We start from the raw sequence: 144,179 nt of genomic DNA, 5'->3' as shown, positions 1-144,179 counted from the left end.
GTGCGTAGGCGGCGGTGACCCCTTTCTGGAAACAGTCCAAACAAGGTGTTTGTCGCGGGTGCCTGCCTGGAAGGTAGTCGGTCAGTGTGCTCTTTTTGATATTTCCATCCGTTGTTTAGTTTAGCCAATGTCTCTGTTGCTAGGGATTGGGGCCTCCATTAGGTTCATTCTGATTCTCCAGTATTGGTTGTCGGGCGGGTCTTTCCTCCCCTGGTCTTGGTCTCGGTCTCGGTCTTCCCCTGCGATCTCGATCAGCCCCGGTCCAATCTCCTCCGATGTGGGTCTCCGCCCATCTCCATGCCTCCTGTGGATCAGTGAAGTGGACTGTTTTGCCCTCATGTTGGATCTTAAACTGTGCCGGGAACAGCAGCACATATTTCACATTCATAGAGTGAAGCTTCCTTTTCAAGTGTTCAAAGGACTGTCTGGTCTTCTGAACTTCTCGGGTGTAGTCCGGGAAGAAGGCAATCCTGGATCCATTATACACCACTGTCCCTTGTGTTCTGGCCATCTGTAGGATGGCGTCTCTGTGGCGGTAATTAAGAATTTTCGCGATAACTGTCCTTGGTGGCGCCCCCGGGGTTGGACGACCCGTGGATACGCGATGTGCACGTTTGCTTTGCTCCTTGAGGTTACTGTCGGTTGATTCAGCTGGCAACCAACGGTCACCCATCAATGCGCAAGCGCATTGCCAGAAGGTTCGAGAAGGTGCCACCCCTTGTTGAGGAGGGCATATATGCGGAAGCCCTTAGCGGTCAGACGGGATAAGCACAAAGACTTCAGTCGGAGGGGGGACGCTTCGGTCCGACACTCCTATGGGTTGTTGTGCTCTTGGCCTGGCTGTTATCGGGGTCTTTCAGCCGCTTCTGGCCAGATGAAGTTCCATTAAGCTACGCCCACGGTGATGTATTTCTTTCTTTGACTTCTTTATGTTTTCTGTGATCTATGCCCATGTGAGTTGTACGAGTTATTTCTATGTACCTGTAAGCTTTGAATAAATAGCCGTAAAGAGCTGATTATCTTCTAAAGTGTGCGTGGCTGTGAATTATTGTGTCTGTTTTTGGGTTGAAGTATTTGCTCTATAATTGCACTGGCGATTTATGGTAGTTCCGTGCACTTTTTAGAGGAGAGCAATACAACGTTCCACTGAAAAAAAGTTCGAGAAGGTTTTTGGCGCAAAGAGATCTGCCAGCCATTCCTCCAGGAAGAGTTCCATGCTGGGGCCCTCTGTGCGCTCCGGCAGGCCTAAAATGCGAATGTTATTGCGCTGGGACCTGCCCTCTCCCTCCTCCACTCAGGCTTCCAGGGTTTTCAGGCGGTTCAGTGTTTGTGTGAGCTGCTGGTGCACATAGCCTAGGTCGTCCTCCACGCTAGATATTCGCTGCTCTGCTTCTCCCGTTCGGGATGAGAGTTTTTGGAGGTCGTGGCAAAGGAACGAAACCTCTTTGGAAATAGTGTCCATTTTTTGCTCCATTGAGGAGCGCGAACTGGCGATTGCGGTCATCACATCCTTTAGGGACAGGGGTCTTCCATTGGAGGGGGGGGGTCGTCCCCGGATCCTCCGCGTTTGGTGCTGTCTGTGTGCTCGTGGCATATTGATCCATGGTGCTTTGCGTCGTGTTTCTCTTGTTTCTTTCCTTGTCCATGATATGTAGTCCCACAGGGATGTAAGTGAGGGGACCAAAGGTGGACTTGTGGCCGCGTTGCCCCTGCTGTGTTACTTCCGTGTTGCAGTGTGCGTGACTGCAGCTCTAGCCTCCCCAGGGCTCGGAAGAAGTTGTGGTTGTTGAGCCGAGTTCGGCACGGGTTTCCAGTTGTTATAAAAGATTGTCTGTGGGGAAAGAGAGCTGCCTGCTCAGTGTTGGGGGCTCAGATCTATCGGCCTCAGTTGCTTCCCGGCCGCGTATCTCAGGTCATCTCACCTCCGGTCACCCGCTTTGACTGTGCTGTTAGTCTAGGCGGTCCTGTTGCTGGTGAGTGTCCCGTTGCATTGTTCCTCCCTGGAGGTTTCCACCGCGCGTTGGTATGCGGGGGGGGGGCTTCCCTCGCAGCGGCCAACCAGTCACGGGCTGTCGCGCAGTGGTCTTCTCTGGGCCGCAGGCTGTCCTCCAGGGGTTTTTCCTTCTGGTCGCTGACCCCGGGGCGTATCCTATGCTTGGGTCGGCTCGGCAGGCGTCCAGGTCCAGGCTTCTCGTCTGTGGGTAGCCCCGGTCGATATCACCAGCCAGGGTTTTTTTAGAGCGAGGGCTGGTTCAGCAGGTTGGGATCATGGGCGGGTTCCTCCCGGCCTTCGCTGTGTTTTAGCGCACTTCAGGCGGGTTGGCCATTTTGTTTGCCGTCGGAGGTCCCACTCTGCTATTTTCCGGCACCGATATCTTACTCCTCACGCCGCGGTTTTGATCCACATCTCTGTCGTGTGCAGCCACTGGGTTCCGCTGCACGAAAATTTCTTTTTTGCTGGAATCAACTTCCCAAATCACAGGATATCAGCAGGATATTTCAGGCGGCCACGGGAGCAACTGGGAATCACGTCTCCATTGCTTGCTCGCTGACCACGCCCCCTCACTGGATCAGGTTTTTTAACTCCCTTTCCATATACTCAAGATCCCGTGCTCTGTGTCTTTGCTTGCGTTCTATGTCGTCATCAAACTTTCTGCTCTTCCTCTCTGACCCTATCTTCTTCTTGTTTCCACGCATCTCTATGTTCATTTGCCCTTCGTATTTCCTCATCCCTTCGTCTTTTTATTCTCTTCTCCTGTATGTTTTGTTCTTCTTTTTCTATTCTCCTTTGTTCCTGCCTGTCCTGATATTCAGCTGTTCTCTGCTTATGATCACGTCTCCTTTCTTGCTCCTCACGATATAACTGCTCTCGTTTCTGTCTGTCCTTTTTCCTGATGCCTTCGTCTCTCAATCGTTTTTCCTTTTCCTTCCCTTTCCCTTTCCCTTTTGAATTGTCTGGCTCTCCCTTTTGTCTCATATCCTCAATGCCTTTACCATCCAGTTTCAATAAAATCTGACCTCCCATCCATTCGTTCTGTGTGAATGCTGTCTCATCAGTCCTGTCATCATCTCCTTTCCATCTCTTTCCCTCTCTCCCTGTATCTCGAGATGTACTCGCTTGTGCTTGGTCTCCTTTTTCCTTTTCGTGTCTCTCCTTGTCCCTCGGGACTTTGGAGGTAATATCTCTGTCCTTTTCTGGGCTTTCGTCACTACTTTGCGTAGGTGACTCATATGATGGGTTGCTATATCACGTGCCCGCTTTAAGCTCCCTCAACGGGTATAATCCTTCCTCTTTACTGGCTTTGCTTTTTGTTTCAGACGGGGCGGGTGGTGCAGAAGGCGTTTCACCCCCCTCTGTGCATATGTTAAGTATCCAATCTACCGGCTGCTCCTCCTCCTTTTCCTCTTGGTACATCTTCCAAATCTCTAAACTAGCTAGGCGTTTATCTAAGTTTTTGCCAATATACGTGGCGTGCAAATATGTCGTCATGTGCTGCAGGACCGTTTTAGATAGCGATCCGCCTTGGGGCCAAGGCATAAACATTTTGTTTGCGGTTCCTCTAACCCATTCTGCACTGTACTTCCTCAGCTTAGGTGCATGTTTTGGCAACTGTTGCATAAGTGTACTAACAGGGTAACGTCTTCCATGCTTAAATCTCTTTATCCTCTCCTTATATAACACTTGTTATGCTTTACGTTTCACAAACAAGGTCAACAATATGAGCGAACAGCAATTGTCACAAGCTCCAATCCATTATTTTCACAAAAATGTTTACTTTAACTTTTTCAAACAACAGTCATCAATCTATGCCATACAACATTTTGTCTATTCAATCGCACAATTGTCATGCTACTTCCCCCAAAAATGTTCTTATCTCGTCACTTCAGAAAAAAGAAAAAATACAAGACAGACAAGACAGACTAGACAGACTCCGGCCGGCTTTAGATGCATTTCTGCCCCTATCAGTATTCCGACATGGGATGTAATGGGATGTAAGCCCATTTCTTTCAGATCACCTTTAATCAATTCTGGTCTCCTATATCGTCCTATCATCCTATTAATTCAGGACTTTAAATGCAGGCTTCTTCTAGTGCTATATTAAAACCTAGGTATCTGGCCGTATACTCCTCTCTCGGGTATCCTCCCAGTATCTCTTTATTTCTCTCAGGTATCCTCCCGGTATCTCTCTCTATTGTTCGGTCACCCTCGAATCAATATTTTCCTCTTATATACATTATACTCTTACTCTGACGTTATTTTTGTTCCACCTCCCTCCGTTACCTTCCCTTACTTGTTTTAAGGCATGCAACTTTTTGCCAAAGCATTCAGTCTTTTTCACTCACCATTCGCATTTTTTTCCTTTCCGGACGCTCGGGATCACCGCCTTCGTTACCGCCTCTCTGTGCCGTTCGTCCGATCAGCTGCTCGTAGAAGTGGGAAGGGCTTTATGGGAGAAAGCAAAGGTTCCTTCAGACCTAACCTGCAGGGTTTTTACTTAGACTAACCACTATCTACAGGGAGCTTCTCGTTCTACTCAGCCAGATGGCAAAAGACTTGTGATATTGCCAAGGACTCAGAGTTAGTTATGTCGACGGCCAATGGGTGTCTTATCTAATCGATTCTAATCGAACCATCAATCTCTGCTACCAAGTGTGCATGATAGACCCCAGTCGACCCATAGGACTGGGGGTTTCCAAACAGCACTTTAAGATGAGCAGCACCCTGGTGATGGATGGGGATGCAGATTCGTACTCTTGCACCAGATCAATAATGACAACTCAACAGTTTGCAAAGGGAGTGCGTTTAATGACAAGTACAAAAAACGGGGAGTTCAATGAATATCAGCAATTGCTCGATCTTCCTTCTCGCTTCAACTCCAACTAATTTCAGAAAAAACGTAACATTTGTACCAAAAACTCGTCATCAATGACGTGTAACTCTTAAAACTAAGCATGCAACTCAATTGGTTCTAGGAAGGTAACTTTAATATAGGTACTATATCTGTATATGGTAACGGGGAGAGGGTATTGGATAAACAATGTCAGGTGGGGCAACTAAGTCCTTCCTTCAAAATGGCTACTGTAAACGTCACTAAAAGTACGACGTCTCATTGGTTCTACTAACTATAGGACCCTAGATTACATGGTCCACTATGATTGGGTTGGCATCAAACCCACTCATACCTTTCCACTTGTGCTTAGCAGCGTGCAGAATAGCTGGCCAGGTGCAGGGAGTTCGTCTGCACCCCAGCTTCCCTCCAATTATTGTTACAATCAATCATCACTTCAGTGGTCATGTGTCAATTATTTCTTTGTGGTTGGCCTCGAGTCTGCTTCTTGGTCTGGGAAAGTTAAAGCGTCTGTGTATGGCAAAGGTCCATGCGTAGGTGTGAAGGTTTCATCCCTTCCTGCTTGCCTGGTCACGTGATTCTGACGTGATTCTGACACCGTGAAATCGTCCTTTCCTTCATGCAATTTTGTGTATTTGATTTCATTTTGCCAGTCGTCTGCCATCTGTGGCTTATCTTGACCTTTCTTGAACAGGATACTCTGTTCTTCTTCTCTTTAATTGTATCCACTGTTGGCCTATTCCAGCTGATACGACCTTGGCTTCTTGGCATGGTTACCTTGGTTTGAGTTTCTCTCTGTCTTTAATTCTCGATTTGTTTGCTGTGAAACTCTCTTCTTGAGACCTTTAGTAACCTTTGGTTGATCTGCTCTTGTGCATAGTGGAAGTATACTTATATAAAGTGCTTTTTTGAGGTGCGCTTGCCGCAGTCTATCTTACTACTAAGCATAAACAAGCCTCACGATTTCTGTGCTTCTTGCGGTAACTTTGCATATCTACACATTTAAACTAACTGCATATCTTCATCGTGCATATGGCATAATTTCTGACATCTTGACATCAATTGCTTCACTTTGGGCTCAGGATGTCACTTATCCATGGTGTTTCGTCTCTTTTGTCATCATTCTCAGCTCGTCATATCTTCTATATGTGAGTCAGTCTGGGCTCTCATGATGTCACCATTCGTCTTCCTTTAGTATCTTCTTAGCTTCTTCGGGTATTGCATTCTGACAATCGTCATTCTGTCTCACTTGTCGATATGGTTTTCTCAATGGATACCTTACTGTCCAGGTTTTCTTAGGTGTCAGTACTTCAACAGGTGCTGTTATTCGGATAGGTACTGGACAGAGCCCAACTGGGGTTCTCTGCTGGTTTATTTGCTCATCATACTTCACATATTTTGGCGTTAACATTCCTGGTATTTCAAAATGGGCGGCAGGAGTGCGAATCGTACTTGGCACCTCCTCTACACCAACACCGCTGGACAGGACCGACCAAATGACACGACAGAACTGGAGGGCGACATCTCTCTGAAAGACGTCAAGAATGCCATTGCTAGCTCACGTGCCTCAATGGAAATTAAAATGGATGTCATCAGTGCAGATGTGTCCCTCCTGCAGCATGACCGTCAAAAGCTAACATCCCAGACAGGGGAAGCTGAACACAGGATATCTGGGACAGAAGATGGGCTTCGTAACATCGAACAACAAATGTCTAGAGTAATGGCACACCTGAAAACGATGGAAGAAAGGGTGGATGAAGGGGAGGGTAGGTCACGATGGAACAACATCCGCATCCTTGGCCTACCTGAGAAAAAGGAGGGACCAAATATGGAACTGTTCCTGGAGCAATGGCTGGCAGACATATTTGCACCTAAAACATTCTCCAATTTCTTCTCTGTCGAGCGAGCCCATCATATGCCGACTGGGCAACCTAAGCCTGGGGCGCCACCGTGCACGGTAATTGCTAAACTGTTGAACTAAACAGACCGTAATGCGCTGCTCCAGATTGCCTGCGCTAAAGGAACAATAACGAACAATGGGTCCCGGATTGCCTTTTATTTCCAGACTACACCAGAGATGTGCAACGGCCAGACAATCCTTTGATCACCTCAAGAAGCGCCTACAATCCATGAATGTCAAATACGGCCTCTTGTTCCCGGCGCAACTTAAAATATATCACAAGGGCACAACAATGCACTTCACAGATCCTAAGGACGCATGGAGATGGGCGGAACAAAATATCGAAGGGTACTGGAGACCAGATAAGACGAATGAAAACAACAGACCCAGAGGCCAATACGAGCTGATCCCACCAGACCAGCTACCACAAGAAAGATACCCTGAGCTACCACCGCCCATAGACAATGATTAAGGGACAATCTGGGGTAAATCAAGATAATATTACCAGTGCCCAGATCAGAGCTTACGAAGTGGTGAGCTCCTGATTCTGGAATTAGCTAGCAGCACCGTCAACCATGTGTGAAATGGATGCTGTGCGGCACCGTGCACCCCCCTCCACTCCCTGACAACTGATCACTAACTCTACTGAACATACCTCCTCTAGTAAGGTTGGTAACGTGTTTGGTATGTTTTTTGCGTTTGTTTGATCGCTGATAGCTGGCTGTTTCTGCCTATCAATAAAGTTTAGTTTCAGCGACAGATACTTCAAGTTGGGATGGAGTATAGGGAGGGGGGAAGGGAGTTATATGATGTTTGTTTTTGTTCTCGACTCCGCCTACCAAATTTACCTGGGAAACCACCCACACTTCACACAGACATATTGCTGCCTCGAACCCACCAATTCAATCTACTTGGGCACTCACATAGCAAGGCACATGTATGAGACACTCTCCTTGTGCTTCCTGATACGCAGAGGCACACCGATCAATCAAAACGTCAATGGCCACAGATAGTGTAAAATCCCTGAAATTCCTCACATGGAATGTGACCGGCCTAGGCACAGGGATCAAAAGACGCCGAGTTACACAATTCCTCAATAGACACTCCCTTGATATTGTTCTCCTCACGGAAATGCACCTAGCAGGCAACACATGCAAACTCTTCCGACGCTCAAACTATCGCACAGCACTAAACGCAGGCTTTTCCATGGGTTCCAGAGGGGTTCTGATTCTGCTCCACAAAAGACTCCCTTTTGCACTGTCAAACATGGTACAGGACACCGGGGTAGATTTGTGCTACTGCAAGGCTTGCTATGGAACGAGACACTTGCAATTCTAGCAGTGTATGCCCCCCGGCACTGATGACTGAACTAGTCCATGATATCACACCCATGATCACAACCCACACATCTGACCTCTGGATTGTGGGGGGAGACTTCAATGATGTTATGAATGTAACGATGGATCGTTCACACTTACAAGGCAGAAACCCTAGGGTGAGCACCAAACTGAGCGAGGGTATTCCTATCACTCTGGAGTCCATGGGCCTCATTACACTGAAGGCGGTAATGGTTAACGGCCACCGTTAATGGTAACGGTGACCGTTAACCATTACCGCCTTACTGCGAGGTCCCTTAGCGGGTTGGTGCTTTAACGCCTGCTTTTTGCAGGCGTTAAAAACCAACCCGCTAAGGGACCTCGGAGCTAATTACGGCACCGCAAAATTGCGGTGCCGTAATTAGCGCCTTCCCCATTCCCATAGAGCCCTATGAGGCAGAAATGGGAATGGGGAAGGGCAATGGCGGAAGGGGGATTTACCGCCCCACCAACCTTGGAATGGGGCGGTAAATCCCCTTTCCGCCAAGGCGGTGCCGGTAATTTACCGGCATGGTCCAGGGTGCTAATAGCACCCTGGATCACCGCCTTCCGTGTAATGAGGCCCCATGCCTCACTTTCAAGACTAGATAATTTTTTCCTCCCGACAGCGGACGCACATAGAGCGATCAATGGGACCTTGCTTCCCCGGGGTATATCCGACCACTCACCCCTGATGATGGATTTGAAGACAAAAAGGCCACTCCCCGCCCGCCCCCCCCATCATGGCACCTAAACAGTTTCTACCTTGGTTTCCCAGAACTCATTGATCATGTGCAAGAGACAACAACCACATATTTCGAAATGAACACTGGAACAGTGGACAGTCCAGCAATTTTGTGGGAGGCATATAAACCGGTCCTCGTGGGTGAGATTCTCTCCTGGATTTTGGCCCATAAGAAAATCGCAGCAACAAGCAGTAGTAGTGGCAGAGCAGGAGGTAATACAGAGGGAGGCGGAACACATAGCTGAGGGATCACCCGATACACACCGGCCCCCTCCTAGTGGCCAAAGAATGCCTTCGTAATGTCGCCCTAGACAACGCGAGGCAAGCACACTCGGTGGGGATACAGGCCACCTGCAAGTCAGGGAAATTAGAACAGCACAACATCTACTACTACAATCTGATCGTGACATTGTGGAAGGTTTTGCGGATTATTACGCAAGCCTATATGGAACCCCATATGAATCTAACAGCACTACCGTGCTTGATGACATCACACTTCCCTGCTTGACCATAACAAAGAAATCATACATAGAAAACTATATTACTGAAGAAGAAATTGTGATGGCCATATCTCAATTGCAATCAGGGAAAACACTGGGACCCAAAGGGTTCCCGATCGAAACATGGAGAGAATTGGGGGGGAATGAGATGGCCCCGCATCTGCTTAAAATGTTCCTTCACTGTCGAGAACAAGGGATCCTACCCCCGAATCTTCGCAAGGCCAGTATAATTGTTATACCAAAACCAGACAAGCCCCCGGAGCTGTGCAGCTCATACAGGCCGATCTCGTTAATCAACAGCGAAATGAAGATATTGGGAAAGGTGCTTGCAAACAGGCTACAACTGGTAATATTCTCACTGGTCCGCCCGGACCAGTGTGGATTTATGCCAAAAAGATCCACACGCATGAATATCCGCAGACTACATTTTTTGCTGGAAAGAAGTCCAACCCTCCAGGAGCCTCTTGCACTGTTGGCTACTGATTTTGAGAAGGCTTTTGACTCTGTCTACTGGGAGGCCCTTTGGGAGATCATGCGAAGCATGGGTTTCGGGGAATCCTTTATGGGCTGGGTCCAGCTCCTGTACGAATCTCCAGTAGCGGAGGTTAGGGTTAATGGTTGGCCCTCACGAGTCTTCCAACTGGGGAAGGGGACACGACAGGGTTGCCCCCTATCCCCGCTGATTTTCGCACTGATTATCGAACCCTTAGCCATACTGTTACGTCAAACAAATTCATGGAAAGGATTTTGCTGGCCCAAAGGCGTGGAGGACAAGGTTTCACTATACGCGGATGACCTCTTGATATATTAAGGTGACCCAATCCGCTCCTGTCCAATAATCACGAAAATACTTGAACGTTATTGGACATTTAGTGGGCTAAAGGTAACTGGAATAACTCCATCTTCTTTCCAATTAAAGGGACAACCCGTGCAATCCCTCCACACTGCCCATACCGCATTGAATTAGAACACTTCCGATATATGGGGATCTGAATCACGACAGATCTATCAGAATATGTAACCCCTAATTTCCACCCAATCATAGAGAAATGTATTGCAGATGTCCAACACTGGGTACTGCTCCCATTGACCCTGCTTGGAAGAGCCGCCCTCTTTAAAATGCTAGCGCTGCCACGCTTTTGATATATCCTTCGGAATGCCCCATTCCAAATACCAGGCTTAGTGTGAGTGAAAGCATCCTTAGACCTTTGATATGGGGGGAGGACACCCACAAATTGCATTACGGACACTGCAGCGGTCTGTCTGGGAGGGTGGAATCGGACTACCACGCTTGCAATCGTATTATTGGGCAAGTCAAAGGGCGGTGGTTAATGAGATCATGCATGGGGACAAGATGATACCTCACATTCGAGCAGAGATTAACACAATGGAAGGCATATCCCCACTCATCAGCCTCTATCAGACCCTGAAAAGACCTCCTCCCCGCACAATGACAAAGCACCCTACAGTAATATGGTGGGAGACCCACAAATATATCGGCTGGGATACAAAAGTGACTCTGGTACAAACACTATGGAGAAACAATGGTCTACACGAAGTAGGTAAATAACCGATATAGCTGGGATGGATATCAGCAGGAATTATAAAGATTGGAGATGTAATGTTTACGGCAAACTGACCTCCTTTGAGGACCTGACTAATAGGTTCAGTCTCCTCGTTACAGAACACTACCGCTACCTTCAGCTCGCTTATGCAATACATACACATCTCCCTAAACTCTTGGATATGCCAGAATGTATGCCACTGGAAAGAAATATAGTACTAGAACGCATACCTGCCAAAATAACCTCCATAATGTGCAATGTGATAACCTCCTTTGCCACTCCTGAACTTTGTAACCTTAAATTGAAATGGGAGATGGATGTCGGACCAATACAACCAGAGGATTGGCTTGTGGCATTGATGTACCCGCGAGAAACCGCGTTCTCTTCGAGAATCAGATTAATACAGCTTAAAATCCTACATAGGATATATTACCCCCGAGTTGCACTGGAACCATGCCACTAATCCCAATTGTCTGCGTTGTCTGCAAGAAGAAGGCCCATTCTTTCATGTTTTGTGGGGGTGCCTCCGGATTCAAGACTATTGGCACCAGTGTTGTAATAAACTGACTGAAGTTGTGGGAAGGGTTATACCATTGGACTCTAAGATCATGCTCTTGGGTATTGAGGAGGAGGGAAACACTACACGCTTTGAGAAACTATTTCTTTCCACAAATACAGGGCTGATAAAACGTAATATAGCTAAGCAGTGGGGATCTGGTGTAAATATGCTTTTTTGAGCAATGGGTAGTGGATGTAAATATGTGCATGATGATGGAACAGCGCATATACACGGCCAGAGGTAGCCCTGGGAAAGCAAAAAAGATCTGGCAGAAATGGGAAGAAGCAAGTTAAGATAGGTTCACAGAAACGATATAATGAATAATGTAACAACATATGATGGAGCTGGGGGAATGTTGGACTAATAAGTGGATCTTTTTGTTTTGTTATGTATTGATAAACGTGCAGATATATTTTCTGTGTTTCAAAACCAATAAAATGTTTTATAAAAAAAATTGACTTTACTTTGACCCAGCTAGGTGTAGCGACCCAAACATCACTGTGCTCACTCCTTGTGGATTTTGAATCCAGGTGAGCAGATTTGCCCGGAGACCCTCCTTGAGAGTCTATTTCATAAATTTCCCACCCGAACGCCTCTGTGCAGCGCTTCCCTCGACCCGCTTCCCGGCACCCATTTCCTTGCTGCCCTTCCCTCCTGCCTCCCAGCACTCCCACCACCCCTGATTGGCTGTCCCCTTCGACCTCGCTTGGTGTAGCGACCCAAACTTCACGTGGTCACTCCTTGCGGATTTTGAATCCAGGTGAGCAGATTTGCCCGGACACCCTCCTTGAGAGTCTATTTTGTAAATTTCGCAGGCCCAAACCCCTCTGTGCAGTGCTTCCCTTGACCCACTTCCCGGCACCCATTTCCCCTCTGCCCAAGGTGTCAACCAGCAGCGACTAACACAGTAGGATTGGTCTGGGTGGGGAGTAGAGCAATTACTCTACCCTGAAAACCCAGACACTTAGCAAACTTAACTATACCTGTACAATACTGTGACTAGTTCCCTCTGCCTCCCTATCTCTAACTATACAGGACTCTCACATCTAGCTGTGTTTAGTCTTGTACTCAAATCTAGCTGTTCTTAGTCTTTTACACAATTGCATTGTTAGGCGTAGGCCTCTCTCCCACTATACAGGACTCTCACGTCTAGCTGTGTTTAGTCTTGTACTCAAATCTAGCTGTGCTTAGTCTTTTACTCAATTGCATTGTTATACGCAGAACTCTCTCCAACTATCCAGGACTCTCAAATCTAGCTGTGTTTAGTCTTGTACTCAAATCTAGCTGTGTTTAGTCCTTTACGCAATTTAATTGTTAGGTGTAGGCCTCTCTCCCACTATAGAGAACTCTCAAATCTAGCTGTGTTTAGTCTTGTACTCAAATCTAGCTGTGTTTGGTCTTGTACTCTAATATAGCTGTGTTTAGTTTTGTACTCATTCGCATTGTTAGGAATAGGCCTCTCTCCCACTATACAGGACTCTTAAATCTAGCAGTGTTTAGTCTTGTACTCAAATCTAGCTGTGCTTAGTCTTTTACTCAATTGCATTGTTAGGCGTAGGCCTCTCTCCCACTATATAGGGCTCTCAAATCTAGCTGTGTTTAGTCTTGCACTCAGATCTAGCTGTGTTTGGTCTTGTACTCTAATATAGCTGTGTTTAGTCTTGTACTCAATTGCATTGTTAGGAGTAGGCCTCTCCTCCACTATACAGGACTCTCAAGTCTAGCTGTGTTTAGTCTTGTACTCAATTGCATTATTGGGAGTTGGCCTCTCTCCCACTATACAGGACTCTCAAATCTAGCTGTGTTTAGTCTTGCACTCAAATCTAGCTGTGTTTGGTCTTGTACTCAATTGCATTCTTAGGCGTAGGCCTCTCTCCCACTATACAGGGCTCTCAAATCCAGCTGTGTTTAGTCTTGCACTCAAATCTAGCTGTGTTTGGTCTTGTACTCTAATATAGCTGTGTTTAGTCTTGTACTCAATTGCATTGTTAGGAGTAGGCCTCTCCTCCACTATACAGGACTCTCAAGTCTAGCTGTGTTTAGTCTTGTACTCAATTGCATTATTGGGAGTTGGCCTCTCTCCCACTATACAGGACTCTCAAATCTAGCTGTGTTTAGTCTTGCACTCAAATCTAGCTGTGTTTGGTCTTGTACTCGAATATAGCTGTGTTTAGTCTTGTACTCAATTGCATTGTTAGGAGTAGGCCTCTTTCCCACTATACAGGACTCTCAAGCCTAGCTGTGTTTAGTCTTGTCCTCAATTGCATTGTTAGGAGTAGGCCTCTCTCCCACTATACAGGACTCTCAAATCTAGCTGTGTTTAATCCTGTACTCAAATCTAGCTGTGTTTGGTCTCGTACTCTAATATAGCTGTGTTTACTCTTGTACTCAATTGCATTGTTAGGAGAAGGCCTCTCTCCCACTTTACAGGACTCTCACATCTAGCTGTGTTTGGTCTTGTACTCACATCTAGCTGTGTTTGGTCTTGTACTCAAATCTAGCTGTGTTTAGTCTTGTACTCAAATCTAGTTGTGTTTGGTCTTGTACTCTAATATAGCTGTGTTTAGTCTTGTACTCATTTGCATTGTTAGGAATAGGCCTCTCTCCCACTATACAGGACTCTTAAATCTAGCAGTGTTTAGTCTTGTACTCAAATCTAGCTGTGCTTAGTCTTCTACACAATTGCATTGTTAGGTGTAGGCCTCTCTCCCGCTATACAGGACTCTCTCATCTAGCTGTGTTTAGTCTTGTACTCAAATCTAGCTGTGCTTAGTCTTTTACTCAATTGCATTGTTAGGCGCAGGACTCTCTCCGACTATCCAGGACTCTCAAATCTAGCTGTGTTTAGTCTTATACTCAAATCTAGCTGTGTTTACTCTTGTACTCAATTGCATTGTTAGGCGTAGGCCTCTCTCCCACTATACAGGACTTTCACATCTAGCTGTGTTTAGTCTTGCACTCAAATCTAGCTGTGTTTGGTCTTGTACTCTAATATCGCTGTGTTTAGTTTGTACTCAATTGCATTGTTAGGAGTAGGCCTCTCTCCCACTATACAGGACTCTCAAGTCTAGCTGTGTTTACTCTTGTACTCAATTGCATTGTTAGGCGTAGGCCTCTCTCCCACCATACAGGACTTTCACATCTAGCTGTGTTTAGTCTTGCACTCAAATCTAGCTGTGTTTGGTCTTGTACTCTAATATAGCTGTGTTTAGTCTTGTACTCATTTGCATTGTTAGGAATAGGCCTCTCTCCCACTATACAGGACTCTTAAATCTAGCGGTGTTTATTCTTGTACTCAAATCTAGCCGTGTTTAGTCTTTTACTCAATTGCATTGTTAGGTGTAGGCCTCTCTCCCACTATACAGGACTCTCAAATCTAGCTGTGTTTAGTCTTGTACTCAAATCTAGCTGTGTTTGGTCTTGTATTCTAATATAGCTGTGTTTACTTTTGTACTCTTTCGCATTGTTAGGAATAGGCCTCTCTCCCACTATACAGGACTCTTAAATCTAGCAGTGTTTAGTCTTGTACTCAAATCTAGCTGTGCTTAGTCTTCTACACAATTGCATTGTTAGGCATAGACCTCTCTCCCGCTATACAGGACTCTCTCATCTAGCTGTGTTTAGTCTTGTACTCAAATCTAGCTGTGCTTAGTCTTTTACTCAATTGCATTGTTAGGCGCAGGACTCTCTCCGACTATCCAGGACTCTCAAATCTAGCTGTGTTTAGTCTTATACTCAAATCTAGCTGTGCTTAGTCTTCTACTCAATTGCATTGTTAGGCGTAGGCCTCTCTCCCACTATACAGGACTTTCACATCTAGCTTTGTTTAGTCTTGCACTCAAATCTAGCTGTGTTTGGTCTTGTACTCTAATATAGCTGTGTTTAGTTTGTACTCAATTGCATTGTTAGGAGTAGGCCTCTCTCCCACTATACAGGACTCTCAAGTCTAGCTGTGTTTAGTCTTGTACTCAATTGTATTATTAGGAGTTGGCCTCTTTCCCACTATACAAGAGTCTCAAATCTAGCTGTGTTTAGTATTGCACTCAAATCTAGCTGTGTTTGGTCTTGTACTCGAAATAGCTGTGTTTAGTCTTGTACTCAATTGAATTGTTAGGAGTAGGCCTCTTTCCCACTATACAGGACTCTCAAGTCTAGCTGTGTTTAGTCTTGTCCTCAATTGCATTTTTAGGAGTAGGCCTCTCTCCCACTATAAAGGACTCTCAAATCTAGCTGTGTTGAGTCTTGTACTCAAATCTAGCTGTGTTTGGTCTTGTACTCTAATATAGCTATGTTTGGTCTTGTACTTGAATATAGCTGTGTTTAGTCTTGTACTCAATTGAATTGTTAGGAGTAGGCCTCTTTCCCACTATACAGGACTCTCAAGTCTAGCTGTGTTTAGTCTTGTACTCAATTGCATTTTTAGGAGTAGGCCTCTCTCCCACTATACAGGCCTCTCACATCTAGCTGTGTTTAGTCTTGCACTCAAATCTAGCTGTGCTTAGTCTTTTACTCAATTGCATTGTTAGACGCAGGACTCTCTCCAACTATCCAGGACTCTCAAATCTAGCTGTGTTTAGTCTTGTACTCAAATCTAGCTGTGTTTAGTCTTGTACTCTAATAAAGCTGTGTTTAGTTTTGTACTCATTCGCATTGTTAGGAATAGGCCTCTCTCCCACTATACAGGACTCTTAAATCTAGCAGTGTTTAGTCTTGTACTCAAATCTAGCTGTGCTTAGTCTTTTACACAATTGCATTGTTAGGCGTAGGCCTCTCTCCCGCTATACAGGACTCTCTCATCTAGCTGTGTTTAGTCTTGTACTCAAATCTAGCTGTGCTTAGTCTTTTACTCAATTGCATTGTTAGGCGTAGGCCTCTCTCCCACTATATAGGGCTCTCAAATCTAGCTGTGTTTAGTCTTGCACTCAGATCTAGCTGTGTTTGGTCTTGTACTCTAATATAGCTGTGTTTAGTCTTGTACTGAATTGCATTGTTAGGAGTAGGCCTCTCTCCCACTATACAGGACTCTCACATCTAGCTGTGTTTAGTCTTGTACTCAAATCTAGCTGTGTTTAGTCTTTTACTCAATTGCATTTAGGCGTGGGCCTCTCTCCCACTATACATGACTCTCAAATCTAGCTGTGTTTAGTCTTGCACTCCAATCTAGCTGTGTTTGGTCTTGTACTCTAATATAGCAGTGTTTAGTCTTGTACTCAATTGCATTGTTAGGAGTAGGCCTCTCTCCCACTACACAGGACTCTCAAGTCTAGCTGTGTTTAGTCTTGTACTCAATTGCATTGTTAGGAGTAGGCCTCTTTCCCACTATACAGGACTCCCAAGTCTAGCTGTGTTTAGTCTTGTCCTCAATTGCATTGTTAAGAGTAGGCCTCTCTCCCACAAAACAGGACCATCAAATCTAGCTGTGTTTAGTCTTGTACTCAAATCTAGCTGTGTTTGGTTTTGTACTGTAATATAGCTGTGTTTAGTCTTGTACTCAATTGCATTGTTAGGAGTAGGCCTCTCTCCCACTATACAGGACTCTCACATCTAGTTGTATTTAGTCTTGTACTCACATCTAGCTGTGTTTGGTCTTGTACTCAAATCTAGCTGTGTTTAGTCTTGTACTCAATTTCATTGTTAGGAGTAGGCCTCTCTCCCACTATACAGGACTCTCAAATCTAGCTGTGTTTAGTCTTGTACTCAAATCTAGCTGTGTTTAGTCTTTTACTCAATTGCATTTAGGCGTGGGCCTCTCTCCCACTATACATGACTCTCAAATCTAGCTGTGTTTAGTCTTGCACTCCAATCTAGCTGTGTTTGGTCTTGTACTCAAATCTAGCTGTGTTTAGTCTTGTACTCAATTTCATTGTTAGGAGTAGGCCTCTCTCCCACTATACAGGACTCTCAAATCTAGCTGTGTTTAGTCGTGTACTCAAATCTAGCTGTGTTTGGTCTTGTACTATAATATAGCAGTGTTTAGTCTTGTACTCATTTGTATTGTTAGGAATAGGCCTCTCTCCCACTATACAGGACTCTTAAATCTAGCGGTGTTTAGTCTTGTACTCAAATCTAGCTGTGTTTAGTCTTTTACTCAATTGCATTGTTAGGAGTAGGCCTCTCTCCCACTATACAGGACTCTCAAATCTAACTGTGTTTAGTCTTGTACTCAAATCTAGCTTTGTTTGGTCTTGTACTCTAATATAGCTGTGTTTAGTCTTGTACTCATTTGCATTGTTAGGAATAGGTCTCGCTCCCACTATACAGGACTCTTAAATCTAGCGGTGCTTAGTCTTGTACTCAAATCTAGCTGTGCTTAGTCTTTTACACAATTGCATTGTTAGGCATAGGCGTCTCTCTCACTATAGATGACTCTCACATCTAGCTGTGTTTAGTCTTGTACTCAAATCTAGCTGTGCTTAGTCTTTTACTCAATTGCATTGTTAGGCGTAGGACTCTCTCCAACTATCCAGGACTCTCAGATCTAGCTGTGTTTAGTCTTGTACTCAAATCTAGCTGTTTTTAGTCTTTTACTCAATTGCATTGTTAGGCGTAGGCCTCTCTCCCACTATACAGGACTCTCAAATCTAGCTGTGTTTAGTCTTGCACTCAAATCTAGCTGTTTTTGGTCTTGTACTCTAATATAGCTGTGTTTAGTCTTGTACTCAATTGCATTGTTAGGAGTAGCCCTCTCTCCCACTATACCGGACTCTCAAGTCTAGCTGTGTTTAGTCTTGTACTCAATTGCATTATTAGGAGTTGGCCTCTCTCCCACTTTACAGGACTCTCAAATCTAGCTGTGTGTAGTCTTGCACTCAAATCTAGCTGTGTTTGGTCTTCTACTTAATTGCATTATTAGGAATTGGCCTCTCTCCCACTATACAGGACTCTCAAATCTAGCTGTGTGTAGTCTTGTATACAAATCTAGCTGTGTTTGGTCTTGTACTGTAATATAGCTGCGTTTAGTCTTTTACTCAATTGCATTGTTAGGAGTAGGCCTCTCTCCCACTTTACAGGATTCTCAAATCTAGCTGTGTTTAGTCTTGTACTCAAATCTAGCTGTGTTTGGTCTTGTACTCTAATATAGCTGTGTTTAGTCTTGTACTCATTTGCATTGTTAGGAGTAGGCCTCTATCCCACTATACAGGACTCTCAAATCTATCTGTGTTTAGTCTTGTACTCAAATCTGGCTGTGTTTGGTCTTGTACTCATTTGCATTGTTAGGAATAGGCCTCTCTCCCACTATACAGGACTCTTAAATCTAGAGGTGATTAGTCTTGTACTCAAATCTAGCTGTACCTAGTCTTTTACACAATTGCATTGTTAGGCGTAGGCCTCTCTCCCACTATACAGGACTCTCACATCTAGCTGTGTTTAGTCTTGTACTCAAATCTAGCTGTGCTTAGTCTTTTACTCAATTGCATTGTTAGGAGCAGGACTCTCTACAACTATCCAGGACTCTCAAATCTAGCTGTGTTTAGTCTTGTACTCAAATCTAGCTGTATTTAGTATTTTACTCAATTGCATTGTTAGGTGTAGGCCTCTCTCCCACAGGACTCTCAAATCTAGCTGTGTTTAGTCTTGTACTGAAATCTACCTGTGTTTAGTCTTGTAACCATTTGCATTGTTAGGAATAGGACTCTCTCCTGCTGTTCAGGACTCTCAAGTCTAGCTGTGTTTAGTCTTGTACTCAATTGCATTATTGGGAGTTGGCCTCTCTCCCACTATACAGGACTCTCAAATCTAGCTGTGTTTAGTCTTGCACTCAAATCTAGCTGTGTTTCGTCTTGTACTCGAATATAGCTGTGTTTAGTCTTGTACTCAATTGCATTGTTAGGAGTAGGCCTCTTTCCCACTATACAGGACTCTCAAGCCTAGCTGTGTTTAGTCTTGTCCTCAATTGCATTCTTAGGAGTAGGCCTCTCCCCCACTATACAGGACTCTCAAATCTAGCTGTGTTTAGTCCTGTACTCAAATCTAGCTGTGTTTGGTCTTGTACTCTAAAATAGCTGTGTTTAGTCTTGTACTCAATTGCATTGTTAGGAGAAGGCCTCTCTCCCACTTTACAGGACTCTCACATCTAGCTGTGTTTGGTCTTGTACTCACATCTAGCTGTGTTTGGTCTTGTACTCAAATCTAGCTGTGTTTAGTCTTGTACTCAAATCTAGTTGTGTTTGGTCTTGTACTCTAATATAGCTGTGTTTAGTCTTGTACTCATTTGCGTTGTTAGGAATAGGCCTCTCTCCCACTATACAGGACTCTTAAATCTAGCAGTGTTTAGTCTTGTACTCAAATCTAGCTGTGTTTAGTCTTTTACTCAATTGCATTGTTAGGTGTAGGCCTCTCTCCCACTATATAGGACTCTCAAATCTAGCTCTGTTTAGTCTTGTACTCAACTCTAGCTGTGTTTGGTCTTGTACTCTAATATAGCTGTGTTTAGTTTTGTACTCATTCGCATTGTTAGGAATAGGCCTCTCTCCCACTATACAGGACTCTTAAATCTAGCAGTGTTTAGTCTTGTACTCAAATCTAGCTGTGCTTAGTCTTTTACACAATTGCATTGTTAGGCGTAGGCCTCTCTCCCGCTATAGAGGACTCTCTCACCTAGCTGTGTTTAGTCTTGTACTCAAATCTAGCTGTGCTTACTCTTTTACTCAATTGCATTGTTAGGCGCAGGACTCTCTCCAACTATCCAGGACTCTCAAATCTAGCTGTGTTTAGTCTTGTACTCAAATCTAGCTGTGCTTAGTCTTTTACTCAATTGCATTGTTAGGAGCAGGACTCTCTACAGCTATCCAGGACTCTCAAATCTAGCTGTGTTTAGTCTTGTACTCAAATCTAGCTGTATTTAGTATTTTACTCAATTGCATTGTTAGGTGTAGGCCTCTCTCCCACAGGACTCTCAAATCTAGCTGTGTTTAGTCTTGTACTGAAATCTAGCTGTGTTTAGTCTTGTCCTCAATTGCATTCTTAGGAGTAGGCCTCTCTCCCACTATACAGGACTCTCAAATCTAGCTGTGTTTAGTCCTGTACTCAAATCTAGCTGTGTTTGGTCTTGTACTCTAATATAGCTGTGTTTAGTCTTGTACTCAATTGCATTGTTAGGAGAAGGCCTCTCTCCCACTTTACAGGACTCTCACATCTAGCTGTGTTTGGTCTTGTACTCACATCTAGCTGTGTTTGGTCTTGTACTCAAATCTAGCTGTGTTTGGTCTTGTACTCTAATATAGCTGTGTTTAGTCTTGTACTCATTTGCGTTGTTAGGAATAGGCCTCTCTCCCACTATACAGGACTCTTAAATCTAGCAGTGTTTAGTCTTGTACTCAAATCTAGCTGTGTTTACTCTTTTACTCAATTGCATTGTTAGGAGTAGGCCTCTTTCCCACTATACAGGACTCTCAAATCTAGCTGTGTGTAGACTTGTATACAAATCTAGCTGTGTTTGGTCCTGTACTCTAATATAGCTGTGTTTAGTCTTTTACTCAATTGCATTGTTAGGAGTAGGCCTCTCTCCCACTATACAGGATTCTCAAATCTAGCTGTGTTTAGTCTTGTACTCAAATCTAGCTGTGTTTGGTCTTGTACTCTAATATAGCTGTGTTTAGTCTTGTACTCATTTGCATTGTTAGGAGTAGGCCTCTATCCCACTATACAGGACTCTCAAATCTATCTGTGTTTAGTCTTGTACTCAAATCTGGCTGTGTTTGGTCTTGTACTCATTTGCATTGTTAGGAATAGGCCTCTCTCCCACTATACAGGACTCTTAAATCTAGAGGTGATTAGTCTTGTACTCAAATCTAGCTGTTCCTAGTCTTTTACACAATTGCATTGTTAGGCGTAGGCCTCTCTCCCACTATAAGGGACTCTCACATCTAGCTGTGTTTAGTTTTGTACTCAAATCTAGCTGTGCTTAGTCTTTTACTCAATTGCATTGTTAGGAGCAGGACTATCTACAACTATCCAGGACTCTCAAATCTAGCTCTGTTTAGTCTTGTACTCAAATCTAGCTGTATTTAGTATTTTACTCAATTGCATTGTTAGGTGTAGGCCTCTCTCCCACAGGACTCTCACATCTAGCTGTGTTTAGTCTTGTACTGAAATCTAGCTGTGTTTAGTCTTGTACTCATTTGCATTGTTAGGAATAGGACTCTCTCCTACTGTTCAGGACTCTTAAGTCTAGCTGTGTTTAGTCTTGTACTCAATTGCATTATTGGAGTTGGCCTCTCTCCCACTATACAGGACTCTCAAATCTAGCTGTGTTTAGTCTTGCACTCAAATCTAGCTGTGTTTCGTCTTGTACTCGAATATAGCTGTGTTTAGTCTTGTACTCAATTGCATTGTTAGGAGTAGGCCTCTTTCCCACTATACAGGACTCTCAAACCTAGCTGTGTTTAGTCTTGTCCTCAATTGCATTCTTAGGAGTAGGCCTCTCTCCCACTATACAGGACTCTCAAATCTAGCTGTGTTTGGTCTTGTACTCTAATATAGCTGTGTTTAGTCTTGTACTCAATTGCATTGTTTGGAGAAGGCCTCTCTCCCACTTTACAGGACTCTCACATCTAGCTGTGTTTGGTCTTGTACTCACATCTAGCTGTGTTTGGTCTTGTACTCAAATCTAGCTGTGTTTAGTCTTGTACTCAAATCTAGTTGTGTTTGGTCTTGTACTCTAATATAGCTGTGTTTAGTCTTGTACTCATTTGCGTTGTTAGGAATAGGCCTCTCTCCCACTATACAGGACTCTTAAATCTAGCTGTGTTTAGTCTTGCACTAACTGCACAAACTAGCTGTGTTTCGTCTTGTACTCGAATATAGCTGTGTTTAGTCTTGTACTCAATTGCATTGTTAGGAGTAGGCCTCTTTCCCACTATACAGGACTCTCAAGCCTAGCTGTGTTTAGTCTTGTCCTCAATTGCATTCTTAGGAGTAGGCCTCTCTCCCACTATACAGGACTCTCACATCTAGCTTTGTTTGGTCTTGGACTCACATCTAGCTGTGTTTGGTCTTGTACTCAAATCTAGCTGTGTTTAGTCTTGTACTCAAATCTAGTTGTGTTTGGTCTTGTACTCTAATATAGCTGTGTTTAGTCTTGTACTCATTTGCGTTGTTAGGAATAGGCCTCCCTCCCACTATACAGGACTCTTAAATCTAGCTGTGTTTATTATTGTACTCAAATCTAGCTGTGTTTAGTCTTTTACTCAATTGCATTGTTAGGTGTAGGCCTCTCTCCCACTATACAGGACTCTCAAATCTAGCTGTGTTTAGTCTTGTACTCAACTCTAGCTGTGTTTGGTCTTGTACTCTAATATAGCTGTGTTTAGTTTTGTACTCATTCGCATTGTTAGGAATAGGCCTCTCTCCCACTATACAGGACTCTTAAATCTAGCAGTGTTTAGTCTTGTACTCAAATCTAGCTGTGCTTAGTCTTTTACACAATTGCATTGTTAGGCGTAGGCCTCTCTCCCGCTATAGAGGACTCTCTCACCTAGCTGTGTTTAGTCTTGTACTCAAATCTAGCTGTGCTTACTCTTTTACTCAATTGCATTGTTAGGCGCAGGACTCTCTCCAACTATCCAGGACTCTCAAATCTAGCTGTGTTTAGTCTTGTACTCAAATCTAGCTGTGCTTAGTCTTTTACTCAATTGCATTGTTAGGAGCAGGACTCTCTACAACTATCCAGACTCTCAAATCTAGCTGTGTTTAGTCTTGTATGCAAATCTAGCTGTATTTAGTATTTTACTCAATTGCATTGTTAGGTGTAGGCCTCTCTCCCACAGGACCCTCAAATCTAGCTGTGTTTAGTCTTGTACTGAAATCTAGCTGTGTTTAGTCTTGTCCTCAATTGCATTCTTAGGAGTAGGCCTCTCTCCCACTATACATGACTCTCAAATCTAGCTGTGTTTAGTCCTGTACTCAAATCTAGCTGTGTTTGGTCTTGTACTCTAATATAGCTGTGTTTAGTCTTGTACTCAATTGCATTGTTAGGAGAAGGCCTCTCTCCCACTTTACAGGACTCTCACATCTAGCTGTGTTTGGTCGTGTACTCACATCTAGCTGTGTTTGGTCTTGTACTCAAATCTAGTTGTGTTTGGTCTTGTACTCTAATATAGCTGTGTTTAGTCTTGTACTCATTTGCGTTGTTAGGAATAGGCCTCTCTCCCACTATACAGGACTCTTAAATCTAGCAGTGTTTAGTCTTGTACTCAAATCTAGCTGTGTTTACTCTTTTACTCAATTGCATTGTTAGGAGTAGGCCTCTTTCCCACTATACAGGACTCTCAAATCTAGCTGTGTGTAGACTTGTATACAAATCTAGCTGTGTTTGGTCTTGCACTCTAATATAGCTGTGTTTAGTCTTGTACTCATTTGCATTGTTAGGAGTAGGCCTCTATCCCACTATACAGGACTCTCAAATCTATCTGTGTTTAGTCTTGTACTCAAATCTGGCTGTGTTTGGTCTTGTACTCATTTGCATTGTTAGGAATAGGCCTCTCTCCCACTATACAGGACTCTTAAATCTAGAGGTGATTAGTCTTGTACTCAAATCTAGCTGTGTTTCGTCTTGTACTCGAATATAGCTGTGTTTAGTCTTGTACTCAATTGCATTGTTAGGAGTAGGCCTCTTTCCCACTATACAGGACTCTCAAACCTAGCTGTGTTTAGTCTTGTCCTCAATTGCATTCTTAGGAGTAGGCCTCTCTTCCACTATACAGGACTCTCAAATCTAGCTGTGTTTGGTCTTGTACTCTAATATAGCTGTGTTTAGTCTTGTACTCAATTGCATTGTTTGGAGAAGGCCTCTCTCCCACTTTACAGGACTCTCACATCTAGCTGTGTTTGGTCTTGTACTCACATCTAGCTGTGTTTGGTCTTGTACTCAAATCTAGCTGTGTTTAGTCTTGTACTCAAATCTAGTTGTGTTTGGTCTTGTACTCTAATATAGCTGTGTTTAGTCTTGTACTCATTTGCGTTGTTAGGAATAGGCCTCTCTCCCACTATACAGGACTCTTAAATCTAGCTGTGTTCAGTCTTGCACTAACTGCACTAACTAGCTGTGTTTCGTCTTGTACTCGAATATAGCTGTGTTTAGTCTTGTACTCAATTGCATTGTTAGGAGTAGGCCTCTTTCCCACTATACAGGACTCTGAAGCCTAGCTGTGTTTAGTCTTGTCCTCAATTGCATTCTTAGGAGTAGGCCTCTCTCCCACTATACAGGACTCTCACATCTAGCTTTGTTTGGTCTTGGACTCACATCTAGCTGTGTTTGGTCTTATACTCAAATCTAGCTGTGTTTAGTCTTGTACTCAAATCTAGTTGTGTTTGGTCTTGTACTCTAATATAGCTGTGTTTAGTCTTGTACTCATTTGCGTTGTTAGGAATAGGCCTCCCTCCCACTATACAGGACTCTTAAATCTAGCGGTGTTTATTCTTGTACTCAAATCTAGCTGTGTTTAGTCTTTTACTCAATTGCATTGTTAGGTGTAGGCCTCTCTCCCACTATACAGGACTCTCAAATCTAGCTGTGTTTAGTCTTGTACTCAACTCTAGCTGTGTTTGGTCTTGTACTCTAATATAGCTGTGTTTAGTTTTGTACTCATTCGCATTGTTAGGAATAGGCCTCTCTCCCACTATACAGGACTCTTAAATCTAGCAGTGTTTAGTCTTGTACTCAAATCTAGCTGTGCTTAGTCTTTTACACAATTGCATTGTTAGGCGTAGGCCTCTCTCCCGCTATAGAGGACTCTCTCACCTAGCTGTGTTTAGTCTTGTACTCAAATCTAGCTGTGCTTACTCTTTTACTCAATTGCATTGTTAGGCGCAGGACTCTCTCCAACTATCCAGGACTCTCAAATCTAGCTGTGTTTAGTCTTGTACTCAAATCTAGCTGTGCTTAGTCTTTTACTCAATTGCATTGTTAGGAGCAGGACTCTCTACAACTATCCAGACTCTCAAATCTAGCTGTGTTTAGTCTTGTACTCAAATCTAGCTGTATTTAGTATTTTACTCAATTGCATTGTTAGGTGTAGGCCTCTCTCCCACAGGACTCTCAAATCTAGCTGTGTTTAGTCTTGTACTGAAATCTAGCTGTGTTTAGTCTTGTCCTCAATTGCATTCTTAGGAGTAGGCCTCTCTCCCACTATACAGGACTCTCAAATCTAGCTGTGTTTAGTCCTGTACTCAAATCTAGCTGTGTTTGGTCTTGTACTCTAATATAGCTGTGTTTAGTCTTGTACTCAATTGCATTGTTAGGAGAAGGCCTCTCTCCCACTTTACAGGACTCTCACATCTAGCTGTGTTTGTTCTTGTACTCACATCTAGCTGTGTTTGGTCTTGTACTCAAATCTAGTTGTGTTTGGTCTTGTACTCTAATATAGCTGTGTTTAGTCTTGTACTCATTTGCGTTGTTAGGAATAGGCCTCTCTCCCACTATACAGGACTCTTAAATCTAGCAGTGTTTAGTCTTGTACTCAAATCTAGCTGTGTTTACTCTTTTACTCAATTGCATTGTTAGGAGTAGGCCTCTTTCCCACTATACAGGACTCTCAAATCTAGCTGTGTGTAGACTTGTATACAAATCTAGCTGTGTTTGGTCTTGTACTCTAATATAACTGTGTTTAGTCTTGTACTCATTTGCATTGTTAGGAGTAGGCCTCTATCCCACTATACATGACTCTCAAATCTATCTGTGTTTAGTCTTGTACTCAAATCTGGCTGTGTTTGGTCTTGTACTCATTTGCATTGTTAGGAATAGGCCTCTCTCCCACTATACAGGACTCTTAAATCTAGAGGTGATTAGTCTTGTACTCAAATCTAGCTGTTCCTAGTCTTTTACACAATTGCATTGTTAGGCGTAGGCCTCTCTCCCACTATACAGGACTCTCACATCTAGCTGTGTTTAGTTTTGTACTCAAATCTAGCTGTGCTTAGTCTTTTACTCAATTGCATTGTTAGGAGCAGGACTATCTACAACTATCCAGGACTCTCAAATCTAGCTCTGTTTAGTCTTGTACTCAAATCTAGCTGTATTTAGTATTTTACTCAATTGCATTGTTAGGTGTAGGACTCTCTCCCACAGGACTCTCACATCTAGCTGTGTTTAGTCTTGTACTGAAATCTAGCTGTGTTTAGTCTTGTACTCATTTGCATTGTTAGGAATAGGACTCTCTCCTACTGTTCAGGACTCTCAAGTCTAGCTGTGTTTAGTCTTGTACTCAATTGCATTATTGGAGTTGGCCTCTCTCCCACTATACAGGACTCTCAAATCTAGCTGTGTTTAGTCTTGCACTCAAATCTAGCTGTGTTTCGTCTTGTACTCGAATATAGCTGTGTTTAGTCTTGTACTCAATTGCATTGTTAGGAGTAGGCCTCTTTCCCACTATACAGGACTCTCAAGCCTAGCTGTGTTTAGTCTTGTCCTCAATTGCATTCTTGGGAGTAGGCCTCTCTCCCACTATACAGGACTCTCAAATCTAGCTGTGTTTGGTCTTGTACTCTAATATAGCTGTGTTTAGTCTTGTACTCAATTGCATTGTTAGGAGAAGGCCTCTCTCCCACGTTACAGGACTCTCACATCTAGCTTTGTTTGGTCTTGTACTCACATCTAGCTGTGTTTGGTCTTGTACTCAAATCTAGCTGTGTTTAGTCTTGTTCTCAAATCTAGTTGTGTTTGGTCTTGTACTCTAATATAGCTGTGTTTAGTCTTGTACTCATTTGCGTTGTTAGGAATAGGCCTCCCTCCCACTATACAGGACTCTTAAATCTAGCAGTGTTTATTCTTGTACTCAAATCTAGCTGTGTTTAGTCTTTTACTCAATTGCATTGTTAGGTGTAGGCCTCTCTCCCACTATACAGGACTCTCAAATCTAGCTGTGTTTAGTCTTGTACTCAACTCTAGCTGTGTTTGGTCTTGTACTCTAATATAGCTGTGTTTAGTTTTGTACTCATTCGCATTGTTAGGAATAGGCCTCTCTCCCACTATACAGGACTCTTAAATCTAGCAGTGTTTAGTCTTGTACTCAAATCTAGCTGTGCTTAGTCTTTTACACAATTGCATTGTTAGGCGTAGGCCTCTCTCCCGCTATACAGGACTCTCTCATCTAGCTGTGTTTAGTCTTGTACTCAAATCTAGCTGTGCTTAGTCTTTTACTCAATTGCATTGTTAGGCGCAGGACTCTCTCCAACTATCCAGGACTCTCAAATCTAGCTGTGTTTAGTCTTATACTCAAATCTAGCTGTGTTTACTCTTGTACTCAATTGCATTGTTAGGCGTAGGCCTCTCTCCCACTATACAGGACTTTCACATCTAGCTGTGTTTAGTCTTGCACTCAAATCTAGCTGTGTTTGGTCTTGTACTCTAATATAGCTGTGTTTAGTTTGTACTCAATTGCATTGTTAGGAGTAGGCCTCTCTCCCACTATACAGGACTCTCAAGTCTAGCTGTGTTTAGTCTTGTACTGAATTGTATTATTAGGAGTTGGCCTCTTTCCCACTACACAGGAGTCTCAAATCTAGCTGTGTTTAGTATTGCACTCAAATCTAGCTGTGTTTGGTCTTGTACTCGAATATAGCTGTGTTTAGTCTTGTACTCAATTGAATTGTTAGGAGTAGGCCTCTTTCCCACTATACAGGACTCTCAAGTCTAGCTGTGTTTAGTCTTGCCTCAATTGCATTTTTAGGAGTAGGCCTCTCTCCCACTATAAAGGACTCTCAAATCTAGCTGTGTTTAGTCTTGTACTCAAATCTAGCTGTGTTTGGTCTAGTACTCTAATATAGCTATGTTTAGTCTTGTACTCAATTGCATTTTTAGGGGTAGGCCTCTCTCCCACTATACAGGACTCTTAAATCTAGCGGTGTTTATTCTTGTACTCAAATCTAGCTGTGTTTAGTCTTTTACTCAATTGCATTGTTAGGTGTAGGCCTCTCTCCCGCTATACAGGACTCTCTCATCTAGCTGTGTTTAGTCTTGTACTCAAATCTAGCTGTGCTTAGTCTTGTACTCAATTGCATTGTTAGGAGTAGGCCTCTCTTCCACTATACAGGACTCTCAAGTCTAGCTGTGTTTAGTCTTGTACTCAATTGCATTATTGGGAGTTGGCCTCTCTCCCACTATACAGGACTCTCAAATCTAGCTGTGTTTATTCTTGCACTCAAATCTAGCTGTGTTTGGTCTTGTACTCGAATATAGCTGTGTTTAGTCTTGTACTCAATTGCATTGTTAGGAGTAGGCCTCTCTCCCACTATACAGGACTCTCAAATCTAGCTGTGTTTAGTCCTGTACTCAAATCTAGCTGTGTTTGGTCTTGTACTCTAATATAGCTGTGTTTAGTCTTGTATTCAATTGCATTGTTAGGAGAAGGCCTCTCTCCCACTTTACATGACTCTCACATCTAGCTGTGTTTGGTCTTGTACTCACATCTAGCTGTGTTTGGTCTTGTACTCAAATCTAGCTGTGTTTAGTCTTGTACTCACATCTAGTTGTGCTTGGTCTTGTACTCTAATATAGCTGTGTTTGGTCTTGTACTCTAATATAGCTGTGTTTAGTTTTGTACTCATTCGCATTGTTAGGAATAGGCCTCTCTCCCACTATACAGGACTCTTAAATCTAGCAGTGCTTAGTCTTGAACTCAAATCTAGCTGTGCTTAGTCTTGTACTCAAGTTGTGTTTGGTCTTGTACTCTAATATAGCTGTGTTTAGTTTTGTACTCATTCGCATTGTTAGGAATAGGCCTCTCTCCCACTATACCGGACTATCAAGTCTAGCTGTGTTTAGTCTTGTACTCAATTGCATTATTGGAGTTGGCCTCTCTCCCACTATACAGGACTCTCAAATCTAGCTGTGTTTAGTCTTGCACTCAAATCTAGCTGTGTTTCGTCTTGTACTCGAATATAGCTGTGTTTAGTCTTGTACTCAATTGCATTGTTAGGAGTAGGCCTCTTTCCCACTATACAGGACTCTCAAGCCTAGCTGTGTTTAGTCTTGTCCTCAATTGCATTCTTAGGAGTAGGCCTCTCTCCCACTATACAGGACTCTCAAATCTAGCTGTGTTTGGTCTTGTACTCTAATATAGCTGTGTTTAGTCTTGTACTCAATTGCATTGTTAGGAGAAGGCCTCTCTCCCACGTTACAGGACTCTCACATCTAGCTTTGTTTGGTCTTGTACTCACATCTAGCTGTGTTTGGTCTTGTACTCAAATCTAGCTGTGTTTAGTCTTGTTCTCAAATCTAGTTGTGTTTGGTCTTGTACTCTAATATAGCTGTGTTTAGTCTTGTACTCATTTGCGTTGTTAGGAATAGGCCTCCCTCCCACTATACAGGACTCTTAAATCTAGCGGTGTTTATTCTTGTACTCAAATCTAGCTGTGTTTAGTCTTTTACTCAATTGCATTGTTAGGTGTAGGCCTCTCTCCCACTATACAGGACTCTCAAATCTAGCTGTGTGTAGACTTGTACTCAACTCTAGCTGTGTTTGGTCTTGTACTCTAATATAGCTGTGTTTAGTTTTGTACTCATTCGCATTGTTAGGAATAGGCCTCTCTCCCACTATACAGTACTCTTAAATCTAGCAGTGTTTAGTCTTGTACTCAAATCTAGCTGTGCTTAGTCTTTTACACAATTGCATTGTTAGGCGTAGGCCTCTCTCCCGCTATACAGGACTCTCTCATCTAGCTGTGTTTAGTCTTGTACTCAAATCTAGCTGTGCTTAGTCTTTTACTCAATTGCATTGTTAGGAGCAGGACTATCTACAACTATCCAGGACTCTCAAATCTAGCTCTGTTTAGTCTTGTACTCAAATCTAGCTGTATTTAGTATTTTACTCAATTGCATTGTTAGGTGTAGGCCTCTCTCCCACAGGACTCTCACATCTAGCTGTGTTTAGTCTTGTACTGAAATCTAGCTGTGTTTAGTCTTGTACTCATTTGCATTGTTAGGAATAGGACTCTCTCCTACTGTTCAGGACTCTCAAGTCTAGCTGTGTTTAGTCTTGTACTCAATTGCATTATTGGAGTTGGCCTCTCTCCCACTATACAGGACTCTCAAATCTAGCTGTGTTTAGTCTTGCACTCAAATCTAGCTGTGTTTCGTCTTGTACTCGAATATAGCTGTGTTTAGTCTTGTACTCAATTGCATTGTTAGGAGTAGGCCTCTTTCCCACTATACAGGACTCTCAAGCCTAGCTGTGTTTAGTCTTGTCCTCAATTGCATTCTTGGGAGTAGGCCTCTCTCTCACTATACAGGACTCTCAAATCTAGCTGTGTTTGGTCTTGTACTCTAATATAGCTGTGTTTAGTCTTGTACTCAATTGCATTGTTAGGAGAAGGCCTCTCTCCCACGTTACAGGACTCTCACATCTAGCTTTGTTTGGTCTTGTACTCACATCTAGCTGTGTTTGGTCTTGTACTCAAATCTAGCTGTGTTTAGTCTTGTTCTCAAATCTAGTTGTGTTTGGTCTTGTACTCTAATATAGCTGTGTTTAGTCTTGTACTCATTTGCGTTGTTAGGAATAGGCCTCCCTCCCACTATACAGGACTCTTAAATCTAGCGGTGTTTATTCTTGTACTCAAATCTAGCTGTGTTTAGTCTTTTACTCAATTGCATTGTTAGGTGTAGGCCTCTCTCCCACTATACAGGACTCTCAAATCTAGCTGTGTTTAGTCTTGTACTCAACTCTAGCTGTGTTTGGTCTTGTACTCTAATATAGCTGTGTTTAGTTTTGTACTCATTCGCATTGTTAGGAATAGGCCTCTCTCCCACTATACAGGACTCTTAAATCTAGCAGTGTTTAGTCTTGTACTCAAATCTAGCTGTGCTTAGTCTTTTACACAATTGCATTGTTAGGCGTAGGCCTCTCTCCCGCTATACAGGACTCTCTCATCTAGCTGTGTTTAGTCTTGTACTCAAATCTAGCTGTGCTTAGTCTTTTACTCAATTGCATTGTTAGGCGCAGGACTCTCTCCAACTATCCAGGACTCTCAAATCTAGCTGTGTTTAGTCTTATACTCAAATCTAGCTGTGTTTACTCTTGTACTCAATTGCATTGTTAGGCGTAGGCCTCTCTCCCACTATACAGGACTTTCACATCTAGCTGTGTTTAGTCTTGCACTCAAATCTAGCTGTGTTTGGTCTTGTACTCTAATATAGCTGTGTTTAGTTTGTACTCAATTGCATTGTTAGGAGTAGGCCTCTCTCCCACTATACAGGACTCTCAAGTCTAGCTGTGTTTAGTCTTGTACTGAATTGTATTATTAGGAGTTGGCCTCTTTCCCACTACACAGGAGTCTCAAATCTAGCTGTGTTTAGTATTGCACTCAAATCTAGCTGTGTTTGGTCTAGTACTCGAATATAGCTATGTTTAGTGTTGTACTCAATTACATTTTTAGGGGTAGGCCTCTCTCCCACTATACAGGACTCTTAAATCTAGCTGTGTTTATTCTTGTACTCAAATCTAGCTGTGTTTAGTCTTTTACTCAATTGCATTGTTAGGTGTAGGCCTCTCTCCCGCTATACAGGACTCTCTCATCTAGCTGTGTTTAGTCTTGTACTCAAATCTAGCTGTGCTTAGTCTTGTACTCAATTGCATTGTTAGGAGTAGGCCTCTCTTCCACTATACAGGACTCTCAAGTCTAGCTGTGTTTAGTCTTGTACTCAATTGCATTATTGGGAGTTGGCCTCTCTCCCACTATACAGGACTCTCAAATCTAGCTGTGTTTAGTCTTGCACTCAAATCTAGCTGTGTTTGGTCTTGTACTCGAATATAGCTGTGTTTAGTCTTGTACTCAATTGCATTGTTAGGAGTAGGCCTCTCTCCCACTATACAGGACTCTCAAATCTAGCTGTGTTTAGTCCTGTACTCAAATCTAGCTGTGTTTGGTCTTGTACTCTAATATAGCTGTGTTTAGTCTTGTATTCAATTGCATTGTTAGGAGAAGGCCTCTCTCCCACTTTACATGACTCTCACATCTAGCTGTGTTTGGTCTTGTACTCACATCTAGCTGTGTTTGGTCTTGTACTCAAATCTAGCTGTGTTTAGTCTTGTACTCACATCTAGTTGTGTTTGGTCTTGTACTCTAATATAGCTGTGTTTGGTCTTGTACTCTAATATAGCTGTGTTTAGTTTTGTACTCATTCGCATTGTTAGGAATAGGCCTCTCTCCCACTATACAGGACTCTTAAATCTAGCAGTGCTTAGTCTTGTACTCAAATCTAGCTGTGCTTAGTCTTGTACTCAAGTTGTGTTTGGTCTTGTACTCTAATATAGCTGTGTTTAGTTTTGTACTCATTCGCATTGTTAGGAATAGGCCTCTCTCCCACTATACCGGACTCTCAAGTCTAGCTGTGTTTAGTCTTGTACTCAATTGCATTATTGGAGTTGGCCTCTCTCCCACTATACAGGACTCTCAAATCTAGCTGTGTTTAGTCTTGCACTCAAATCTAGCTGTGTTTCGTCTTGTACTCGAATATAGCTGTGTTTAGTCTTGTACTCAATTGCATTGTTAGGAGTAGGCCTCTTTCCCACTATACAGGACTCTCAAGCCTAGCTGTGTTTAGTCTTGTCCTCAATTGCATTCTTAGGAGTAGGCCTCTCTCCCACTATACAGGACTCTCAAATCTAGCTGTGTTTGGTCTTGTACTCTAATATAGCTGTGTTTAGTCTTGTACTCAATTGCATTGTTAGGAGAAGGCCTCTCTCCCACGTTACAGGACTCTCACATCTAGCTTTGTTTGGTCTTGTACTCACATCTAGCTGTGTTTGGTCTTGTACTCAAATCTAGCTGTGTTTAGTCTTGTTCTCAAATCTAGTTGTGTTTGGTCTTGTACTCTAATATAGCTGTGTTTAGTCTTGTACTCATTTGCGTTGTTAGGAATAGGCCTCCCTCCCACTATACAGGACTCTTAAATCTAGCGGTGTTTATTCTTGTACTCAAATCTAGCTGTGTTTAGTCTTTTACTCAATTGCATTGTTAGGTGTAGGCCTCTCTCCCACTATACAGGACTCTCAAATCTAGCTGTGTGTAGACTTGTACTCAACTCTAGCTGTGTTTGGTCTTGTACTCTAATATAGCTGTGTTTAGTTTTGTACTCATTCGCATTGTTAGGAATAGGCCTCTCTCCCACTATACAGGACTCTTAAATCTAGCAGTGTTTAGTCTTGTACTCAAATCTAGCTGTGCTTAGTCTTTTACACAATTGCATTGTTAGGCGTAGGCCTCTCTCCCGCTATACAGGACTCTCTCATCTAGCTGTGTTTAGTCTTGTACTCAAATCTAGCTGTGCTTAGTCTTTTACTCAATTGCATTGTTAGGCGCAGGACTCTCTCCAACTATCCAGGACTCTCAAATCTAGCTGTGTTTAGTCTTATACTCAAATCTAGCTGTGTTTACTCTTGTACTCAATTGCATTGTTAGGCGTAGGCCTCTCTCCCACTATACAGGACTTTCACATCTAGCTGTGTTTAGTCTTGCACTCAAATCTAGCTGTGTTTGGTCTTGTACTCTAATATAGCTGTGTTTAGTTTGTACTCAATTGCATTGTTAGGAGTAGGCCTCTCTCCCACTATACAGGACTCTCAAGTCTAGCTGTGTTTAGTCTTGTACTGAATTGTATTATTAGGAGTTGGCCTCTTTCCCACTACACAGGAGTCTCAAATCTAGCTGTGTTTAGTATTGCACTCAAATCTAGCTGTGTTTGGTCTTGTACTCGAATATAGCTGTGTTTAGTCTTGTACTCAATTGAATTGTTAGGAGTAGGCCTCTTTCCCACTATACAGGACTCTCAAGTCTAGCTGTGTTTAGTCTTGCCTCAATTGCATTTTTAGGAGTAGGCCTCTCTCCCACTATAAAGGACTCTCAAATCTAGCTGTGTTTAGTCTTGTACTCAAATCTAGCTGTGTTTGGTCTAGTACTCTAATATAGCTATGTTTAGTTTTGTACTCAATTGCATTTTTAGGGGTAGGCCTCTCTCCCACTATACAGGACTCTTAAATCTAGCGGTGTTTATTCTTGTACTCAAATCTAGCTGTGTTTAGTCTTTTACTCAATTGCATTGTTAGGTGTAGGCCTCTCTCCCGCTATACAGGACTCTCTCATCTAGCTGTGTTTAGTCTTGTACTCAAATCTAGCTGTGCTTAGTCTTGTACTCAATTGCATTGTTAGGAGTAGGCCTCTCTTCCACTATACAGGACTCTCAAGTCTAGCTGTGTTTAGTCTTGTACTCAATTGCATTATTGGGAGTTGGCCTCTCTCCCACTATATAGGACTCTCAAATCTAGCTGTGTTTAGTCTTGCACTCAAATCTAGCTGTGTTTGGTCTTGTACTCGAATATAGCTGTGTTTAGTCTTGTACTCAATTGCATTGTTAGGAGTAGGCCTCTCTCCCACTATACAGGACTCTCAAATCTAGCTGTGTTTAGTCCTGTACTCAAATCTAGCTGTGTTTGGTCTTGTACTCTAATATAGCTGTGTTTAGTCTTGTATTCAATTGCATTGTTAGGAGAAGGCCTCTCTCCCACTTTACATGACTCTCACATCTAGCTGTGTTTGGTCTTGTACTCACATCTAGCTGTGTTTGGTCTTGTACTCAAATCTAGCTGTGTTTAGTCTTGTACTCACATCTAGTTGTGTTTGGTCTTGTACTCTAATATAGCTGTGTTTGGTCTTGTACTCTAATATAGCTGTGTTTAGTTTTTTACTCATTCGCATTGTTAGGAATAGGGCTCTCTCCCACTATACAGGACTCTTAAATCTATCAGTGCTTAGTCTTGTACTCAAATCTAGCTGTGCTTAGTCTTGTACTCAAGTTGTGTTTGGTCTTGTACTCTAATATAGCTGTGTTTAGTTTTGTACTCATTCGCATTGTTAGGAATAGGCCTCTCTCCCACTATACCGGACTCTCAAGTCTAGCTGTGTTTAGTCTTGTACTCAATTGCATTATTAGAAGTTGGCCTCTCTCCCACTTTACAGGACTCTCAAATCTAGCTGTGTGTATTCTTGCACTCAAATCTAGCTGTGTTTGGTCTTGTACTGGAATATAGCTGTGTTTAGTCTTGTACTCATTTGCATTGTTAGGAATAGCCCTCTCTCCCACTATACAGTACTCTTAAATCTAGCAGTGTTTAGTCTTGTACTCTAATATAGCTATGTTTAGTCTTCTACTCAATTGCATTATTAGGAGTTGGCCTCTCTCCCACTTTACAGGACTCTTAAATCTAGCGGTGTTTAGTCTTGTACTCAAATCTAGCTGTGTTTACTCTTTTACTCAGTTGCATTGTTAGGAGTAGGCCTCTCTCCCACTATACAGGACTCTCAAATCTAGCTGTGTGTAGACTTGTATACAAATCTAGCTGTGTTTGGTCTTGTACTCTAATATAGCTGTGTTTAGTCTTTTACTAAATTGCATTGTTAGGAGTAGGCCTCTCTCCCACTATACAGGATTCTCAAATCTAGCTGTGTTTAGTCTTGTACTCAAATCTAGCTGTGTTTGGTCTTGTACTCTAATATATCTGTGTTTAGTCTTGTACTCATTTGCATTGTTAGGAGTAGGCCTCTATCCCACTATACAGGACTCTCAAATCTATCTGTGTTTAGTCTTGTACTCAAATCTGGCTGTGTTTGGTCTTGTACTCATTTGCATTGTTAGGAATAGGCCTCTCTCCCACTATACAGGACTCTTAAATCTAGAGGTGATTAGTCTTGTACTCAAATCTAGCTGTACCTAGTCTTTTACACAATTGCATTGTTAGGCGTAGGCCTCTCTCCCACTATACAGGACTCTCACATCTAGCTGTGTTTAGTCTTGTACTCAAATCTAGCTGTGCTTAGTCTTTTACTCAATTGCATTGTTAGGAGCAGGACTCTCTACAACTATCCAGGACTCTCAAATCTAGCTCTGTTTAGTCTTGTACTCAAATCTAGCTGTATTTAGTATTTTACTCAATTGCATTGTTAGGTGTAGGCCTCTCTCCCACAGGACTCTCACATCTAGCTGTGTTTAGTCTCGTACTGAAATCTAGCTGTGTTTAGTCTTGTACTCATTTGCATTGTTAGGAATAGGACTCTCTCCTACTGTTCAGGACTCTCAAGTCTAGCTGTGTTTAGTCTTGTACTCAATTGCATTATTGGAGTTGGCCTCTCTCCCACTATACAGGACTCTCAAATCTAGCTGTGTTTAGTCTTGCACTAACTGCACTAACTAGCTGTGTTTCGTCTTGTACTCGAATATAGCTGTGTTTAGTCTTGTACTCAATTGCATTGTTAGGAGTAGGCCTCTTTCCCACTATACAGGACTCTCAAGCCTAGCTGTGTTTAGTCTTGTCCTCAATTGCATTCTTAGGAGTAGGCCTCTCTCCCACTATACAGGACTCTCACATCTAGCTTTGTTTGGTCTTGGACTCACATCTAGCTGTGTTTGGTCTTGTACTCAAATCTAGCTGTGTTTAGTCTTGTACTCAAATCTAGTTGTGTTTGGTCTTGTACTCTAATATAGCTGTGTTTAGTCTTGTACTCATTTGCGTTGTTAGGAATAGGCCTCCCTCCCACTATACAGGACTCTTAAATCTAGCGGTGTTTATTCTTGTACTCAAATCTAACTGTGTTTAGTCTTTTACTCAATTGCATTGTTAGGTGTAGGCCTCTCTCCCACTATACAGGACTCTCAAATCTAGCTGTGTTTAGTCTTGTACTCAACTCTAGCTGTGTTTGGTCTTGTACTCTAATATAGCTTTGTTTAGTTTTGTACTCATTCGCATTGTTAGGAATAGGCCTCTCTCCCACTATACAGGACTCTTAAATCTAGCAGTGTTTAGTCTTGTACTCAAATCTAGCTGTGCTTAGTCTTTTACATAATTGCATTGTTAGGCGTAGGCCTCTCTCCCGCTATACAGGACTCTCTCATCTAGCTGTGTTTAGTCTTGTACTCAAATCTAGCTGTGCTTAGTCTTTTACTCAATTGCATTGTTAGGCGCAGGACTCTCTCCAACTATCCAGGACTCTCAAATCTAGCTGTGTTTAGTCTTATACTCAAATCTAGCTGTGTTTACTCTTGTACTCAATTGCATTGTTAGGCGTAGGCCTCTCTCACTATACAGGACTTTCACATCTAGCTGTGTTTAGTCTTGCACTCAAATCTAGCTGTGTTTGGTCTTGTACTCTAATATAGCTGTGTTTAGTTTGTACTCAATTGCATTGTTAGGAGTAGGCCTCTCTCCCACTATACAGGACTCTCAAGTCTAGCTGTGTTTAGTCTTGTACTCAATTGTATTATTAGGAGTTGGCCTCTTTCCCACTATACAGGAGTCTCAAATCTAGCTGTGTTTAGTATTGCACTCAAATCTAGCTGTGTTTGGTCTTGTACTCGAATATAGCTGTGTTTAGTCTTGTACTCAATTGAATTGTTAGGAGTAGGCCTCTTTCCCACTATACAGGACTCTCAAGTCTAGCTGTGTTTAGTCTTGTCCTCAATTGCATTTTTAGGAGTAGGCCTCTCTCCCACTATAAAGGACTCTCAAATCTAGCTGTGTTTAGTCTTGTACTCAAATCTAGCTGTGTTTGGTCTTGTACTCTAATATAGCTATGTTTAGTCTTGTACTCAATTGCATTTTTAGGGGTAGGCCTCTCTCCCACTATACAGGACTCTTAAATCTAGCGGTGTTTATTCTTGTACTCAAATCTAGCTGTGTTTAGTCTTTTACTCAATTGCATTGTTAGGTGTAGGCCTCTCTCCCACTATACAGGACTCTCAAATCTAGCTGTGTTTAGTCTTGTACTCAAATCTAGCTGTGTTTAGTCTTGTACTCTAATATAGCTGTGTTTAGTTTTGTACTCATTCGCATTGTTAGGAATAGGCCTCTCTCCCACTATACAGGACTCTTAAATCTAGCAGTGTTTAGTCTTGTACTCAAATCTAGCTGTGCTTAGTCTTTTACACAATTGCATTGTTAGGCGTAGGCCTCTCTCCCGCTATACAGGACTCTCTCATCTAGCTGCGTTTAGTCTTGTACTCAAATCTAGCTGTGCTTAGTCTTTTACTCAATTGCATTGTTAGGCGTAGGCCTCTCTCCCACTATACAGGGCTCTCAAATCTAGCTGTGTTTAGTCTTGCACTCAAATCTAGCTGTGTTTGGTCTTGTACTCTAATATAGCTGTGTTTAGTCTTGTACTCAATTGCATTGTTAGGCGTAGGCCTCTCTCACTATACAGGACTTTCACATCTAGCTGTGTTTAGTCTTGCACTCAAATCTAGCTGTGTTTGGTCTTGTACTCTAATATAGCTGTGTTTAGTTTGTACTCAATTGCATTGTTAGGAGTAGGCCTCTCTCCCACTATACAGGACTCTCAAGTCTAGCTGTGTTTAGTCTTGTACTCAATTGTATTATTAGGAGTTGGCCTCTTTCCCACTATACAGGAATCTCAAATCTAGCTGTGTTTAGTATTGCACTCAAATCTAGCTGTGTTTGGTCTTGTACTCGAATATAGCTGTGTTTAGTCTTGTACTCAATTGAATTGTTAGGAGTAGGCCTCTTTCCCACTATACAGGACTCTCAAGTCTAGCTGTGTTTAGTCTTGTCCTCAATTGCATTTTTAGGAGTAGGCCTCTCTCCCACTATACAGGACTCTCAAATCTAGCTGTGTTTAGTCTTGTACTCAACTCTAGCTGTGTTTGGTCTTGTACTCTAATATAGCTGTGTTTAGTTTTGTACTCATTCGCATTGTTAGGAATAGGCCTCTCTCCCACTATACAGGACTCTTAAATCTAGCTGTGTTTAGTCTTGTACTCAATTGTATTATTAGGAGTTGGCCTCTTTCCCACTATACAGGAGTCTCAAATCTAGCTGTGTTTAGTATTGCACTCAAATCTAGCTGTGTTTGGTCTTGTACTCGAATATAGCTGTGTTTAGTCTTGTACTCAATTGAATTGTTAGGAGTAGGCCTCTTTCCCACTATACAGGACTCTCAAGTCTAGCTGTGTTTAGTATTGTCCTCAATTGCATTTTTAGGAGTAGGCCTCTCTCCCACTATAAAGGACTCTCAAATCTAGCTGTGTTAGTCTTGTACTCAAATCTAGCTGTGTTTGGTCTTGTACTCTAATATAGCTATGTTTAGTCTTGTACTCAATTGCATTTTTAGGGGTAGGCCTCTCTCCCACTATACAGGACTCTTAAATCTAGCGGTGTTTATTCTTGTACTCAAATCTAGCTGTGTTTAGTCTTTTACTCAATTGCATTGTTAGGTGTAGGCCCCTCTCCCACTATACAGGACTCTCAAATCTAGCTGTGTTTAGTCTTGTACTCAAATCTAGCTGTGTTTGGTCTTGTACTCTAATATAGCTGTGTTTAGTTTTGTACTCATTCGCATTGTTAGGAATAGGCCTCTCTCCCACTATACAGGACTCTTAAATCTAGCAGTGTTTAGTCTTGTACTCAAATCTAGCTGTGCTTAGTCTTTTACACAATTGCATTGTTAGGCGTAGGCCTCTCTCCCGCTATACAGGACTCTCTCATCTAGCTGCGTTTAGTCTTGTACTCAAATCTAGCTGTGCTTAGTCTTTTACTAAATTGCATTGTTAGGCGTAGGCCTCTCTCCCACTATACAGGGCTCTCAAATCTAGCTGTGTTTAGTCTTGCACTCAAATCTAGCTGTGTTTGGTCTTGTACTCTAATATATCTGTGTTTAGTCTTGTATTCAATTGCATTGTTAGGAGTAGGCCTCTCTTCCACTATACAGGACTCTCAAGTCTAGCTGTGTTTAGTCTTGTACTCAATTGCATTATTGGGAGTTGGCCTCTCTCCCACTATACAGGACTCTCAAATCTAGCTGTGTTTAGTCTTGCACTCAAATCTAGCTGTGTTTGGTCTTGTACTCGAATATAGCTGTGTTTAGTCTTGTACTCAATTGCATTGTTAGGAGTAGGCCTCTTTCCCACTATACAGGACTCTCACATCTAGCTTTGTTTGGTCTTGGACTCACATCTAGCTGTGTTTGGTCTTGTACTCAAATCTAGCTGTGTTTAGTCTTGTACTCAAATCTAGTTGTGTTTGGTCTTGTACTCTAATATAGCTGTGTTTAGTCTTGTACTCATTTGCGTTGTTAGGAATAGGCCTCCCTCCCACTATACAGGACTCTTAAATCTAGCGGTGTTTATTATTGTACTCAAATCTAGCTGTGTTTAGTCTTTTACTCAATTGCATTGTTAGGTGTAGGCCTCTCTCCCACTATACAGGACTCTCAAATCTAGCTGTGTTTAGTCTTGTACTCAACTCTAGCTGTGTTTGGTCTTGTACTCTAATATAGCTGTGTTTAGTTTTGTACTCATTCGCATTGTTAGGAATAGGCCTCTCTCCCACTATACAGGACTCTTAAATCTAGCAGTGTTTAGTCTTGTACTCAAATCTAGCTGTGCTTAGTCTTTTACACAATTGCATTGTTAGGCGTAGGCCTCTCTCCCGCTATAGAGGACTCTCTCACCTAGCTGTGTTTAGTCTTGTACTCAAATCTAGCTGTGCTTACTCTTTTACTCAATTGCATTGTTAGGCGCAGGACTCTCTCCAACTATCCAGGACTCTCAAATCTAGCTGTGTTTAGTCTTGTACTCAAATCTAGCTGTGCTTAGTCTTTTACTCAATTGCATTGTTAGGAGCAGGACTCTCTACAACTATCCAGACTCTCAAATCTAGCTGTGTTTAGTCTTGTATGCAAATCTAGCTGTATTTAGTATTTTACTCAATTGCATTGTTAGGTGTAGGCCTCTCTCCCACAGGACCCTCAAATCTAGCTGTGTTTAGTCTTGTACTGAAATCTAGCTGTGTTTAGTCTTGTCCTCAATTGCATTCTTAGGAGTAGGCCTCTCTCCCACTATACATGACTCTCAAATCTAGCTGTGTTTAGTCCTGTACTCAAATCTAGCTGTGTTTGGTCTTGTACTCTAATATAGCTGTGTTTAGTCTTGTACTCAATTGCATTGTTAGGAGAAGGCCTCTCTCCCACTTTACAGGACTCTCACATCTAGCTGTGTTTGGTCTTGTACTCACATCTAGCTGTGTTTGGTCTTGTACTCAAATCTAGTTGTGTTTGGTCTTGTACTCTAATATAGCTGTGTTTAGTCTTGTACTCATTTGCGTTGTTAGGAATAGGCCTCTCTCCCACTATACAGGACTCTTAAATCTAGCAGTGTTTAGTCTTGTACTCAAATCTAGCTGTGTTTACTCTTTTACTCAATTGCATTGTTAGGAGTAGGCCTCTTTCCCACTATACAGGACTCTCAAATCTAGCTGTGTGTAGACTTGTATACAAATCTAGCTGTGTTTGGTCTTGCACTCTAATATAGCTGTGTTTAGTCTTGTACTCATTTGCATTGTTAGGAGTAGGCCTCTATCCCACTATACAGGACTCTCAAATCTATCTGTGTTTAGTCTTGTACTCAAATCTGGCTGTGTTTGGTCTTGTACTCATTTGCATTGTTAGGAATAGGCCTCTCTCCCACTATACAGGACTCTTAAATCTAGAGGTGATTAGTCTTGTACTCAAATCTAGCTGTGTTTCGTCTTGTACTCGAATATAGCTGTGTTTAGTCTTGTACTCAATTGCATTGTTAGGAGTAGGCCTCTTTCCCACTATACAGGACTCTCAAACCTAGCTGTGTTTAGTCTTGTCCTCAATTGCATTCTTAGGAGTAGGCCTCTCTCCCACTATACAGGACTCTCAAATCTAGCTGTGTTTGGTCTTGTACTCTAATATAGCTGTGTTTAGTCTTGTACTCAATTGCATTGTTTGGAGAAGGCCTCTCTCCCACTTTACAGGACTCTCACATCTAGCTGTGTTTGGTCTTGTACTCACATCTAGCTGTGTTTGGTCTTGTACTCAAATCTAGCTGTGTTTAGTCTTGTACTCAAATCTAGTTGTGTTTGGTCTTGTACTCTAATATAGCTGTGTTTAGTCTTGTACTCATTTGCGTTGTTAGGAATAGGCCTCTCTCCCACTATACAGGACTCTTAAATCTAGCTGTGTTCAGTCTTGCACTAACTGCACTAACTAGCTGTGTTTCGTCTTGTACTCGAATATAGCTGTGTTTAGTCTTGTACTCAATTGCATTGTTAGGAGTAGGCCTCTTTCCCACTATACAGGACTCTGAAGCCTAGCTGTGTTTAGTCTTGTCCTCAATTGCATTCTTAGGAGTAGGCCTCTCTCCCACTATACAGGACTCTCACATCTAGCTTTGTTTGGTCTTGGACTCACATCTAGCTGTGTTTGGTCTTATACTCAAATCTAGCTGTGTTTAGTCTTGTACTCAAATCTAGTTGTGTTTGGTCTTGTACTCTAATATAGCTGTGTTTAGTCTTGTACTCATTTGCGTTGTTAGGAATAGGCCTCCCTCCCACTATACAGGACTCTTAAATCTAGCGGTGTTTATTCTTGTACTCAAATCTAGCTGTGTTTAGTCTTTTACTCAATTGCATTGTTAGGTGTAGGCCTCTCTCCCCCTATACAGGACTCTCAAATCTAGCTGTGTTTAGTCTTGTACTCAACTCTAGCTGTGTTTGGTCTTGTACTCTAATATAGCTGTGTTTAGTTTTGTACTCATTCGCATTGTTAGGAATAGGCCTCTCTCCCACTATACAGGACTCTTAAATCTAGCAGTGTTTAGTCTTGTACTCAAATCTAGCTGTGCTTAGTCTTTTACACAATTGCATTGTTAGGCGTAGGCCTCTCTCCCGCTATAGAGGACTCTCTCACCTAGCTGTGTTTAGTCTTGTACTCAAATCTAGCTGTGCTTACTCTTTTACTCAATTGCATTGTTAGGCGCAGGACTCTCTCCAACTATCCAGGACTCTCAAATCTAGCTGTGTTTAGTCTTGTACTCAAATCTAGCTGTGCTTAGTCTTTTACTCAATTGCATTGTTAGGAGCAGGACTCTCTACAACTATCCAGACTCTCAAATCTAGCTGTGTTTAGTCTTGTACTCAAATCTAGCTGTATTTAGTATTTTACTCAATTGCATTGTTAGGTGTAGGCCTCTCTCCCACAGGACTCTCAAATCTAGCTGTGTTTAGTCTTGTACTGAAATCTAGCTGTGTTTAGTCTTGTCCTCAATTGCATTCTTAGGAGTAGGCCTCTCTCCCACTATACAGGACTCTCAAATCTAGCTGTGTTTAGTCCTGTACTCAAATCTAGCTGTGTTTGGTCTTGTACTCTAATATAGCTGTGTTTAGTCTTGTACTCAATTGCATTGTTAGGAGAAGGCCTCTCTCCCACTTTACAGGACTCTCACATCTAGCTGTGTTTGGTCTTGTACTCACATCTAGCTGTGTTTGGTCTTGTACTCAAATCTAGTTGTGTTTGGTCTTGTACTCTAATATAGCTGTGTTTAGTCTTGTACTCATTTGCGTTGTTAGGAATAGGCCTCTCTCCCACTATACAGGACTCTTAAATCTAGCAGTGTTTAGTCTTGTACTCAAATCTAGCTGTGTTTACTCTTTTACTCAATTGCATTGTTAGGAGTAGGCCTCTTTCCCACTATACAGGACTCTCAAATCTAGCTGTGTGTAGACTTGTATACAAATCTAGCTGTGTTTGGTCTTGTACTCTAATATAACTGTGTTTAGTCTTGTACTCATTTGCATTGTTAGGAGTAGGCCTCTATCCCACTATACATGACTCTCAAATCTATCTGTGTTTAGTCTTGTACTCAAATCTGGCTGTGTTTGGTCTTGTACTCATTTGCATTGTTAGGAATAGGCCTCTCTCCCACTATACAGGACTCTTAAATCTAGAGGTGATTAGTCTTGTACTCAAATCTAGCTGTTCCTAGTCTTTTACACAATTGCATTGTTAGGCGTAGGCCTCTCTCCCACTATACAGGACTCTCACATCTAGCTGTGTTTAGTTTTGTACTCAAATCTAGCTGTGCTTAGTCTTTTACTCAATTGCATTGTTAGGAGCAGGACTATCTACAACTATCCAGGACTCTCAAATCTAGCTCTGTTTAGTCTTGTACTCAAATCTAGCTGTATTTAGTATTTTACTCAATTGCATTGTTAGGTGTAGGACTCTCTCCCACAGGACTCTCACATCTAGCTGTGTTTAGTCTTGTACTGAAATCTAGCTGTGTTTAGTCTTGTACTCATTTGCATTGTTAGGAATAGGACTCTCTCCTACTGTTCAGGACTCTCAAGTCTAGCTGTGTTTAGTCTTGTACTCAATTGCATTATTGGAGTTGGCCTCTCTCCCACTATACAGGACTCTCAAATCTAGCTGTGTTTAGTCTTGCACTCAAATCTAGCTGTGTTTCGTCTTGTACTCGAATATAGCTGTGTTTAGTCTTGTACTCAATTGCATTGTTAGGAGTAGGCCTCTTTCCCACTATACAGGACTCTCAAGCCTAGCTGTGTTTAGTCTTGTCCTCAATTGCATTCTTGGGAGTAGGCCTCTCTCCCACTATACAGGACTCTCAAATCTAGCTGTGTTTGGTCTTGTACTCTAATATAGCTGTGTTTAGTCTTGTACTCAATTGCATTGTTAGGAGAAGGCCTCTCTCCCACGTTACAGGACTCTCACATCTAGCTTTGTTTGGTCTTGTACTCACATCTAGCTGTGTTTGGTCTTGTACTCAAATCTAGCTGTGTTTAGTCTTGTTCTCAAATCTAGTTGTGTTTGGTCTTGTACTCTAATATAGCTGTGTTTAGTCTTGTACTCATTTGCGTTGTTAGGAATAGGCCTCCCTCCCACTATACAGGACTCTTAAATCTAGCAGTGTTTATTCTTGTACTCAAATCTAGCTGTGTTTAGTCTTTTACTCAATTGCATTGTTAGGTGTAGGCCTCTCTCCCACTATACAGGACTCTCAAATCTAGCTGTGTTTAGTCTTGTACTCAACTCTAGCTGTGTTTGGTCTTGTACTCTAATATAGCTGTGTTTAGTTTTGTACTCATTCGCATTGTTAGGAATAGGCCTCTCTCCCACTATACAGGACTCTTAAATCTAGCAGTGTTTAGTCTTGTACTCAAATCTAGCTGTGCTTAGTCTTTTACACAATTGCATTGTTAGGCGTAGGCCTCTCTCCCGCTATACAGGACTCTCTCATCTAGCTGTGTTTAGTCTTGTACTCAAATCTAGCTGTGCTTAGTCTTTTACTCAATTGCATTGTTAGGCGCAGGACTCTCTCCAACTATCCAGGACTCTCAAATCTAGCTGTGTTTAGTCTTATACTCAAATCTAGCTGTGTTTACTCTTGTACTCAATTGCATTGTTAGGCGTAGGCCTCTCTCCCACTATACAGGACTTTCACATCTAGCTGTGTTTAGTCTTGCACTCAAATCTAGCTGTGTTTGGTCTTGTACTCTAATATAGCTGTGTTTAGTTTGTACTCAATTGCATTGTTAGGAGTAGGCCTCTCTCCCACTATACAGGACTCTCAAGTCTAGCTGTGTTTAGTCTTGTACTGAATTGTATTATTAGGAGTTGGCCTCTTTCCCACTACACAGGAGTCTCAAATCTAGCTGTGTTTAGTATGCCACTCAAATCTAGCTGTGTTTGGTCTTGTACTCGAATATAGCTGTGTTTAGTCTTGTACTCAATTGAATTGTTAGGAGTAGGCCTCTTTCCCACTATACAGGACTCTCAAGTCTAGCTGTGTTTAGTCTTGCCTCAATTGCATTTTTAGGAGTAGGCCTCTCTCCCACTATAAAGGACTCTCAAATCTAGCTGTGTTTAGTCTTGTACTCAAATCTAGCTGTGTTTGGTCTAGTACTCTAATATAGCTATGTTTAGTCTTGTACTCAATTGCATTTTTAGGGGTAGGCCTCTCTCCCACTATACAGGACTCTTAAATCTAGCGGTGTTTATTCTTGTACTCAAATCTAGCTGTGTTTAGTCTTTTACTCAATTGCATTGTTAGGTGTAGGCCTCTCTCCCGCTATACAGGACTCTCTCATCTAGCTGTGTTTAGTCTTGTACTCAAATCTAGCTGTGCTTAGTCTTGTACTCAATTGCATTGTTAGGAGTAGGCCTCTCTTCCACTATACAGGACTCTCAAGTCTAGCTGTGTTTAGTCTTGTACTCAATTGCATTATTGGGAGTTGGCCTCTCTCCCACTATACAGGACTCTCAAATCTAGCTGTGTTTATTCTTGCACTCAAATCTAGCTGTGTTTGGTCTTGTACTCGAATATAGCTGTGTTTAGTCTTGTACTCAATTGCATTGTTAGGAGTAGGCCTCTCTCCCACTATACAGGACTCTCAAATCTAGCTGTGTTTAGTCCTGTACTCAAATCTAGCTGTGTTTGGTCTTGTACTCTAATATAGCTGTGTTTAGTCTTGTATTCAATTGCATTGTTAGGAGAAGGCCTCTCTCCCACTTTACATGACTCTCACATCTAGCTGTGTTTGGTCTTGTACTCACATCTAGCTGTGTTTGGTCTTGTACTCAAATCTAGCTGTGTTTAGTCTTGTACTCACATCTAGTTGTGCTTGGTCTTGTACTCTAATATAGCTGTGTTTGGTCTCGTACTCTAATATAGCTGTGTTTAGTTTTGTACTCATTCGCATTGTTAGGAATAGGCCTCTCTCCCACTATACAGGACTCTTAAATCTAGCAGTGCTTAGTCTTGTACTCAAATCTAGCTGTGCTTAGTCTTGTACTCAAGTTGTGTTTGGTCTTGTACTCTAATATAGCTGTGTTTAGTTTTGTACTCATTCGCATTGTTAGGAATAGGCCTCTCTCCCACTATACCGGACTATCAAGTCTAGCTGTGTTTAGTCTTGTACTCAATTGCATTATTGGAGTTGGCCTCTCTCCCACTATACAGGACTCTCAAATCTAGCTGTGTTTAGTCTTGCACTCAAATCTAGCTGTGTTTCGTCTTGTACTCGAATATAGCTGTGTTTAGTCTTGTACTCAATTGCATTGTTAGGAGTAGGCCTCTTTCCCACTATACAGGACTCTCAAGCCTAGCTGTGTTTAGTCTTGTCCTCAATTGCATTCTTAGGAGTAGGCCTCTCTCCCACTATACAGGACTCTCAAATCTAGCTGTGTTTGGTCTTGTACTCTAATATAGCTGTGTTTAGTCTTGTACTCAATTGCATTGTTAGGAGAAGGCCTCTCTCCCACGTTACAGGACTCTCACATCTAGCTTTGTTTGGTCTTGTACTCACATCTAGCTGTGTTTGGTCTTGTACTCAAATCTAGCTGTGTTTAGTCTTGTTCTCAAATCTAGTTGTGTTTGGTCTTGTACTCTAATATAGCTGTGTTTAGTCTTGTACTCATTTGCGTTGTTAGGAATAGGCCTCCCTCCCACTATACAGGACTCTTAAATCTAGCGGTGTTTATTCTTGTACTCAAATCTAGCTGTGTTTAGTCTTTTACTCAATTGCATTGTTAGGTGTAGGCCTCTCTCCCACTATACAGGACTCTCAAATCTAGCTGTGTGTAGACTTGTACTCAACTCTAGCTGTGTTTGGTCTTGTACTCTAATATAGCTGTGTTTAGTTTTGTACTCATTCGCATTGTTAGGAATAGGCCTCTCTCCCACTATACAGTACTCTTAAATCTAGCAGTGTTTAGTCTTGTACTCAAATCTAGCTGTGCTTAGTCTTTTACACAATTGCATTGTTAGGCGTAGGCCTCTCTCCCGCTATACAGGACTCTCTCATCTAGCTGTGTTTAGTCTTGTACTCAAATCTAGCTGTGCTTAGTCTTTTACTCAATTGCATTGTTAGGAGCAGGACTATCTACAACTATCCAGGACTCTCAAATCTAGCTCTGTTTAGTCTTGTACTCAAATCTAGCTGTATTTAGTATTTTACTCAATTGCATTGTTAGGTGTAGGCCTCTCTCCCACAGGACTCTCACATCTAGCTGTGTTTAGTCTTGTACTGAAATCTAGCTGTGTTTAGTCTTGTACTCATTTGCATTGTTAGGAATAGGACTCTCTCCTACTGTTCAGGACTCTCAAGTCTAGCTGTGTTTAGTCTTGTACTCAATTGCATTATTGGAGTTGGCCTCTCTCCCACTATACAGGACTCTCAAATCTAGCTGTGTTTAGTCTTGCACTCAAATCTAGCTGTGTTTCGTCTTGTACTCGAATATAGCTGTGTTTAGTCTTGTACTCAATTGCATTGTTAGGAGTAGGCCTCTTTCCCACTATACAGGACTCTCAAGCCTAGCTGTGTTTAGTCTTGTCCTCAATTGCATTCTTGGGAGTAGGCCTCTCTCCCACTATACAGGACTCTCAAATCTAGCTGTGTTTGGTCTTGTACTCTAATATAGCTGTGTTTAGTCTTGTACTCAATTGCATTGTTAGGAGAAGGCCTCTCTCCCACGTTACAGGACTCTCACATCTAGCTTTGTTTGGTCTTGTACTCACATCTAGCTGTGTTTGGTCTTGTACTCAAATCTAGCTGTGTTTAGTCTTGTTCTCAAATCTAGTTGTGTTTGGTCTTGTACTCTAATATAGCTGTGTTTAGTCTTGTACTCATTTGCGTTGTTAGGAATAGGCCTCCCTCCCACTATACAGGACTCTTAAATCTAGCGGTGTTTATTCTTGTACTCAAATCTAGCTGTGTTTAGTCTTTTACTCAATTGCATTGTTAGGTGTAGGCCTCTCTCCCACTATACAGGACTCTCAAATCTAGCTGTGTTTAGTCTTGTACTCAACTCTAGCTGTGTTTGGTCTTGTACTCTAATATAGCTGTGTTTAGTTTTGTACTCATTCGCATTGTTAGGAATAGGCCTCTCTCCCACTATACAGGACTCTTAAATCTAGCAGTGTTTAGTCTTGTACTCAAATCTAGCTGTGCTTAGTCTTTTACACAATTGCATTGTTAGGCGTAGGCCTCTCTCCCGCTATACAGGACTCTCTCATCTAGCTGTGTTTAGTCTTGTACTCAAATCTAGCTGTGCTTAGTCTTTTACTCAATTGCATTGTTAGGCGCAGGACTCTCTCCAACTATCCAGGACTCTCAAATCTAGCTGTGTTTAGTCTTATACTCAAATCTAGCTGTGTTTACTCTTGTACTCAATTGCATTGTTAGGCGTAGGCCTCTCTCCCACTATACAGGACTTTCACATCTAGCTGTGTTTAGTCTCGCACTCAAATCTAGCTGTGTTTGGTCTTGTACTCTAATATAGCTGTGTTTAGTTTGTACTCAATTGCATTGTTAGGAGTAGGCCTCTCTCCCACTATACAGGACTCTCAAGTCTAGCTGTGTTTAGTCTTGTACTGAATTGTATTATTAGGAGTTGGCCTCTTTCCCACTACACAGGAGTCTCAAATCTAGCTGTGTTTAGTATTGCACTCAAATCTAGCTGTGTTTGGTCTAGTACTCGAATATAGCTATGTTTAGTGTTGTACTCAATTACATTTTTAGGGGTAGGCCTCTCTCCCACTATACAGGACTCTTAAATCTAGCGGTGTTTATTCTTGTACTCAAATCTAGCTGTGTTTAGTCTTTTACTCAATTGCATTGTTAGGTGTAGGCCTCTCTCCCGCTATACAGGACTCTCTCATCTAGCTGTGTTTAGTCTTGTACTCAAATCTAGCTGTGCTTAGTCTTGTACTCAATTGCATTGTTAGGAGTAGGCCTCTCTTCCACTATACAGGACTCTCAAGTCTAGCTGTGTTTAGTCTTGTACTCAATTGCATTATTGGGAGTTGGCCTCTCTCCCACTATACAGGACTCTCAAATCTAGCTGTGTTTAGTCTTGCACTCAAATCTAGCTGTGTTTGGTCTTGTACTCGAATATAGCTGTGTTTAGTCTTGTACTCAATTGCATTGTTAGGAGTAGGCCTCTCTCCCACTATACAGGACTCTCAAATCTAGCTGTGTTTAGTCCTGTACTCAAATCTAGCTGTGTTTGGTCTTGTACTCTAATATAGCTGTGTTTAGTCTTGTATTCAATTGCATTGTTAGGAGAAGGCCTCTCTCCCACTTTACATGACTCTCACATCTAGCTGTGTTTGGTCTTGTACTCACATCTAGCTGTGTTTGGTCTTGTACTCAAATCTAGCTGTGTTTAGTCTTGTACTCACATCTAGTTGTGTTTGGTCTTGTACTCTAATATAGCTGTGTTTGGTCTTGTACTCTAATATAGCTGTGTTTAGTTTTGTACTCATTCGCATTGTTAGGAATAGGCCTCTCTCCCACTATACAGGACTCTTAAATCTAGCAGTGCTTAGTCTTGTACTCAAATCTAGCTGTGCTTAGTCTTGTACTCAAGTTGTGTTTGGTCTTGTACTCTAATATAGCTGTGTTTAGTTTTGTACTCATTCGCATTGTTAGGAATAGGCCTCTCTCCCACTATACCGGACTCTCAAGTCTAGCTGTGTTTAGTCTTGTACTCAATTGCATTATTGGAGTTGGCCTCTCTCCCACTATACAGGACTCTCAAATCTAGCTGTGTTTAGTCTTGCACTCAAATCTAGCTGTGTTTCGTCTTGTACTCGAATATAGCTGTGTTTAGTCTTGTACTCAATTGCATTGTTAGGAGTAGGCCTCTTTCCCACTATACAGGACTCTCAAGCCTAGCTGTGTTTAGTCTTGTCCTCAATTGCATTCTTAGGAGTAGGCCTCTCTCCCACTATACAGGACTCTCAAATCTAGCTGTGTTTGGTCTTGTACTCTAATATAGCTGTGTTTAGTCTTGTACTCAATTGCATTGTTAGGAGAAGGCCTCTCTCCCACGTTACAGGACTCTCACATCTAGCTTTGTTTGGTCTTGTACTCACATCTAGCTGTGTTTGGTCTTGTACTCAAATCTAGCTGTGTTTAGTCTTGTTCTCAAATCTAGTTGTGTTTGGTCTTGTACTCTAATATAGCTGTGTTTAGTCTTGTACTCATTTGCGTTGTTAGGAATAGGCCTCCCTCCCACTATACAGGACTCTTAAATCTAGCGGTGTTTATTCTTGTACTCAAATCTAGCTGTGTTTAGTCTTTTACTCAATTGCATTGTTAGGTGTAGGCCTCTCTCCCACTATACAGGACTCTCAAATCTAGCTGTGTGTAGACTTGTACTCAACTCTAGCTGTGTTTGGTCTTGTACTCTAATATAGCTGTGTTTAGTTTTGTACTCATTCGCATTGTTAGGAATAGGCCTCTCTCCCACTATACAGGACTCTTAAATCTAGCAGTGTTTAGTCTTGTACTCAAATCTAGCTGTGCTTAGTCTTTTACACAATTGCATTGTTAGGCGTAGGCCTCTCTCCCGCTATACAGGACTCTCTCATCTAGCTGTGTTTAGTCTTGTACTCAAATCTAGCTGTGCTTAGTCTTTTACTCAATTGCATTGTTAGGCGCAGGACTCTCTCCAACTATCCAGGAATCTAAAATCTAGCTGTGTTTAGTCTTATACTCAAATCTAGCTGTGTTTACTCTTGTACTCAATTGCATTGTTAGGCGTAGGCCTCTCTCCCACTATACAGGACTTTCACATCTAGCTGTGTTTAGTCTTGCACTCAAATCTAGCTGTGTTTGGTCTTGTACTCTAATATAGCTGTGTTTAGTTTGTACTCAATTGCATTGTTAGGAGTAGGCCTCTCTCCCACTATACAGGACTCTCAAGTCTAGCTGTGTTTAGTCTTGTACTGAATTGTATTATTAGGAGTTGGCCTCTTTCCCACTACACAGGAGTCTCAAATCTAGCTGTGTTTAGTATTGCACTCAAATCTAGCTGTGTTTGGTCTTGTACTCGAATATAGCTGTGTTTAGTCTTGTACTCAATTGAATTGTTAGGAGTAGGCCTCTTTCCCACTATACAGGACTCTCAAGTCTAGCTGTGTTTAGTCTTGCCTCAATTGCATTTTTAGGAGTAGGCCTCTCTCCCACTATAAAGGACTCTCAAATCTAGCTGTGTTTAGTCTTGTACTCAAATCTAGCTGTGTTTGGTCTAGTACTCTAATATAGCTATGTTTAGTTTTGTACTCAATTGCATTTTTAGGGGTAGGCCTCTCTCCCACTATACAGGACTCTTAAATCTAGCGGTGTTTATTCTTGTACTCAAATCTAGCTGTGTTAAGTCTTTTACTCAATTGCATTGTTAGGTGTAGGCCTCTCTCCCGCTATACAGGACTCTCTCATCTAGCTGTGTTTAGTCTTGTACTCAAATCTAGCTGTGCTTAGTCTTGTACTCAATTGCATTGTTAGGAGTAGGCCTCTCTTCCACTATACAGGACTCTCAAGTCTAGCTGTGTTTAGTCTTGTACTCAATTGCATTATTGGGAGTTGGCCTCTCTCCCACTATATAGGACTCTCAAATCTAGCTGTGTTTAGTCTTGCACTCAAATCTAGCTGTGTTTGGTCTTGTACTCGAATATAGCTGTGTTTAGTCTTGTACTCAATTGCATTGTTAGGAGTAGGCCTCTCTCCCACTATACAGGACTCTCAAATCTAGCTGTGTTTAGTCCTGTACTCAAATCTAGCTGTGTTTGGTCTTGTACTCTAATATAGCTGTGTTTAGTCTTGTATTCAATTGCATTGTTAGGAGAAGGCCTCTCTCCCACTTTACATGACTCTCACATCTAGCTGTGTTTGGTCTTGTACTCACATCTAGCTGTGTTTGGTCTTGTACTCAAATCTAGCTGTGTTTAGTCTTGTACTCACATCTAGTTGTGTTTGGTCTTGTACTCTAATATAGCTGTGTTTGGTCTTGTACTCTAATATAGCTGTGTTTAGTTTTTTACTCATTCGCATTGTTAGGAATAGGGCTCTCTCCCACTATACAGGACTCTTAAATCTAGCAGTGCTTAGTCTTGTACTCAAATCTAGCTGTGCTTAGTCTTGTACTCAAGTTGTGTTTGGTCTTGTACTCTAATATAGCTGTGTTTAGTTTTGTACTCATTCGCATTGTTAGGAATAGGCCTCTCTCCCACTATACCGGACTCTCAAGTCTAGCTGTGTTTAGTCTTGTACTCAATTGCATTATTAGAAGTTGGCCTCTCTCCCACTTTACAGGACTCTCAAATCTAGCTGTGTGTATTCTTGCACTCAAATCTAGCTGTGTTTGGTCTTGTACTGGAATATAGCTGTGTTTAGTCTTGTACTCATTTGCATTGTTAGGAATAGCCCTCTCTCCCACTATACAGTACTCTTAAATCTAGCAGTGTTTAGTCTTGTACTCTAATATAGCTATGTTTAGTCTTCTACTCAATTGCATTATTAGGAGTTGGCCTCTCTCCCACTTTACAGGACTCTTAAATCTAGCGGTGTTTAGTCTTGTACTCAAATCTAGCTGTGTTTACTCTTTTACTCAGTTGCATTGTTAGGAGTAGGCCTCTCTCCCACTATACAGGACTCTCAAATCTAGCTGTGTGTAGACTTGTATACAAATCTAGCTGTGTTTGGTCTTGTACTCTAATATAGCTGTGTTTAGTCTTTTACTAAATTGCATTGTTAGGAGTAGGCCTCTCTCCCACTATACAGGATTCTCAAATCTAGCTGTGTTTAGTCTTGTACTCAAATCTAGCTGTGTTTGGTCTTGTACTCTAATATATCTGTGTTTAGTCTTGTACTCATTTGCATTGTTAGGAGTAGGCCTCTATCCCACTATACAGGACTCTCAAATCTATCTGTGTTTAGTCTTGTACTCAAATCTGGCTGTGTTTGGTCTTGTACTCATTTGCATTGTTAGGAATAGGCCTCTCTCCCACTATACAGGACTCTTAAATCTAGAGGTGATTAGTCTTGTACTCAAATCTAGCTGTACCTAGTCTTTTACACAATTGCATTGTTAGGCGTAGGCCTCTCTCCCACTATACAGGACTCTCACATCTAGCTGTGTTTAGTCTTGTACTCAAATCTAGCTGTGCTTAGTCTTTTACTCAATTGCATTGTTAGGAGCAGGACTCTCTACAACTATCCAGGACTCTCAAATCTAGCTCTGTTTAGTCTTGTACTCAAATCTAGCTGTATTTAGTATTTTACTCAATTGCATTGTTAGGTGTAGGCCTCTCTCCCACAGGACTCTCACATCTAGCTGTGTTTAGTCTCGTACTGAAATCTAGCTGTGTTTAGTCTTGTACTCATTTGCATTGTTAGGAATAGGACTCTCTCCTACTGTTCAGGACTCTCAAGTCTAGCTGTGTTTAGTCTTGTACTCAATTGCATTATTGGAGTTGGCCTCTCTCCCACTATACAGGACTCTCAAATCTAGCTGTGTTTAGTCTTGCACTAACTGCACTAACTAGCTGTGTTTCGTCTTGTACTTGAATATAGCTGTGTTTAGTCTTGTACTCAATTGCATTGTTAGGAGTAGGCCTCTTTCCCACTATACAGGACTCTCAAGCCTAGCTGTGTTTAGTCTTGTCCTCAATTGCATTCTTAGGAGTAGGCCTCTCTCCCACTATACAGGACTCTCACATCTAGCTTTGTTTGGTCTTGGACTCACATCTAGCTGTGTTTGGTCTTGTACTCAAATCTAGCTGTGTTTAGTCTTGTACTCAAATCTAGTTGTGTTTGGTCTTGTACTCTAATATAGCTGTGTTTAGTCTTGTACTCATTTGCGTTGTTAGGAATAGGCCTCCCTCCCACTATACAGGACTCTTAAATCTAGCGGTGTTTATTCTTGTACTCAAATCTAACTGTGTTTAGTCTTTTACTCAATTGCATTGTTAGGTGTAGGCCTCTCTCCCACTATACAGGACTCTCAAATCTAGCTGTGTTTAGTCTTGTACTCAACTCTAGCTGTGTTTGGTCTTGTACTCTAATATAGCTTTGTTTAGTTTTGTACTCATTCGCATTGTTAGGAATAGGCCTCTCTCCCACTATACAGGACTCTTAAATCTAGCAGTGTTTAGTCTTGTACTCAAATCTAGCTGTGCTTAGTCTTTTACACAATTGCATTGTTAGGCGTAGGCCTCTCTCCCGCTATACAGGACTCTCTCATCTAGCTGTGTTTAGTCTTGTACTCAAATCTAGCTGTGCTTAGTCTTTTACTCAATTGCATTGTTAGGCGCAGGACTCTCTCCAACTATCCAGGACTCTCAAATCTAGCTGTGTTTAGTCTTATACTCAAATCTAGCTGTGTTTACTCTTGTACTCAATTGCATTGTTAGGCGTAGGCCTCTCTCACTATACAGGACTTTCACATCTAGCTGTGTTTAGTCTTGCACTCAAATCTAGCTGTGTTTGGTCTTGTACTCTAATATAGCTGTGTTTAGTTTGTACTCAATTGCATTGTTAGGAGTAGGCCTCTCTCCCACTATACAGGACTCTCAAGTCTAGCTGTGTTTAGTCTTGTACTCAATTGTATTATTAGGAGTTGGCCTCTTTCCCACTATACAGGAGTCTCAAATCTAGCTGTGTTTAGTATTGCACTCAAATCTAGCTGTGTTTGGTCTTGTACTCGAATATAGCTGTGTTTAGTCTTGTACTCAATTGAATTGTTAGGAGTAGGCCTCTTTCCCACTATACAGGACTCTCAAGTCTAGCTGTGTTTAGTCTTGTCCTCAATTGCATTTTTAGGAGTAGGCCTCTCTCCCACTATAAAGGACTCTCAAATCTAGCTGTGTTTAGTCTTGTACTCAAATCTAGCTGTGTTTGGTCTTGTACTCTAATATAGCTATGTTTAGTCTTGTACTCAATTGCATTTTTAGGGGTAGGCCTCTCTCCCACTATACAGGACTCTTAAATCTAGCGGTGTTTATTCTTGTACTCAAATCTAGCTGTGTTTAGTCTTTTACTCAATTGCATTGTTAGGTGTAGGCCTCTCTCCCACTATACAGGACTCTCAAATCTAGCTGTGTTTAGTCTTGTACTCAAATCTAGCTGTGTTTAGTCTTGTACTCTAATATAGCTGTGTTTAGTTTTGTACTCATTCGCATTGTTAGGAATAGGCCTCTCTCCCACTATACAGGACTCTTAAATCTAGCAGTGTTTAGTCTTGTACTCAAATCTAGCTGTGCTTAGTCTTTTACACAATTGCATTGTTAGGCGTAGGCCTCTCTCCCGCTATACAGGACTCTCTCATCTAGCTGCGTTTAGTCTTGTACTCAAATCTAGCTGTGCTTAGTCTTTTACTCAATTGCATTGTTAGGCGTAGGCCTCTCTCCCACTATACAGGGCTCTCAAATCTAGCTGTGTTTAGTCTTGCACTCAAATCTAGCTGTGTTTGGTCTTGTACTCTAATATAGCTGTGTTTAGTCTTGTACTCAATTGCATTGTTAGGCGTAGGCCTCTCTCACTATACAGGACTTTCACATCTAGCTGTGTTTAGTCTTGCACTCAAATCTAGCTGTGTTTGGTCTTGTACTCTAATATAGCTGTGTTTAGTTTGTACTCAATTGCATTGTTAGGAGTAGGCCTCTCTCCCACTATACAGGACTCTCAAGTCTAGCTGTGTTTAGTCTTGTACTCAATTGTATTATTAGGAGTTGGCCTCTTTCCCACTATACAGGAATCTCAAATCTAGCTGTGTTTAGTATTGCACTCAAATCTAGCTGTGTTTGGTCTTGTACTCTAATATAGCTGTGTTTAGTTTTGTACTCATTCGCATTGTTAGGAATAGGCCTCTCTCCCACTATACAGGACTCTTAAATCTAGCTGTGTTTAGTCTTGTACTCAATTGTATTATTAGGAGTTGGCCTCTTTCCCTCTATACAGGAGTCTCAAATCTAGCTGTGTTTAGTATTGCACTCAAATCTAGCTGTGTTTGGTCTTGTACTCGAATATAGCTGTGTTTAGTCTTGTACTCAATTGAATTGTTAGGAGTAGGCCTCTTTCCCACTATACAGGACTCTCAAGTCTAGCTGTGTTTAGTATTGTCCTCAATTGCATTTTTAGGAGTAGGCCTCTCTCCCACTATAAAGGACTCTCAAATCTAGCTGTGTTAGTCTTGTACTCAAATCTAGCTGTGTTTGGTCTTGTACTCTAATATAGCTATGTTTAGTCTTGTACTCAATTGCATTTTTAGGGGTAGGCCTCTCTCCCACTATACAGGACTCTTAAATCTAGCGGTGTTTATTCTTGTACTCAAATCTAGCTGTGTTTAGTCTTTTACTCAATTGCATTGTTAGGTGTAGGCCCCTCTCCCACTATACAGGACTCTCAAATCTAGCTGTGTTTAGTCTTGTACTCAAATCTAGCTGTGTTTGGTCTTGTACTCTAATATAGCTGTGTTTAGTTTTGTACTCATTCGCATTGTTAGGAATAGGCCTCTCTCCCACTATACAGGACTCTTAAATCTAGCAGTGTTTAGTCTTGTACTCAAATCTAGCTGTGCTTAGTCTTTTACACAATTGCATTGTTAGGCGTAGGCCTCTCTCCCGCTATACAGGACTCTCTCATCTAGCTGCGTTTAGTCTTGTACTCAAATCTAGCTGTGCTTAGTCTTTTACTCAATTGCATTGTTAGGCGTAGGCCTCTCTCCCCCTATACAGGGCTCTCAAATCTAGCTGTGTTTAGTCTTGCACTCAAATCTAGCTGTGTTTGGTCTTGTACTCTAATATATCTGTGTTTAGTCTTGTATTCAATTGCATTGTTAGGAGTAGGCCTCTCTTCCACTATACAGGACTCTCAAGTCTAGCTGTGTTTAGTCTTGTACTCAATTGCATTATTGGGAGTTGGCCTCTCTCCCACTATACAGGACTCTCAAATCTAGCTGTGTTTAGTCTTGCACTCAAATCTAGCTGTGTTTGGTCTTGTACTCGAATATAGCTGTGTTTAGTCTTGTACTCAATTGCATTGTTAGGAGTAGGCCTCATTCCCACTATACAGGTCTCTCAAGCCTAGCTGTGTTTAGTCTTGTTCTCAATTGATTTGTTAGGAGTAGGCCTCTCTCGCACTATACAGGACTCTCCAATCTAGCTGTGTTTAGTCCTGTACTCACATCTAGCTGTGTTTGGTCTTGTACTCTAATATAGCTGTGTTTAGTCTTGTACTCATTTGCGTTGTTAGGAATAGGCCTCCCTCCCACTATACAGGACTCTTAAATCTAGCGGTGTTTATTCTTGTACTCAAATCTAGCTGTGTTTACTTTTGTACTCATTCGCATTGTTAGGAACAGGCCTCTCTCCCACTATAAAGGACTCTTAAATCTAGCAGTGTTTAGTCTTGTACTCAAATCTAGCTGTGCTTAGTCTTTTACACAATTGCATTGTTAGGCGTAGGCCTCTCTCCCGCTATACAGGACTCTCTCATCTAGCTGTGTTTAGTCTTGTACTGAAATCTAGCTGTGCTTAGTCTTTTACTCAATTGCATTGTTAGGCGCAGGACTCTCTCCAACTATCCAGGACTCTCAAATCTAGCTGTGTTTAGTCTTATACTCAAATCTAGCTGTGTTTACTCTTGTACTCAATTGCATTGTTAGGCGTAGGCCTCTCTCCCACTATACAGGACTTTCACATCTAGCTGTGTTTAGTCTTGCACTCAAATCTAGCTGTGTTTGGTCTTGTACTCTAATATATCTGTGTTTAGTCTTGTATTCAATTGCATTGTTAGGAGTAGGCCTCTCTTCCACTATACAGGACTCTCAAGTCTAGCTGTGTTTAGTCTTGTACTCAATTGCATTATTGGGAGTTGGCCTCTCTCCCACTATACAGGACTCTCAAATCTAGCTGTGTTTAGTCTTGCACTCAAATCTAGCTGTGTTTGGTCTTGTACTCGAATATAGCTGTGTTTAGTCTTGTACTAAATTGCATTGTTAGGAGTAGGCCTCTTTCCCACTATACAGGTCTCTCAAGCCTAGCTGTGTTTAGTCTTGTTCTCAATTGCATTGTTAGGAGTAGGCCTCTCTCCCACTATACAGGACTCTCCAATCTAGCTGTGTTTAGTCCTGTACTCACATCTAGCTGTGTTTGGTCTTGTACTCTAATATAGCTGTGTTTAGTCTTGTACTCATTTGCGTTGTTAGGAATAGGCCTCCCTCCCACTATACAGGACTCTTAAATCTAGCGGTGTTTATTCTTGTACTCAAATCTAGCTGTGTTTACTTTTGTACTCATTCGCATTGTTAGGAATAGGCCTCTCTCCCACTATACAGGACTCTTAAATCTAGCAGTGTTTAGTCTTGTACTCAAATCTAGCTGTGCTTAGTCTTTTACACAATTGCATTGTTAGGCGTAGGCCTCTCTCCCGCTATACAGGACTCTCTCATCTAGCTGTGTTTAGTCTTGTACTGAAATCTAGCTGTGCTTAGTCTTTTACTCAATTGCATTGTTAGGCGCAGGACTCTCTCCAACTATCCAGGACTCTCAAATCTAGCTGTGTTTAGTCTTATACTCAAATCTAGCTGTGTTTACTCTTGTACTCAATTGCATTGTTAGGCGTAGGCCTCTCTCCCACTATACAGGACTTTCACATCTAGCTGTGTTTAGTCTTGCACTCAAATCTAGCTGTGTTTGGTCTTGTACTCTAATATAGCTGTGTTTAGTTTGTACTCAATTGCATTGTTAGGAATAGGCCTCTCTCCCACTATACAGGACTCTCAAGTCTAGCTGTGTTTAGTCTTGTACTCAATTGTATTATTAGCAGTTGGCCTCTTTCCCACTATACAGGAGTCTCAAATCTAGCTGTGTTTAGTATTGCACTCAAATCTAGCTGTGTTTGTGTCATGATCTCTGCTTCCAAAAGGTCAGGGTTTTCCCAACTCCCTTGGAAGCAGATCCATAACCCAGGTTCCGAGTTCCAACCAGTCCCAATTGGGACCTTTTGGACCCAGTCCTGGCGCCAGTGGCACCAGGCTCATAAATATGCCCAGTCCCAGCACTGGAAGCGCCGGGCTCATAATGCTTGGGTGGACTTACCTTCAGCAGACCATGCTGCTTACTTGCCTGCCAGTTGAGCCTCTGATCCTCTTCTGTTTGGAACTACTTTTCCTGTTGGGTGGGGCTGGAGCCACTCCCTAGATTCAGAACACTGGAACTCTTCTGGAAGGCAGGAACTCTTTTCTTACCAGGAACTCTTTTCTTACTTAGGCGTGGCTGTGGAAGGAGACACCTAAGCACTACAGGAGGCTATTTAAACCACACCCGGTGGATGAATCTTGCTTTGCGTTATTCTGCAACCTCTGCAGCAGAACGCTCATCGTGTCTTCTGCATCCGGTCCTGGGCCTAAGGAAAAAGGCTTACCATCCTGAATCCAGTCTTCAGCAACACCTATAAAGACAAGAAAGAACAGGTTAGCATTCCGGCATCTGAAAGGCAAAGGCTTACCATCCTGAATCCAGTCTTCAGCAACACCTATAAAGACAAGAAAGAACAGGTTAGCATTCCGGCATCTGAAAGGCAAAGGTTTACCTACTCTTCGTGCGCTCCGGAGGTCTTCACACTGCATTCCGGCATCTGAAAGACAAAAGTTTACCAACTCTTCGCACGCTCCGGAGGCCTTCGGCGCTGCATCCCGCATCTGAAAGACAAAACAAGGTGCGTTTAAAGACATTGGGGAACTTTAATACTCACGTGCCATTACTCCTTTCCACATCTAATCCAGTGGGTATTCCGGCACCCTGCAGCCGCTCCGAACTCGTACCTGCAAAATAAAAAGACAGTTAGAGCGCATAGTGAAGCAGGCAACAAGCGCTTACTTACGTGCTTCCAGGCGCTTCTATTCATCACACGGGCTCCATCTTCAACTCACTTCAGCCCGTCATCGCCATCGCCGGAACCCTGCAAAACAAGAGACATCATTACTAAAGACTTTATGAATGACTCGAAACTTACCGTTCGTGCAGTAAACGACGGACAGCAGTCCCCTGAAGTCAAGAGGCCTGCGCTACCTATCCAGTGAAGAAACTGGTTACAGCACCCTGCCCCGAGGCAGATGGAGAGCTCGGCATTCACTTACCTAAGGTGAGAGCGTTAACCTTTGGGGGTCTACAGGAGAGGAGAAGAGGAAAGAGATAGGGACACCCCAATAACCCCAGTTCATTAACCCCATATTTTCTATCTGCAGACATCTTACTCTACACGTCAGGCATACAGTGCACAGAGGTCCAGCCCAAAGAGCCAACCGGGTGCTACACATCACCTTTGAAGATACGGTAGTCGCCCAGTCAAGACCGGCGCCTCTGCGAGAATCAGGTGAGCCTTACAGAACGCAAAGCCTACCGCAAAACTCTCGCCCAGGCGCTATGGAAACCTCGGATACTGACCCCCTAGCCCGGTTACTTGGGGAACTAAGGGCAGAAGTGCATGCAGCTCGTCAGGAAACGAATGCTCTAAGAAGGGAACTAATTATTTCCAAGGAGAGAACAGACAATCTTGCTAGACAAGTGCTACAGTCACAAGCCGGACAGACCCCGTTACCCGCATCAGGGGCAAATCTTCCTTCAACATCCTCTATGAATCCAGTGCAGATCAACCTACCTGGGAATGTACCTCTGGCTCCGCCCGAACGATTTTCTGGTGACCCAAAGAGGTTTGCAGTATTTATCAATCAGTGCCGGTTGCACTTCTTATGCCGGCCAGCAGCCTGTCCAACTGATCAAGCAAAAGTAGCTTTTGTACTTTCGTACCTTAGTGGCAATGCGGCAGACTGGTCGATCCCTCTAGTTAATCAAGATGATCCGGTTCTCCATGATTTTCAAGCCTTTCAGCTTAGTATGGAAAAACTGTTCGCAAGACATTCACAGGGGCAGGCCTTGGACAATGAGCTTCTTTCGTTGCGACAGGGTAATCGAGACCTTTTGGCTTATATTGCATCTTTCAATAGACTAATAGTGGAAACTCAATGGCCTGAGGACAAAAGGATTACGCTGTTTTATAGAGGTCTACGTGGAGAGCTCAAAGACGTTTTAGCCCAAGTAGTGAATCCCCCACAAGACTGTTCGGATTATATAGACTTGGTCGTTCAAATAGATCACAGGCTGCAGAACAGGAAGGCCGATCGTTCCAAGTTTGATGCTCGAGTATTTTCCAAACCGCCAACTCCTTCCAACGGAGTAGACTCCGGGGAACCCATGCAAATAGGGGGTCTGAAAGGTCCTCTAACACAGAGGGAGCGGGAAAGGAGGAAACAGTTGCAATTATGCCTATATTGCGGAAACTCAGGGCACTTTCTTCGAGACTGTCCGGTGAAACCGGCCAAGAAGGCAGTAGGAGCTGCAGTTACCAAAGTTACAAACTCTGAGCAGGGAGACGACCTCGCCCGACAAGAATAGAGGTCCTCTTGCCGAGCGTGAAAACCAGTTCCGTGACCTCGCATTTCGTGATACCTATGGTCCTCATTAGCCCTGATAATCCGGATCGATTACATGCAATTGAAGCTTACGTCGACAGCGGTGCCATCGGCAATTATGTGGATCATGAAATGGTTTTGAGGTTGAATCTAACTCTTTGTCCCAAGGCTGTAAAGGACGTCATTACTACGGTGGATGGTACGGAGATAGCCTCCGGGCCAGTAACGCATACCACTCAAGAGGTGACGCTAGTAAGTCAAGATGGACACCATGAGAAGATCGTGTTCGATGTGATCAAGGCCCCTCAGTTTCAGATCCAGATCCAGCCCAAAGAGCCAACCGGGTGCTACACATCACCTTTGAAGATACAGTAGTCGCCCAGTCAAGACCGGCGCCTCTGCGAGAATCAGGTGAGCGTTACAGTTTGGTCTTGTACTCGAATATAGCTGTGTTTAGTCTTGTACTCAATTGAATTGTTAGGAGTAGGCCTCTTTCCCACTATACAGGACTCTCAAGTCTAGCTGTGTTTAGTCTTGTCCTCAGTTGCATTTTTAGGAGTAGGCCTCTCTCCCACTATAAAGGACTCTCAAATCTAGCTGTGTTTAGTCTTGTACTCAAATCTAGCTGTGTTTGGTCTTGTACTCTAATATAGCTATGTTTAGTCTTGTACTCAATTGCATTTTTAGGGGTAGGCCTCTCTCCCACTATACAGGACTCTTAAATCTAGCGGTGTTTATTCTTGTACTCAAATCTAGCTGTGTTTAGTCTTTTACTCAATTGCATTGTTAGGCGTAGGCCTCTCTCCCACTATACAGGACTCTCAAATCTAGCTGTGTTTAGTCTTGTACTCAAATCTAGCTGTGTTTGGTCTTGTACTCTAATATAGCTGTGTTTAGTTTTGTACTCATTCGCATTGTTAGGAATAGGCCTCTCTCCCACTATACAGGACTCTTAAATCTAGCAGAGTTTAGTCTTGTACTCAAATCTAGCTGTGCTTAGTCTTTTACACAATTGCATTGTTAGGCGTAGGCCTCTCTCCCGCTATACAGGACTCTCTCATCTAGCTGCGTTTAGTCTTGTACTCAAATCTAGCTGTGCTTAGTCTTTTACTCAATTGCATTGTTAGGCGTAGGCCTCTCTCCCACTATACAGGACTCTCAAATCTAGCTGTGTTTAGTCTTGCACTCAAATCTAGCTGTGTTTGGTCTTGTACTCGAATATAGCTGTGTTTAGTCTTGTACTCAATTGCATTGTTAGGAGTAGGCCTCTTTCCCACTATACAGGACTCTCAAGCCTAGCTGTGTTTAGTCTTGTCCTCAATTGCATTGTTAGGAGTAGGCCTCTCTCCCACTATACAGGACTCTCCAATCTAGCTGTGTTTAGTCCTGTACTCACATCTAGCTGTGTTTGGTCTTGTACTCAAATCTAGCTGTGTTTAGTCTTGTACTCAAATCTAGTTGTGTTTGGTCTTGTACTCTAATATAGCTGTGTTTAGTCTTGTACTCATTTGCATTGTTAGGAATAGGCCTCTCTCCCACTATACAGGACTCTTAAATCTAGCAGTGTTTATTCTTGTACTCAAATCTAGCTGTGTTTAGTCTTTTACTCAATTGCATTGTTAGGTGTAGGCCTCTCTCCCACTATACAGGACTCTCAAATCTAGCTGTGTTTAGTCTTGTAATCAAATCTAGCTGTGTTTGGTCTTGTACTCTAAGATAGCTGTGTTTAGTTTTGTACTCATTCGCATTGTTAGGAATAGGCCTCTCTCCCACTATACAGGACTCTTAAATCTAGCAGTGTTTAGTCTTGTACTCAAATCTAGCTGTGCTTAGTCTTTTACACAATTACATTGTTAGGCGTAGGCCTCTCTCCCGCTATACAGGACTCTCTCATCTAGCTGTGTTTAGTCTTGTACTCAAATCTAGCTGTGCTTAGTCTTTTACTCAATTGCATTGTTAGGCGCAGGACTCTCTCCAACTATCCAGGACTCTCAAATCTAGCTGTGTTTAGTCTTATACTCAAATCTAGCTGTGTTTACTCTTGTACTCAATTGCATTGTTAGGCGTAGGCCTCTCTCCCACTATACAGGACTTTCACATCTAGCTGTGTTTAGTCTTGCACTCAAATCTAGCGGTGTTTGGTCTTGTACTCTGATATAGCTGTGTTTAGTTTGTACTCAATTACATTGTTAGGAGTAGGCCTCTCTCCCACTATACAGGAGTCTCAAATCTAGCTGTGTTTAGTATTGCACTCAAATCTAGCTGTGTTTGGTCTTGTACTCGAATATAGCTGTGTTTAGTCTTGTACTCAATTGAATTGTTAGGAGTAGGCCTCTTTCCCACTATACAGGACTCTCAAGTCTAGCTGTGTTTAGTCTTGTCCTCAATTGCATTTTTTGGAGTAGGCCTCTCTCCCACTATAAAGGACTCTCAAATGTAGCTGTGTTTAGTCTTGTACTCAAATCTAGCTGTGTTTGGTCGTGTACTCTAATATAGCTGTGTTTGGTCTTGTACTCAATTGCATTGTTAGGAGAAGGCCTCTCTCCCACTTTACAGGATTCTCACATCTAGCTTTGTTTGGTCTTGTACTCACATCTAGCTGTGTTTGGTCTTGTACTCAAATCTAGCTGTGTTTAGTCTTGTACTCAAATCTAGTTGTGTTTGGTCTTGTCCTCAATTGCATTCTTAGGAGTAGGCCTCTCTCCCACTATACAGGACTCTCAAATCTAGCTGTGTTTGGTCCTGTGCTCAAATCTAGCTGTGTTTGGTCTTGTACTCTAATATATCTGTTTTTAGTCTTGTACTCAATTGCATTGTTAGGAGAAGGCCTCTCTCCCACTTTACAGGACTCTCACATCTAGCTTTGTTTGGTCTTGTACTCACATCTAGCTGTGTTTGGTCTTGTACTCAAATCTAGCTGTGTTTAGTCTTGTACTCAAATCTAGTTGTGTTTGGTCTTGTACTCTAATATAGCTGTGTTTAGTCTTGTACTCATTTGCGTTGTTAGGAATAGGCCTCCCTCCCACTATACAGGACTCTTAAATCTAGCAGTGTTTATTCTTGTACTCAAATCTAGCTGTGTTTAGTCTTTTACTCAATTGCATTGTTAGGTGTAGGCCTCTCTCCCACTATACAGGACTCTCAAATCTAGCTGTGTTTAGTCTTGTACTCAACTCTAGCTGTGTTTGGTCTTGTACTCTAATATAGCTGTGCTTAGTCTTTTACACAATTGCATTGTTAGGCGTAGGCCTCTCTCCCGCTATACAGGACTCTCTCATCTAGCTGTATTTAGTCTTGTACTCAAATCTAGCTGTGCTTAGTCTTTTACTCAATTGCGTTGTTAGGCGCAGGACTCTCTCCAACTATCCAGGACTCTCAAATCTAGCTGTGTTTAGTCTTATACTCAAATCTAGCTGTGTTTACTCTTGTACTCAATTGCATTGTTAGGCGTAGGCCTCTCTCCCACTATACAGGACTTTCACATCTAGCTGTGTTTAGTCTTGCACTCAAATCTAGCTGTGTTTGGTCTTGTACTCTAATATAGCTGTGTTTAGTTTGTACTCAATTGCATTGTTAGGAGTAGGCCTCTCTCCCACTATACAGGACTCTCAAGTCTAGCTGTGTTTAGTCTTGTACTCAATTGTATTATTAGGAGTTGGCCTCTTCCCCACTATACAGGAGTCTCAAATCTAGCTGTGTTTAGTATTGCACTCAAATCTAGCTGTGTTTGGTCTTGTACTCGAATATAGCTGTGTTTAGTCTTGTACTCAATTGAATTGTTAGGAGTAGGCTTCTTTCTCACTATACAGGACTCTCAAGTCTAGCTGTGTTTAGTCTTGTCCTCAATTGCATTTTTAGGAGTAGGCCTCTCTCCCACTATAAAGGACTCTCAAATCTAGCTGTGTTTAGTCTTGTACTCAAATCTAGCTGTGTTTGGTCTTGTACTCTAATATAGCTATGTTTAGTCTTGTACTCAATTGCATTTTTAGGGGTAGGCCTCTCTCCCACTATACAGGACTCTTAAATCTAGCGGTGTTTATTCTTGTGCTCAAATCTAGCTGTGTTTAGTCTTTTACTCAATTGCATTGTTAGGTGTAGGCCTCTCTCCCACTATACAGGACTCTCAAATCTAGCTGTGTTTAGTCTTGTACTCAAATCTAGCTGTGTTTGGTCTTGTACTCTAATATAGCTGTGTTTAGTTTTGTACTCATTCGCATTGTTAGGAATAGGCCTCTCTCCCACTATACAGGACTCTTAAATCTAGCAGTGTTTAGTCTTGTACTCAAATCTAGCTGTGCTTAGTCTTTTACACAATTGCATTGTTAGGCGTAGGCCTCTCTCCCGCTATACAGGACTCTCTCATCTAGCTGCGTTTAGTCTTGTACTCAAATCTAGCTGTGCTTAGTCTTTTACTCAATTGCATTGTTAGGCGTAGGCCTCTCTCCCACTATACAGGGCTCTCAAATCTAGCTGTGTTTAGTCTTGCACTCAAATCTAGCTGTGTTTGGTCTTGTACTCTAATATAGCTGTGTTTAGTCTTGTACTCAATTGCATTGTTAGGAGTAGGCCTCTCTTCCACTATACAGGACTCTCAAGTCTAGCTGTGTTTAGTCTTGTACTCAATTGCATTATTGGGAGTTGGCCTCTCTCCCACTATACAGGACTCTCAAATCTAGCTGTGTTTAGTCTTGCACTCAAATCTAGCTGTGTTTGGTCTTGTACTCGAATATAGCTGTGTTTAGTCTTGTACTCAATTGCATTGTTAGGAGTAGGCCTCTTTCCCACTATACAGGACTCTCAAGCCTAGCTGTGTTTAGTCTTGTCCTCAATTGCATTGTTAGGAGTAGGCCTCTCTCCCACTATACAGGACTCTCCAATCTAGCTGTGTTTAGTCCTGTACTCACATCTAGCTGTGTTTGGTCTTGTACTCAAATCTAGCTGTGTTTAGTCTTGTACTCAAATCTAGTTGTGTTTGGTCTTGTACTCTAATATAGCTGTGTTTAGTCTTGTACTCATTTGCATTGTTAGGAATAGGCCTCTCTCCCACTATACAGGACTCTTAAATCTAGCGGTGTTTATTCTTGTACTCAAATCTAGCTGTGTTTAGTCTTTTACTCAATTGCATTGTTAGGTGTAGGCCTCTCTCCCATTATACAGGACTCTCAAATCTAGCTGTGTTTAGTCTTGTAATCAAATCTAGCTGTGTTTGGTCTTGTACTCAAATCTAATTGTGTTTAGTTTTGTACTCATTCGCATTGTTAGGAATAGGCCTCTCTCCCACTATACAGGACTCTTATCTAGCAGTGTTTAGTCTTGTACTCAAATCTAGCTGTGCTTAGTCTTTTACACAATTACATTGTTAGGCGTAGGCCTCTCTCCCGCTATACAGGACTCTCTCATCTAGCTGTGTTTAGTCTTGTACTCAAATCGAGCTGTGCTTAGTCTTTTACTCAATTGCATTGTTAGGCGCAGGACTCTCTCCAACTATCCAGGACTCTCAAATCTAGCTGTGTTTAGTCTTATACTCAAATCTAGCTGTGTTTACTCTTGCACTCAATTGCATTGTTAGGCGTAGGCCTCTCTCCCACTATACAGGACTTTCACATCTAGCTGTGTTTAGTCTTGCACTCAAATCTAGCTGTGTTTGGTCTTGTACTCTGATATAGCTGTGTTTAGTTTGTACTCAATTGCATTGTTAGGAGTAGGCCTCTCTCCCACTATACAGGACTCTCAAGTCTAGCTGTGTTTAGTCTTGTCCTCAATTGCATTTTTTGGAGTAGGCCACTCTCCCACTATAAAGGACTCTCAAATGTAGCTGTGTTTAGTCTTGTACTCAAATCTAGCTGTGTTTGGTCTTGTACTCTAATATAGCTGTGTTTAGTCTTGTACTCAATTGCATTGTTAGGAGAAGGCCTCTCTCCCACTTTACAGGATTCTCACATCTAGCTTTGTTTGGTCTTGTACTCACATCTAGCTGTGTTTGGTCTTGTACTCAAATCTAGCTGTGTTTAGTCTTGTACTCAAATCTAGTTGTGTTTGGTCTTGTCCTCAATTGCATTCTTAGGAGTAGGCCTCTCTCCCACTATACAGAACTCTCAAATCTAGCGGTGTTTAGTCCTATGCTCAAATCTAGCTGTGTTTGGTCTTGTACTCTAATATAGCTGTGTTTAGTCTTGTACTCAATTGCATTGTTAGGAGAAGGCCTCTCTCCCACTTTACAGGACTCTCACATCTAGCTTTGTTTGGTCTTGTACTCACATCTAGCTGTGTTTGGTCTTGTACTGAAATCTAGCTGTGTTTAGTCTTGTACTCAAATCTAGTTGTGTTTGGTCTTGTACTCTGATATAGCTGTGTTTAGTCTTGTACTCATTTGCGTTGTTAGGAATAGGCCTCCCTCCCACTATACAGGACTCTTAAATCTAGCGGTGTTTATTCTTGTACTCAAATCTAGCTGTGTTTAGTCTTTTACTCAATTGCATTGTTAGGTGTAGGCCTCTCTCCCACTATACAGGACTCTCAAATCTAGCTGTGTTTAGTCTTGTACTCAACTCTAGCTGTGTTTGGTCTTGTACTCTAATATAGCTGTGTTTAGTTTTGTACTCATTTGCATTGTTAGGAATAGGCCTCTCTCCCACTATACAGGACTCTTAAATCTAGCAGTGTTTAGTCTTGTACTCAAATCTAGCTGTGCTTAGTCTTTTACACAATTGCATTGTTAGGCGTAGGCCTCTCTCCCGCTATACAGGACTCTCTCATCTAGCTGTGTTTAGTCTTGTACTCAAATCTAGCTGTGCTTAGTCTTTTACTCAATTGCATTGTTAGGCGCAGGACTCTCTCCAACTATCCAGGACTCTCAAATCTAGCTGTGTTCAGTCTTATACTCAAATCTAGCTGTGTTTACTCTTGTACTCAATTGCATTGTTAGGCGTAGGCCTCTCTCCCACTATACAGGACTTTCACATCTAGCTGTGTTTAGTCTTGCACTCAAATCTAGCTGTGTTTGGTCTTGTACTCTAATATAGCTGTGTTTAGTTTGTACTCAATTGCATTGTTAGGAGTAGGCCTCTCTCCCACTATACAGGACTCTCAAGTCTAGCTGTGTTTAGTCTTGTACTCAATTGTATTATTAGGAGTTGGCCTCTTTCCCACTATACAGGAGTCTCAAATCTAGCTCTGTTTAGTATTGCACTCAAATCTAGCTGTGTTTGGTCTTGTACTCGAATATAGCTGTGTTTAGTCTTGTACTCAATTGAATTGTTAGGAGTAGGCCTCTTTCCCACTATACAGGACTCTCAAGTCTAGCTGTGTTTAGTCTTGTCCTCAATTGCATTTTTAGGAGTAGGCCTCTCTCCCACTATAAAGGACTCTCAAATCTAGCTGTGTTTAGTCTTGTACTCAAATCTAGCTGTGTTTGGTCTTGTACTCTAATATAGCTATGTTTAGTCTTGTACCTAATTGCATTTTTAGGGGTAGGCCTCTCTCCCACTATACAGGACTCTTAAATCTAGCAGTGTTTATTCTTGTACTCAAATCTAGCTGTGTTTAGTCTTTTACTCAATTGCATTGTTAGGTGTAGGCCTCTATCCCACTATACAGGACTCTCAAATCTAGCTGTGTTTAGTCTTGGACTCAAATCTAGCTGTGTTTGGTCTTGTATTCTAATATAGCTGTGTTTAGTTTTGTACTCATTCGCATTGTTGGGAATAGGCCTCTCTCCCACTATACAGGACTCTTAAATCTAGCAGTGTTTAGTCTTGTACTCAAATCTAGCTGTGCTTAGTCTTTTACACAATTGCATTGTTAGGCGTAGGCCTCTCTCCCGCTATACAGGACTCTCTCATCTAGCTGCGTTTAGTCTTGTACTCAAATCTAGCTGTGCTTAGTCTTTTACTCAATTGCATTGTTAGGCGTAGGCCTCTCTCCCACTATACAGGGCTCTCAAATCTAGCTGTGTTTAGTCTTGCACTCAAATCTAGCTGTGTTTGGTCTTGTACTCTAATATAGCTGTGTTTAGTCTTGTACTCAATTGCATTGTTAGGAGTAGGCCTCTCTTCCACTATACAGGACTCTCAAGTCTAGCTGTGTTTAGTCTTGTACTCAATTGCATTATTGGGAGTTGGCCTCTCTCCCACTATACAGGACTCTCAAATCTAGCTGTGTTTAGTCTTGCACTCAAATCTAGCTGTGTTTGGTCTTGTACTCGAATATAGCTGTGTTTAGTCTTGTACTCAATTGCATTGTTAGGAGTAGGCCTCTTTCCCACTATACAGGACTCTCAAGCCTAGCTGTGTTTAGTCTTGTCCTCAATTGCATTGTTAGGAGTAGGCCCCTCTCGCACTATACAGGACTCTCCAATCTAGCTGTGTTTAGTCCTGTACTCACATCTACCTGTGTTTGGTCTTGTACTCAAATCTAGCTGTGTTTAGTCTTGTACTCAAATCTAGTTGTGTTTGGTCTTGTACTCAAATCTAATTGTGTTTAGTCTTGTACTCATTTGCATTGTTAGGAATAGGCCTCTCTCCCACTAATCAGGACTCTTAAATCTAGCGGTGTTTATTCTTGTACTCAAATCTAGCTGTGTTTAGTCTTTTACTCAATTGCATTGTTAGGTGTAGGCCTCTCTCCCACTATACAGGACTCTCAAATCTAGCTGTGTTTAGTCTTGTAATCAAATCTAGCTGTGTTTGGTCTTGTACTCTAATATAGCTGTGTTTAGTTTTGTACTCATTCACATTGTTAGGAATAGGCCTCTCTCCCACTATACAGGACTCTTAAATCTAGCAGTGTTTAGTCTTGTACTCAAATCTAGCTGTGCTTAGTCTTTTACACAATTACATTGTTAGGCGTAGGCCTCTCTCCCGCTATACAGGACTCTCTCATCTAGCTGTGTTTAGTCTTGTACTCAAATCTAGCTGTGCTTAGTCTTTTACTCAATTGCATTGTTAGGCGCAGGACTCTCTCCAACTATCCAGGACTCTCAAATCAAGCTGTGTTTAGTCTTATACTCAAATCTAGCTGTGTTTACTCTTGTACTCAATTGCATTGTTAGGCGTAGGCCTCTCTCCCACTATACAGGACTTTCACATCTAGCTGTGTTTAGTCTTGCACTCAAATCTAGCTGTGTTTGGTCTTGTACTCTGATATAGCTGTGTTTAGTTTGTACTCAATTGCATTGTTAGGAGTAGGCCTCTCTCCCACTATACAGGACTCTCAAGTCTAGCTGTGTTTAGTCTTGTACTCAATTGTATTATTAGGAGTTGGCCTCTTTCCCACTATACAGGAGTCTCAAATCTAGCTGTGTTTAGTATTGCACTCAAATCTAGCTGTGTTTGGTCTTGTACTCGAATATAGCTGTGTTTAGTCTTGTACTCAATTGAATTGTTAGGAGTAGGCCTCTTTCCCACTATACAGGACTCTCAAGTCTAGCTGTGTTTAGTCTTGTCCTCAATTGCATTTTTTGGAGTAGGCCTCTCTCCCACTATAAAGGACTCTCAAATGTAGCTGTGTTTAGTCTTGTACTCAAATCTAGCTGTGTTTGGTCTTGTACTCTAATATAGCTATGTTTAGTCTTGTACTCAATTGCATTTTTAGGGGTAGGCCTCTCTCCCACTATACAGGACTCTTAAATCTAGTGGTGTTTATTCTTGTACTCAAATCTAGCTGTGTTTAGTCTTTTACTCAATTGCATTCTTAGGTGTAGGCCTCTCTCCCGCTATACAGGACTCTCTCATCTAGCTGTGTTTAGTCTTGTACTCAAATCTAGCTGTGCTTAGTCTTGTACTCAATTGCATTGTTAGGAGTAGGCCTCTCTTCCACTATACAGGACTCTCAAGTCTAGCTGTGTTTAGTCTTGTACTCAATTGCATTATTGGGAGTTGGCCTCTCTCCCGCTATACAGGACTCTCAAATCTAGCTGTGTTTAGTCTTGCCCTCAAATCTAGCTGTGTTTGGTCTTGTACTCGAATATAGCTGTGTTTAGTCTTGTACTCAATTGCATTGTTAGGAGTAGGCCTCTCTCCCACTATACAGGACTCTCAAATCTAGCTGTGTTTAGTCCTGTACTCAAATCTAGCTGTGTTTGGTCTTGTACTCTAATATAGCTGTGTTTAGTCTTGTACTCAATTGCATTGTTAGGAGAAGGCCTCTCTCCCACTTTACAGGACTCTCACATCTAGCTGTGTTTGGTCTTGTACTCAAATCTAGCTGTGTTTAGTCTTGTACTCAAATCTAGTTGTGTTTGGTCTTGTACTCTAATATAGCTCTGTTTAGTCTTGTACTCATTTGCATTGTTAGGAATAGGCCTCTCTCCCACTATACAGGACTCTTAAATCTAGCTGTGTTTATTCTTGTACTCAAATCTAGCTGTGTTTAGTCTTTTACTCAATTGCATTGTTAGGTGTAAGCCTCTCTCCCACCATACAGGACTCTCAAATCTAGCTGTGTTTAGTTGTGTACTCAAATCTAGCTGTGTTTGGTCTTGTACTTTAATATAGCTGTGTTTAGTTTTGTACTCATTCGCATTGTTAGGAATAGGCCTCTCTCCCACTATACAGGACTCTTAAATCTAGCAGTGTTTAGTCTTGGACTCAAATCTAGCTGTGCTTGGTCTTTTACACAATTGCATTGTTAGGCGTAGGCCTCTCTCCCGCTATACAGGACTCTCTTATCTAGCTGTGTTTAGTCTTGTTCTCAAATCCAGCTGTGCTTAGTCTTTTACTCAATTGCATTGTTAGGCGCAGGACTCTCTCCAACTATCCAGGACTCTCAAATCTAGCTGTGTTTAATCTTATACTCAAATCTAGCTGTGTTTACTCTTGTACTCAATTGCATTGTTAGGCGTAGGCCTCTCTCCCACTATACAGGACTTTCACATCTAGCTGTGTTTAGTCTTGCACTGAAATCTAGCTGTGTTTGGTCTTGTACTCTAATATAGCTGTGTTTAGTTTGTACTCAATTGCATCGTTAGGAGTAGGCCTCTCTCCCACTATACAGGACTCTCAAGTCTAGCTGTGTTTAGTCTTGTCCTCAATTGCATTGTTAGGAGTAGGCCCCTCTCGCACTATACAGGACTCTCCAATCTAGCTGTGTTTAGTCCTGTACTCACATCTACCTGTGTTTGGTCTTGTACTCAAATCTAGCTGTGTTTAGTCTTGTACTCAAATCTAGTTGTGTTTGGTCTTGTACTCAAATCTAATTGTGTTTAGACTTGTACTCATTTGCATTGTTAGGAATAGGCCTCTCTCCCACTAAACAGGACTCTTAAATCTAGCGGTGTTTATTCTTGTACTCAAATCTAGCTGTGTTTAGTCTTTTACTCAATTGCATTGTTAGGTGTAGGCCTCTCTCCCACTATACAGGACTCTCAAATCTAGCTGTGTTTAGTCTTGTAATCAAATCTAGCTGTGTTTGGTCTTGTACTCTAATATAGCTGTGTTTAGTTTTGTACTCATTCGCATTGTTAGGAATAGGCCTCTCTCCCACTATACAGGACTCTTAAATCTAGCAGTGTTTAGTCTTGTACTCAAATCTAGCTGTGCTTAGTCTTTTACACAATTACATTGTTAGGCGTAGGCCTCTCTCCCGCTATACAGGACTCTCTCATCTAGCTGTGTTTAGTCTTGTACTCAAATCTAGCTGTGCTTAGTCTTTTACTCAATTGCATTGTTAGGCGCAGGACTCTCTCCAACTATCCAGGACTCTCAAATCAAGCTGTGTTTAGTCTTATACTCAAATCTAGCTGTGTTTACTCTTGTACTCAATTGCATTGTTAGGCGTAGGCCTCTCTCCCACTATACAGGACTTTCACATCTAGCTGTGTTTAGTCTTGCACTCAAATCTAGCTGTGTTTGGTCTTGTACTCTGATATAGCTGTGTTTAGTTTGTACTCAATTGCATTGTTAGGAGTAGGCCTCTCTCCCACTATACAGGACTCTCAAGTCTAGCTGTGTTTAGTCTTGTACTCAATTGTATTATTAGGAGTTGGCCTCTTTCCCACTATACAGGAGTCTCAAATCTAGCTGTGTTTAGTATTGCACTCAAATCTAGCTGTGTTTGGTCTTGTACTCGAATATAGCTGTGTTTAGTCTTGTACTCAATTGAATTGTTAGGAGTAGGCCTCTTTCCCACTATACAGGACTCTCAAGTCTAGCTGTGTTTAGTCTTGTCCTCAATTGCATTTTTTGGAGTAGGCCTCTCTCCCACTATAAAGGACTCTCAAATGTAGCTGTGTTTAGTCTTGTACTCAAATCTAGCTGTGTTTGGTCTTGTACTCTAATATAGCTATGTTTAGTCTTGTACTCAATTGCATTTTTAGGGGTAGGCCTCTCTCCCACTATACAGGACTCTTAAATCTAGTGGTGTTTATTCTTGTACTCAAATCTAGCTGTGTTTAGTCTTTTACTCAATTGCATTGTTAGGTGTAGGCCTCTCTCCCGCTATACAGGACTCTCTCATCTAGCTGTGTTTAGTCTTGTACTCAAATCTAGCTGTGCTTAGTCTTGTACTCAATTGCATTGTTAGGAGTAGGCCTCTCTTCCACTATACAGGACTCTCAAGTCTAGCTGTGTTTAGTCTTGTACTCAATTGCATTATTGGGAGTTGGCCTCTCTCCCGCTATACAGGACTCTCAAATCTAGCTGTGTTTAGTCTTGCCCTCAAATCTAGCTGTGTTTGGTCTTGTACTCGAATATAGCTGTGTTTAGTCTTGTACTCAATTGCATTGTTAGGAGTAGGCCTCTCTCCCACTATACAGGACTCTCAAATCTAGCTGTGTTTAGTCCTGTACTCAAATCTAGCTGTGTTTGGTCTTGTACTCTAATATAGCTGTGTTTAGTCTTGTACTCAAATCTAGTTGTGTTTGGTCTTGTACTCTAATATAGCTCTGTTTAGTCTTGTACTCATTTGCATTGTTAGGAATAGGCCTCTCTGCCACTATACAGGACTCTTAAATCTAGCAGTGTTTATTCTTGTACTCAAATCTAGCTGTGTTTAGTCTTTTACTCAATTGCATTGTTAGGTGTAAGCCTCTCTCCCACCATACAGGACTCTCAAATCTAGCTGTGTTTAGTCGTGTACTCAAATCTAGCTGTGTTTGGTCTTGTACTTTAATATAGCTGTGTTTAGTTTTGTACTCATTCGCATTGTTAGGAATAGGCCTCTCTCCCACTATACAGGACTCTTAAATCTAGCAGTGTTTAGTCTTGGACTCAAATCTAGCTGTGCTTGGTCTTTTACACAATTGCATTGTTAGGCGTAGGCCTCTCTCCCGCTATACAGGACTCTCTCATCTAGCTGTGTTTAGTCTTGTTCTCAAATCCAGCTGTGCTTAGTCTTTTACTCAATTGCATTGTTAGGCGCAGGACTCTCTCCAACTATCCAGGACTCTCAAATCTAGCTGTGTTTAATCTTATACTCAAATCTAGCTGTGTTTACTCTTGTACTCAATTGCATTGTTAGGCGTAGGCCTCTCTCCCACTATACAGGACTTTCACATCTAGCTGTGTTTAGTCTTGCACTGAAATCTAGCTGTGTTTGGTCTTGTACTCTAATATAGCTGTGTTTAGTTTGTACTCAATTGCATCGTTAGGAGTAGGCCTCTCTCCCACTATACAGGACTCTCAAGTCTAGCTGTGTTTAGTCTTGTACTCAATTGCATCGTTAGGAGTTGGCCTCTTTCCCACTATACAGGAGTCTCAAATCTAGCTGTGTTTAGTATTGCACTGAAATCTAGCTGTGTTTGGTCTTGTACTCGAATATAGCTGTATTTAGTCTTGTACTCAATTGAATTGTTAGGAGTATGCCTCTCTCCCACTAAAAAGGACTCTCAAATCTAGCTGTGTTTAGTCTTGTACTCACATCTAGCTGTGTTTGGTCTTGTACTCTAATATAGCTATGTTTAGTCTTGTACTCAATTGCATTTTAGGGGTAGGCCTCTCTCCCACTATACAGGACTCTCACATCTAGCTGTATTAAGTCTTGTACTCACATCTAGCTGTGTTTGGTCTTGTACTCAAATCTAGCTGTGTTTAGTCTTCTACTCAATTGCATTGTTAGGAGTAGGCCTCTCTCCCACTATACAGGAATCTCAAATCTAGCTGTGTTTAATCTTCTACTCAATTGCATTGTTAGGAGTAGGCCTCTCTCCCACTATACAGGAATCTCAAATCTAGCTGTGTTTAATCTTGCACTCGAATCTAGCTGTGTTTCGGCCTTGTACTCGATTATAGCTGTGTTTAGTCTTATACTCAATTGCATTGTTAGGAGTAGGCCTCTTTCCCACTATACAGGACTCTCAAGTCTAGCTGTGTTTAGTCTTGTCCTCAATTGCATTGTTAGGAGTAGGCCTCTCTCCCACTATACAGGACTCTCAAATCTAGCTGTGTTTAGTCCTGTACTCACATCTAGCTGTGTTTGGTCTTGTACTCAAATCTAGCTGTGCTTAGTCTTTTACACAATTGCATTGTTAGGCGTAGGCCTCTCTCCCACTATACAGGACTCTCAAATCTAGCTGTGTTTAGTCCTGTACTCAAATCTAGCTGTGTTTGGTCTTGTACTCTAATATAGCTGTGTTTAGTCTTGTACTCAATTGCATTGTTAGGAGAAGGCCTCTCTCCCACTTTACAGGACTCTCACATCTAGCTGTGTTTGGTCTTGTACTCAAATCTAGCTGTGTTTAGTCTTGTACTCAAATCTAGTTGTGTTTGGTCTTGTACTCTAATATAGCTCTGTTTAGTCTTGTACTCATTTGCATTGTTAGGAGTAGGCCTCTCTCCCACTATACAGGAATCTCAAATCTAGCTGTGATTAATCTTCTACTCAATTGCATTGTTAGGAGTAGGCCTCTCTCCCACTATACAGGAATCTCAAATCTAGCTGTGTTTAATCTTGCACTCGAATCTAGCTGTGTTTCGGCCTTGTACTCGATTATAGCTGTGTTTAGTCTTATACTCAATTGCATTGTTAGGAGTAGGCCTCTTTCCCACTATACAGGACTCTCAAGTCTAGCTGTGTTTAGTCTTGTCCTCAATTGCATTGTTAGGAGTAGGCCTCTCTCCCACTATACAGGACTCTCAAATCTAGCTGTGTTTAGTCCTGTACTCACATCTAGCTGTGTTTGGTCTTGTACTCAAATCTAGCTGTGCTTAGTCTTTTACACAATTGCATTGTTAGGCGTAGGCCTCTCTCCCACTATACAGGACTCACAAATCTAGCTGTGTTTGGTCTTGTACTCATATCTAGCTGTGTTTGGTCTTGTACTCTAATATAGCTGTGTTTAGTCTTGTACTCATTTGCATTGTTAGGAATAGGCCTCTCTCCCACAAACAGGTCTCTTAAATCTAGCAGTGTTTAGTCTTGTACTCAAATCTAGCTGTGCTTAGTCTTTTACACAATTGCATTGTTAGGCGTAGGCCTCTCTCCCACTATACAGGACTCTCTCATCTAGCTGTGTTTAGTCTTGTACTCAAATCTAGCTGTGTTTAGTCTTGTACTCAATTGAATTGTTAGGCGTAGGCCTCTCTCCCACTATACAGGACTCTCACATCTAGCTGTGTTTAGTCTTGCACTCAAAACTAGCTGTGTTTGGTCTTGTACTCTAATATAGCTGTGTTTAGTTTTGTACTCAATTGAATTGTTAGGAGTAGGCCTCTTTCCCACTATACAGGACTCTCAAGTCTAGCTGTGTTTAGTCTTGTCCTCAATTGCATTTTTAGGAGTAGGCCTCTCTCCCACTATACAGGACTCTTAAATCTAGCTGTGTTTAGTCCTGTACTCAAATCTAGCTGTGTTTGGTCTTGTACTCTAATATAGCTATGTTTAGTCTTGTACTCAATTGCATTTTTAGGAGTAGGCCTCTCTCCCACTATACAGGACTCTCACATTTAGCTATATTAAGTCTTGTACTCACATCTAGCTGTGTTTGTTCTGGTACTCAAATCTAGCTGTGTTTAGTCTTGTACTCAATTGCATTGTTAGGAGTAGGCCTCTCTCCCACTATACAGGACTCTCAAATCTAGCTGTGTTTGGTCTTGTACTCGATTATAGCTGTGTTTAGTCTTGTACTCAATTGCATTGTTAGGAGTAGGCCTCTTTCCCACTATACGGGACTCTCAAGTCTAGCTGTGTTTAGTCTTGACCTCAATTGCATTGTTAGGAGTAGGCCTCTCTCCCACTATACAGGACTCTCAAATCTAGCTGTGTTTAGTCCTGTACTCAAATCTAGCTGTGTTTGGTCTTGTACTCAAATCTAGCTGTGCTTAGTCTTTTACACAATTGCATTGTTAGGCGTAGGCCTCTCTCCCACTATACAGGACTCTCACATCTAGCTGTGTTTAGTCTTGTACAAATCTAGCTGTGCTTAGTCTTTTACTCAATTGCATTGTTCGGTGTAGGACTCTCTCCAACTATCCAACACTCTCAAATCTAGCTGTGTTTAGTCTTGTACTCACATCTAGCTGTGTTTAGTATTTTACTCAATTGCATTGTTAGGTGTAGGCCTCTCTCCCACTATACAGGACTCTCAAATCCAGCTGTGTTTAGTCTTGCACTCAAATCTAGCTGTGTTTAGTCTTGCACTCAAATCTAGCTGTGTTTGGTCTTGTACTCGAATATAGATGTGTTTAGTTTTGTACTCATTCGCATTGTTAGGAATAGGCCTCTCTCCCACTATATAGGTCTCTTAAATCTAGCAGTGTTTAGTCTTGTACTCAAATCTAGCTGTGCTTAGTCTTTTACACAATTGCATTGTTAGGCGTAGGCCTCTCTCCCACTATACAGGACTCTCACGTCTAGCTGTGTTTAGTCTTGTACTCAAATCTAGCTGTGCTTAGTCTTTTACTCAATTGCATTGTTCGGTGTAGGACTCTCTTCAACTATCCAACACTCTCAAATCTAGCTGTGTTTGGTCTTGTACTCACATCTAGCTGTGTTTAGTCTTTTACTCAATTGCATTGTTAGGTGTAGGCCTCTCTCCCACTATACAGGACTCTCACATCTAGCTGTATTTAGTCTTGTACTCACATCTAGGTGTGTTTGGTCTTGTACTTAAATCTAGCTGTGTTTAGTCTTGTACTCAATTGCATTGTTAGGAATAGGCCTCTCTCCCAGTATACAGGACTCTCAAATCTAGCTGTGTTTAGTCTTGTACTCAAATCTAGCAGTGTTTAGTGTTTTACTCAATTGCATTGTTAGGAGTAGGCCTCTCTCCCACTATACATGACTCTCAAATCTAGCTGTGTTTAATCTTGTACTCAAATCTAGCTGTGTTTGGCCTTGTACTCTAATATAGCTGTGTTTCGTCTTGTACTCATTTGCATTGTTAGGAGTAGGCCTTGTTAGGAGTAGGCCTATCTCCCACTATACAGGACTCTCAAATCTATCTGTGTTTAGTCTTGTACTCAAATCTAGCTGTGGTTGGTCTTGTACTAATTTGCATTGTTAGGAATAGGCCTCTCTCCCACTATACTGGACTCTCACATCTAGCAGTGTTTAATCTTGTACTCAAATCTAGCTGTCTTTAGTCTTTTACTCAATTGCATTGTTAGATGTAGGCATCTCACCCACTATACAGGACTCTCAAGTCTAGCTGTGTTTAGTCTTGTCCTCAATTGCATTGTTAGGAGTAGGCCTCTCTCCTAACAATGGACACAAGGACACAGGACTCTCAAATCTAGCTGTGTTTAGTCCTGTACTCAAATCTAGCTGTGTTTGGTCTTGTACTCAAATCTAGCTGTGCTTAGTCTTTTACACAATTACATTGTTAGGCATAGGCCTCTCTCCCAATATACAGGACTCTCACATCTAGCTGTGTTTAATCTTGTACTCAAATCTAGCTGTTTTTAGTCTTTTACTCAATTGCATTGTTAGGTGTAGGTCTCTCTCCAACTATCCAGGGCTCTCAAATCTAGCTGTGTTTAGTCTTGCACTCCAATCTAGCTGTGTTTGGTCTTGTACTCAATTGCATTGTTAGGAGTAGGCCTCTCTCCCACTATACAGGACTCTCAAGTCTAGCTCTGTTTAGTCTTGTACTCAATTGCATTGTTAGGAGTAGGCCTCTTTCCCACTATACAGGACTCCCAAGTCTAGCTGTGTTTAGTCTTGTCCTCAATTGCATTGTTAGGAGTAGGCCTCTCTCCCACAATACAGGACCATCAAATCTAGCTGTGTTTAGTCTTGTACTCAAATCTAGCTGTGTTTGGTTTTGTACTGTAATATAGCTGTGTTTAGTCTTGTACTCAATTGCATTGTTAGGAGTAGGCCTCTCTCCCACTGTTCAGGACTCTCACATTTAGTTGTATTTAGTCTTGTACTCACATCTAGCTGTGTTTGGTCTTGTACTCAAATCTAGCTGTGTTTAGTCTTGTACTCAATTGCATTGTTAGGAGTAGGCCTCTCTCCCACTATACAGGACTCTCAAATCTAGCTGTGTTTAGTCGTGTACTCAAATCTAGCTGTGTTTGGTCTTGTACTATAATATAGCAGTGTTTAGTCTTGTACTCATTTGTATTGTTAGAAATAGGCCTCTCTCCCACTATACAGGACTCTTAAATCTAGCGGTGTTTAGTCTTGTACTCAAATCTAGCTGTGTTTAGTCTTTTACTCAATTGCATTGTTAGGAGTAGGCCTCTCTCCCACTATACAGGACTCTCAAATCTAACTGTGTTTAGTCTTGTACTCAAATCTAGCTTTGTTTGGTCTTGTACTCTAATATAGCTGTGTTTAGTCTTGTACTCATTTGCATTGTTAGGAATAGGTCTCGCTCCCACTATACAGGACTCTTAAATCTAGCGGTGCTTAGTCTTGTACTCAAATCTAGCTGTGCTTAGTCTTTTACACAATTGCATTGTTAGGTGTAGGCGTCTCTCTCACTATAGATGAGTCTCACATCTAGCTGTGTTTAGTCTTGTACTCAAATGTAGCTGTGCTTAGTCTTTTACTCAATTGCATTGTTAGGCGTAGGACTCTCTCCAACTATCCAGGGCTCTCAAATCTAGCTGTGTTTAGTCTTGTACTCAAATCTAGCTGTTTTTAGTCTTTTACTCAATTGCATTGTTAGGCGTAGGCCTCTCTCCCACTATACAGGACTCTCAAATCTAGCTGTGTTTAGTCTTGCACTCAAATCTAGCTGTTTGTGGTCTTGTACTCTAATATAGCTGTGTTTAGTCTTGTACTCAATTGCATTGTTAGGAGTAGCCCTCTCTCCCACTATACCGGACTCTCAAGTCTAGCTGTGTTTAGTCTTGTACTCAATTGCATTATTAGGAGTTGGCCTCTCTCCCACTTTACAGGACTCTCAAATCTAGCTGTGTGTAGTCTTGTATACAAATCTAGCTGTGTTTGGTCTTGTACTCTAATATAGCTGCGTTTAGTCTTTTACTCAATTGCATTGTTAGGAGTAGGCCTCTCTCCCACTATACAGGATTCTCAAATCTAGCTGTGTTTAGTCTTGTACTCAAATCTAGCTGTGTTTGGTCTTGTACTCTAATATAGCTGTGTTTAGTCTTGTACTCAATTGCATTGTTAGGAGTAGCCCTCTCTCCCACTATACATGACTCTTTAATCTAGCAGTGTTTAGTCTTGTACTCTAATATAGCTATGTTTAGTCTTCTACTCAATTGCATTATTAGGAGTTGGCCTCTCTCCCATTTTACATGACTCTTAAATCTAGCGGTGTTTAGTCTTGTACTCAAATCTAGCTGTGTTTACTCTTTTACTCAATTGCATTGTTAGGAGTAGGCCTCTCTCCCACTATACAGGACTCTCAAATCTAGCTGTGTGTAGTCCTGTATACAAATCTAGCTGTGTTTGGTCTTGTACTCTAATATAGCTGCGTTTAGTCTTTTACTCAATTGCATTGTTAGGAGTAGGCCTCTCTCCCACTATACAGGACTCTCAAATCTAGCTGTGTGTAGTCTTGTATACAAATCTAGCTGTGTTTGGTCTTGTACTCTAATATAGCTGTGTTTAGTCTTGTACTCATTTGCATTGTTAGGAGTAGGCCTCTATCCCACTATACAGGACTCTCAAATCTATCTGTGTTTAGTCTTGTACTCAAATCTGGCTGTGTTTGGTCTTGTACTCATTTGCATTGTTAGGAATAGGCCTCTCTCCCACTATACAGGACTCTTAAATCTAGAGGTGATTAGTCTTGTACTCAAATCTAGCTGTACCTAGTCTTTTACACAATTGCATTGTTAGGCGTAGGCCTCTCTCCCACTATACAGGACTCTCACATCTAGCTGTGTTTAGTCTTGTACTCAAATCTAGCTGTGCTTAGTCTTTTACTCAATTGCATTGTTAGGAGCAGGACTCTCTACAACTATCCAGGACTCTCAAATCTAGCTGTGTTTAGTCTTGTACTCAAATCTAGCTGTATTTAGCATTTTACTCAATTGCATTGTTAGGTGTAGGCCTCTCTCCCACAGGACTCTCAAATCTAGCTGTGTTTAGTCTTGTACTCACATCTAGCTGTGTTTGGCCTTGTACTCAAATCTAGCTGTGTTTAGTCTTCTACTCAATTGCATTGTTAGGAGTAGGCCTCTCTCCCACTATACAGGAATCTCAAATCTAGCTGTGTTTAATCTTGCACTCGAATCTAGCTGTGTTTGGCCTTGTACTCGATTATAGCTGTGTTTAGTCTTATACTCAATTGCATTGTTAGGAGTAGGCCTCTTTCCCACTATACAGGACTCTCAAGTCTAGCTGTGTTTAGTCTTGTCCTCAATTGCATTGTTAGGAGTAGGCCTCTCTCCCACTATACAGGACTCTCAAATCTAGCTGTGTTTAGTCCTGTACTCAAATCTAGCTGTGTTTGGTCTTGTACTCAAATCTAGCTGTGCTTAGTCTTGTACTCATTTGCATTGTTAGGAATAGGCCTCTCTCCCACAAACAGGTCTCTTAAATCTAGCAGTGTTTAGTCTTGTACTCAAATATAGCTGTGCTTAGTCTTTTACACAATTGCATTGTTAGGCGTAGGCCTCTCTCCCACTATACAGGACTCTCTCATCTAGCTGTGTTTAGTCTTGTACTCAAATCTAGCTGTGTTTAGTCTTGTACTCAATTGAATTGTTAGGCGTAGGCCTCTCTCCCACTATACAGGACTCTCACATCTAGCTGTGTTTAGTCTTGCACTCAAAACTAGCTGTGTTTGGTCTTGTACTCTAATATAGCTGTGTTTAGTTTTGTACTCAATTGAATTGTTAGGAGTAGGCCTCTTTCCCACTATACAGGACTCTCAAGTCTAGCTGTGTTTAGTCTTGTCCTCAATTGCATTTTTAGGAGTAGGCCTCTCTCCCACTATACAGGACTCTTAAATCTAGCTGTGTTTAGTCCTGTACTCAAATCTAGCTGTGTTTAGTCTTGTACTCTAATATAGCTATGTTTAGTCTTGTACTCAATTGCATTTTTAGGACTAGGCCTCTCTCCCACTATACAGGACTCTCAAATCTAGCTGTGTTTGGTCTTGTACTCGATTATAGCTGTGTTTAGTCTTGTACTCAATTGCATTGTTAGGAGTAGGCCTCTTTCCCACTATACGGGACTCTCAAGTCTAGCTGTGTTTAGTCTTGACCTCAATTGCATTGTTAGGAGTAGGCCTCTCTCCCACTATACAGGACTCTCAAATCTAGCTGTGTTTAGTCCTGTACTCAAATCTAGCTGTGTTTGGTCTTGTACTCAAATCTAGCTGTGCTTAGTCTTTTACACAATTGCATTGTTAGGCGTAGGCCTCTCTCCCACTATACAGGACTCTCACATCTAGCTGTGTTTAGTCTTGTACAAATCTAGCTGTGCTTAGTCTTTTACTCAATTGCATTGTTCGGTGTAGGACTCTCTCCAACTATCCAACACTCTCAAATCTAGCTGTGTTTAGTCTTGTACTCACATCTAGCTGTGTTTAGTATTTTAATCAATTGCATTGTTAGGTGTAGGCCTCTCTCCCACTATACAGGACTCTCAAATCCAGCTGTGTTTAGTCTTGTACTCAAATCTAGCTGTGGTTGGTCTTTTACTAATTTGCATTGTTAGGAATAGGCCTCTCTCCCACTATACTGGACTCTCACATCTAGCAGTGTTTAATCTTGTACTCAAATCTAGCTGTCTTTAGTCTTTTACTCAATTGCATTGTTAGATGTAGGCATCTCACCCACTATACAGGACTCTCAAGTCTAGCTGTGTTTAGTCTTGTCCTCAATTGCATTGTTAGGAGTAGGCCTCTCTCCTAACAATGGACACAAGGACACAGGACTCTCAAATCTAGCTGTGTTTAGTCCTGTACTCAAATCTAGCTGTGTTTGGTCTTGTACTCAAATCTAGCTGTGCTTAGTCTTTTACACAATTACATTGTTAGGCATAGGCCTCTCTCCCAATATACAGGACTCTCACATCTAGCTGTGTTTAGTCTTGTACTCAAATCTAGCTGTTTTTAGTCTTTTACTCAATTGCATTGTTAGGTGTAGGTCTCTCTCCAACTATCCAGGGCTCTCAAATCTAGCTGTGTTTAGTCTTGCACTCCAATCTAGCTGTGTTTGGTCTTGTACTCTAATATAGCAGTGTTTAGTCTTGTACTCAATTGCATTGTTAGGAGTAGGCATCTCTCCCACTATACAGGACTCTCAAGTCTAGCTGTGTTTAGTCTTGTACTCAATTGCATTGTTAGGAGTAGGCCTCTTTCCCACTATACAGGACTCCCAAGTCTAGCTGTGTTTAGTCTTGTCCTCAATTGCATTGTTAGGAGTAGGCCTCTCTCCCACAATACAGGACCATCAAATCTAGCTGTGTTTAGTCTTGTACTCAAATCTAGCTGTGTTTGGTTTTGTACTGTAATATAGCTGTGTTTAGTCTTGTACTCAATTGCATTGTTAGGAGTAGGCCTCTCTCCCACTGTTCAGGACTCTCACATTTAGTTGTATTTAGTCTTGTGCTCACATCTAGCTGTGTTTGGTCTTGTACTCAAATCTAGCTGTGTTTAGTCTTGTACTCAATTTCATTGTTAGGAGTAGGCCTCTCTCCCACTATACAGGACTCTCAAATCTAGCTGTGTTTAGTCGTGTACTCAAATCTAGCTGTGTTTGGTCTTTTACACAATTACATTGTTAGGCATAGGCCTCTCTCCCAATATACAGGACTCTCACATCTAGCTGTGTTTAGCCTTGTACTCAAATCTAGCTGTTTTTAGTCTTTTACTCAATTGCTTTGTTAGGTGTAGGTCTCTCTCCAACTATCCAGGGCTCTCAAATCTAGCTGTGTTTAGTCTTGCACTCCAATCTAGCTGTGTTTGGTCTTGTACTCTAATATAGCAGTGTTTAGTCTTGTACTCAATTGCATTGTTAGGAGTAGGCCTCTCTCCCACTATACAGGACTCTCAAGTCTAGCTGTGTTTAGTCTTGTACTCAATTGCATTGTTAGGAGTAGGCCTCTTTCCCACTATACAGGACTCCCAGGTCTAGCTGTGTTTAGTCTTGTCCTCAATTGCATTGTTAGGAGTAGGCCTCTCTCCCACAATACAGGACCATCAAATCTAGCTGTGTTTAGTCTTGTACTCAAATCTAGCTGTGTTTGGTTTTGTACTGTAATATAGCTGTGTTTAGTCTTGTACTCAATTGCATTGTTAGGAGTAGGCCTCTCTCCCACTGTTCAGGACTCTCACATTTAGTTGTATTTAGTCTTGTACTCACATCTAGCTGTGTTTGGTCTTGTACTCAAATCTAGCTGTGTTTAGTCTTGTACTCAATTTCATTGTTAGGAGTAGGCCTCTCTCCCACTATACAGGACTCTCAAATCTAGCTGTGTTTAGTCGTGTACTCAAATCTAGCTGTGTTTGGTCTTGTACTATAATATAGCAGTGTTTAGTCTTGTACTCATTTGTATTGTTAGAAATAGGCCTCTCTCCCACTATACAGGACTCTTAAATCTAGCGGTGTTTAGTCTTGTACTCAAATCTAGCTGTGTTTAGTCTTTTACTCAATTGCATTGTTAGGAGTAGGCCTCTCTCCCACTATACAGGACTCTCAAATCTAACTGTGTTTAGTCTTGTACTCAAATCTAGCTTTGTTTGGTCTTGTACTCTAATATAGCTGTGTTTAGTCTTGTACTCATTTGCATTGTTAGGAATAGGTCTCGCTCCCACTATACAGGACTCTTAAATCTAGCGGTGCTTAGTCTTGTACTCAAATCTAGCTGTGCTTAGTCTTTTACACAATTGCATTGTTAGGTGTAGGCGTCTCTCTCACTATAGATGACTCTCACATCTAGCTGTGTTTAGTCTTGTACTCAAATCTAGCTGTGCTTAGTCTTTTACTCAATTGCATTGTTAGGCGTAGGACTCTCTCCAACTATCCAGGACTCTCAAATCTAGCTGTGTTTAGTCTTGTACTCAAATCTAGCTGTTTTTAGTCTTTTACTCAATTGCATTGTTAGGCGTAGGCCTCTCTCCCACTATACAGGACTCTCAAATCTAGCTGTGTTTAGTCTTGCACTCAAATCTAGCTGTTTTTGGTCTTGTACTCTAATATAGCTGTGTTTAGTCTTGTACTCAATTGCATTGTTAGGAGTAGCCCTCTCTCCCACTATACCGGACTCTCAAGTCTAGCTGTGTTTAGTCTTGTACTCAATTGCATTATTAGGAGTTGGCCTCTCTCCCACTTTACAGGACTCTCAAATCTAGCTATGTGTAGTCTTGCACTCAAATCTAGCTGTGTTTGGTCTTGTACTCGAATATAGCTGTGTTTAGTCTTGTACTCATTTGCATGGTTAGGAGTAGCCCTCTCTCCCACTATACAGGACCCTTTAATCTAGCAGTGTTTAGTCTTGTACTCTAATATAGCTATGTTTAGTCTTCTACTCAATTGCATTATTAGGAGTTGGCCTCTCTCCCATTTTACATGACTCTTAAATCTAGCGGTGTTTAGTCTTGTACTCAAATCTAGCTGTGTTTACTCTTTTACTCAATTGCATTGTTAGGAGTAGGCCTCTCTCCCACTATACAGGATTCTCAAATCTAGCTGTGTTTAGTCTTGTACTCAAATCTGGCTGTGTTTGGTCTTGTACTCATTTGCATTGTTAGGAATAGGCCTCTCTCCCACTATACAGGACTCATAAATCTAGAGGTGATTAGTCTTGTACTCAAATCTAGCTGTACCTAGTCTTTTACACAATTGCATTGTTAGGCGTAGGCCTCTCTCCCACTATACAGGACTCTCACATCTAGCTGTGTTTAGTCTTGAACTCAAATCTAGCTGTGCTTAGTCTTTTACTCAATTGCATTGTTAGGAGCAGGACTCTCTACAACTATCCAGGACTCTCAAATCTAGCTGTGTTTAGTCTTGTACTCAAATCTAGCTGTATTTAGTATTTTACTCAATTGCATTGTTAGGTGTAGGCCTCTCTCCCACAGGACTCTCAAATCTAGCTGTGTTTAGTCTTGTACTGAAATCTAGCTGTGTTTAGTCTTGTACTCATTTGCATTGTTAGGAATAGGACTCTCTCCTACTGTTCAGGACTCTCAAGTCTAGCTGTGTTTAGTCTTGTCCTCAATTGCATTGTTAGTAGTAGGCCTCTCTCCCACTATACAGGACTCTCACATCTATCTGTATTTAGTCCTGTACTCAAATCTAGCTGTGTTCGGTCTTGTACTCAAATCTAGCTGTGCTTAGTCTTTTACACAATTACATTGTTAGGCGTAGTCCTCTCTCCCACTATACAGGACTCTCACATCTAGCTGTGTTAAGTCTTGTACTCAAATCTAGCTGTGCTTAGTCTTTTACTCAATTGCATTTAGGCGTAGGCCCCTCTCCCACTATACAGGACTTTCAAATCTAGCTGTGTTTAGTCTTGTACTCAAATCTAGCTGTTTTTAGTCTTTTACTCAATTGCATTGTTAGGCGTAGGCCTCACTCCCACTATACAGGACTCTCAAATCTAGCTGTGTTTAGTCTTGCACTCAAATCTAGCAGTGTTTGGTCTTGTACTCTAATATAGCTGTGTTTAGTCTTGTACTCAATTGCATTGTTAGGAGTAGGCCTCTCTCCCACTATACCGGACTCTCAAGTCTAGCTGTGTTTAGTCTTGTACTCCATTGCATTATTAGGAGTTGGCCTCTCTCCCACTTTACAGGACTCACAAATCTAGCTGTGTGTAGTCTTGCACTCAAATCTAGCTGTTTTTGGTCTTGTACTCGAATATAGCTGTGTTTAGTCTTGTACTCATTTGCATTGTTAGGAATAGCCCTCTCTCCCACTATACAGGACTCTTAAATCTAGCGGTGTTTAGTCTTGTACTCTAATATAGCTATGTTTAGTCTTCTACTCAATTGCATTATTAGGAGTTGGCCTCTCTCCCACTTTACAGGACTCTTAAATCTAGCGGTGTTTAGTCTTGTACTCAAATCTAGCTGTGTTTACTCTTTTACTCAATTGCATTGTTAGGAGTAGGCCTCTCTCCCACTATACAGGATTCTCAAATCTAGCTGTGTTTAGTCTTGTACTCTAATATAGCTGTGTTTAGTCTTGTACTCATTTGCATTGTTAGGAGTAGGCCTCTATCCCACTATACAGGAATCTCAAATCTAGCTGTGTTTAATCTTGCACTCGAATCTAGCTGTGTTTGGCCTTGTACTCGAATATAGCTGTGTTTAGTCTTATACTCAATTGCATTGTTAGGAGTAGGCCTCTTTCCCACTATACAGGACTCTCAAGTCTAGCTGTGTTTAGTCTTGTCCTCAATTGCATTGTTAGGAGTAGGCCTCTCTCCCACTATACAGGACTCTCAAATCTAGCTGTGTTTAGTCCTGTACTCAAATCTAGCTGTGTTTGGTCTTGTACTCAAATCTAGCTGTGCTTAGTCTTGTACTCATTTGCATTGTTAGGAATAGGCCTCTCTCCCACAAACAGGTCTCTTAAATCTAGCAGTGTTTAGTCTTGTACTGAAATCTAGCTGTGTTTAGTCTTGTACTCAATTGCATTGTTAGGAGCAGGACTCTCTACAACTATCTAGGACTCTCAAATCTAGCTGTGTTTAGTCTTGTACTCAAATCTAGCTGTATTTAGTATTTTACTCAATTGCATTGTTAGGTGTAGGCCTCTCTCCCACAGGACTCTCAAATCTAGCTGTGTTTAGTCTTGTACTGAAATCTAGCTGTGTTTAGTCTTGTACTCATTTGCATTGTTAGGAATAGGACTCTCTCCTACTGTTCAGGACTCTCAAGTCTAGCTGTGTTTAGTCTTGTCCTCAATTGCATTGTTAGTAGTAGGCCTCTCTCCCACTATACAGGACTCTCACATCTAGCTGTATTTAGTCCTGTACTCAAATCTAGCTGTGTTCGGTCTTGTACTCAAATCTAGCTGTGCTTAGTCTTTTACACAATTACATTGTTAGGCGTAGTCCTCTCTCCCACTATACAGGACTCTCACATCTAGCTGTGTTTAGTCTTGTACTCAAATCTAGCTGTGCTTAGTCTTTTACTCAATTGCATTTAGGCGTAGGCCCCTCTCCCACTATACAGGACTCTCAAATCTAGCTGTGTTTAGTCTTGTACTCAAATCTAGCTGTTTTTAGTCTTTTACTCAATTGCATTGTTAGGCGTAGGCCTCTCTCCCACTATACAGGACTCTCAAATCTAGCTGTGTTTAGTCTTGCACTCAAATCTAGCAGTGTTTGGTCTTGTACTCTAATATAGCTGTGTTTAGTCTTGTACTCAATTGCATTGTTAGGAGTAGGCCTCTCTCCCACTATACCGGACTCTCAAGTCTAGCTGTGTTTAGTCTTGTACTCCATTGCATTATTAGGAGTTGGCCTCTCTCCCACTTTACAGGACTCACAAATCTAGCTGTGTGTAGTCTTGCACTCAAATCTAGCTGTTTTTGGTCTTGTACTCGAATATAGCTGTGTTTAGTCTTGTACTCATTTGCATTGTTAGGAATAGCCCTCTCTCCCACTATACAGGACTCTTAAATCTAGCGGTGTTTAGTCTTGTACTCTAATATAGCTATGTTTAGTCTTCTACTCAATTGCATTATTAGGAGTTGGCCTCTCTCCCACTTTACAGGACTCTTAAATCTAGCGGTGTTTAGTCTTGTACTCAAATCTAGCTGTGTTTACTCTTTTACTCAATTGCATTGTTAGGAGTAGGCCTCTCTCCCACTATACAGGATTCTCAAATCTAGCTGTGTTTAGTCTTGTACTCTAATATAGCTGTGTTTAGTCTTGTACTCATTTGCATTGTTAGGAGTAGGCCTCTATCCCACTATACAGGACTCTCAAATCTATCTGTGTTTAGTCTTGTACTCTAATATAGCTATGTTTAGTCTTCTACTCAATTGCATTATTAGGAGTTGGCCTCTCTCCCACTTTACAGGACTCTTAAATCTAGCGGTGTTTAGTCTTGTACTCAAATCTAGCTGTGTTTACTCTTTTACTCAATTGCATTGTTAGGAGTAGGCCTCTCTCCCACTATACAGGATTCTCAAATCTAGCTGTGTTTAGTCTTGTACTCTAATATAGCTGTGTTTAGTCTTGTACTCATTTGCATTGTTAGGAATAGCCCTCTCTCCCACTATACAGGACTCTTAAATCTAGCGGTGTTTAGTCTTGTACTCTAATATAGCTATGTTTAGTCTTCTACTCAATTGCATTATTAGGAGTTGGCCTCTCTCCCACTTTACAGGACTCTTAAATCTAGCGGTGTTTAGTCTTGTACTCAAATCTAGCTGTGTTTACTCTTTTACTCAATTGCATTGTTAGGAGTAGGCCTCTCTCCCACTATACAGGATTCTCAAATCTAGCTGTGTTTAGTCTTGTACTCTAATATAGCTGTGTTTAGTCTTGTACTCATTTGCATTGTTAGGAGTAGGCCTCTATCCCACTATACAGGAATCTCAAATCTAGCTGTGTTTAATCTTGCACTCGAATCTAGCTGTGTTTGGCCTTGTACTCGAATATAGCTGTGTTTAGTCTTATACTCAATTGCATTGTTAGGAGTAGGCCTCTTTCCCACTATACAGGACTCTCAAGTCTAGCTGTGTTTAGTCTTGTCCTCAATTGCATTGTTAGGAGTAGGCCTCTCTCCCACTATACAGGACTCTCAAATCTAGCTGTGTTTAGTCCTGTACTCAAATCTAGCTGTGTTTGGTCTTGTACTCAAATCTAGCTGTGCTTAGTCTTGTACTCATTTGCATTGTTAGGAATAGGCCTCTCTCCCACAAACAGGTCTCTTAAATCTAGCAGTGTTTAGTCTTGTACTGAAATCTAGCTGTGTTTAGTCTTGTACTCAATTGCATTGTTAGGAGCAGGACTCTCTACAACTATCTAGGACTCTCAAATCTAGCTGTGTTTAGTCTTGTACTCAAATCTAGCTGTATTTAGTATTTTACTCAATTGCATTGTTAGGTGTAGGCCTCTCTCCCACAGGACTCTCAAATCTAGCTGTGTTTAGTCTTGTACTGAAATCTAGCTGTGTTTAGTCTTGTACTCATTTGCATTGTTAGGAATAGGACTCTCTCCTACTGTTCAGGACTCTCAAGTCTAGCTGTGTTTAGTCTTGTCCTCAATTGCATTGTTAGTAGTAGGCCTCTCTCCCACTATACAGGACTCTCACATCTAGCTGTATTTAGTCCTGTACTCAAATCTAGCTGTGTTCGGTCTTGTACTCAAATCTAGCTGTGCTTAGTCTTTTACACAATTACATTGTTAGGCGTAGTCCTCTCTCCCACTATACAGGACTCTCACATCTAGCTGTGTTTAGTCTTGTACTCAAATCTAGCTGTGCTTAGTCTTTTACTCAATTGCATTTAGGCGTAGGCCCCTCTCCCACTATACAGGACTCTCAAATCTAGCTGTGTTTAGTCTTGTACTCAAATCTAGCTGTTTTTAGTCTTTTACTCAATTGCATTGTTAGGCGTAGGCCTCTCTCCCACTATACAGGACTCTCAAATCTAGCTGTGTTTAGTCTTGCACTCAAATCTAGCAGTGTTTGGTCTTGTACTCTAATATAGCTGTGTTTAGTCTTGTACTCAATTGCATTGTTAGGAGTAGGCCTCTCTCCCACTATACCGGACTCTCAAGTCTAGCTGTGTTTAGTCTTGTACTCCATTGCATTATTAGGAGTTGGCCTCTCTCCCACTTTACAGGACTCACAAATCTAGCTGTGTGTAGTCTTGCACTCAAATCTAGCTGTTTTTGGTCTTGTACTCGAATATAGCTGTGTTTAGTCTTGTACTCATTTGCATTGTTAGGAATAGCCCTCTCTCCCACTATACAGGACTCTTAAATCTAGCGGTGTTTAGTCTTGTACTCTAATATAGCTATGTTTAGTCTTCTACTCAATTGCATTATTAGGAGTTGGCCTCTCTCCCACTTTACAGGACTCTTAAATCTAGCGGTGTTTAGTCTTGTACTCAAATCTAGCTGTGTTTACTCTTTTACTCAATTGCATTGTTAGGAGTAGGCCTCTCTCCCACTATACAGGATTCTCAAATCTAGCTGTGTTTAGTCTTGTACTCTAATATAGCTGTGTTTAGTCTTGTACTCATTTGCATTGTTAGGAGTAGGCCTCTATCCCACTATACAGGACTCTCAAATCTATCTGTGTTTAGTCTTGTACTCAAATCTGGCTGTGTTTGGTCTTGTACTCATTTGCATTGTTAGGAATAGGCCTCTCCCCCACTATACAGGACTCTTAAATCTAGAGGTGATTAGTCTTGTACTCAAATCTAGCTGTACCTAGTCTTTTACACAATTGCATTGTTAGGCGTAGGCCTCTCTCCCACTATACAGGACTCTCACATCTAGCTGTGTTTAGTCTTGTACTCAAATCTAGCTGTGCTTAGTCTTTTACTCAATTGCATTGTTAGGAGCAGGACTCTCTACAACTATCCAGGACTCTCAAATCTAGCTGTGTTTAGTCTTGTACTCAAATCTAGCTGTATTTACAGGCCGATTCATGGAATAATTAGCGCGGCGCAAGTGGCCAAAAACGTGCGAATCGCAGTGGAATAGCGAAAATCGCAGTGCAAGTGCGAAAATCGCATGAAAAGCAGCGCACATCGATTCATGGAAGGCCGTGCGCGAGAAAACCATCGGATGTGCGATAAAAAAGTGCGCGGCGCACGTTGGCGCACAGGCCATCTAACTGCGTGCGCCAGGTCACAGCGAAAATCGCACAGGCCACAGTGAAAATCGCACATAGCGCGGCGCACGCAACAAAAGTAGGCGCAACACGGGGCGTAACACTCGGAATGGGGAACAACTTGCCAAAATGTGGGCGTCACGGGGGAAGTACAGGGTACAAGTGCGCGGAACGCCCACACGCTCGCCTACAACACGTATTCATGGAATAGAATAGGGCAAAAAAGGGCACGCTCAAACCAGCGCACAGGCACAAACACGACCGCCACAAGAAAGCAGGCGGTAGCGTCTCTGCGCCTGTAAGAAATGTGCGCCAAAAGGTGCGCCAAAAAATAGCACCTATATACTGCCATGATGAATGTCCCATACTGTGGCCCTCCAGGACAAATGACGTGCAAAGGGGTACCCACAAACACGGACACCCGCTGACAAAAAATACGTGTGCGTGTATACCGGGGTGCGCGGGAAGTCTCACACGCGAATTGGCAGGGCATGTGAATTCCAGGGGTTTGCGGGAAGTTCCACACACGATTTGTCAGGGTACGTGGATTACAGGGGTGCGCGGGAAGTTCCACACGCGATTTGGCCGTGTACGTGGATTTCAGGGGTGCGCGGGAAGTTCCACACGCGATTTGGCCGTGTACGTGGATTTCAGGGGTGCGTGGGAAGTTCCACACGCGATTTGTCAGGGTACGTGGATTTCAGTGGTGCGCGGGAAGTTCCACACGCGATTTGTCAGGGTACGTGGATTTCAGTGGTGCGTGGGAAGTTCCACATGCGATTTGGCCGTGTACGTGGATTTCAGGGGTGCGCGGGAAGTACCACACGCGATTTGGCCGGGTACGTGGATTTCAGGGGTGCGTGGGAAGTTCCACACGCGATTTGTCAGGGTACGTGGATTTCAGGGGTGCGCGGGAAGTTCCACACGCGATTTGTCAGGGTACGTGGATTTCAGGGGTGCGCGGGAAGTTCCACACGTGATTTGGCTGGGCACGTGTATGACAGGGGTACGCGGGAAGTTCCACACGCGATTTGTCAGGGTACGTGGATTTCAGTGGTGCGCGGGAAGTTCCACACGCGATTTGGCCGTGTACGTGGATTTCAGGGGTGCGCGGGAAGTACCACACGCGATTTGGCCGGGTACGTGGATTTCAGGGGTGCGCGGGAAGTTCCACACGCGATTTGTCAGGGTACGTGGATTTCAGGGGTGCGCGGGAAGTTCCACACGCGATTTGTCAGGGTACGTGGATTTCAGGGGTGCGCGGGAAGTTCCACACGCGATTTGGCTGGGCACGTGTATGACAGGGGTACGCGGGAAATTCTACACGCGATTTGGCTGTGTGCTCCCAGGTATTCCCTGTACACCCTCCACGGCCCCTGCAGGCAGCACACACCACAGGGGACTACCCTGCACACCTGCTCATGTCACCCAGCACCCCCACCCCCCAGCATACAGGGGCACCCTCCACCAGGCCCCCACTCATGTCTCCCACCACCCCCACCCTCCAGCCACCAGGGGCAGCCTCCACCAGGCCCCCACTCATGTCTAGCACCGCCCCCACCCGGCAGCCACCATGGGCAGCCCCCACCAGGCCCCCACTCATGTCCCCTATCACCCCACCCCCCAGCAGTGCAGGGGCACCCTCCACCAGGCCCCCACTCATGTCCCCCTGCACCCCCACCCCCCAGCATCCATGGGCACCCTCCACCAGGCCCCCACTCATGGCCCCTATCACCCCCACCCCCCAGCCACCAAGGGCAGCCTCCACCAGGCCCCCACTCATGTCCCCTATCACCCCCACCCCCCAGCAGTGCAGGGGCACCCTCCACCAGGCCCCCACTCATGTCCCCCTGCACCCCCACCCCCCAGCATCCAGGGGCACCCTCCACCAGGCCCCCACTCATGTCTCCCACCACCCCCACCCCCCAGCAGTGCAGGGGCAGCCTCCACCAGGCCCCCACTCATGTCTACCACCACCCCCACCCCCCAGCCACCAGGGGCAGCCTCCACCAGGCCCCCACTCATGTCTCCCACCCACCCCCACCCCCCAGCCACCATGGGCAGCCCCCACCAGGCCCCCACTCATGTCCCCTATCACCCCCACCCCCCAGGAGTGCAGGGGCACCCTCCACCAGGCCCCCACTCATGTCTCCCACCACCCCCACCCCCCAGCAGTGCAGGGGCAGCCTCCACCAGGCCCCCACTCATGTCCCCCTGCACCCCCACCCCCCAGCAGTGCAGGGGCACCCTCCACCAGGCCCCCACTCATGTCCCCCTGCACCCCCACCCCCCAGCATCCAGGGGCACCCTCCACCAGGCCCCCACTCATGGCCCCTATCACCCCCACCCCCCCGCCACCAGGGGCAGCCTCCACCAGGCCCCCACCCATGTCTCCCACCACCCCCACCCCCCAGCAGTGCAGGGGCACCCTCCACCAGGCCCCCACTCATGTCTCCCACCACCCCCACCCCCCAGCCACCAGGGGCAGCCTCCACCAGGCCCCCACTCATGTCCCCTATCACCCCCACCCCCCAGCAGTGCAGGGGCACCCTCCACCAGGCCCCCACTCATGTCCCCCTGCACGCCCACCCCCCAGCATCCAGGGGCACCCTCCACCAGGCCCCCACTCATGTCTCCCACCACCCCCATCCCCCAGCCACCAGGGGCAGCCTCCACCAGGCCCCCACTCATGTCCCACTGCACCCCCACCCCCCAGCATCCAGGGGCACCCTCCACCAGGCCCCCACTCATGTCCCCCTGCACCCCCACCCCCCAGCATCCAGGGGCAGCCTCCACCAGGCCCCCACTCATGTCCCCTATCACCCCCACCCCCCAGCTACCATGGGCAGCCCCCACCAGGCCCCCACTCATGTCGCCCACCCACCCCCCAGCCACCATGGGCAGCCCCCACCAGGCCCCCACTCATGTCCCCCTGCACCCCCACCCCCCAGCATCCAGGGGAACCCTCCACCAGGCCCCCACTCATGTCTCCCACCACCCCCACCCCCCAGCCACCATGGGCAGCCCCCACCAGGCCCCCACTCATGTCTCCCACCCACCCCCACCCCCCAGCCACCATGGGCAGCCCCCACCAGGCCCCCACTCATGTCCCCCTGCACCCCCACCCCCCAGCATCCAGGGGCACCCTCCACCAGGCCCCCACTCATGTCTCCCACCACCCCCACCCCCCAGCCACCAGGGGCAGCCTCCACCAGGCCCCCACTCATGTCCCCTATCACCCCCAACCCCCAGCCACCATGGGCAGCCCCCACCAGGCCCCCACTCATGTCTCCCACCCACCCCCACCCCCCAGCCACCATGGGCAGCCCCCACCAGGCCCCCACTCATGTCCCCCTGCACCCCCACCCCCCAGCATCCAGGGGCACCCTCCACCAGGCCTCCACTCATGTCTCCCACCACCCCCACCCCCCAGCCACCATGGCCAGCCCCCACCAGGCCCCCACTCATGTCCCCTATCACCCCCACCCCCTAGCCACCATGGGCAGCCCCCACCAGGCCCCCACTCATGTCCCCCTGCACCCCCACCCCCCAGCATCCAGGGGCACCCTCCACCAGGCCCCCAATCATGTCCCCCTGCACCCCCACCCCCCAGCATCCAGGGGCACCCTCCACCAGGCCCCCACTCATGTCTCCCACCACCCCCACCCCCCAGCCACCAGGGGCACCCTCCACCAGGCCCCCACTCATGTCTCCCACCACCCCCACCCCCCAGCCACCAGGGGCAGCCTCCACCAGGCCCCCACTCATGTCCCCTATCACCCCCACCCCCCAGCCACCATGGGCAGCCCCCACCAGGCCCCCACTCATGTCTCCCACCCACCCCCACCCCCCAGCCACCATGGGCAGCCCCCACCAGGCCCCCACTCATGTCCCCCTGCACCCCCACCCCCCAGCATCCAGGGGCACCCTCCACCAGGCCCCCACTCATGTCTCCCACCACCACCACCCCCCAGCCACCAGGGGCACCCTCCACCAGGCCCCCATCCATGTCTCCCACCACCCCCACCCCCCAGCAGTGCAGGGGCGCCCTCCACCAGGCCCCCACTCATGTCTACCACCCCCCACCCCCCAGCCACCAGGGGCACCCTCCACCAGGCCCCCACTCATGTCTCCCACCACCCCCACCCCCCATCCACCAGGGGCACCCTCCACCAGGCCCCCACTCATGTCTCCCACCACCCCCACCCCCCAGCCACCAGGGGCAGCCTCCACCAGGCCCCCACTCATGTCCCCTATCACCCCCACCCCCCAGCCACCATGGGCAGCCCCCACCAGGCCCCCACTCATGTCTCCCACCCACCCCCACCCCCCAGCCACCATGGGCAGCCCCCACCAGACCCCCACTCATGTCCCCCTGCACCCCCACCACCCAGCATCCAGGGGCACCCTCCACCAGGCCCCCACTCATGTCTCCCACCACCCCCACCCCCCAGCCACCATGGCCAGCCCCCACCAGGCCCCCACTCATGTCCCCTATCACCCCCACCCCCCAGCAGTGCAGGGGCAGCCTCCACCAGGCCCCCACTCATGTCTACCACCACCCCCACCCCCCAGCCACCAGGGGCAGCCTCCACCAGGCCCCCACTCATGTCCCCTATCACCCCCACCCCCCAGCCACCATGGGCATCCCCCACCAGGCCCCCACTCATGTCTCCCACCCACCCCCACCCCACAGCCACCATGAGCAGCCCCCACCAGGCCCCCACTCATGTCCCCCTGCACCCCCACCCCCCAGCCACCAGGGGCACCCTCTACCAGGCCCCCACCCATGTCTCCCACCACCCCCACCCCCCAGCCACCATGGCCAGCCCCCACCAGGCCCCCACTCATGTCCCCTATCACCCCCACCCCCCAGCCACCATGGGCAGCCCCCACCAGGCCCCCACTCATGTCTCCCACCCACCCCCACCCCCCAGTCACCATGGGCAGCCCCCACCAGGTCCCCACTCATGTCCCCCTGCACCCCCACCCCCCAGCCACCAGGGGCAACCTCCACCAGGCCCCCACTCATGTCCCCTATCACCCCCACCCCCCAGCCACCAGGGGCAGCCTCCACCAGGCCCCCACCCATGTCTCCCACCACCCCCACCCCACGGCAGTGCAGGGGCACCCTCCACCAGGCCCCCACTCATGTCTCCCACCACCCCCACCCCCCAGCCACCAGGGGCAGCCTCCACCAGGCCCCCACCCATGTCCCCTATCACCCCCACCCCCCAGCCACCAGGGGCAGCCTCCACCAGGCCCCCACCCATGTCTCCCACCACCCCCACCCCCCAGCAGTGCAGGGGCACCCTCCACCAGGCCCCCCTCTCATGTCTCCCACCACCCCCACCCCCCAGCCACCAGGGGCAGCCTCCACCAGGCCCCCACTCATGTCCCCTATCACCCCCACCCCCAGCCACCATGGGCAGCCCCCACCAGGCCCCCACTCATGTCTCCCACCCACCCCCACCCCCCAGCCACCATAGGCAGCCCCCACCAGGCCCCCACTCATGTCCCCCTGCACCCCCACCCCCCAGCCACCAGGGGCACCCTCCACCAGGCCCCCACTCATGTCTCCCACCACCCCCACCCCCCAGCCACCATGGCCAGCCCCCACCAGGCCCCCACTCATGTCCCCTATCACCCCCACCCCCCAGCAGTGCAGGGGCACCCTCCACCAGGCCCCCACTCATGTCCCCCTGCACCCCCACCCCCCAGCATCCAGAGGCACCCTCCACCAGGCCCCCACTCATGGCCCCTATCACCCCCACCCCCCAGCCACCAGGGGCAGCCTCCACCAGGCCCCCACCCATGTCCCCTATCACCCCCACCCCCCAGCCACCATGGGCATCCTCATGTCTCCCACCCACCCCCACCCCACAGCCACCATGAGCAGCCCCCACCAGGCCCCCACTCATGTCCCCCTGCACCCCCACCCCCCAGCCACCAGGGGCACCCTCTACCAGGCCCCCACCCATGTCTCCCACCACCCCCACCCCCCAGCCACCATGGCCAGCCCCCACCAGGCCCCCACTCATGTCCCCTATCACCCCCACCCCCCAGCCACCATGGGCAGACCCCACCAGGCCCCCACTCATGTCTCCCACCCACCCCCACCCCCCAGTCACCATGGGCAGCCCCCACCAGGCCCCCACTCATGTCCCCCTGCACCCCCACCCCCCAGCCACCAGGGGCAACCTCCACCAGGCCCCCACTCATGTCCCCTATCACCCCCACCCCCCAGCCACCAGGGGCAGCCTCCACCAGGCCCCCACCCATGTCGACCACCACCCCCACCCCACGGCAGTGCAGGGGCACCCTCCACCAGGCCCCCACTCATGTCTCCCACCACCCCCACCCCCCAGCCACCATGGGCAGCCTCCACCAGGCCCCCACTCATGTCCCCTATCACCCCCACCCCCCAGCCACCATGGGCAGCCCCCACCAGGCCCCCACCCATGTCCCCCTGCACCCAGGTCCTCACAATCACCAACCATGTGCGTAATGGTCAGCCTCCACAGCCAAAAGGCCCTACCAAGTAACCCATTCACCCACATGGAAATGAAAATTACATGTTACACCCCCAACGTACATAAAGCAAATGAACCCATGTCTGTCACACACAATGGTTGCAAATGAATTTCAAAACACCCAACATGACATGCATGAAACCAATGAGATGATACCACACAGTGAAGTATGAAAACAAAAATGTATTAAATAAATATGAATGCAAATGAAATGAAACAAAGTACAATGCCAATGAAAAAAAGAAAAGGTGCATGTCCGTCCCAAAAAATGAAAAACACCAAATCCAAAAAAAATGTACTTCAAAGTCACATTAAAAATGAAATCAATCCGACAGAAAAAAAACAAAATCCAAACACCATTGCTCCATGGAGAAGAAAAAATAAAATTAAAAAACAAAACAATCCAATGAAGAACTATGTACAAAATATCCAAGGGTCCATGAGCCCAACTGAACAAAGGAAACCTACAAAAAACCCTAACAAAAATGCAACCATATACAAAAAGTGGAGCTGTGTCCGTCGACTCCAAATCATAAGAATAAACAAATGAAACCTAAAACTAAAGAACTATATACAAAGGCGGCGGGCAAGTCCAGCGGCTCACTCCGTAGTGTTCCGGGCCAGGGCATCATCAAACTCCTCGTCTATGTCCCGGAGGCGGTCCTGTTCCATGGCCCCGAGGGTCCGCAGGGACGACGCCATCTGCTCCTCCAACCCCCTGCGGATTGCCTCGAGGCACTCGGCCCGCCTCAGGGCCTTCCGCATGGAGTTCTCCGCCCTGACCATCGTGAGCCGCTCCTCTTCCGCCCGCCGCCGCTCCGCACCTATCTGCTGGCCCAACCGCAGCCACACGGAAGACACTTCCTGTCCTGGGTCCTCCTGCCCTCCGGCCGATGCCTGCCCCTCCGATGTTGATGGCCCCGAGCCATGATGCCTCCCACGTTGACTCTGCTGCTGCCTCCGACGCAACTGCCTCTGCCAGCACGACGGCATCCAGGCTGATGGAATCCACCAACGCCGTCGTGCACGTGCCCTGCCTGATGATGCCGGCACATCCTCCATCTGCTGGGGTACAGTTGCTGTGGTGTCCACCCCTGCTTGACCTCCGACTCCTGACTGTGGCAGGGATGGGATCCCCACCGAGCTGGCTGCATAGGTCAGGGCAGGTCCACAGGGGGCCCTGGTGGCATCTGGGCCGGAAGACGGCAAGGAGAACGACTGGCGTATAGCCTCCACAGAGGAGGAGAGGGCCGCCAGATTGGCCGACACATGCAGGAAACCCCCGAACATGGAAGATCCCAATTGGGCCACGTCGGCACGGTGCTCTTCGTGATGATGTGCGTGCTCCTCCCGGGAAGCACGCACGTCATCACGAATTGCACCTGCGCGAATCGCAACCCCAATCAGGACCTTCTCCATACGGACACGGGTCCCCTCGTCCGCAGGTGGAGGGGAGTCAGGTGACATGGACATCCCCTCTACACGGGTCCCCTCGTCCGCAGGTGGAGGGGAGTCAGGTGACATGGACATCCCCTCTACCAGCGGACGGGCCTGGGATGGGGCAACCCTGCTGGTGCATGGTGGTGCACTCACAGGGTCAGGGACAGCGACATGCACAGGCCCCTCCAGGGTGACCTGTGCTGCCTCCTGCCCCTGGCCCTGGACTGCACCACTTGCACCAGCACGGATGCCCCCACCAGGCCCCATGTGTGCCCCTGTGGCGGCCTCCTCCTCCTCTGTGGAAACCACCAACCTGGATGGCTCCTCACCGTCTTCCACCGTAGCAGGCCCCTGTGGGGTCTCACCCACCCCTTCCGCTGCAGCCGTGGGGGCATCCCCGCCGCCTTGCTCCACAGCGCCGTCTCCGCCCTCTTCTTCACTAGCCGCTGCGTAGAGGGAGACAAAGAACACAAGCATCAGGGTACTGTACAATGGTCCCCTAGACAGGAAGCAATAGCAGATGAGTACCACTGTCAAAGTACACTTCCATCATGTCCCTCCACAACACATGGGTCAGTCCAGGCAAAACACACACAGTAACAGGCATGGTGCATGCCATGGACATTTCCATACATGTCCAATGGACTCTTGAAACATACAATGATATGGAACTCACATGCATCATGGGTCATGCCTATCACATGCACACACTTCACCTCAGTCACATCCATCTGGCCCCATACACCCCAAACACAGCGGATACACGGGTAACTAGGCTGCATCAGTGAATCTGTGCATTGTCACACACATGTGTCATGCATCCATGGCATGCACAAGTCACAGACACGCAGGTCAGGCACACAGACATGGCTACCATATATGTACCTGCCATCAGCACCCATCCCACACCCCCACCCATGTCCAGCAACAGAGACTGGCATGCTCTCATGTCTAAAATCTGCATAGGGCTCCCCATGTGGCATTTAAACACATGCAACAACCATGTGGTTCACACATCACTGGTCGCACATGCATTACCATGATGTCCCTGCACACATACATGCATACATGGCTTATGTCACACATACAGGCAAGTATCAGAGAACCAGCACACCGCAACATGCCCTGTCTCACACAGCAATGCTTGGACACTTACCGCTCAACTCCAGACGGGTCTCCCTCTCAAGGATCTGGGCGTGGAGCGCTGGGCGTACGCGTTCCAGGACCCTCATCTGGATGGAACTCATGCGGCCCCGGCCCCCCTCCACGAGGCGCCGGGCCTTCACGAGGGTCCTGGACCTCAAGTCTTCCCAGCGCTTCTTGATCTTCTGGACGTCGCGGGTTGCCACCCCCTCCGCGTTGATGGCAAACACACAGTCGGCCCAGATCCTCTCCCGTCCTTCCTTGCTGACGCGGGACGATCCAAAGAGGGCATCATACTGCCCCAGGACATGCTCCACCAGGACACCAACTTCGGTGGCAGTGAAGCTGGTGCCCCTCTGCCCCTCTGGCCTGGGGTTGCCACTGGTGGCAGATGTGGAAGTGCCCGACATGGCAACCCCAGAGGCAGGTGTGGGTGGGAAACTGGGTCCTGGGGCTGGGCTGTGGAGCGATGTAATCCCAGTCGGGAGTCTTCAGTTCCAGCAGGGGTGGACACAGCAACTGGACCCCTGCAGATGGCTGATGTGCAGGCACCAAATGGCAGGGCACGGTGGCAGCAGGCAGGCAGGCAGGCAGCAGCAGATGGCACGTGGGAGGCTGCTCGGGGCACTGGGGGGCAGTAATTCGGCCTTCTGGGCAGGAGCGTGGTCTTCCGTGTGTTTTCGCGTGGCCAGCTTGATACGGAGTGATTTGGCACGTGAAAATCCTGCACGTCAGCGTGAAATTCGAGGAAAGGCCCTTAGCGCGTAAGCGCGTCAGCACGCATACGCGATTCTATTGGACCAAAGGCCCTCAGCGCGTAAGCGCGTCTGTGACGTGACCCGCACGGGTGTTTCCCACACAGCACGTGATGACAGAGCACACGTGGAAAGACTGCACGTCAGAGTGTCATCGCGTGTAATTGGACAGCACGTCAGAGTGTCATCGCGTGTAATTGGACAAAAGTGCGCGTACACGCGATTGGCCTATGTACGTGTATATCAGGGGTGCACGGGCACTTACACACACAAGTACGTCAGCGCACCTGTATCCTGGGGTGCGTGGGAATTTCCACACGCTATTGGACTGGGTACTGGATTTCAGGGGTGCGCGGGTCACACGCTCGCCTACAACACGCGTAACGCATAAATTTGCGCGCTAACAAAATAACAAGCTCAGACCCAGGATGAACATACCGTTCCTAGCAGCAGTGGGCGTGGGCTACCAAAGGAGGAGGAGGAGGATAGTCAGGGCCAGAATATTCACACCCAGAACCAGCCTTTTCGGGATGCCTGATGACCAGGTGTATGGGAGGTACAGGTTTCCACCACACATAATACTGGACCTGGTGAGTGAGTGGGAGGATGACCTCACATCACCCACCCTGTGCTCCTGTCTCACACAGCAATGCTTGGACACTTACCGCTCAACTCCAGACGGGTCTCCCTCTCAAGGATGTGGGCGTGGAGCGCTGGGCGTACGCGTTCCAGGACCCTCATCTGGATGGAACTCATGCGGCCCCGGCCCCCCTCCACGAGGCGCCGGGCCTTCACGAGGGTCCTGGACCTCAAGTCTTCCCAGCGCTTCTTGATCTTCTGGACGTCGCGGGTTGCCACCCCTCCGCGTTGATGGCAACCACACAGTCGGCCCAGATCCTCTCCCGTCCTTCCTTGCTGACGCGGGACGATCCAAAGAGGGCATCATACTGCCCCAGGACATGCTCCACCAGGACACCAACTTCGGTGGGAGTGAAGCTGGTGCCCCTCTGCCCCTCTGGCCTGGGGTTGCCACTGGTGCCAGATGTGGAAGTGCCCGACATGGCAACCCCAGAGGCAGGTGTGGGTGGGCAACTGGGTCCTGGGGCTGGGCTGTGGAGCGATGTAATCCCAGTCGGGAGTCTTCAGTTCCAGCAGGGGTGGACACAGCAACTGGACCCCTGCAGATGGCTGATGTGCAGGCACCAAATGGCAGGGCACGGTGGCAGCAGGCAGGCAGGCAGGCAGGCAGCAGCAGATGGCACGTGGGAGGCTGCTCGGGGCACTGGGGGGCAGTAATTCGGCCTTCTGGGCAGGAGCGTGGTCTTCCATGTGTTTTCGCGTGGCCAGCTTGATACGGAGTGATTTGGCACGTGAAAATCCTGCACGTCAGCGTGAAATTGGAGGAAAGGCCCTTAGCGCGTAAGCGCGTCAGCACGCATACGCGATTCTATTGGACCAAAGGCCCTCAGCGCGTAAGCGCGTCTGTGACGTGACCCGCACGGGTGTTTCCCACACAGTACGTGATGACAGAGCACACGTGGAAAGACTGCACGTCAGAGTGTCATCGCGTGTAATTGGACAGCACGTCAGAGTGTCATCGCGTGTAATTGGACAAAAGTGCGCGTACACGCGATTGGCCTATGTACGTGTATATCAGGGGTGCGCGGGCACTTACACACACAAGTACGTCAGCGCACCTGTATCCTGGGGTGCGCGGGAATTTCCACACGCTATTGGACTGGGTACTGGATTTCAGGGGTGCGCGGGTCACACGCTCGCCTACAACACGCGTAACGCATAAATTTGCGCGCTAACAAAATAACAAGCTCAGACCCAGGATGAACATACCGTTCCTAGCAGCAGTGGGCGTGGGCTACCAAAGGAGGAGGAGGAGGATAGTCAGGGCCAGAATATTCACACCCAGAACCAGCCTTTTCGGGATGCCTGATGACCAGGTGTATGGGAGGTACAGGTTTCCACCACACATAATACTGGACCTGGTGAGTGAGTGGGAGGATGACCTCACATCACCCACCCTGTGCTCCCAAGCACTCAGCCCCCTGGAGAAGGTCCTCAATGTACTGCACTTCTTAGCCACTGGATCATTTCAGCGGACAAGTGCCATAGTGGGTGGGGTATCACAGGCCACCCAGTCACGCTGCCTACACCAGGTCTTGAACATCATCACTGCACGCCCATCAGTCCGCAGGCACATATACCTGCCCAGAACACCTGCAGAAAGGCATGCTGCCGCCCTGGATTTTTACGGTGTGGCACGATTCCCCAAAGTGCTAGGTGCCATCGACTGCACCCATGTGGCTCTACGTCCCCCCAGGGCATCAGAGCACATCTATAGGAACCGCAAGCACTGGCATTCCATCAACGTGCAGGTAGTATGTAATGCCAAGGGAATCATCACCTCAGTATATGCCAACTATCCCGGGTCCACCCACGACAGCTTCATTTACCGAATGTCCACCCTAAGCCGGGACCTAGAAGCTGGGCGGCATGGCGATACATGGCTGCTTGGTGAGTATGAATGCCACTGCACATGCATGCATGTCAGATACTGAGCAAGGTCACAACCCCACCAATGATACCAATCACCACCTCCACAGGGGACAGTGCCTACCCTCTCAGCCCCCACATGATGACGCCAATTCGGAACCCCACCACGCCACCCCAGGTAAGATATAACACAGCCCACATTACAACCAGGGGCATAGTGGAGCGCACATTCGGAGTGCTAAAGTCACGCTTTCGCTCCCTTGACCGTTCTGGCGGGCAGCTGTTGTACGCTCCCCCAGTAGTGTGCAGGATCATAGTGGCAGCATGTGTCCTGCACAACGTTGCAACACGCCGGGGCCTGGCCGTGGACATGGTGGTGGCCCCACATCCCCAACCACATGCACAGCCGCTGCGCATGGGAGGGGAAAGAGCACGGGGGAGGCAGCCCGTACACAGCTAGTGGCTAATTACTTCACATAGAAATCACACCCCTGTGGAGTGCACACTGCCCTGGCACATTCCATCTGACAATCAATGATGACTCAACCTGACACTGATCCTGAATGTCTGGAGAATCAACCGTGAAAACCATATCAGCCTGAGATTGTTCACCTGGAAGTGTTACAATGTGTGCATCCCTACCCACACAGACACCACCAATGCAGTTTTGTGAAGAAACACATTCAAGCAGCTAAAATGAATACCCACTTGCAAAATGCAACAAGAGGACAGTGCCATGTCAGCCAACCCATCCCCAGCACCGCCACACGACACACCGTGCCATGTCATGCTATTTGCAGGTAAACAAAGTAATCCCCACAACATGACACTAGTGTCACAATGTACAGTGTCCCTAACTGAAACTTGCAACACCTGAAATGCTCACAGTAATGCAGGACCAACAACAAACTTGAGCAGGTACTACCATTAACATGACATCACAAATGTAATAAATTAGTAGTCTCACCACCTGGAAATGCCTGCACTCCCACCACTACCAACTGTGCAGTGTTGGCACCATGTAGAGTTGTAGGTGCACTGCTGCCAACATGGACCCCATCTCAAAACTAGAGGGCCTTGTGTAGACATGAGGAAGGGACCTGCAAATTGGGAGGTAGACACAGATGATGAGTTACACATCAATGCAACATGCAGTGTACAACACAACAGCAATATGCACTAGGAATGTATACACAGTATTGACTAGACTACCCACACATGTAGTGGGAGTCCAATGTCACCATGTACGTCAATGTCACTTGGGCACACCCTTTGCAAGCCCATGGAAACGGGAAGCAGGAGGGGTGTGTGTGACTCAAACCCAAGCATCTGAACCAAATACATGACAAGCCTGCATGTGCCCAGCCACAATGCAGCGTATGCCCACAGGAACCACGGAAGGCAACAAATTGTCCCAAAAAAATTGGGAAAAAAATAATTAAAAATAAAAATAAAAATAAAAATAAAAAAAAATCAAAAATGGCCATTGATGGGCCCGGGGGGGTTGGGGAGGCCACCCAGGAGGTCCGAGGACAGGGTGCACACCAAAACCCACCTGTGTGGATCCTGGGAAAAAAAACACCTCCATGGGCTCATGGCCCACACGGCTACCCTATTGTGGGAGTATCACTGCTGTCGCTATTATCACCCTGTGCAGCTGCATCCGGAGGTGGTTGCACTATGGGAGGCAGCCCACGCAAGGCCCTAGTCTGCTCCTCCATGGCTGCAAGCATGCGGGTGTGGTAGGTCTCGTTCTGGAGGATGAGTGTGCGGAGGTCCCCATGCAACAACTCACGGGATGCCCGGACCTCCGCCCTCGTTGCCTGCATCTCAGCTGAGAGCGTACGGGTGAGACGCTCCAGCTGCTGTTCTGTCCTTTGGTGTGTTGAAGCCTCAAGCTCAACAAGAGTCGTCCTGAGGTGAAGGAGCTCCTGCCTCAGGGCTTCCCTGTGGCCCTGGGACTCTATGGAGATGGCCTCCTGCAGAGTCGCCAGTGCCGCCCGCCTGTCCCTGTTGGACGCCAACATGTCCTCCCTGTGTGACTGGCAGATGGAGTCGCTTGCCTGCTGTAGTCGCTCCATCAGCCTTTCAGGGGGGACAATGGAAGTGGCCACCTTATCCATGGCCTGAGCCATCATCTCAGATGATGCTGCCTGTTGGGTTGCCATACCGTAAATGGATTGCTCCCATGTGGTATTGCCAGGTGGCGTACGGCCACCACGTCAGTGGGCACCACACCTGTCTGGGGCAAGGCGAACTGCGCCTTGCTGTGCTGGCACTGCCTGAGGCTGCAGGACTGCATTCCCCCTCTGATCTGCTGGCCCAGGAACAGGATCAGATGTCGCGGAGTGTGACCCTGCATCCGTAACCACCAAAGGCGTAGCTGCCAACACTGACATCCCCATTGAGGGTTCTGACCCTGGTGCAGGTGGGTGGGACAGAACAGAATCCCTCCCTGGAACACTCACCTGCGACGGCACGTAGGTCTCATCATCCGAATCAACACCTGAGTACAGCTCGGGGGAGGTGCAGCCAGAGACACCCCTTGAGAGCACGACCTGCAGCACTTGTGGGTTCTCACCCACCACCACACCACGTCCCTCACTGGTGGTTGGTCGGCCCTCGGACCCCTCCTGGGTCTGCACCATCTCCACAACCCCAGCAGTATCAGGTGCGTCTTCCCCTGCAAAGACATAAAAACAAAGAAATGGAAACAGGGATTAGCACCATGGCACACAATGAGGGCTGAGAAGCAAGAGAACCAGTACTTGATTGACACATCTCCCACATGACTAAAACCCTCCCATGCATGCACCCTCACTGCATATGAAGGGCAGGCAAATGGCACACACTGATGACACCAAGATGGAAGATGAACACATTTTCTGCAAGCTGCCTGGCAGTGGCATCACACATTGGCCTGTGATTGCCAGGCGAAACACACATGCCATCACACAGATGGCATGTACCATTGCTATTGAGTGAAGATGGAGAGGAGGGCAGCACCTATTCATTCAGTCCAGTTCCCGCATGTAATAGCTTTTCTAATTCAAGCAGGTCAGATTTTTCACCTGGAACTGCCAGTCCAAAACGGTCCAATTGCACAGGGACATGTGTGAACAAATGATATCCAGGTAACAAAGTCACTCCACTTTACCATAGCCATGTCAGACATGTGACTAGAGGACTGCGAAATGCCTAGTAAAAGTGGTGGAATGCAAACAATCTGACTGAATGAACAGTGAAAAATAAGCAACAATGTTGCGGCAAGGTGACACTTCAAGGGCAACTGGCGTGCAGTTGGGCTAGATGTCTACTGTTGGCAGAAGGGATACTGCTATGGCCAAATGCAGCTGCGCAGGATGTATTGCATGAAGCACATGGCTGACCCATACGACTCAGGCGCACACACTCTCACCTGGCACACAAACAGAAGCCCTCACACACACCATGCACATGGATGACACAAAATGCATGTGCACTCACCGGACAATGCCTCGTAATCAGGCAGATCTCTGACGCCTTGGATCTGTTCCTCCGTGACGTAGGTCCCAGCGACTGACTCATGTGGAGTGAGTTCCATGTCTACTACTGGAGACCCACCTCCAGTCACTAGAGTTGCGGCATGACTTGAGGCCAGCTTACTCTTTGCCCTGCGCTTTAGGTCATTCCAGCGCTTATAGCAATCATTGGCTGTGCGCCCCACGATTCCAAGGGCACTTACGATGTCCGCAACGGTCTGCCAGTGTGCCTGGCGTTGTGTAGGTGTGGTCTTGGATCCTGCAACAATGACCATCTCGTTATCATGTGCGGACACATACTCGACAAGTGCATTCAGTTCGTCATCCGTGAAGCTGGGCTTCCTCGACGGGCCGGACTGTGTAGCCGTGTCTGGGGCATCAGCCTGTGCCGGACGAGCACTCTTCCTCTTCCGCTTGGAAGGTGGTGGTGATCCTGAGTGTCCTGCGCCGCTCTGGACACTAGGGGCAGGAGCCCTGGTGGACTCTGTATCAGGAGTGTAGGATTGCACACTCAGCATGGGAGTTGGTGCAGGCATTGGCTCAAGTGTAATGGTGTCAGGGGGAATGTCAGCAGGATGGACTAGGACCGACACTGTCCTGGCTGGGTGTGTGAGAGCTGGGGTGGATGGAGCCACAGCTGCCCCTGCAGCCTCTCCGCCCTACCTACTTGGGGCAGCAGATGACCTTGCTGCCCCAGATGCACGTGGCATGATGACATCAACGTGCACCAGCGCACGTGTCATAGGCCTGCTGACCTGGAAGTCAGCCATGGAGTCAGCCAGGTCTGGTGCCACAATGGGCTGGTCCAACAAGGGCTGAGCATGGATGGTGTCAGCCACATCTGCCTCAACGGGAGGGGGGGGGGGATTATGGGTGCCCTTGACTGGTCCTCCACACATGGGGGGACGGGCTCACCCTGCAAGTAATGACCACGTCTCCTACCGGATCCACCACGGCCACCACTTGTGGCTCTTCCACCATTGCCACCCTTACGGAATCCTCGCCTCCCAGCCATGGCACTGATGTTAATGTGCGTAAGGGAGTGGCTGTAAACTATTGTCCTGGGCAATTGGGGGTCAAAGGGGTTGGGTACCAGATGGTAATTGTACCCTAGTGCTCTAGCAAGGCTGAATGTAACCCCTGAGGAAAGATGACGGGTCACGCTATGCACAGGAGCCCCAAAAAAGGGAGATGACGTGCAAGCAACCCCTCCTAGACCACGTGTGCAGAAAGAAAAACCTGCACTACGCTGTGGCACCCAGTAACACAAGAATGAACGTATGCGTATCACACGCAGCCTAGAATGACCTCTGAAGGGGTAGGCTACACACGGGGCAAGCACAGATGTTAGATACGTGCGTGACTCACCGTCTGCCAGGTAAAAGAGCGTGAAAAAGGAGCGCGTTTGGTTGGCAACACCCCCGCCAAAAGAAGATTTGTACGCTGTCTGAGGAGACAGGACAACAGTAGAAGGGAACACTGTTTGAGGGAACAGGCCCAGGTAAACCAGTAAAAGAGAAAAAAGAGAAAAAGCTGTCAGAGGTAACAGGGAATACGAACTTGAAACGCCGTGAAGTAAATCGCGTGTGGAACGACAAGAAGTACAGAATTCACCCACTCGCTCTCCAAGAAAAGCACGTACAAGGAAATGGTGTTCTACACGTACCTTTTATACAGGCCCACACGTCCAGCGTCACTTACGCGGCGTGTACGCGCTAGGGCCATTTCCACCAATTACACGCTTTGTCACTTCTGCGTGTAGGGCCATTTCCACCAATTACACGCTTTGTCACTTCTGCGTGTAGGGCCATTTCCACCAATTACACGCTTTGTCACTGCCGCGTGTACGCGCTAGACCCATTCCCACCAATTACACGCTTTGACACTCGGACGTGTCTTTCATTTTTTTCACACGCAACATTTTCAAACGTGTGCCCAATTCAACGTGCACATGACTTAATAGACGCGCATACGCTGGCCTTTCCTCGAATTACACGCAGACGTGTTGGATTTTTAACGTGCCAAATCACTCCGTATCAAGTTGGCCACGCGTAAGCACACGGAAGACCACGCTCCTGCCCAGAAGGCCGAACTACTGCCCCCCAGAGCCCCGAGCAGGCTCCCACCTGCCATCTGCTGCTGCCTGACTGCCTGCTGCCCACGTGCACTGCCATTTGCTGCCTGCACATCAGCCAGGGGTGCTGTTGCTGTGACCACCCCTGCTGGAACCGGAGACTCCCGACTGGGATTCCATCGCTCCACAGCCCAGCCCCAGGACCCAGTTGCCCACCCACTCCTGCCTCTGGGGTTGTCATGTCGGGGCAAACACCATCTGGGACCACTGACAACCCCCGGCCAGAGAGGCAGAGGGGCACCAGCTTCAGTGCCACCGAAGTTGGTGTCCTGGTGGAGCAAGTCCTGGGGCAGTATGATGCCCTCTTCGGAAGTTCCCCCGCCGACAAGGAAGGACGGACTCGGATCTGGACTGACATCGTGACTGCCATCAACGCGGAGGGGATGGCAGTCCGCGACTTACAACATGTCAGGAAGCGCTGGGAGGACTTCAGGTCCAGGACCCTGAACAAGGCCGGCGCCTCTTGAAGGCAGCGGATGCCAAGGGGCGCCGGGGCCACTTGTCGGAAGAACAGATGAGGGTCCTGGAACGCATATCCCCAGCGCTCCACGTCCAGGCCCTAGAGAAGCAGACCCGTCTGGAGTCGAGCGGTGAGTGTACATGCATCCTGATTGTGAGCAGTGCGTGTGGTGATTATTCGGTAGTGTGCAGGTTGCACATCTGTTTGTATAGGGTCGAGTATGGGTGGGGGTGTACAGGGCCGTGGGGCTGACACATGCAAGGGCTGTAATGTGTGAGACATGGATGGTGCTTGTGTGTGTAGGCTTGCATGCCAAATGCAATTGTGTGGGCACATATGTTTGGATGAATGTGTATGTAAGTAGACATGTCCGTGATGTCACGCATGTATGTTGTTTTCGGCTGCATGTATGAGCACTGTGTACATGTGCATGTGTGTGTATTTGACAAGGGTGCAACAGTGATGCAACATGGATGCATGTGACAGCGGTATGTGGAAGCCTGATTGGCAGATGTGACATGGATGCCAGTCTGAACAGTGCGACACTTGGCAGAGGTGTACACATGCATGCAAGTGTGGTGGTGTGTGTACATGTGTGGTGCACTTCCTGTGTTGCATGTGATGTCTGGCTCACCTTTGGCTGCTCATGCTGTTGTATGTGTAGGGATGGTGGTGGCAGTTGCGATATGGCTGTGGTATGGCTCATGTGTGCGAGTTGTAATGACATGTGTGTTGGGGATTGTGATGACATGTCTGAGGTTTGCCAATGCCACTCATGTGCAACTGTCATGTGTGTATGTGTCCATTGTACAGTGCCCTGATGCCTGTGTTTTGTTTCTCCCTGTCTGCAGCGTCAACTGATGAAGAGGGCGGAGAAGGTGCTGTGGAGCACAGCGGCGGGGATCCCACCGCCAGCCGGAGACGCAAGGCCCAGCTCCCCTCCCGTGTTGTCATCTCGTCGGGGAGTGAGGAGTCCGGTGCCGCGTCCCAGGCCGCAGCTGCCGGGGGGAGGTCCAAGAGGCGGAGGTTGGAGTTGGACTCCTCGGCAGCAGAAGGGGCAGCTGGGACCCCACAGGGCCCAACAGGGGAAGATGGCACGGAGTCATCCAGGTTGGTGGGGGGTTTGGTGGAGGAGGAGGCCGTGCAAGCACCAGAGACGGGGTCTGGAGGTGGGGATCCCACTAGTGCTAGTGGTGCAGTGCAGGACCAGGGACAGGAGGCAGCACAGGCCGCCGCAGAGGTGCCTGTGTGCAATCTTGTCCCCGATCCTGTCCCTGCATCATCTTGCACCAGCAGGGATGCCTACGTCCAGACCCGTTTTCAGGCAGGGGATGAGCTGATGTCAACTGGCCTTCCTCTGCCTGCGGACGTGGCTATCCAGGTCCGGGTTGAGCCTGTCCTGGCTGGTGTGGCGTTGCGTCAACGGGCCATGCGAGGTGACCTGCAGTCTTTTCATGGAGAGACTGCACGTCATCTCGAATGGCTCGTTGACCACGTCAGCCTGCTGGGACAGGTCACCCAGGCCGGATTCCTCCGTCTGATGGGGCTTGCTCCGACCCCCTCCTCAACTGGACCCCCTACGCGCCAGTCGTCCTCTGTGCCATCTTCCCAGCCATCAGTCACCTGGGTGCCCTGTGGAGCTGCCTCTGACGGTGCGGCCAGGCTGGTGGAGGAGGCATCCCTGCCACAGTCGGGAGTCGGACGTCCAGCAGGGGTGGCCACATCAACAACTGCACCCCAGCCGGCGGAGGATGTGCAGGCAGCAGGAGGCAGTGCACGGGCAGAGGCAAAGCAGCAGCAGCAACGTGGTGGGAGCCATGAAGGCTCGGGGCCTTCAACATCGGAGGGGCAGGCATCGGCTGGAGGGCAGGTTGACCCAGGTCGGGGTGTGTCTTCTGTGTGGCAGCGGTTGGGCCAGCAGATAGGTGCGGAGCGGCGGCGGGCGGAAGAGGCGCGGCTCACAATGGTCAGGGCGGAGAACTCCATGCGGAGGGCCCTGAGGCGGGCCGAGTGCCTCGAGGCAATCCGCAGGGGGTTGGAGGAGGACACGGCGTCGTCCCTGCGGACCCTCGGGGCCATGGAACAGGACCGCCTCCGGGACATCGAACAGGAGTTCGATGATGCCCTGGCCCGGAACACCACGGAGTGAGCCGCTGGACTTGCCCGCCGCCTTTGTATATAGTTCTTTAGTTTTAGGTTTCCTTTGTTTGTTCTTATGATTTGGAGTCGACGGACACTGCTCCACTTTTTGTATATAGTTGCATTTTAGTTAGGGTTTTTTGTAGGTTTCCTTTGTTCAGTTGGGCTCATGGACCCTTGGATGTTTTGTACATAGTTCTTCATTGGATTGATTTTATTTTTCATTTGACTTTGAACAACATTTTTTTGGATTAGGATTTGGTGTTTTTATTTATTTTAAACGGACATGCAGCTTATCTTTTTTTCATTGCCATTGTAGTTTGTTTCATTTCTTTTGCATTTTTTTTTTTTTAATACAATTTTGTTTTCATACTTCACTGTGTGGTATCATCTCATTGGTTTCATGCATGTCATGTTGGGTGTTTTCCCATTCAATTGCAACCATTGTGTGTGACGGACATGGGTTCATTAGCTTTATGAACATTGGGGGTGTAACATGTAATTTCCATTTCCATGTGGGTGAATGGGTTACTTGGTAGGGCTTTTTGGCTGTGGAGGCTGACCATAACGCACATGATTGGGGATTGTGAGGACCTGGTGGAGGCTGCCCATGGTGGCTGGGGGGTGGGGGTGGTGGGAGACATGGGTGGGGGCCTGGTGGAGGGTGCCCCTGCACTGCTGGGGGGTGGGGGTGGTGGGAGACATGAGTGGGGGCCTGGTGGAGGCTGCCCCTGGATGCTGGGGGGTGGGGGTTGCAGGGGGACATGAGTGGGGGCCTGGTGGGGGCTGCCCATGGTGGCTGGGGGGTGGGGGTGGGTGGGAGACATGAGTGGGGGCCTGGTGGAGGGTGCCCCTGCACTGCTGGGGGGTGGGGGTGGTGGGAGACATGAGTGTGGGCCTGGTGGAGGGTGCCCCTGGTGGCTGGGGGGTGGGGGTGGTGGGAGACATGAGTGGGGGCCTGGTGGAGGGTGCCCCTGCACTGCTGGGGGGTGGGGGTGGTGGGAGACATGAGTGGGGGCCTGGTGGAGGCTGCCCCTGGATGCTGGGGGGTGGGGGTGCAGGGGGACATGAGTGGGGGCCTGGTGGGGGCTGCCCATGGGGGGTGGGGGTGGGTGGGAGACATGAGTGGGGGCCTGGTGGAGGGTGCCCCTGCACTGCTGGGGGGTGGGGGTGGTGGGAGACATGAGTGGGGGCCTGGTGGAGGGTGCCCCTGCACTGCTGAGGGGTGGGGGTGGTGGGAGACATGAGTGGGGGCCTGGTGGAGGGTGCCCCTGGAGGCTTGGGGGTGGGGGTGCAGGGGGACATGAGTGGGGGCCTGGTGGGGGCTGCCCATGGTGGCTGGGGGGTGGGGGTGGGTGGGAGACATGAGTGGGGGCCTGGTGGAGGGTGCCCCTGCACTGCTGGGGGGTGGGGGTGGTGGGAGACATGAGTGGGGGCCTGGTGGAGGGTGCCCCTGGTGGCTGGTGGGTGGGGGTGGTGGGAGACATGAGTGGGGGCCTAGTGGAGGGTGCCCCTGCACTGCTGGGGGTGGGGGTGGTGGGAGACATGAGTGGGGGCCTGGTGGAGGCTGCCCCTGGATGCTGGGGGGTGGGGGTGCAGGGGGACATGAGTGGGGGCCTGGTGGGGGCTGCCCATGGGGGGTGGGGGTGGGTGGGAGACATGAGTGGGGGCCTGGTGGGGGCTGCCCATGGTGGCGGGGGGGGGGTGGGGGTGATAGGGTACATGAGTGGGGGCCTGGTGGAGGCTGCCCCTGCACTGCTGGGGGTTGGGGGTGGTGGGAGACATGAGTGGGGGCCTGGTGGAGGGTGCCCCTGCACTGCTGGGGGGTGGGGGTGGTGGGAGACATGAGTGGGGGCCTGGTGGAGGCTGCCCCTGGATGCTGGGGGGTGGGGGTGCAGGGGGACATGAGTGGGGGCCTGGTGGGGGCTGCCCATGGTGGCTGGGGGGTGGGGGTGGGTGGGAGACATGAGTGGGGGCCTGGTGGAGGGTGCCCCTGGTGGCTGGGGGATGGGGGTGGTGGGAGACATGAGTGGGGGCCTGGTGGAGGGTGCCCCTGGTGGCTGCGGGGTGGGGGTGGTGGGAGACATGGGTGGGGGCCTGGTGGAGGGTGCCCCTGGTGGCTGGGGGGTGGGGGTGGTGGGAGATATGAGTGGGGGCCTGGTGAAGGGTGCCCCTGCACTGCTGGGGGGTGGGGGTGGTGGGAGACATGAGTAGGGGCCTGGTGGAGGGTGCCCCTGCACTGCTGGGGGGTGGGGGTGATAGGGGACATGGGTGGGGGCCTGGTGGAGGGTGCCCCTGCACTGCTGGGGGGTGGGGGTGGTGGGAGACATGAGTGGGGGCCTGGTGGAGGTTGCCCCTAGTGGCTGGGGGGTGGGGGTGGTGGGAGACATGAGTGGGGGCCTGGTGGAGGGTGCCCCTGCACTGCTGGGGGGTGGGGGTGGTGGGAGACATGAGTGGGGGCCTAGTGGAGGGTGCCCCTGGTGGCTGTGGGGTGGGGGTGGTGGGAGACATGAGTGGGGGCCTGGTGGAGGCTGCCCCTGGATGCTGGGGGGTGGGGGTGCAGGGGGACATGAGTGGGGGCCTGGTGGGGGCTGCCCATGGTGGCTGGGGGGTGGGGGTGGGTGGGAGACATGAGTGGGGGCCTGGCGGAGGGTGCCCCTGGTGGCTGGGGGGTGGGGGTGGTGGGAGACATGAGTGGGGGCCTGGTGGAGGGTGCACCTGGTGGCTGGGGGGTGGGGGTGGTGGGAGACATGGGTGGGGGCCTGGTGGAGGGTGCCCCTGCACTGCTGGGGGTGGACATGGGTGGGGGCCTGGTGGAGGGTGCCCCTGCACTGCTAGGGGGTGGGGCTGGTGGGAGACATGAGTGGGGGCCTGGTGGAGGGTGCCCCTGCACTGCTGGGGGTTGGGGGTGGTGGGAGACATGAGTGGGGGCCTGGTGGAGGGTGCCCCTGGTGGCTGGGGGGTGGGGGTGGTGGGAGACATGAGTGGGGGCCTGGTGGAGGGTGCCCCTGGTGGCTGGGGGGGTGGGGGTGGTGGGAGACATGGGTGGGGGCCTGGTGGAGGGTGCCCCTGGTGGCTGGGGGGTGGGGGTGGTGGGAGACATGAGTGGGGGCCTGGTGGAGGGTGCCCCTGCACTGCTGGGGGGTGGGGGTGGTGGGAGACATGAGTGGGGGCCTGGTGGAGGGTGCCCCTGCACTGCTGGGGGGTGGGGGTGATAGGGGACATGGGTGGGGGCCTGGTGGAGGGTGCCCCTGCACTGCTGGGGGGTGGGGGTGGTGGGAGACAGGAGTGGGGGCCTGGTGGAGGGTGCCCCTGGTGGCTGGGGGGTGGGTGTGGTGGGAGACATGAGTGGGGGCCTGGTGGAGGGTGCCCCTGCACTGCTGGGGGGTGGGGGTAGTGGGAGACATGAGTGGGGGCCTGGTGGAGGGTGCCCCTGGTGGCTGGGGGGTGGGGGTGGTGGGAGACATGAGTGGGGGCCTGGTGGAGGCTGCCCCTGGATGCTGGGGGGTGGGGGTGCAGGGGGACATGAGTGGGGGCCTGGTGGGGGCTGCCCATGGTGGCTGGGGGGTGGGGGTGGGTGGGAGACATGAGTGGGGGCCTGGTGGAGGGTGCACCTGGTGGCTGGGGGTGGGGGTGGTGGGAGACATGAGTGGGGGCCTGGTCGAGGGTGCACCTGGTGGCTGGGGGGTGGGGGTGGTGGGAGACATGGGTGGGGGCCTGGTGGAGGGTGCCCCTGCACTGCTGGGGGGTGGTGGTGATAGGGGACATGGGTGGGGGCCTGGTGGAGGGTGCCCCTGCACTGCTGGGGGGTGGGGGTGGTGGGAGACATGAGTGGGGGCCTGGTAGAGGGTGCCCCTGGTGGCTGGGGGGTGGGGGTGGTGGGAGACATGGGTGGGGGCCTGGTGGAGGGTGCCCTTGGTGGCTGGGGGGTGGCGGTGGTGGGAGACATGAGTGGGGGCCTGGTGGAGGCTGCCCCTGGATGCTGGGGGGTGGGGGTGCAGGGGGACATGAGTGGGGGCCTGGTGGGGGCTGCCCATGAGGGGTGGGGGTGCAGGGGGACATGAGTGGGGGCCTGGTGGGGCTGCCCAGGGGGGGTGGGGGTGGGTGGGAGACATGAGTGGGGGCCTGGTGGGGGCTGCCCATGGTGGCGGGGGGTGGGGGTGATAGGGGACATGAGTGGGGGCCTGGTGGAGGCTGCCCCTGCACTGCTGGGGGGTGGGGGTGGTGGGAGACATGAGTGGGGGCCTGGTGGAGGATGCCCCTGCACTGCTGGGGGGTGGGGGTGGTGGGAGACATGAGTGGGGGCCTGGTGGAGGGTGCCCCTGCACTGCTGGGGGGTGGTGGGAGACATGAGTGGGGGCCTGGTGGAGGGTGCCCCTGGTGGCTGGGGGGTGGGGGTGGTGGGAGACATGGGTGGGGGCCTGGTGGAGGGTGCCCCTGGTGGCTGGGGGGTGGGGGTGGTGGGAGACATGAGTGGGGGCCTGGTGGAGGGTGCCCCTGGTGGCTGGGGGGTGGGGGTGGTGGGAGACATGAGTGGGGGCCTGGTGGAGGGTGCCCCTGCACTGCTGGGGGGTGGGGGTGGTGGGAGACATGAGTGGGGGCCTGGTGGAGGCTGCCCCTGGATGCTGGGGGGTGGGGGTGCAGGGGGACATGAGTGGGGGCCTGGTGGGGGCTGCCCATGGGGGGTGGGGGTGGGTGGGAGACATGAGTGGGGGCCTGGTGGGGGCTGCCCATGGTGGCGGGGGGGTGGGGGTGATAGGGGACATGAGTGGGGGCCTGGTGGAGGCTGCCCCTGCACTGCTGGGGGGTGGGGGTGGTGGGAGACATGAGTGGGGGCCTGGTGGAGGGTGCCCCTGCACTGCTGGGGGGTGAGAGTGGTGGGAGACATGAGTGGGGGCCTGGTGGAGGGTGCCCCTGGTGGCTGGGGGGCGGGGGGGGTGGGAGACATGAGTGGGGGCCTGGTGGAGGGTGCCCCTGCACTGCTGGGGGGTGGTGGTGATAGGGGACATGGGTGGGGGCCTGGTGGAGGGTGCCCCTGGTGGCTGGGGGGTGGGGGTGGTAGGAGACATGAGTGGGGGCCTGGTGGAGGGTGCCCCTGGTGGCTGGGGGTGGGGGTGGTGGGAGACATGGGTGGGGGCCTGGTGGAGGGTGCCCCTGCACTGCTGGGGTGAAGATAGGGGACATGGGTGGGGGCCTGGTGGAGGGTGCCCCTGCACTGCTGGGGGGTGGGGTGGTGGGAGACATGAGTGGGGGCCTGGTGGAGGCTGCCCCTGCACTGCTGGGGAGTGGGGGTGGTGGGAGACATGCATTGTTGATCAGTAGTGCAAGGTGACATGTGGGTTGGCTGGGGGGCATGCCCATGGTGGATGGGCTGCCTGCGGGACATGAGCAGGGGCGCAGGGTAGTCCCCCGTGGTGTGGGCTGCCTGCAGGGGCCGTGGAGGTTGTGGAGCGTACACCTGGGAGGACCCACACGGCCAATTCACGTGTAGTACTCCCCAGAACCCCTGAAATACACATACCCTGCTGAAATCGCGTGTGGAACTTCCCGCGCACCCCTGAAATACACGTACCCTGCTGAAATCGCGTGTGGAACTTCCCGCGCACCCCTGGAATACACGTACCCTGCTCGCACTGGGCCAATCGCGTGGGGAACTTCCCGCGCACCCCTGAAATACACGTACCCTGCTTGCACGGGGCCAATCGCGTGTGGAACTTCCCGCGCACCCCTGAAATACACGTACCCTGATGAAATCGCGTGTGGAACTTCCCGCGCACCCATGGAATACACGTACCCTGCTCGCACTGGGCCAATCGCGTGTGGAACTTCCCGCGCACCCCTGAAATACACGTACCCTGCTGAAATCGCGTGTGGAACTTCCTGCGCACCCCTGGAATACACGTACCCTGCTGAAATCGCGTGTGGAACTTTCCGCGCACCCATGGAATACACGTACCCTGCTCGCACTGGGCCAATCGCGTGTGGAACTTCCTGCGCACCCCTGGAATACACGTACCCTGCTTGCACAGGGCCAATCGCGTGTGGAACTTCCCGCGCACCCCTGAAATACACGTACCCTGCTCGCACTGGGCCAATCGCGTGTGGAACTTCCCGCGCACCCCTGAAATACACGTACCCTGATGAAATCGCATGTGGAACTTCCCGCGCACCCCTGAAATACACGTACCCTGCTTGCACGGGGCCAATCGCGTGTGGAACTTCCCGCGCACCCCTGAAATACACGTTCCCCGCTTGGCGTTTGCTGTTTGCCAGCCCGGTGAACTGGTCCAGGGTTAGCGCAGCCCTTTGCGATGATTTAGCGATTTTGATGGCTTTTCCTTGCGCGAGGGCGTTCTTGGGGGCGTTACTGGCGCTGCTGCAGGGTCGCTGCGATTCTCTGCGCCACGGCTGGTTTGGGAGCCTAAAATCCATGAATACTCTGTGCGCGGAAATCGGTTTTAGCGCACGTGCCTGGCGCAGACAATCGCACGCGGACACTCTGCGCCAGCCGCTTGCGACACTTTTCTGCGAAATTCTATGAATTACCCTGTTAATATTTTACTCAATTGCATTGTTAGGTGTAGGCCTCTCTCCCACAGGACTCTCAAATCTAGCTGTGTTTAGTCTTGTACTGAAATCTAGCTGTGTTTAGTCTTGTACTCATTTGCATTGTTAGGAATAGGACTCTCTCCCACTGTTCAGGACTCTCAAGTCTAGCTGTGTTTAGTCTTGTCCTCAATTGCATTGTTAGTAGTAGGCCTCTCTCCCACTATACAGGACTCTCACATCTAGCTGTATTTAGTCCTGTACTCAAATCTAGCTGTGTTTGGTATTGTACTCAAATCTAGCTGTGCTTAGTCTTTTACACAATTACATTGTTAGGCGTAGTCCTCTCTCCCACTATGCAGCACTCTCACATCTAGCTGTGTTTAGTCTTGTACTCAAATCTAGCTGTGTTTGGTCTTGTACTATAATATAGCAGTGTTTAGTCTTTTACTCAATTGCATTTAGGCGTAGGCCCCTCTCCCACTATACAGGACTCTCAAATCTAGCTGTGGTTAGTCTTGTACTCAATTGCATTTAGGCGTAGGCCCCTCTCCCACTATACAGGACTCTCAAATCTAGCTGTGTTTAGTCTTGTACTCAAATCCAGCTGTGTTTGGTCTTGTACTATAATATAGCAGTGTTTAGTCTTGTACTCATTTGTATTGTTAGGAATAGGCCTCTCTCCCACTATACAGGACTCTTAAATCTAGCGGTGTTTAGTCTTGTACTCATATCTAGCTGTGTTTAGTCTTTTACTCAATTGCATTGTTAGGAGTAGGCCTCTCTCCCACTATACAGGACTCTCAAATCTAACTGTGTTTAGTCTTGTACTCAAATCTAGCTTTGTTTGGTCTTGTACTCTAATATAGCTGTGTTTAGTCTTGTACTCATTTGCATTGTTAGGTATAGGTCTCGCTCCCACTATACAGGACTCTTAAATCTAGCGGTGCTTAGTCTTGTACTCAAATCTAGCTGTGCTTAGTCTTTTACACAATTGCATTGTTAGGCGTAGGCGTCTCTCTCACTATAGATGACTCTCACATCTAGCTGTGTTTAGTCTTGTACTCAAATCAAGCTGTGCTTAGTCTTTTACTCAATTGCATTGTTAGGCGTAGGACTCTCTCCAACTATCCAGGACTCTCAAATCTAGCTGTGTTTAGTCTTGTACTCAAATCTAGCTGTTTTTAGTCTTTTACTCAATTGCATTGTTAGGCGTAGGCCTCTCTCCAACTATACAGGACTCTCAAATCTAGCTGTGCTTAGTCTTGCACTCAAATCTAGCTGTTTTTGGTCTTGTACTCTAATATAGCTGTGTTTAGTCTTGTACTCAATTGCATTATTAGGAGTTGGCCTCTCTCCCACTTTACAGGACTCTCAAATCTAGCTGTGTGTAGTCTTGCACTCAAATCTAGCTGTGTTTGGTCTTGTACTCATTTGTATTGTTAGGAATAGCCCTCTCTCCCACTATACAGGACTCTTAAATCTAGCGGTGTTTAGTCTTGTACTCTAATATAGCTATGTTTAGTCTTCTACTCAATTGCATTATTAGGAGTTGGCCTCTCTCCCACTTTACAGGACTCTTAAATCTAGCGGTGTTTAGTCTTGTACTCAAATCTAGCTGCGTTTACTCTTTTACTCAATTGCATTGTTAGGAGTAGGCCTCTCTCCCACTATACAGGATTCTCAAATCTAGCTGTGTTTAGTCCTGTACTCAAATCTAGCTGTGTTTGGTCTTGTACTCTAATATAGCTGTGTTTAGTCTTGTACTCATTTGCATTGTTAGGAGTAGGCCTCTCTCCCACTATACAGGACTCTCAAATCTATCTGTGTTTAGTCTTGTACTCAAATCTGGCTGTGTTTGGTCTTGTACTCATTTGCATTGTTAGGAATAGGCCTCTCTCCCACTATACAGGACTCTTAAATCTAGAGGTGATTAGTCTTGTACTCAAATCTAGCTGTACCTAGTCTTTTACACAATTGCATTGTTAGGCGTAGGCCTCTCTCCCACTATACAGGACTCTCACATCTAGCTGTGTTTAGTCTTGTACTCAAATCTAGCTGTGCTTAGTCTTTTACTCAATTGCATTGTTAGGAGCAGGACTCTCTACAACTATCCAGGACTCTCAAATCTAGCTGTGTTTAGTCTTGTACTCAAATCTAGCTGTATTTATTATTTTACTCAATTGCATTAGTAGGTGTAGGCCTCTCTCCCACAGGACTCTCAAATCTAGCTGTGTTTAGTCTTGTACTGAAATCTAGCTGTGTTTAGTCTTGTACTCATTTGCATTGTTAGGAATAGGACTCTCTCCCACTGTTCAGGACTCTCAAGTCTAGCTGTGTTTAGTCTTGTCCTCAATTGCATTGTTAGTAGTAGGCCTCTCTCCCACTATACAGGACTCTCACATCTAGCTGTATTTAGTCCTGTACTCAAATCTAGCTGTGTTTGGTATTGTACTCAAATCTAGCTGTGCTTAGTCTTTTACACAATTACATTGTTAGGCGTAGTCCTCTCTCCCACTATACAGGACTCTCACATCTAGCTGTGTTTAGTATTGTACTCAAATCTAGCTGTGTTTGGTCTTGACTATAATATAGCAGTGTTTAGTCTTTTACTCAATTGCATTTAGGCGTAGGCCCCTCTCCCACTATACAGGACTCTCAAATCTAGCTGTGTTTAGTCTTGTACTCAAATCCAGCTGTGTTTGGTCTTGTACTATAATATAGCAGTGTTTAGTCTTGTACTCATTTGTATTGTTAGGAATAGGCCTCTCTCCCACTATTCAGGACTCTTAAATCTAGCGGTGTTTAGTCTTGTACTCAAATCTAGCTGTGTTTAGCCTTTTACTCAATTGCATTGTTAGGAGTAGGCCTCTCACCCCCTATACAGGACTCTCAAATCTAACTGTGTTTAGTCTTGTACTCAAATCTAGCTTTGTTTGGTCTTGTACTCTAATATAGCTGTGTTTAGTCTTGTACTCATTTGCATTGTTAGGAATAGGTCTCGCTCCCACTATACAGGACTCTTAAATCTAGCGGTGCTTAGTCTTGTACTCAAATCTAGCTGTGCTTAGTCTTTTACACAATTGCATTGTTAGGCATAGGCGTCTCTCTCACTATAGATGACTCTCACATCTAGCTGTGTTTAGTCTTGTACTCAAATCTAGCTGTGCTTAGTCTTTTACTCAATTGCATTTTTAGGCGTAGGACTCTCTCCAACTATCCAGGACTCTCAAATCTAGCTGTGTTTAGTCTTGTACTCAAATCAAGCTGTTTTTAGTCTTTTACTCAATTGCATTGTTAGGCGTAGGCCTCTCTCCCACTATACAGGACTCTCAAATCTAGCTGTGCTTAGTCTTGCACTCAAATCTAGCTGTTTTTGGTCTTGTACTCTAATATAGCTGTGTTTAGTCTTGTACTCAATTGCATTATTAGGAGTTGGCCTCTCTCCCACTTTACAGGACTCTCAAATCTAGCTGTGTGTAGTCTTGCACTCAAATCTAGCTGTGTTTGGTCTTGTACTCATTTGCATTGTTAGGAATAGCCCTCTCTCCCACTATACAGGACTCTTAAATCTAGCGGTGTTTAGTCTTGTACTCTAATATAGCTATGTTTAGTCTTCTACTCAATTGCATTATTAGGAGTTGGCCTCTCTCCCACTTTACAGGACTCTTAAATCTAGCGGTGTTTAGTCTTGTACTCAAATCTAGCTGTGTTTACTCTTTTACTCAATTGCATTGTTAGGAGTAGGCCTCTCTCCCACTATACAGGATTCTCAAATCTAGCTGTGTTTAGTCTTGTACTCAAATCTAGCTGTGTTTGGTCTTGTACTCTAATATAGCTGTGTTTAGTCTTGTACTTATTTGCATTGTTAGGAGTAGGCCTCTCTCCCACTATACAGGACTCTCAAATCTATCTGTGTTTAGTCTTGTACTCAAATCTGGCTGTGTTTGGTCTTGTACTCATTTGCATTGTTAGGAATAGGCCTCTCTCCCACTATACAGGACTCTTAAATCTAGCGGTGTTTAGTCTTGTACTCTAACATAGCTGTGTTTAGTCTTGTACTCAATTGCATTGTTAGGAGTAGCCCTCTCTCCCACTATACAGGACTCTTAAATCTAGCGGTGTTTAGTCTTGTACTCTAATATAGCTATGTTTAGTCTTCTACTCAATTGCATTATTAGGAGTTGGCCTCTCTCCCACTTTACAGGACTCTTAAATCTAGCGGTGTTTAGTCTTGTACTCAAATCTAGCTGTGTTTACTCTTTTACTCAATTGCATTGTTAGGAGTAGGCCTCTCTCCCACTATACAGGATTCTCAAATCTAGCTGTGTGTAGTCTTGTACACAAATCTAGCTGTGTTTGGTCTTGTACTCTAATATAGCTGTGTTTAGTCTTGTACTCATTTGCATTGTTAAGAGTAGGCCTCTCTCCCACTATACTGGACTCTCACATCTAGCTGTGTTTAGTCTTGTACTCAAATCTAGCTGTATTTAGTATTTTACTCAATTGCATTGTTAAGTGTAGGCCTCTCTCCCACAGGACTCTCAAATCTAGCTGTGTTTAGTCTTGTACTGAAATCTAGCTGTGTTTAGTCTTGTACTCATTTGCATTGTTAGTAATAGGACTCTCTCCCACTGTTCAGGACTCTCAAGTCTAGCTGTGTTTAGTCTTGTCCTCAATTGCATTGTTAGTAGTAGGCCTCTCTCCCACTATACAGGACTCTCAAATCTAGCTGTGTTTAGTCCTGTACTCAAATCTAGCTGTGTTTGGTCTTGTACTCAAATCTAGCTGTGCTTAGTCTTTTACACAATTGCATTGTTAGGCGTAGGCGTCTCTCTCACTATACAGGACTCTCACATCTAGCTGTGTTTAGTCTTGTACTCAAATCTAGCTGTGCTTAGTCTTTTACTCAATTGCATTGTTAGGCGTAGGGCTCTCTCCAACTATCCAGGACTCTCAAATCTAGCTGTGGTTAGTCTTGTACTCAAATCTAGCTGTGTTTATTCTTTTACTCAATTGCATTTAGGCGTAGGCCCCTCTCTCACTATACAGGACTCTCAAATCTAGCTGTGTTTAGTTTTGTACTCATTTGCATTATTAGGAGTTGGCCTCTCTCCCACTATACTGGACTCTCAAATCTAGCTGTGTTTAATCTTGCACTCAAATCTAGCTGTGTTTGGTCTTGTACTCGAATATAGCGGTGTTTAGTTTTGTACTCAATTGCATTGTTAGGAGTAGGCCTCTTTCCCACTATACAGGACTCTCAAATCTTGCTGTGTTTAGTCTTGTCCTCAATTGCATTGTTAGGAGTAGGGCTCTCTCTCACAATACAGGACCATCAAATCTAGCTGTATTTAGTCTTGTACTCACATCTAGCTGTGTTTGGTCTTGTACTCAAATCTAGCTGTATTTAGTCTTGTACTCACATCTAGCTGTGTTTGGTCTTGTACTCAAATCTAGCTGTGTTTAGTCTTGTACTCAATTGCATTGTTAGGTGTAGGTCTCTCTCCACTATACAGGACTCTCAAATCTAGCTGTGTTTAGTCTTGTCCTCAATTGCATTGTTAGGAGTAGGCCTCTCTCCCACAATACAGGACCAACAAATCTAGCTGTATTTAGTCTTGTACTCACATCTAGCTGTGTTTGGTCTTGTACTCAAATCTAGCTGTGTTTAGTCTTGTGCTCAAATCTAGCTTTGTTTGGTCTTGTACTATAATATAGCTGTGTTTAGTCTTGTACTCATTTGTATTGTTAGGAATAGGCCTCTCTCCAACTATATAGCACTCTTAAATCTAGCGGTGTTTAGTCTTGTACTCAAATCTAGCTGTGTTTAGTCTTTTACTCAATTGCATTGTTAGGAGTAGGCCTCTCTCCCACTATACAGGACTCTCAAATCTAACTGTGTTTAGTCTTGTACTCAAATCTAGCTGTGTCTGGTCTTGTACTCTAATATAGCTGTGTTTAGTCTTGTACCCATTTGAATTGTTAGGAATAGGTCTCTCTCCCACTATACAGGACTTTTAAATCTAGCGGTGTTTAGTCTTGTACTCAAATCTAGCTGTGCTTAGTCTTTTACTCAATTGCATTGTTAGGCGTAGGACTCTCTCCAACTATCCAGGACTCTGAAATCTAGCTGTGTTTAGTCTTGTACTCAAATCTAGCCGTTTTTAGTCATTTACTCAATTGCATTGTTAGGTGTAGGCCCCTCTCCCTCTATACAGGACTCTCAAATCTAGCTGTGTTTAGTCTTGCACTCAAATCTAGCTATTTTTGGTCTTGTACTCTAATATATCTGTGTTTAGTCTTGTACTCAATTGCATTGTTAGGAGTAGGCCTCTCTCCCACTATACAGGACTCTCAAGTCTAGCTGTGTTTAGTCTTGTACTCAATTGCATTATTAGGAGTTGGCCTCTCTCCCACTATACAGGACTCTCAAATCTAGCTGTGTTTAGTCTTGCACTCAAATCTAGCTGTGTTTGGTCTTGTACCCGAATATAGCTGTGTTTAGTCTTGTACTCATTTGCATTGTTAGGAATAGGCCTCTCTGCCACTATACAAGACTCTTAAATCTAGCGGTGTTTAGTCTTGTAGTCTAATATTGCTGTGTTTAGTCTTGTACTCAATTGCATTGTTAGGAGTAGGCCTCTCTCCCACTATACAGAACTCTCAAATCTAGCTGTGTTTAGTCTTGTACTCAAATATATCTGTGTTTAGTCTTTTACTCAATTGCATTGTTAGGAGTAGGCCTCGCTCCCACTATACAGGACCCTCAAATCTAGCTTTGTTAGGCAGGAGTAGCCAGGATGAAGGATAGAGCAATTACTCCACCCTGGAACCCGTACCACCTAACAAAATAACCTATACTGTGATAATACTGTAATTGCTAGCCTGCTCCACATTGGGCCTCATTACGACTCAGGCGGTAAGGGGTTTACGGCGACGTAAACAGCGCCGACCCTTACCGCCTGATTCCGAGGTCCCTTAGCGCCATGGAGGTTTTAACACCTGCTTTTAGCAGGTGTTAAAATCCATGGCGCTAAAGGGACCTTGATGTTAATTACGCCACCGTAATTTACGGTGGCGTAATTAACGCCTTCCCCACTCCCATTATGCCCTATGGGGCAAAAATGGGAATGGGGAAGGGTAAATGGGGATTGGGGACTTACCGCCCCGCCAACCTCGGAATGGGGCGGTAAGTCCGCCAACCACCATGGCGTAAACGTAGTTTACGCCATGGTGGTAAAGGTACGACCTAGCGGTAACTTACCGCCTGGGTCGTAATGAGGCCCATTGACATAGCTTGTAATTGCTGGCCTGCATCGCACACCAATGAATTAGTTGAGATTGACTTGTCTCACATCTGGAAGAGTCCACACGGTGATGGTATTGTCGTTGTTGGCCTGTTCTACACTGAGATGGTATTCTGATTACTAGCCCGCTCCACTTTGACACAGTGTATAATTGCTAGCCGCGTCGCACACTAGCGAATCTGTTGAGATCAACTTGATTCACAGTTAGAAGTGTCCACACTGTGACATTGCTGTGATTGCTAGCCTGCTCCGCACTGTGATAGTATTGTAACTACCATCCTGCTCTACCTGACACAGGGCCTCATTACAAGATGTGCGGAATGGGTTTAACTCCGCCGCTAATGGTGCCAGCGCCGTTAAACCCACTCCGCACGATTACAAAGTCCCCTCGCGGGACCCGATCTGGATGTCTGGTTTTACCAGACGTCCAGATCGGGTCCCGCGAGGGGACCAGGGAGCTAACAACGGGCCGGTCGTAATCGGCCTGTTGTTAGCTCCCGCACCCATTCCCATTGAGCCCTATGGGGGCTCAAATGGCAATGGGGAAGTTCCGGGTCCAGGTTCTCTGAAGGAGGAATTATTTATTTATTTATTTATTTATATATGGTTTGTTTAAACCTTTACAAAAATAGAATCACAAAAATAGAGTAACAAAATAGAATAAATACAACATTAAAACATTTAAAATACAGAACAGTTCATACAATCACATTAATAACATAAAAGGAGTCAGATAACAGCATTGTGTGTTGTAATTCAGAGTTTGAGATAGTTTCGCTGCATGAAAGATCGCAGAAATTCTTTAAAAAGGCGATAATTCTTATTTTTAAGACCGTAGAGTTGTTTTGTCTTATCTGATACCATAACATTTTGTGTTCACACAGAGCAGATGTGCGAGAAATTGTTCAAAGTATAGTATGCGTTGTTTCAATAGAGCTGAGCATAACAGTGTTAGATGCAACAGGGTTTCTTCCACCCCTTCTTCTTTACAAAACCTACACCAGCCCCAGGCCCTTTTGAGCATGTTCCATCTTTTCAAAACATGGTTTGTTTTAAGAACATCAAATCGGAATCTCATAAAAGTATTTCAAAAATTTTGAGAGGGATATTTTTCCAGACAAAATTCTAAAAGAGGTTTAAATTTCCAACACAAGTACGCTTGATTTACCATTTTTGATTGCGAAACATAATTAAGAGTCTGTTGCCAATCATTACATTTCAGTACGTGTTTTACTTTTAAAGGATTCGTTAACAGCGAATACCTGCTTTCCCCAAAATGTCTTCAATATTCAATTTCAATTTCAGACAAAAGCTATTGGAAAGGTCTTTACCTGCTATCATGTACAAAGACTTATCATTCACCAGACATTTTCTCCACAACAGCATTTTTATCCAACTAATAATGGATCTTAGCGATTGCAAGCCAAATTCCTATCTAATTGCTTCAATCGGTACGTTTTTCGGGATAAAGAATAAAACACCTTTCCATATTACACTTTCCAAGTTCTTCATAAAATCTGTGCTTTCAAGGTCATAAAATTCCAAACCATATACCAATTTAGGAATGCAAGAAATAGTATAAAATTGTTTCAACGGTATTACAGTAAATCTACCAAATTTGACATCAATTTTGCACATTTGTCTCCATATCATGTCTGCTTTGACCCCTAGTTGTCTTTTCACAGTAGCAGCGGAGCCATTACCTGTAAAATGATATCCTAAGTATTTAAAGGTATCTTGGCAGGTAATTCTTTTCCCTTGACAAAACCAAGATAGCCGAGATTGACTTTTCATGTGCTTACCTAAACGTATTATGGTAGTTTTGGCAGCATTGATTTTCAAATGTATACTAGAAGTAAAAACTACAAAAGCATTTATCAGTCTCTGCAGGCCCACCTTTGAACAATCCAGCAATAAAAAATCCTCAGCGTAAGCTAGCCATTCAATCTTGTTTTTTCCCAATTTTGGTGCTATCAAGCCTTTACCCGACATCATCTTGCCCGCGTTACATACATATAAATTAAATAATGTTGCAGCCAACCTACAGCCTTGTCTTAGGCCATTCGGAATTAACTGCTCTGAAGATAGCCGCCCTTCTGAATTCAATCTGATTTTGATCTTAGTGTTGGAATATAAGTCAATGATCATGTCAAGTAAGTGCCTAGGGTCAGTAAATCTCTTAAAATTGCCCATAAGGTATGCCGATCCACCAGGTCAAAGGCTTTGGAGAGATCCATTGATGCCACATATATTACTGAACCTTGCTTTTTTAGGACCTTTGATTGTAATCTTTTCAAGACAAGGCCGCCGCAGTCTGTACCCAACTTTTTCTTAAAACCAATTTGTTTAAAATTCAGAGCTTCACAGCTGGTGATCCAGTCCTCTAGCTCATTCAGAGAAATTGCTGTAAAGATCTTGTAATCATGGTCCAAAAAAGCAATTGGTCTGTAACTTTCAGGGGAACACCTAGGACATTTCTTATATATGGGGATCACAATGGCTAACCTCCATGACTCCGGAATCAGCTTATTTACAAGAATGTCATTAAATAAGATGTGCAAGATTTTTCCCCACAATAATACATCAGTTTTTAAGATTAAGTTGGATAGATTATTAGGGCCTGGTGCAGCTGCATTTTTGGATTTCGCGATCAGACTGCTGATATTGCTTGAGGAGATATCCAAATACCATCTACAATTTTGTAGATATACATTTCTATTACCTTTGCTAACAGTTTCATACTTTTGCGTAGTGTAATCTTTCAATGCTTTTTCACAGCAAACTTCATCATACAGTTTGGTAAAGTGTTGTTTCCACGCTTTTTCGCTGATTTGATTAAGAAGAATTTCTTTTTGCGTAAGCTGGATATCATTAATCAGCAGCCAGAAGTTAGATATATCTTTGCTTTTAATTGTGGCAAGGATTTTTTCACCATCGGCTTGATCTCTTGATGCTTTTCGAGAGATTAACCAGTTTTTGTAACGTTGTTTCAAGGTTTTTATCTTTTTGCTTCTATCAATTTCAGCATCTGTACAATTCTTTAACTTCTGAATTTCTTGGCTTAGCTGTTTTATCTTAACTAAAATCTGATTGTCAAACACATGTGTATGCGGATGTTTCCTCACCTTACCAACCTTATTTTGACACATGTTTCGTGTAATCTCATTAATGTAGTTAGTGAAACGTGTAGCCGACAGTATTCTTGCACTGTCTTCCGCCGACATACAACCAAAGTCTTTTAATAATACAGACGTACATTTTTTAGTTTTAGTGTATGACCAGCGTATACGTGTACCTACAATGTTCGTAAGTAGGCCTTCATCATAACTCACAAAATGGTGTATGTTTTCAGTGTGCAGAATGTCTATCGACAGCAAATTATGGTCGCTTGTAGACATTTTCTGAACTGCAAATTTAGGTATATGTTTGTCCAAGCCATTTGTCACATAAAAATAGTCTAAGATCGAACAATAGCCTCTTGCATTCCGTGTGGTGTTAGAGTTATGTATTTTTGTTAGTCCCATAATTTCAGCAAAGTTCATCCTTATCGAACCTCTTAATTTGCTATTGCCTGTAACAGATCTAGGTTTTTTGGTAATAATATCTATGTCACACAATAAAGCATCAATCTCTGTACTATCAAGATTGCAATCAGCGTTTAAGCCGCCTGCTATCACTACAAAGCCATTCATAATTGTTTCACGCCAAACATCAAGTTTGATGGTTACATTTTTTAGTTCTTTGATCAGTTGGGTTTCCGTGTGTTTGAGGTAAACATTAAGTAAACATTAATAATACATAAATTGACACGGGTGTCCCCTATTTTCATATTGCAAGTTACTGCCAGAAAAACTTTTAAGTCTGCCCACACATCTATATTTTCAACATCCATATAAAATTTACATGCAGTAAGCAAACCGCCCATTGGTCTCCCTTTTTTGCATTTTGCCTTTGATAGCAGGTATTTGCCAGGTATCATAGTTTTCCCATGTCAATTGTGTAGTAACCCACGTTTCTTGTAATGGAATCAAATCAAATGTGCATAGACTATCTGTAACTTCAGTGTTGTTCAACAGATGAACGTGGCCTCTTGAGTTCCAGCATGCTATTGAAACGTTGCCTTTATCGCTAAAGTGGTTTAACCAGTGTCTTCAAGGAGGCAATCGCCTCCTTTAAAGCAAGGGTCAAACCTCTCCATTCGTTGTTGTCTGTGCATGGGTCAGCAATATCATCCACTTTTGTTTTGTCAGATTTAGTGTTCTTAACACCCCCCAAATTTAGGATGTGTAGTATCACGCATAGATCAGTAGGAGTGTATTGGTAGATGTCAAAACCTTTGCATTTCCTTTGACCTACTGTGTCTTCCAGCAAGTCAACATCCACCGTAGGTTTTTTAATTTTAGACATTTCAGCTGGAATCATAGAGTTAGCTTTAAGAATTTCAAAGATATCAGCCATGCCTGTTTTTAGCAATGTCAGTTGTGATGCAATGTCTAAAGATTCAATTTCATTTTTCTTTTTCATGGTGTCAGAGATAGAATTCTCCGCTTCATAATAACCGTCCTGTATCCGCTGTTCAACAGGTCTGATACCATTATCTGATACCACTTTTACAATATCTTCATCTAAGATGTTTGTGTTTTCAGACATGTCTGGGTCAGCCAGCCCATGTCGTTCGTCTTCAATCATATTTTAAAGTTGACGTCTCTTAAATATTTTCTCGATGTCTTAGACAAGTTTTTCTTTTGCTTTTTATTTTGTTGCTGTATTAACCTTTTTTTCGCTTTTTTTGTTTTATTCAAATTAGCCATACACCCTATTTTTTCATTACTAGAAAGGGAACAATGCTCAATGACCACGACTGGTCTCCCAGTCGCGTCCGATTTTGTTTTAGGGAAGTTCGCATGTTTCTGAGAGTCTTCAATCGGAATTGCCTCTGGAATAGAATTAGTATTCACAGCTGCGTTTGTGTCGTTTACCTCTTTAACAGTTAACGATTTGGCAGCCGATTTTACCAAAATCTCATTCGATTTCTCAGGTACCTGTTGAACAGATGTATTGATTTGTAACAATAAGTCTGTTTGTCTACTTAGTTCGCACAGAATCAGGCGGTTGAAAATTCCCATCAATGTACATATGTCAGTAATGTCTGATTTGTCAAATATTGGTTTGTTATTTAAGTCTACACTAGCAGTATCTGGTGAGTTAGAGTTGTTATCTACTTGGAAAGCGTTCATGTCATCAGTTCTGAAAACATTTGGAGTGTCATCAAACATCTGTTGAGCCATGGCAACTCCCCCCTGTGAGTTCGCCATTTCATTCCACATACTTTTCAATGTTTCTTTTTGCGGGAGATTTAGTAAATCTTCCGCAAACAGAGATTGCGAACTATCATTCTGTTGTGTACATTCAATACCCTCATTTATTTTCAGGTTAGTCGAACAAATTACCGTGCAAGCTAAGAGCTCCTCCTCTTCATCAGCATGTTGGAGAGGAAGAGGTATAGCAGCGGCACTCGCAAGCCTGGCCTTGCGTGTTGAAACCGCTGTAAAGAAGTCAGCGCGGGGATCTTTCATAATGTTAGAAGATTTAGATTTTTTACCTTTCATCGTCATCAACAACAAATCGCCAGCCACTTTTCAATCAAGTCAACAAGCAAGTGCCTGTCAATAGCACACTTCGAGCCAGCACACAAAAAACAGCACACTTCGAGCCAGCACACAAAAAACAGCCAACAGTGAACAGTAAACAGTATGCTTAGAGGTGCTTCGCGGTGCGCACGCAGGTGCGCTGCACCTTGGGTAAATGTAGAGAGTGGGAGGGATTAGGAGGGGGCGGGGTCATCAGCACCACGCCAGTCACAGGCTCCCTAAAATATCAAAAAGGAAACTTTTTAGCAAAACATATTAAGCCTGATTGACCATCAAACCTCCAGATTTAAACCTCCAGATTTAAACAGTCCGTGTCTAAAAACAGTCCGTTGATATAACAGATAGTGTGATATAATGAGGGAGATTTAGAAATCACCTCCAGGCAACCTCCGTGTTACACAGAAAGACGTCCTCTTCTCATAGAATGAGCAGCTTGCTGATAGTCCTTGCAGCAGTAGTAATAACGATTCGAGCAGCCTTGCAGCTGTAACAACGATCCGAACAGCTTGCTGACAGTAAACAGTATGCTTAGAGGTGCTTCGCGGTGCGCTGCACCTTGGGTAAATGTAGAGAGTGGGACGGATTAGGAGGGGGCAGGGTCATTAGCGCCACGCCAGTCACAGGCTCCCTCCAGGCAACTTCCATGTTACACAGAAAGACGTCCTCCTCTCATAGAATGAGCAGCTTGCTGATAGTCCTTGCAGCAGTAGTAATAACGATCCGAGCAGCCTCGCAGCTGTGACAACGATCCAAACAGCTTGCTGACAGTAAACAGTATGCTTAGAGGTGCTTCGCGATTTCCGAACTCGGAATGGCCCGGTAATTCCCCATTCAGGGCCCTCCAAAGTCGTAATGAGGCCCATAGTATTATAATTGCTAGCCTCTGTCACACAATAGTTAACTGGTTGAGGTCAACTAGATTCATACCTAGAAGGGTCTCACTGTGATAGTGTTGTGACTGCTAGCCTGCTCCGTACTGTGATGGTGCTGTGATTGCTAGCCTGCTGCACACTGTGATAACATCACAATTGCTGGCCTGCTCAATACTACCACAATCTGTAATTACTAGCCTGCGTCGCACACTGGGGAATTGGTTGAGATTAACCTGATTCACATTTAGAGGGGTCCACACCGTAATGGTACTGTGATTGCTGGCGTGCTCCACACTGTGATAGTATTAGCGGGGTCCACTCTGCGATAGTATTGTAATTGCTAGACTGCTCCACACTGTGATAACTCTGTGATTGCTAGCCTTCTCCACACTGTGATCATGCTGTGGTTGCTAGCCTGCTCCACACTGTGATAGTGCTGTAACTGCTAGCCTGTTACATTCTGCTATAGCATTTTAGTTGCCAGCCTGCGTCGCACACTAGTTACCCGGGGAACGGAGGTCGAGATTAACTTGATTCACATCCAGAAAGGTTCCACACTGTGATATTGCTTTAAATACTAAAATGAATCAATCTCTAGGAATTTGATCATATTTACCTTAATCCTAGACGTCCCATACTCTGCCTCCCACTAGCCGAAGCCTAGGCCTCTCCCGCTGTCCAGTCACCTTAGATCTGGGTTTTGTATTACTGCCTGCCACTCTCTAAAAACCTAGACTTTCCTCTAGTTATCAAGGAGTCTCGAAACTAGCTATTTGAACTACTACCTGAGACCGTTTGAAACACAGGCCTCTCTCGCCGTCCAGGTCCCACTGAGGCGTTAAGCACTGCATGCCATTGTCTATCATCAACATCGGTGAAACCTAAGTCCTACCACCCTGCCACCAATACCCCTGAGACCCCATCGCTACCCAGCTTAACTGAGTCCTAGACCACCCGACAATCCAACGCCCAGCACTTCCCCAAAAAACCACGAACAGTGCACCTGTAGGAAACACACCTGACCCACCGACAGGAAGGACAGACGGAACCCGAGAGCATCCAAGCATATCAAAATTAGAGAAAACCTCAATACTGACCTAGTACAACACATCACAGAGGACCACTTGCCCTGTTATCTCTGCACGAGAACCAAAATGTCCCAACGCAGAAATGGATGCTGAGAAAGAGAGCAAGATCATGCAACAATGGACACGGATACGCAAATCCAACTGGCCCCAGCAGAAGCGGCCTCAAATACAGGACACACCCCGTCGAACACCGTTATCACCAGATAAAACAACGTGAGAGAAAAATCCTTATATCTTGCACCATACCTCGCGACAACCATGGAACTTCGACACCTCAACGACACTGACATCTTGAGACTAGCAAAGAATCCCCCGAAAAACCTGGGAAAAAGACAGGAGCACCCAATAAGAGAGTGGGATGACTTTAAACACCCTTACCCCATACATCACAAGAAAAGAAGGGCACCATCGACACCCACAACACACCAGACAAGACGACGAAGCCCTGGTAACCAACAACCCAACCATTAACCTAACAGACCAATTCAACGAAGAAGAAGCCATCGCTGATCTTCAACCAATCGGCATCACCGGAGAAGCACCACGATTGAACAGCCATGCTATCAATCTAGTGGACCGCTTCAATGAAGAAACAGCCGTCGCTGATCTTCATCCAATCAACATCAGTACAGAAACACCTTGACTGACTTGACTGAACAACTACAAACCAAAAAAGGAACAACCACTAAACTAAGCCACACCAAAAAATCTACTGTAACTTAATCAGCGCAAGGTCAATGTCCAAACATTCAACCGAAATATACAACCTCCTATCTGTCAGAGGTATCGACATCCTAGTTGTAACTGAAACATTGCTAGATGACAACTACAAGATCACGCTCTGCCAGAAAACATCAAATGCGTCCAGGCAAACAGAAAACCAAAAGAGGTGGGGATTGCAATCATCCACAAGGAACAACTGGCTACCAAATGCGATATCAATAAATGCAAAACCTTAATACTACGCTTATCAGTAAACCCCAAAACAAACCTGAAATTCATACTGATATACAGACCACCAACCTATGATGCAACCTTTGTAGACACCTTCACGGAAGCAATCACCATCCTAGCCATCAAGCATAATCATCTGATCATCCTCGGAGATTTCAACATCTGGTTCGATGAAGAAACCACAACTACACAAAAATCCTTAATTGTCCAACTAGCAGCATTTAATCTACAACAACTAGTCAAAGGAACAACCCACTCGGCCGGGCATACACTTGACGCAGTCTTTGCCAATAAAGAACCCATTACCACAGCACCCCCAAAACAAATATTCTAGAGCAACCACCTCATCATTCCCTTCATAATCACAATGGCCATTCCAATAAACAAGCAACAAGACAACACACTAATCACCATGAAAAGAAACTGGAGAATCATCAAAAACTCCAACCTAACTGAACTTCTGAAACTCAGTAAACCGCAAGCAACAATTATGGAAGAAGCTGACCTGGACAAAAAAGTAGCCCTACTCCACACCTGGATCATAACAACCATTGACGACATCGCCAAAGAAAAACCTTTCACTCCTTCACGTAAAAGAACAATGGCAAAATGGGTCACCCCACTACTCCGCACCATGAAAAGAAAAAAAGAAAACTAGAACTAGAATGGAGGACCAAAAACAACACTGCAAATAAACTGAAATTTCTGCAATATATCCGTTCATACAAAAAGGAAATACAAAAAGCGAAGAGGAAACACTATGACAACCAAACCTTCAAAGCACCAAACACCCAAAAAGAACTCTTCAAAATCATAAATTAAAGAAAAAATCCTCTGGGCTGCAACAACACGCCAACACCATCAATGAAAATATGCAACGACCTAGCAGACCACTTCAAAAACAAAATCATTACCATCCAACAAACCATACAAAGCAGACAACGCAATCATACTACTGACCCCACCTATCCCCACGAGGAACATCTGAACAAACTACAAAGCTTCCCCGAAATATCAGTGGAGACCTTTGTCAAACTGGTCAATCAAAGCAACAAATCATGCTCTCCCTGGGACCCCTGCCCCCCGGAAATACACAAATCAATTCTCAAGCAAGGAACTCCCATGGAATACCACAGGAATGTCCTCAACCTTTCAATCTCAACAGGTAAAGTGCCACATTCCTTTAAATCCGCTTTCAGCAGGCCGCTACTCAAAGATACAGCAGGAAACGTAGAGGACCTCTCCAACTACAGACCCATCTCCAACATCCCGTGCATAGCCAAACTGCTCGAGACATACATATACAAAACAACCCAAGAATTCATAGAAGAGCACTGCCTACTAGACCAGGCACAAGTTGACTTCAGACCAATGTGAGGAAGAGAATCAGCTCTCCTCTCAATATGGGACGACCTAAAAGCAAATGCAGACTCAGACAACAGTGCTGCCTTGATACTTCTAGACCTATCTGCAGCATTCGACACAGTTGTTGGGGAGGAGCTAGCACTTCAGCTAGTGCCTTCCTGCACCGCTCAAGTGCTTTACAAATGAGGCAAGACTTCTAAGCACTACAGCACTGAGAAAGCTTTTTTCATGCAAAAATAATCACACATAGGCGTGGCAAGTCACAAAATAAAGATAGTTAGGATTGAAATATAATGTGCAAACAATTATTCAGATGGATATATATATAAAACTGTTACATTGTAAGTTAGCTTTGCTCAAAGCAGACAGTGATTTCAGGCTGTGCTTAATATAGACTACATTTCATACCAAAAGTGAATTAGGGAGAGTCCCTAAAGCAAAAAGTTGATCGGAACATTGAGCAAAAAATGTGTAAACAATGGTATCCACTATGCTAGAACAAATGTATAATAAATTTAAATAATTCCAACTGGTGTGTATCCAAAACAGATATCACAGTTATTTTGAGCCTCTATAGATGCTGGAAGCAGTCCTTGTTGTTAACGAATTTAATGAAGCATTTTTAATTGAAAAAGACAAAAATCAGAAGACAAACGTGTATGGGATTAGATTTAAAAACAGAGAAACTTTGTCATAATTGTACAATGTTCAAATCATAAAGTGAAGAGAGAATCTAACAACACCAAAGAACAAGACAAATAACACAATTTGATATGAACATAAATCAAATGAAATGTAATGCAAAATAAATCAAGGTTGGACCACAAATCAAAAAAAAGAAAGCGAAAAAGGGTAAACCGTGGCCTCTATTAGTATTCAAAGTCCCACAGTGCCCAATTATTTTTTGTTTGGGCAAACTTAGTTTGTTGCATGCAGGTCTGCCGACGTGCTAGTGTCATGAAAAAATCCAAAAACAGAAATAGACTCCAAAATCTTGTCCAGACAGGACATCCCTCTCCGATGTGGAGTTCAATCAAAGAAAAGTCCAAAGGAACTTTGAGATGTTTTTGTTGAAATAACATCCATGTCACGTTTCGGCGAAAATGCCCCCTGCTGGGCAAAACATTTTGATAGATGCCTTCATCAGGACGAGGAAGAAAAAAACTGAACCCCTAGTCGAGAGCAAAGACTGAGTGTGTGCTCACTGGAAAGGGGGTGGGGTCACCCACTGATTCAAGGAGTGCACCACGGACAGGAAGGCAGACAAGCTCAAATCCCAAAACAGGCGTGGTAATTCTTAATTTCAGAGATCTCAGTGGAGATTTTGGTCGGAGTGTTGCAGTTTATTGGAGCTGGGCATTCTGGTTTACAAATCCCGCCTTACAGTCTTGTGAAGATGCCAAAATTATCTGGTTCCATGTGTCCTGGCATTGTTGCTCGTATCTAGGTTGTTATCTCCGTGTTGTGCGCAGCGTCCCCACTGTGAGTGTTAATGGAGACGATGCAGATGCAATATAGACTACAGGCAGTCTGGTAGAGAGCACGAGGTAATTCAGCAGCTGTTCCTGTCAATCACAAGCCAATGGAGACTAAAAAAAGATTCAGTACGACAAAGTGTACTAGGAAAACAAGGCTTTTTTTTAGGAATTACTGGACCACATCAAATATAATTATGTTGACTTAAGTGTTGAGATAATGGCAAGAAGATGTGTTTATGTATGAAAGTTTATAACATAGTAAATTATGCTAAACAAAAGCAACAAAGTATTCCTGCATATGCAGCATAATGTTATGTAGCTTGTCCCAAATGGAACCTTGCCAGGCAACACTGGAGACTCTGCAACATCCCTTGTATGGCAAGAAGAACAGTTTTGAAGGAGCTCTGCTGGTATCCAGTGACCAAGTCAAGAGTATTTAAGCCCCAGGCCCAGCACCAGTCTTCAGGACTTGGGAGCTAGCCACAGATGACAGAATGCTGGTTGGAAATGGCAGAGTCCTTTGCCATTTCCTCCAATCCTCATGATCTGTAAAGATGAAAGTTTTGGTATCGCTTGCAAGATAGACACGTGGCTTTTAATTCCCTAGTTGGGTGTATTTACTCTGGTTTATGGTGATTATGGGTCCCCTGTGTTTAAGGGGCACCCCTGTAAGTTGGGGCTCATTTTCAGTGGTGACCACGATGTGACCTCAGTCTTCCCCCGTACTTTGCGACGCCCCAGGCCAAGTCAGCCACGCCCAACTTTAGTGACCGGTCCCCTAAATAAAAAAACACATGTTTCCTGAGCGGTTTTAGTAGAAGCCATTTTAAAAGAAATCCTCTCAGCTCACTGAAGCAGGACGTGGCTCCAGAAATACAGACCAGCATGGGACTTCGTAACGGAGGAAACTCTAGTGAACAACGCCCAAGTGAGTATATACTCTTGCAAGTGATAACAAAATGGGAACATGAATATATGGTATTATGGTGTTGTGAATGGTATTCTGGTGTTGTGAATGGTATTATGGTGATGTGAAAGATATTATGGTGATGTGAAAGATAGTATGAGTTCAATGAAATAAGGACTTGGTGATGTATTATGGCATAGGACTTTTGGTGATGTAGTATTGGTGATGAAGTATAAAATAGGACTTTTGGTGATAAGAAATATGATTGGATAAAAAGTGGGTCATGTATTGAAATTGTCACGTATTTCTGTTTTTCTACTTTTTATAAAGGAAAGGGAAGGAAAGGGATCCCCAGCTTATAAGGACTGGGAGGTAAGGGATCCTCAGGCACTATAAACAGGTTGAGAAGGAAGTACCACACATTCTTCTTCTTATGACGATAAAAGCAATAAGTGGTATTACGTAGTGGCTCGGTATTAAGGAATGAGCCTGGATTTTAGTCAATTGTTTATATTTTCTATTGCTGTCTTTTGTGGTCAAAAAGGAAGGAAGGTAGATGAGTCACGGTGTGTGTGTGTATGTGTGAAATCAAAGTGAAAATGTGTGAAATCAAAGTGAAAACAAAAGTGTAAAAGGGGGTGGGGAAAAAGTGGGTTGATCTATATCTTTGTATAGAAAGCTGAAGCATGCATAGCAATAGGGTTTAAGTGAAGCATGTCATGGTACAAACTCCCAAACCTCTGGAGCTTATGGGCCTACCCCAGTCACTGGCACCCTTAGGGGCTTATCAAGCCCCAAAAGTGTGTCCTAGGATTTCCTGGACTCAGTCCTGGCACCGTTGGCGCCAGGATAATTCCATGTGCTAATTGCATGGGACTACATTCACAGCCTAATAGGGCTCAGCCGGTCTGTATATCCTGGGTGTGGCTGAGGGACTACTTTACCTGAGATTTCAGGGTGTGGCTGAGGGACTATTTTACCTGGAACTACTTAGAAGGCTATTTAAGCCACACCCTACAGGCAGAACACGCTTCGCGTTATTCTGCACTACTGCAGCGTAACGCTCACCGTGTCTGCTCAGCACCTGAGAGAAGGAAAAGAAAAGAACAGGAGTTAGTACAGCAACAAAGGCCTTATTCCATCCAATCGGCCGCGCCTTCAGCTGCTCTCCGGGCCACCGCACCTGCAGAGAAGAAGGTATCTGCATGGACACCCAATACTCACGCGGGGTCTGCATTCTTCAGGAATTTCGTTGAAGCGGTTCTTCCCATCACCGTCCTGGAGCCGCACCTGCAGAAAAGGAAAAGAAACAGCAGGTTAGTCGCGCACAGAAAATAAACAGCTATACAGACATTCAGCACCACTCACCCGCGCTAATACTCACCTGCAGGAAATCTGCTCAGCATCTTAGGAAGAGTCTAATCTTCATCCGAAAACCGCCAACACCGCGCCTGAAAGAAAAGAGAAACACAGGTTAAAACTTGGGCAATAAGGACATTAAGCACCTATACCAAGCATCCATTGGCATAGAGACATGCCTGCTTAATCCAGCTATTCAAAAACTCTGCAACAGCCCCGCAGGATCAGTGAAGTAACTTGGTCCTGGGAAAGACTGTGCATACTGTGCCGCTGCTAGAGATTGCAGGACAGAAAGCCTACCATTAAGAACTCCAAGGTGAGACAGAAGAGGAGAAGGGGCATCAGAAGGTTAAAGGAGGTGGAACCAATCCGGCTCCACTCAGTTAGCTAATATATTGTTTCGACATTGTAGGCAAACGCCTCCTGGGGTGATATCGAGGGAGAAGACGCGGGCAGGCATTATCAATCAAGCTGTGCAACGCCAGTGCAGACATCATTTGTGCGGCTACGTGCTAAGCCCCCGTGGAGACCAGGTGAGCGTGACAAGCATTAGGAACGCGCGCAAAATTATGGAGGAAGAAACTCCAATAAAACACATGCATAGGATTCTGCCACTGTGTTATGACAGAATAAATAAACAATTGATAGTAGAAACAAAGGAAGGGGGACGTCCTGCCCCTGGCCAGAGCAGGGCTCCCATAACAGAAACATGCTAGAAAAAAAGTCCATCTTTGTGGCAGCAAAATATGAAGGGAACAAGTCCCAAAAAAGAGAAGAGGTCTAGATCTCTGTAAATTAGTTGAGGATATGAGAGATCAGGAAGGTGAAAAAGAGATCCAATGTAAGGGGATATACCCTGTAACGCCTAAACCTGCAGTAGGGTATAAAATCCCAGTCTATAAGCCTCCAGAGTTAGAGAGAGTGTCAACAGGATTATCAGGATTATCAACTAGGAGGGGGGACTCAAGAGCTTTTGCACCTCCATATAACCCATCCACAAGCTCTAATATGCCCGTAGCATTTGTGTACCCAGAGGGCCCACAAGTAGATATTGACAATGAGCTAAGAGCATTGCAGGAAAGGTTGGTCAGCTTACAAGAACCTGAAGAAGTATCACCAGAAATAAGGGTACCGTGCAAAAAACAGAGGATTGAAATTCAGGAGATTATTTGGGTAGGTTTAACCCTGGGGCAATAAGAAATGTTTGTGTTGAAAAAGATGATGGGCAGAGGGTATGGATGGTCCTGGAACAAGAAGTAGAACAAACAAGGGAAAATGGAGGGGAAGATCAAGGTGGTAGAAATAATGAAGTGACAGGGCAAGAACGAGATCAAGGAGAGGAGGCAGTGAGAAACCCGTCCACGCCATAAGAGGCAGCGTGGAGGGACTGACCAAGAAATAGACCAGATTTAATCATGGAAGTTCAAGATCAGAAGAATACTAAAGGGGTAGAAAACAAAACAGAAATACAGATGCCTCTAATACATAAAGGAGTAGGGATAACGCAGTATGTGCCATGGCCTCAAATAGACAAAAATAATTTGACTAAAGCTCTTCCCCAGCTTATAGACGGAGCTAGTAAATGGATCTATGAAGATGAAAATCAAAAAGCAGGGGTAGCCTTAGCAGTAGGAGACTTTACTGGTCACCATAGTTGGGGACCAGGTTGGGGACATATGGGCAAGGGCTGGGGTAAGACTTGCGGATAAAGAACATGATGGATAAGCCTTTGATGAGGTAAGGGCAAGGGCATGGGATGCCCTATGAAGGATGTACCCAGATACTCCTGACTTACATTCCTTAATGCAGTGCACAATGGGTGATGATGAGGACCCAGTAAGGTTTATTCTTAAGTTACAGGAAATGTGGAGAGTTGAGACTGTACCATTTTTCTATTTTATTGTAAAGAGGGGACTACCAAAAGAGGTCCAGAAGGCACTAGATAAAATTGTGGGAATTGAATCCAAAGGGTGGGCATAGATACAAAGTATAGTAGTCCACAATTGTAAGAGAATCAAGGAGCAGGACAGGGAGACAGTCCAGAAGTGGCAAATTGACGAGGCAAAACTAGTGGAAAAGAAACTAAATAGGCTAGTTGTTCAAGCACCTGTGAAGGCACCAGCTCAGGGGGAAAGGACAGGAGATACTCAACAAATTGGGAATGCCACAACCGCAGCACTATGGGGTGAAGGAGGACAGGGACAATGGGGTGGGGGGGACAGTACCCCAACCCACAGTGACAGTATGAAGGAGCACCAAGGGGAAAAGGAGGATTTTGAGGAGCAAGAGCAGGAGGCTTTGGGAGTATAGGGCCTCGGGAGGAGGATTGGGAACATCACAGTGCTGGTGT

Source organism: Ambystoma mexicanum, chromosome 5q, assembly GCF_040938575.1.
Source record: "Ambystoma mexicanum isolate Mex_15411 chromosome 5q, UKY_AmexF1_1, whole genome shotgun sequence".
In the NCBI taxonomy this organism is placed as follows: domain Eukaryota; kingdom Metazoa; phylum Chordata; class Amphibia; order Caudata; family Ambystomatidae; genus Ambystoma; species Ambystoma mexicanum.
This window is presented reverse-complemented; position numbering follows the sequence as displayed.